We start from the raw sequence: 121896 nt of genomic DNA, 5'->3' as shown, positions 1-121896 counted from the left end.
AGAAGCCCAGACTTTTAGCCTCTCTACTAGACTCAGTAAAAGTTTGACATCATCAGATTGTTAGGGTGGATCTAGAATAGTACAGGAAAAGTTTAAAACAAAAGCGTGATCAAATCCCTTTCCGAGGACCCCATCCATCCAGCAGGGGGATCGGCAGTAAAGTCCTGATGACTCACTTTTGCTCCAGCCGAGTCTCACCTGCTTCTTCTTTCCTTTCTAGTGACAGGCACGGAGAGAATCAGGAGCAAAATATCCGCGAAGGTAGAGACCAAAGAGGAAAGACCACTACCTACTGGTGATGAGAAATTCCACAGCAAGAAATCAGACAAAGAAGCCAAACTTCCGCTTCACATCTAGAGTCTGCATTACTAGAAAGCCAAACTAGGAAGACATTCCATCCATAAGTCAGAGTGAAATACAAGAATAAAAGGAGGAACAAAGCAGAACATTACATTTTCTTTATCTTCAAATTTTATAAGAAGCTTTAGCTCATCCATCTGGGTCTGGGATGTTCTTTCTCTATTTGCAAAGGTAGTGCTAGCAAATTTATGATAAAGAAAGAGCAGATACATACACATGTGCAACTGATTCATTTTGCTGTACACCTGAAACTAACATTGTAAACCAACTATAACCCCAATAAATTTTTTTTTTAAAAAAGGAACAGAAGAAATGTTTCTTTTAAAATAAAAAAATGGCTTTGAATGAAACATGTAAAAACCCACTAATGTACTGTTTAGAGTGTCTTAACTAAGAGCTGATCATTAGACAGAAATAATGAATACTGAGAAACAGTCATGAGCAGGAAGTAGTGTCCTGTCATCTCTTGAGAAAACCCTTATTATTATGGCCCATTAACAACAAGAACTTTCCTCTGCAGTACACCAATATTTCATTTTCCCTTATTGGTGGCGTTTCATTTGAATTATCACTTGTACTTGTGGAAGCTCTAATAGTGTGTATATGTATATAATGTACATAAAACAAATGCATTTATTCACCACTCTAAAACTTTTCAAGGCCCCAATTTTAGTTATTTTGATCTGAAAATCTAAAAAATAAAAAAATAATGCATATCCATACTGGGACATTATATTTGAGAAATGAAGATTATTAGAGGCGAACAGAAGACTTCATAGAAGGAAACGCTAAAACACTCATCTTGCATCCTTTTTTTTTTTTTCCTCATCCAACAGATTCATGGGCGATATCCACATATGGCCATATAATGACAGCCAATAGGATCTGAGACAGTAAATTCATTTAGTCCAATCTGTGACAGCTGTCTTTCTGAAACATTGCCCTTAGATAGCTGGTGCATATTTGTGCCTTGTTAGATTCAATAATGAAGACAGATTGTAAGGTTGAGACTCTTGGCAGACCATGGACTCAGGAATATTCTTTCAAGGGAAGCTGGCACCCCGTTTGCTACCATGTCTTCACAGAAAACTATGATGTATTTGATTCATTTAATCGGTGCAGTCAACAGTTCAAAGTGGAGAGCTTTTTGGCATAGACCATCTAACTCGATTGTCTGTATAGATTAAATAAAATGGGTGGACTGCCAAATCTCTAACTGTATTTCATGCCAAAGAAAACCTGTCAAAGAGAAGAATTGTCTTAGAGAAGCTGCTTAGAAGACTGACATTTTACAAAGGAAATCTTGACATTTAGCAAAGATCAAAAAGACCAACATATTGGTGATGACATTATAGAAACACAATCTTCAGGAAAATATTCTTGGGTCACTGTTAATATATCATGTCCAAGGAACTACCTAGAAGTGAAAAGTAGATAACCCATTTTTCTCCACGGTCTTTTGAGTCTTTCAAGTTTGAGATTAAGCTTACTGGATCCATATTTTCTTCGAGTTTAAACTTCTGAAAATCAACAAAAAACAGCTGTCATTTTGTCATGTTGATTCAAAAGGTGTAAGTATTCTGAGAAGAGTTAAAAAAAAGAGAGAGAAAGTATGATGTAAAGAGCATTTAGTAAGAAGAAATTATCAGAAATAAAGAATCCATTTTAGGGCTTGACTTTCTGTGGGGATAAAGCAATGAAATGAAGGTGGAAACTATATTTTAACTCTGAAGATAATTTTGAGGTTAACATTAGAGGATAAAAATGGGACAATTAATTCTCTTGCAGACATGGAAAGTCTTGGATGTTCACATAAGGTGCTTTGATCAGAGGTAGCATTTAAATTACATTATACGATGAATTTAACAAGTGATGGTTTTCCTTTGATGAGGCTGTAAATATTTGCTTGAAAACAGAATATTACATACAGTAGGGCCGTCTTCCACGCTGACCTTACCGCACATACCACAGCAGGTTTCGGCCCCGTGGGGCGTCTTCCTCGCGATTATGTACACACAAACTCAGAGTGGTTTAGTTCTTTCCTCCCCAATACTGGATTTAGTCTGGATGTCCCTCTCAGGTGCAGAGTGGAGGGGCCAGAGAGGAAAGAGTTTTGATGACTTTGAGCAGGAACAGGCACTTTCCCAGGAAACCAGAGCTTTCCACGCATTCTCACAGTGACCTGCTTCCACATAGATGGTGGCGTCTAAGCTCAGTGAGGGTCTGAATGGTATGAGACCCAGTTAGGGTAACGGAGTGGTTTCTGCTTCCAGATTTTCTAGCTGAAAGAAGAGAAAGTGCAAAGACAGTGAATATTTCAGGTTGGGTTGCAGTACACCGTTATTGCACATCTTCTGTGTCAGAAAATACATTGAGAATCTTCATGTATACTTTTGTCTGCAACTCTCAGAGTTTTTCCTAGATATCAAGACATTATTTAATCTCTTGGGTCTTTGTGAATATGCAATTGCACCTGTATACACTGATGAATAAGAATTATATGCTAATCATAAAAGAGATATGATATGATGGCTCTTGAAAAAAAATAATTTAACCCAAACTGTTTCCCTCTGTGCTTGATCCTCTTCCCTCCTTGTCTTCAAATTATTCATGATTTGGTCAAAATTTCAAAAGAAAAGCAACACCTCTCTTTGTAGTACTTTTTACATTCTTTCTTTCTAGATGAAGAACTTTTATTTTTCATCGAACTCACTAAATCAGTGGATTTTTTTTTCCTGAAGCCACGGATTTGCAGTTCAGAGATATTTCCCCCTCGCTACTCCCACCATAAACCTGGCATATCTGCTGAGCACTCACTGGACATTTGTTCACACACAAAAATGTGGCTTGATATTTTCTAGTAAGGGAGGAGGATCACAGACATGAAGTGAGTTTTACAATGAACAAATAGTTGTTGCTGTCATACTGGTTATTAAAAAAAGGAGTTGTTTGTATAGTAAGTGGAAAGAGATGAGATTTTTTTTTTCCTTTAACTTTATTTTGGTAACTTTCACACTTCAGGAAAAGTACAAGAATTAGACTGGTATTAATACAAAGAACACTTACACACCTTTTACCCAGATTCACCTACTGTTAACATTGTACCCCATTTGCTTTACCACTTGCTTCCTCTTCGTTTTTTCCCTCCTTCAACAGACACACAGACTTACAGACCCACACATACACAGACACACACACTTTGTCTTATTGAACCATTTGATGCTAAAATTTGATCCCTAAATATTTCACGATGCATCTCTTAGGAGTAAGGAACAGAGAGCTCACTATGGGATCTCTGTGGGAGAGGCAGAGTCTGCCATGACCCCTGGATGCTTCTGTTCATGCTTGCTGATGGTAGGGCTTGACCGATCTCTGACCCAGAACCATTTCTGCAGTGGTAGCATAGGTGAATAAGTAGGTCGAGCTGACCGCAGCATTGATCACTGTGTGACTGCTTGCTCCTAAGAGGCTGGTTTATTACTTGTTACCAAAGGGACTGAGACGTTAGCTCTGGTTCCCCAACTGTGATACAATCATTGTGTGTACAGCCACCATCTGGTCCCATCGCATCACCCTTCGCAACAGCTAAAGTTTCTACTGTTCATTGTGCTATGACTGCCTAAGTAATTTTTATCTACGTTTGGCAGATAAAAGTATCTTGCTTGCTTGCTTGCTCTGTCATTTCCCACTTTGGGGTCTTGTTACCTCCTGTCCTCTTCTAAGAGGCTGAGGTTCTTCCCCAACTGGTACAACGAGCAGTATGTCAAGATGGATGATGAGTGTTTGAAAGAGAAAAGACAAGGGCTCATGGAAGAGATCTGAGGATGTGAAGAAACTCCTCAGGAGCTGGTGACACATGTTTTGGCCCACGTGGTGAAGAGAAGGTGTGAACACTCCACCCTGTCCTTTGTTGTTGTTGCTGTTTAGTCACTGAGTTGTGTCTGACTCTTTTGTGACCCCATGGACTGTAGCCCTCCAGGCTCCTCTGTCCATGGGATTTCCCAGGCAAGAATACTGGAGTGGGTTGCTATTCCTTTCTGCAGGGGGTTTTCCCAATGCAGAGATCAAACTCGAGTCTCCTGTAAGGGCAGACAGATTCTGTACCACTGAACCACCAGAACAACTCTGTCCCATCTGTTGATAAACAGGAGTTGAGTGGATGGATGGAGGCTGAGCGGTGAGGGGTAAACTCTAACCAGAAGCCCAAGTGGTGCCATGGTTGCCACTTGGGCTCCTGTGGGCTAGGGGGCTAGGAGAGCACTCTGACCCCATGAGGGAGGAAAGTCCAGCTACATCCAGTCTTAAGTCACAAGTAGAAACATCCGGAGGACAGTAAGTCCCTATATTGAACACCAACATATAGACCCTTAATGAGAGGGAAAGGAAGCACGCCCAGGAGCATTTTGATCAACAGACTGAGCAACTTGTAGACCTGTGGATGACAAAGAGTGAGGAAAGCTATGCTCTTAGAGGGTGAATGAAGCACCTAGGCTGTCAAAATCTTGAATGGACTATGACTCAAAAGTGGATTCTGGAGGCAGTAAAGAAAATATTCTTTGCACTATGACTCTCTATTATCATAAACGTAGCCCAGCACTTAACTGCACTGTCCAGGAGACAATATGTGCCTTATCTATGCAAGCATTTTGTTGTCTGCAAGTTAATCAGATAACCTGTCAAATTTTGCTGAAGACCTAAGCAGCAGGTGACACCCTGGGGCTTTTCTGAACTACAGATTTCTGTAAGAGGAGGCAGCCTCTGTGAGGAGTGTCCCTTGGAACCTTCCTGGGACCATCAGTATCTACTTCAGCCGGGGAAGGAATAGCTCAGGCTTTGGAGCTACTGGGAGGGGAACATGATTAATGCTCTCTTTGTTTCCAAATTCCAGGCTGCAGCCTGGCAAAGCAATCACATGGTCCACTGGTCAGGGAGCAGCTCTGATAGCTAAACTGACCTCCTGCAGGGTTTATCACCCCAGACTGTGTGCTGTGAGATCAGAGGAACTCGTGTGGGTTTGGCTGGTCTTGAGTTACTCTACGATGCCTAATGTTATTAAAGGCAGCTCTTAAATGTGAAAATCTTGTGCATGTACAAACACACACAGATAGATGCAGCCATAGAGTTATAACTAGCTGACCTGCTTAGTTGCTAAGATATCTCTCTTGAAAGCTTGCAACTCCCTGACATTTTCTAAGACCAGGCTTCTTTCCTGACTGTAATCACAGTTGCTATTATAAATTCAGTAAATTTAACATTTGACATAGATACAATATTTTAATCTACCATCAGCTTTCCATTTTTAAAAAGAACTTCTTAAACTGTTATGTTCTCCAGAAAGTCAACCAGCAAATACCCTTGAGCTGTTTTTTAGCCTACATTGAAAAATAAAGTTTCCAAAAGCTTTTAGGTTCAAACTGAAGCTTATTTGGGGCACTTTTAATCTCTAGTGATACAAAGATCAGTACGTGCTTCCTATCACTGGAAGGAATTTAAGAGCCTGCCTTTTCCCATTTTATTAATCTCTGGGAGGAAATAGAGGTCTTAAGTGGTGAAGTGACAGGCCCAAGAGTACTGCTGGAGGAAGGCCCCTTTAATATTTTTATTTTCACTCTTTGTAGCGCTCTCTTCCACTTTTATTTCCTCCTTCCCATCCTTGATGACACCCAACGTTGCAAGTGAAGCCAGTACCAGGCTTGGGATATTTCTGAAGCTGATCAATGTTTTAGTCAGTCATAGACTTCAAAATCCCATTCATGACAGAATCCATAAAAGCAGAGCCACCTACCCACAAGAAAACTTTGGGAGTGGATTACTCATTGGCAAAGATGTCTATTTATGTAAGCAGTAGAGAACTCACCTTCTCTTCCATGTTTCATTGCTAGAACCAGACACTTTGGAGTGCAGAGTGTAACAAGGGGTCATACTTTAGAATTCAAGGAGAGGTGGAATTTCAAAGGTTTTTGTTTAACTGCTAAGTCATGTCTGACTCTTCGCAACCCCTTGGACTGTAACCCAACAGGTTCTTCTGTCCATGGGCTTTCCTAGGCAAGAACAGTGGAATGGGTTGCCATTTCCTTCTCCATGGGATCTTCCTGACCCAGGATCAAACCCATATCTCTTGCATTGGCAGGCTGATTCTTTACCACTGAGCTAGTAATCTGGACTCAAATATGCCATATGCTTCTTTCTGCTTTTAATATGAATTTTTGTTCAGTATAATAAGTTCTTTTACAAAAGGAAGCTTTGGTGGCTACCTCTTCTGTTGTTCACTAGGAGTAGTTAGTCCCAAGAGCCTGAATGGGGGTAATTAATCAAGACCAGAAATGAGTCTGATTCATTGGCTAGCAAAAGAAGGTAGGGAAGTCCCTTCCTAAAGGTAGAAGAGAGCCCCTAGGCAGCCAGTAGCACGAGATGCCAAACCCACACAGCTGGCACCAGAACCCAAGTTTTTTGATTTCTGATCTTGTATTGTTTCACAAGAAAGACTGTAATTATTTAACCTTTGGTATGATTTTCACAGTTAAATATAGATCACTCTTTAAAAGAAACCTATTTTCTAGAGGGACCTTGCTGCACAGCACGGGGATCTCTGTTAAATTCTCTGTGAAGACCTAGATGGGTGGAGTGGGATCAGGGTGGGAGGGAGGTCCAAGGAGGGGATATATGCATAGGTATAGCTGATTCTGTTCATTGGTCAGCAGGAACTAATACAACATTGTAAAGCAATTATACTTCAATAAAAAGGAAACACATTTTTTCCTCCAAGATGTTTCATTCAAAACAAAAGAATCTGTCTGTTGTAAGGCTTCTTACTAGCAACGTGTAGTTTAAAGCACCGAAAACATATCCCAAAGCTATGTAGATTTTTTCCCGGTTTAGGATGGTAACCAGAAAGCAACAAACTTCAAAATGAAACAAAACAAAAGTGAGAACCCAAACAAAATACAATCTGTTCTATTTTCAGATATTTTCATTATCTTGTTTGTATTTAGACCTTATGTTTTGAATGAGAGAGAATAAGAGATCGATAATCAATTTTAGAATCCTGGTTAGTGCCTAGAATTATAAGACCTTGTCATTCATTCTAGTAAAACATTGAATTTGAAACAGATTTGTGCTAACTGGAACTAATGCTCTATGTTGGGCTTTTTGAAGTGCTTAAGCAAACCATTCTGTGATTTGTTAAAGAGAAAAACAAGTATCATATATTAATGAATATATGTGGCATCTAGAATCATGGTACAGATGGACTTATTTGCTGGGCAACAATAGAGATGCAGACATAGAAAACAGAGGTGTGGACACAGGGAAGAAAGGGGAGGGTGGGACGAATTGGGAATTTAGGACTGAGATGTGTACACTACTGTGTGTAAGAAAGAGAGCTACATGCTAGCAAAGTTATGCTCAAAAATTCACCAAGCCAGGCTTCAACAGTACTTGAACCATGAACTTCCAGATGTTCAAGCTGGTTTTAGAAAAGGCAGAGGAGCCAGAGATCAAATTGCTAACATCCACTGGATCATCGAAAAAGCAAGAGAGTTCCAGAAAAACATCTACTTCTGCTTTATTGACTATACCAAAGCCTTTAACTGTGTGGATCACAACAAACTGGAAAATTCTGAAAGAGATGGGAATACCAGACCACCTGACCTGCCTCTTGAGAAATCTGTATGCAGGTCAAGAAGCAACAGTTAGAAACAGATTGGTTCCAAATAGGGAAATGAGTACATCAAGGCTGTACATTGTTACCCTGGTTATTTAACTTATATGCAGAGTACCTCATGAGAAATGCTGGGCTGCATGAAGTACAAGTTGAAATCAAGATTGCCGGGAGAAATATCAATAACCTCAGGTATGCAGATGAAACCACCCTTTTGGGAGAAAGTGAAGAGGATCTAAAGAGCCTCTTGATGAAAGTGAAAGAGGAGAGTGAAAAAGTTGGCCTAAAGCTCAACATTCAGAAAACTAAGATCATGGCATCCAGTCCCATCACTTCATGGGAAATAGATGGGGAAACAGTGGAAACAGTGTCAGACTTTATTTTGGGGGGCTCAAAAATCACTGCAGATGGTGACTGCAGCCATGAAATTAAAAGACGCTTACTCCTTGGAAGAAACGTTATGACCAACCTAGATAGTATATTCAAAAGCAGAGACATTACTTTGCCGACTAATGTCCGTCTAGTCAAGGCTATGGTTTTTCCAGTGGTCATGTATGGATGTGAGAGTTGGACTCTGAAGAAGGCTGAGCGCCAAAGAATTGATGCTTTTGAATTGTGGTGTTGGAGAAGACTCTTGAGAGTCCCTTGGACTGCAAGGAGATCCAACCAGTCCATTCTGAAGGAGATCAACCCTGGTATTTCTTAGGAAGGAATGATGCTAAAGCTAAAAGTACTTTGGCCACCTCATGCGAAAAGCTGACTCATTGGAAAAGACTCTGATGCTGGGAGGAATTGGGGGCAGAAGGAGAAGGGGATGACCCAGGATGAGATGGCTGGATGGCATCACGGACTTGATGGATGTGAGTCTGAGTGAACTCCGGGAGTTGGTGATGGACAGGGAGGCTTGGCCTGCTGCTATTCAAGGGGTCACAAAGAGTTGGACACGACTGAGCGACTGAACTGAACTGAACTGAAGATCATGGCATCTGGTCCCATCACTTCATGGCAAATAGATGGGGAAACAATGGAAACAGTGACAGACTTTACTTTTTGGGGCTCCAAAATCATTGCAGATGGTGACTGCAACCAAGAAATTAAAAGATGCTTGGAAGAAAAGTTATGACCAACCTAGATAGTATATTAAAAAGCAGAGACATTACTTTGCCAGCAAAGGTCTGTCTAGTCAAAGCTATGGTTTTCCAGTAGTCACACATGGATGTGAGGATTGGACTATAAAGAAAGCTGAGCACTGAGGAATTGGTGCTTTTAAACTGTGGTGTTGGAGAAGACTCTTGAGAGTCTCTTGGACTGCAAGGAGATCCAACTAGTCCATCCTAAAGAAAACTAGTCCTGAATATTCATTGGAAGGACTGATGCTGAAGCTGAAACTCCAATACTTTGGTCACCTGATGTGAAGAACTGACTCATTTGAAAAGACCCTGATGGTGGGAAGTATTGAAGGTGGGGGGAGAAGGGGATGACAGAGGATGAGATGGTTGGATGGCATTACCAACTCGATGGATGTGAATTTGAGTAAACTCCGGGAGTTGGTGATAGACAGGGAAGCCTGGTGTGCTGCAGTCCATGGGGTCTCAAAGAGTCAGATACAACTGAGCAACTGAACTGAACTGAACTGAATGGGAATCTGCTGTGTAGCCCAAGGCACTCAGCTCAGTGATCTGTGACAACCTAGATGGGTGGGATGAGGAGTAGATGGGAGGGAGGTCCGACAGGGAAGGGACCTGTGTATATGTCTAACTGATTCATTTTGTTGTTAATGTTGAAATGAACACAACATTGTAATGCTTTTATGTCTGTTAGTCTCTCTGTCATATCCAACTCTTTGAGACCCCATGGACTGTAGCCCACTAGGCTTCTCTGTCCATGGGATTCTCCAGGCAAGAATACTGGAGTGGATTGCCATTCCCTTCTCCAGAGGATCTTCCTGACTCAGGAATTGAACCAGGGTCTCCTGCCTTGCAGGAGGATTCTGTACCAGCTGAGCTACCAGAGAAGCTCAATGAAAACAAAAACAAAAACAAAAACAAGAAAACCAGACTGTGTTCAGATAAGTTTGAACAGTTTAGCTTAAAAACAAGATGTGAGTACATATACAGAACTAAATGCAACTCATACACGTACACACACATAAACACACAATAGGGCTTTTCAGAGCCTTTAAAATGCTCATCCGCAGTATCAGTCCCCATGACCTAAATAAGATATGCAACATTTCTGAATATTCACCTAACACCTATTTTTTCATGGACCACATATTAGCATTTCACTGTAATAGTGTTCTGTAAGAACTCAGTGGAACTTGTAAAAACTAAAAAACTTATGAAAGAGTCATTTGTTCTGATTCCCTAAATATCAAATCTTAACACTTGAATTTTTGTAGCGTCCCGTTTTATGCATGCAAAATGTGATGTTTGGACTTTTAAGACTGCCAGTGGCAAGGGAATCCTTGTGTCTCCAGGCTTAGAAAATTAGAGAGTCCCATTCAGTTCAGTTCAGTCGTTCAGTTGTGTCCGATTCTGCAACCCCATGCACTGCAGCACGCCAGGCCTCCCTGTCCATCACCAACTTCCGGAGTTCACTCAAACTCATGTCTATTGAGTCAGTGGTGCCATCCAACCATCTCATCCTCTGTCATTCCCTTCTCCTCCTACCTTCAATCTTCCCTGGCATCAGGACCTTTTCAAATGAGTCAAATGGGATCCCCATTACTGAATTTCTAATTCCCTATGCTAGTCATTAAACATCATTTGACTGCTTACTTTTACACACAGATACAAAGATACACTGAGTACATCTAAACAAACCTATATAAAGGTCTTATAGCATTCAAACTGTCAGTATATAAATGCTACAATCTAGTTCTCAAAGCCACCACTGAGTGAAGGGGAAAACAGACTGGGAGGAGAGTAGGGTAGGTCTATGATATAAAATTTAATTGGATTCATTCCTCAGCCAGTACTTTTTACCTATGACCTTGGCCATGTTAATTCCTTAAACATTGATTTCCTCAACTGTAGAGATAATCCACACCTTATATGATTAAATAAGATACAGTGGATACAAACTGGTTAATAAATGTTATTTCTAACAGTCTTATTTTAGACAAGCCTAAATTTATCCAAATGCAAATATTGTAACTCTGTTTTCTTCTTTTCTTTTTTTAGCCATTTTAAACGGAAATATAGTTAATTCACAATTTTGTGTTAGTTTCAAGTATACAGCAAAGTGTTTCAGTTATATATGTACATATACACATTTCTTTTCCAGATTCTTTTCCATTATAGCTTATTACAAGATATTGAATATGGTTCCCTGTGATGTACAATAGATCTTGTTATTTATCTACTTTATATATAGTAGTGGGTATATGTTACTCCCATAATCCTAATTTGTCTCCTGCCTCCTGTTATCCCCTTTGATAACCATACATTTGTTTTCCCTGTCTGTGAGTCTGTTCCAGTTTTATAAATATATTCCCTTGTGGCTCAGCTGGTAAAGAATCTGCCTGCAGTGCAGGAAACCTGAGTTCGATCCCTGGGTTGGGAAGATCTCCTGGAGAAGGGAAATGCTACCCACCCAGTTTTCTGGCCTGATGATTTCTATGGACTGTATAGTCCATGGGGTCGCAAAGAGTTGGACACAACTGAGTGACTTTCACTTTCATTTGTATCATTTTTATGTAAGTGATATATATGCTATTTGTTTTTCTCTTACTGACTTATTTCACTTAGTATGATCATCTCTAGGTCTATCCATGTTGTTGCAAATGGTGTTAATTTAATTCTTTTTTTTTTTGCGGCTGTTATTCCACTGTGTGTGTGTGTGTGTGTATATATATATATATATATATATATATATATACATGTATACCACATGTTTATCCATTCATCTCTTAATGTACATTTAGATTACTTCCATGTTTTATGTTACTATAAATAGTGCTGCAATAAACACTGGAGTGCATGTATATTTTGCATATATATTTTGAATTAGAGTTTTGTCTGGATATGTGCCCAGGAGTGAGACTGTAGGATTGTATGATAACTCTACTTTTAGTTTTTTAAAGGAAACTCAAACTGTTCTCCATAGTGGCTGTACCGATTTACAGTCTCACCAACAGTGTAGGAGGAGGGTTCCTTTTTCTCCATGCCTTCCCCAGCATTTATTATTTGCAGACTTTGATGATCATTTTGATTTATGTGAAATGATACCTCATTGTAGTTTTATTTTGCAGTTTTCTAATAATTAGTGATGTTGAGCATCTTTCCATGTGCCTGTTGGCCATCCATATATCTTCTTTGGAGAAATGTCTATTCAGGTCAGTTATTACTAATAGCCAAATATTTTGTGGGAATAAACATATTTCCAAGTAAACAATATTTTCTTTTCCCAGACTGTAGTCAGTTTACAGAAACATGCTATTTCTTCTGCTACTTGTGAATGGTGGCATTCATTTTAAACTTAGATATACTTTAGTACTACACATGCATAGAGGCACACCTGTATCATGCACATGTATGCTCTCTCTCTCTCACACACTCATCACTGGGACTGTTTTCCTTTTAAGTCAAAGAAGTGCAAGCATAGCCACTTTGACCCCATTCATAAAATATGTATTAATGTAGTCAAGTGCGGTAATTTTGCGAGCTATTCTCATTTTGGGTCTTTTGTCACAGAATTGAAATACTTTTCCATCTTAAATTGGCTCTCCACAGATGTCTTGTTAAAAAACAATTGAGAGCCGAATTTTGAGAATAATGTAGTTGATTTGACAAACTAGGCTTCCGCTTTCAGTTTAGCTAGGGATAATATAGTTTTATAGTTAATACAAATACAAAGTATGTCATTTCTTGACCTGCTACTTTGATTAAAATGTCAAGAAACTGCTTTAAAAATAGTAACCCAAGGATTTAGGAATGGGCTTGCCATATCGATGAGGAGTTGGCAGGAGGCAACTCTTCGCATGAGGTGGCCAAAGTACTGGAGTTTCAGCTTTAGCATCATTCCTTCCAAAGAAATCCCAGGGCTGATCTCCTTCAGAATGGACTGGTTGGATCTCCTTGCAGTCCAAGGGACTCTCAAGAGTCTTCTCCAACACCACAGTTCAAAAGCATCAATTCTTCGGTGCTCAGCTTTCTTCACAGTCCAACTCTCACATCCATACATGACCACTGGAAAAACCATAGCCTTGACTAGATGGACATTAGTCGGCAAAGTAATATCTCTGCTTTTGAATATGCTGTCTAGGTTGGTCATAACTTTTCTTCCAAGGAGTAAGCGTCTTTTAACTTCATGGCTGCAGTCACCATCTGCAGTGATTTTGGAGCCCCCCAAAATAAAGTCTGACACTGTTTCCACTGTTTCCCCATCTATTTCCCATGAAGTGATGGGACTGGATGCCATGATCTTCGTTTTCTGAATGTTGAGCTTTAGGCCAACTTTTTCACTCTCCACTTTCACTTTCATCAAGAGGCTTTTTAGTTCCTCTTCACTTTCTGCCATAAGGGTGATGTCACCTGCATATCTGAGGTTATTGATATTTCTCCCAGCAATCTTGACTCTAGCTTGTGTTTCTTCCAGTCCAGCGTTTCTCATGATGTACTCTGCATAGAATTTAAATAAGCAGGGTGACAATATACGGCCTTGACGTACTCCTTTTCCTATTTGAAACCAGTCTGTTGTTCCACGTCCAGTTCTAACTTTGCTTCCTGACCTGCATACAGATTTCTCAAGAGGCAGGTCAGGTGGTCTGGTATTCCCATCTCTCTCAGAATCTTCCACAGTTTCTTGTGATCCACACAGTCAAAGGCTTTGGCATAGTCAATAAAGCAGAAATAGATGTTTTTCTGGAACTCTCTTGCTTTTTCCATGATCCAATGGATGTTGGCAATTTGATCTCTGGTTCCTCTGCTTTTTCTAAAACCAGCTTGAACATCAGGAAGTTCACGGTTCACGTATTGCTGAAGCCTGGCTTGGACAATTTTGAGCATTACTTTACTAGCATGTGAGATGAGTGCAATTGTGTGGTAGTTTGAGCATTCTTTAGCATTGCCTTTCTTTGGGACTGAAATGAAAACTGACCTTTTCCAGTCCTGTGGCCACTGCTGAGTTTCCAAATTTGCTGGCATATTGAGTGCAGCACTTTCACAGAATCATCTCTCAGGATTTGAAATAATTCCACTGGAATTCCATGACCTCCACTAGCTTTGTTCGTAGTGATGCTTTCTTAGGCCCACTTGACTTCACATTCCAGGACATAGGGCTCTAGATGAGTGATCACACCATCATGATTATCTGGGTCGTGAAGATCTTTTTTGTATAGTTCTTCTGTGTATTCTTGCCACCTCTTCTTACTTTGGCCACCTCATGCGAAGAGTTGACTCATTGGAAAAGACTTTGATGTTGGGAGGGGTTGGAGCCAGGAGGAGAAGGGGACGACAGAGGATGAGATGGCTGGATGACATCACTGACTGGATGGACATGAATCTGAGTGAACTCCGGGAGTTGGTGATGAACAGGGAGGCCTGGTGTGCTGCGATTCATGGTGTCACAGAGTTGGACACGACTGAGCGACTGAACTGAACTGAACTGAACATAACATTAGCTTTATCACTGTTGTGTTACTTTCTCCTATAAGACTCACTGATTGATAAGGCTTTATCAAAGGATATCTATATCTTTTTCCTAAACACAAGATTCATTTGGTGAAAAACATAGGGCCAATCATCTTGACTGAATGGGTTACTCAAGCTAGACACACCAGTAACTGTGATAACGTTTGGATGAAGTCATATTTTAATTTGGAGTTTTCAGTTTAGTACTTTATTCAACATTCAGATTTTTGGACCCTACCCTGACTCAGTGAACCAGTCTTTCTTAGAGTTCCCCCAAAATTATTCTGGAGTTCATAGTAAAGCTTGAAATCTTCTGCTTGAAGCCACGCCCTAATATTTGAATGCACAATGGTGTTTTGTGGGATAACAGGAAAGTTTTGGATTTGTATTAGAATTCTACCTAAAAAGAAATGATACAAACAAACTTATTTATGAAACAGGAAAAGACTTTCAGAGAATGAATTTATGGTTGCTGAGGGGAAGGTTGAAGGGAAGGGATAGTTAGGGAGTTTGGGATAGACATATACACACTGCTATATTTAAAATAGATAACCAACAAGGACCTACTGTATAACACAGGGAACTCTCCTCAGTGTTGTGAAGCAGGCTGGTTAGGAGGGGAGTTTGGGGGATAACGGATAAATGTATATGTACGGATGAGTGCCTTTGCTATCCACCTGAAACTATTACAACATTGTTAATACTCCAGTACAAAATAAAAAGTTAAGAAAATATTAGAATTCTACATGTCTGTCTGAGTTTTACCTCTTACTGGTGATTTGATATTGTATAATTATTAACCTCCTTGAACATTCATTTTTTTCATGTTTACCCATTAAGGTTATTATTAGAAGCTGATATGATAAAAGTACTTTTTAATCAGCATGCTATCCATCATATGAGTGAGATATCATTATTATTAATATTATAGTTATAGTTAATACAAACTGAATATTAACAACAATCCAGTAGATATAATAGAATTCTCTTTTCCAATATAACGTTATGCATTAAAAATCAATCTTTTGTCAAAACAAAAATGCATTTGAGAATATGATTAGAGTGGAAACCACACAGGAAGGCAGGTCAGTAGTGGTCAGTAGTGGTCTCATGTCTAAGCTGGACCTGGACCGATTTGAGCAAATGATGGAAGTGTTTTGAAGCCAAATAGAATCCAATGAGGACAACAAAAGGGTGGTACACATACAAAGAAATTAAACTTCACTGACAGCCAATGGAAAATGAATACCTTTACCTAAGTCTACCTAACAAAGATCTAGAAGACTTAAAGACAACAAGTTGAACATAAATCACGCATTATTCTGGAGCAGTAGGCTGGACCCTGGAATGCACAAAGGAATATGAGCCTATCTTTTTTTTTTTCCCCATAATGAGCCAGGACATGACCTCTTTAGGGCACTGAGTCTCGTTCTTGATTGCCTCATCACTAGCATTTATTTAGAATTAGAAGACAAGCACAAATGCAGGAAAATTTTTGAAAGGTGTAACTGGATTAGAGGACTAAAGACTGGAGAGAAAAAAAATGAAGAATCATTCCTGTGAATAGTTTCCTCTTATTGAAGGGTAAGTATGAAATAAGTCAAGGTGCCACGCGATCCTTTAGCCTGTCAATCAGTTCCAGGAAAAGGATCATTCTGGCCCCTTCTGTATCTCCTGAAATACCAAGAGCCCTCCGAGGTCATTCACGTATTCAGATATGGAGGTACAAGGAAGACTGAGGCAGATGTGGTTTGTCCTCTCAGGAAGCTGTGGCTTGCCTGACCCAGGCAGCATGTGTTACTGTAGATGGTGATCAGATGTGGCCACAATGACTTCCCTCCCTTCATCCACATCCCTTTGCAATGTGACTGCAGCTCCGAACATCCATAGGTGGAGTCTGTTTTCCCATCCTTCGAATCTGGAGCCTGTGATCACCATGGAAACATGCCTCGGCTAACATGAATGACAGAAGATGCGGATCCATGAAGAGCCAGCCATTCTCACTATGGCCACTAGATCAGCTGGCTGACAGCCCAGCTAAGGCTGGGGAGAACTGTCTATCTTAGCCCAGCCCAAATCACTGATCAATAGAATTGTAAACTAAGTAAATGGCTTCTTTCGGCCAATAAATTTTGGAATGATTTGTTGTGCAGCCAGAACTCACTAAGTAGCCCTTACCTCTCTATGTGACTCAAAGTTTATTCTGGGCACAAAACTCTCTTATAAGGTTTATTGAATTACCTTGATAACTGCCACCTCTCCACTTGACTTTGTGTTGTATGAACATGGTCTCAGTATACAGTTGTCAGAATACAGACACCCTGGGAAGGTTTGATATTGGATCTCTGATCTGCAGAATATGAAGTTGACTAATGTGCTTGAGATATTACATAGATAGAACAACACATTTCTTGAGAAAATACAAAGACAAAGTCAGGACATCAGTATCTACAATGGTATAAATTTAAGACGAGCAGTTAAAAAGTTAATATGAATCCAATTAGCTCTGTCTCATAACATGATGGCTCATGAGTTAAAAGAAAAGAGAAAGAACAAAACCTGCCTGTCAGATACTGAATATGTAAGCTAATCAACTACGTCCTATGTATTCTGTGTGCTCAATTGCTCAGTTGTGGCTGACTTTTTGTGGCCTCATGGACTCTAGCCTCTCAGGCTCCTCTGTCCATGGGATTTTTCAGGCAATAGTGGAGTGGATTGCCATTTCCTCCTCCAGGGGATCTTCCCGACCAAGGGATCAGACCCATGTTTCATGTGTCTTCTTCATTGGCAGGCAGATTCTGTACCACTAACCCCACATAGTCAGGCATAAAGTCTCCAGTTTTTTCCTCAAATAATGTTACCATTTTGATATATTACTGAAGTGATCATCAAAGGCTCATATATTGTTCTAAATGTATGTGTGTAACTGCCTTGATTCTAATGATGACACACCAGTGGAGATTAGTGAAAGAAATCTTTGATTTATCTTAATTTTCAGATATGTCAGTATGTCTTTTCCTTTTTCCCCAGCAGCGGCTCTTCTCTGTCCAACTCTCCCAGCTGGGCATTTTGGGAAAGCAGCCAGCTCCAGGGCTAATGTGTTTCTGCTGTTATCTGACACTGATGCTGCTTCATAGAGGCAGCAATGAAGATAAGCCCTAATTGGATGTATTTTTAAGGCAAACCTTTTAGTTACTCAGAACAGAGCTTCCCTAATTAGCTTCCTTTCTCCTCTCTCTGGCTGTGCAAGGACCACACGGATGTGGAGACACAGGATTTGGAGGGGACTCAAGGGCAGTGGCAGGACAGCTAGAGGACATTCATAGTGAACTCAGGAAACACGCTCCAGCAGACAGGCTGGGAGCTGTCTTGCCAGAAGAGCAAGGCAAATGAAGGATGCTGAGAGGATCAAATGTGACGAGAAGCTCCGGCAGTGGTCCAGGGTATAAAGCCAATACCCACACTCCAAAGGAGAGGGAAGGCATGAGCTGGTACTTAAGGAGAAAGAACTAATCCTTTGTAATGGCCATCGTCTTGTTCCCATGGAAATATATTTCTCCAATGTAAAATATTTGAACCACAGTTTAGGACTGAGAGTTTGAAGTTGCACTCGTTAATGTATTATCCTTGCCTTAGAGAAAAATCTATTTAAATGCCTACCCTCTTTAAGTTATTCACAAGATTTCCATAGCCACTGAGAAGGAGCTATGCTTAGCAAAAAGAACAGGCTTAGAGGTCTTGATGATGAAGGGAAAAAAAAAAAAAGGAGCAGAGTAGGAAAACACTTCTTTCTGGCTTTCCTTTTGGAAATGGAATTAGAAATGAGACATAATAAGTTAATCATTTCCCTTTGGTTGGAAGTAGGTCTGCCATCATTACCTCATGCTCCCTAGGGCTCGCCAGTTCCTGGGTTCATTTGAGTGTGATTTAATATCGAGGGTATGAGGATTAATGTGCCTATGACAGATCCATCTGGGCCATATTGCATTAGTCCTGCAGTCAATTAGAAGGGTGAGCCAGAGTTGGGGTCGGTTTGGTGGCGGTAGTGGGACAAGAGAAAGCAGAGATGAAGCAGCTGCGTCTTAAGGGAGTCAGGCTCTCCTTTTGGCCCCTTGATTTGGCTTCTGGGTGATTGTTATGGAGTCATCTGTTCCCATGGCTTCTCCCTGAACCTAGAAACTTTATCTAAGCTTCTGACATGAGGATTTACTTTCACAGGGAGTTTGCATTTGAGCTCTGTGTTATAAAATTACATACGCCACGATTTGGGGGATGCCGGCACCATTATTTGGAAATTTACTTGCTTACATTGATAAGTAAGTGACTGATTTACTTAACAGGTCAGAGGCCAAATTTTTGAAACCAGAGGCTGAACAGGCAACAGTAGCTAGAGACAGATGTTTTTCTCTTTTCTTTTTTTTTGATTTCTTGTGTGATTATACTGCTGTGTGTAAATCTGGTCTCTTCCATGCAGGCTTCCATCTGTACTCCTTTATGTGTAGTGATACATCTTCCAGGAAATAGTTACTCCTTATGATATTAGCCTCAAGGGGCATGTTGACTGGGCTTCCCAGGTGAGTTGGCAGTAAAGAATCCACCTGCCAATGCAGGAGATGTGGGTTTGATCCCTAGGTCAGAGGGATCCCTTGGAGGAGGAAATGGAAAACACAATCCAATATTCTAGACTGGGAAATCCCAAGGACAGAGGAACTTGGTGGGTTACAGTCAGTTATAAAACTAATTTAGTTTATAACTAATTTTTAATATTAGTTTATAACTAATACTGTTATAAAACTAATTTAGTTCTAAGAAGCAGTAGGTTTGAGTTCAGGAGAAAGAACTGACTTAACAAAGTAAAGGTGTCCATTTGACTTTCTTTCTCGTTTTCTGGGACACTGGGAACATCGTCCCCCATTAACACAGTGGGCAAAATGCTGCTGCTCTCTTTGCAACCACAGAACCAGAGCAGGACTGGCTTTAGAGGAGTGACAGGGACTTTACTTGGGGATAGAGGCAGATGCCACAGAAGCACTGTGGCAGAGCTAGTGGTCACTTAATTCTATACCCCCTGCTAAATTTCCCAGCCTCCTTTGCCCTTGGTTAGGGCTTTGTGACCAGTTTGTTCCAAAGGACTGTAGTTGAAAGTCAAATGTGTTGAGTCAAAGTTAAGGCAGCTGAAAGTCTGTGCGCCTTCCCCTGTCTCTCTCTACTCATCCCCTTGCTGATCGTCGTCGTCATGTTAGTCGCTTCAGTCATGCCTGACTCTTTGTGACCCCATGTACTCTAGCCCGCTAGACTCTCCTGTCTGGATTTTACAGGCAAGCATACTGGAGTGGTTGCCATTTCCTTCTATAGGGAATCTTTCCAACCTAGGGATCCCACCCGGGTCTCCTGCATTGCAGATAGACTGTTTACTATCTGAGCCACCAGGGAAGCCCACCAGTTATAAAAGCCATCTATTCCTGGTGGAATATACATGAGCTGAAGGAAGGCAGTGTGTCCTCTGCTGGGCTCTGTATTCTAGTGAACAAGAAATAAAACCAATATATTAAGCTAAAAAAGAAGTGACAGGGATGTTGGAATGATATGCACGAAACACCTAACATTAGGAGAAATCAGAATTCTAGATGAGGATCTCTTCTTCAATGTGCTGAAGTCATTAACCTTGCATAGACGAAAAGGCTGCGGCAACACAGACTTCTAGCAGATTTATGGAATTCTAATTGGAATGTCTCTATATCTAAATGATTATGTGCCAAATACATAGAGCTAGGTTTATATAATGAAGTGTTCCTCAGCCACAGTGATAATAATTTCCTCCTCTCCTCCCTCCCTCCTTGTACTGACCTCAACCCCTGAGTTACTGGTCCACTTCTAATGGATTCTAATGTTGGACTTTAAAAAGCTCAGTAATTTTTATGTCATCCCTGGTAGGTACACCCAGTCCTAAAAGCTGCATACCTGATGGTTAGTCCTATCCACCGTATTGGCTGTGGAGGGGTGGTCTCTGGTGTTCTGACGAATTCGAGTGGAGTTTTGCTGCTCAATGGTGGAGGAAGTTGGGATACAGAATTCTCTGAAGCATCGTTTGAAGTTTTCATCCAGAAATGCATAAAGGACCGGGTTCAGGCAGCTGTTGGTATAACCTAGAGCAATGCAGAAATGCCAGGAAACGGTCTGGAAAGTAGTTTCCGGGATTGTGATCAAGGCTTTAATGATGACGTAGATGTGAATGGGCGTCCAGCAGACAATGAACACAGCCACAACCACCAGCACCATCCTGGTAATTCTTCGCAGGTTCCTGTCCTTTTCTTTGGAGCCAGAGAGCATGCGGACACTCTTGAGGCGTAAGATCATCAGCCCATAACACACTGTAATGATGAGGATAGGCATGATGAAGGCAAAGATGAAAACGCAGATTTTCAGCAGGTTTTCCCAGTACCACGTTGGGTGAGAGAATATTAGTGTACAGTCTATGGAACCTAGAGAAAAACAAGTATAAGGAAGAATTAGCAGCAATGTTTAATGCTATCATCAGGTGTTAATATTGCCATTTCGCTTTCTAATTTATAGCCTTGACCTGAGGTAACTTATGGCTCTTGGTACACAAATCCTGGAAGGAGGATTTAAAGAATTCATGGAAAAAAACTCAGATCTCTGTTGATTTTTCCAAATATGTCATTTGGCTGTCCACTTTGATGATGTTATGCATCTCTCGCCATGAGCTAGATTCTCTATGGAGTCTAAGTTGACATAAAAATATAATCACTGTCCAGACTCTAGGAGTTTCCAGCTACTGGGTGCCTTCACTCCACTTTTTTTCCCTCTTTTTCTGGCTTCTGAAGAGCTTGTGGGATCTTAGTTTTCCTACCTAGGGCACCACAGTGAAAGTGCCAAGTCCTAAGCAATGGACCACCAGGAAATTCCCTAAACTCCTCTTTTTGATGGGTGGTTTCTCATTCTGAAATGAGGTCTAAAAAGACACACTTGTCATGTAGGCAGTCACTTGACATTTTCAAACAAGCCTCCACTTAATGTTCTTTGGGTCTAAGCTCTAATTACTGTTTAAAGATCTGTGTTCTTCTGCTGCCATCATTTGGATGAAGTAATCAGGAATGATTACAGTGCAGAGGAGTCAGGAATGGATAGGTTTTGGTTTATATTCTCTCTAAAATGTTCACTGGGCTTAAAATTTTAGGGGAAAATTCCTATTTCAAAATATTCAAAAGTATTTTATGAGAAAGAATCATGGAAGCTGCAGTCTGCACAGCACTGGACCACTCTGTAAATTCTACTTGGGTCATGATGTCACCAACATATCTATCTGTATACTCTCCACCGCCCAGGCCCGCAGCATCATCAGTCACCTTGCCGGTACTTTGTCGTTGCCATGAACATCACAGGCAGACCAATGGCTGAAGAGAGGATCCAGTTGCAGATATTGATGACCTTGGCATTACGGGGAGTGCGGAAATCCAGGGCCTTGACAGGATGGCAGACTGCAATGTAGCGATCCACGCTCATGGTGCAGAGGGTGAATATGCTGGTGAACATATTGTAGTAGTCTATGGAGATCACAATCTTGCACAGGATGGTTCCAAACGGCCATGTTCCCATCAGGTAATTGACGCTCTGGAAAGGCAGGGTACTGGTTGCTAGGGCATCTGCCAGAGCAAGGTTGAAAATATAGATGTTGGTGGCAGTCTTCATTTTGGTGTACCTAGAAGATGAGGGAAAAGTAGTGGTAGAGTCAGAAAAAAAAAAAAAAAACCCATCAGTGTGAAATGCAATGAAGTTTTTAGTAAAAAAAATTGAAAACTAAAAGGCAAAAACCAAACAACCCTCCCAAAACCAAAGCAAAAGCAATAGTAAGGATTAGTGGAAAGCATCTGAGATTAGATATAAAGGAACTCTTTCAGAGTACTAGGTTGGCCATTTATAATCATGTACCTATTTCTCTACTTTTCTGTTTCACTATCTGTAAAATGGTTGTAAGAATAGCTGCCATACTGATTGATTGGTTTATTTGCTTTTTTTAAAAAATGTGCCAGGCACTGTGATAAGTGTAATAGACTCAGGGAGCTCTCAGTAAAGTATCTACTCAGTAATAATGCATTTAATTCTAAATAAGTAAGAGAAAATTTTCATATATACAACTAAAACTATGGAACAATGTAATTGTACTGGAGTCTATATATACATGTGTGCTTGCCAGGTGGCTCAGTGGTAAAGAATCTGCCTGCCACTGCTGGAGACATGGGTTTGATCTTTGAAGAGGTAAACCCATTTGATTGTAGTGTGCTTGTGTGCTAAGTCGCTTCAGTCATGTCTGACTCTTTGTGACCCCAGGGACTGTAGCATGCCAGGCTCCTCTGTCTATGAGATTCTCCAGGCAAGATTAATGGAGGGGGTTACTATTTCCTTTTCCAGGGGATCTTCCCAACCCAAATCTTCTGAAGTAAAAAATCAAAAATGAAATAAAAGATATGACTTTTAGGACCCTTGAGTAATTGACCTTGATGCTCAAGAAGTTTTAAACTTTTTGATGTTGTTTATTAGCTGAAATTTCTCCCTCAAAGCAGAAAGAAAACAAAAATAAACCAACCTCCCCAAACCTTGCTAGCTATACTGTAGCACACTTGACTGCGTTAGTCACCGTCTCAGGCAGTAGACGTACATTCCACAGCTTATATTTAGTACAATGTTTTATGTTAAATAATCAGTTTCTTTACTGATTTATGTAAAGTTTATGACTCATTATACTTCTAACCTTTTCTTCAGGCTCATCTTAGCCCTATGTGCTTATTAATGTATGATTATTTCAGTTAAAAAAGCCTTTCCTCCTTTAGAATGAGATGTTTTGTGAAACAAAATTAGGTTAGAGTCTCACATCACAAAAGAAAAAGTGAATATTTGTCTATGAAAGTTATTTCGCTTGGCATCTTATGGGAACAATGATGTTTAATTTTCTCCATTTATTCAAAGATCCTTCCTCTACAGATAGGCAGTATTCTTATCTCAGTTACTCACACTTTAAATCACAGCAACATATAAAAAGGGGTTCAGCAGTTTCCAAAATACGTGAAAGAATAATACAAGACTAAAGGTCTGAGAATTCCAGTTGCCTCCAGTATAGCTTCAAAGGCTTCAGTCTAAAACAATAGTCTGATCAGAAAAGGGGTCATGCTGTCCAGCAAACATGAGCTTTTCATTTTGTCCTGTTCTATGTGGTAGTATGAACATTGCCCCCGGAAAGTGACATGAATGATTAGACTCACACTACAAGCTATAGGAGTGTATACACCAGAGTGAGCAAGCGTGCCAAAGAAGGGAGCCGAAGGAAGGGTCACCTTTGCTGTTCGGTTCACCTGGGTGGGTCTGAGTCGAACTCCTGGATGTCAACACACAATCCTTCACCCATCCTTCGGGCCTTTTACTTCTTACTGAGTCAGAGATGAATTTGGTGGCAAAATGGACAAAACAAACTGGGAGGGATAGGTGACATATTCCCAGAGGGTCTCCCCTGGACTATAGGGCCTTCCTGACATTGATCGTTCCTGCTGTAGTCACTGAATTGGGTCTTTTCCTCTAGGTAGTGGGCTAAGCTATTTTTCTCCTTCCTAGTTATCCTACGGAAATTTTCCTAGTGTGTATTTTTGAAATTTTGTTCTAAGTGATCTAGTAGCTTATTTGCAATATGATTCCAAATAAATTGCCATAGAACTATTTGAAAAATAGATTCTCAGAACCTTCAATGATTGATCCAGTAAAGTGATTTTTATGGAGCTTTCAGATGATATACTAGGGAAAGGGTGTCAGGAAACTCATTTCATGGGCAGCTCATCTATTCTTTTGTGCTCCATATATATCTTTTGTTTGTAAATGTCCTCCCTTGTTTGTGGCTATAACTCCTATTTATTTATTTTTTTAAATTTTTTTATTTATTTTTTTTAAGATTTAAAATGTTTTATTTTTTATTTATTTTTTTTTTAAATTTTAAAATCTTTAATTCTTACATGCGTTCCCAAACATGAACCCCCCTCCCACCTCCCTAACTCCTATTTATTTTTAAACCTGTTCAAGCTATTTCCCCAGTTACCAAAACCTCATTGAATTTTGACCCACATGTACTAAATGAAGCCACCCTGAACTAAGTACTTTTGCAATGAGATAGGCTTTGTAAACCTTTGGTTATTCTATTGTGTTTTTGAGTTAATTCTTGAGTTGTGATGACCCTGTCTTTGTCCAGAAACAAAAAAGATCAAGGATGCATGAAAACAGGATGAACTTCTCTGGTGGCTCCAGGGGTCAAGAATCCATCTGCCAATGCAAGAGACAGAAGAGACGCAGGTTCAGTCTCTGGGTTTGGAAAATCCCCTGAAGGAGGAAATGGCAACCCATTCCAGTATACTTGCCTTTATAATATCATGGACAGAACAGCCTGTTGGGCTACAGTCCATGGGGTCATAAGGGGTTGCAAAGAATCACACACTACCTAGCATACACCTACTCCACCCACATTCCAAAATCCATCTTGCCAGTTTCGTATACCATCGTGAGCTTCACATGGCTCTCTACCTATTTTCAGTTCAATTCAGTTCAGTCGCTCAGTCGTGTCTGACTCTTTGCAACCCCATGAACCACAGCACGCCAGGCCGCCCTGTCCATCACCAACTCCTGGAGTCCACTCAAACTCATGTCCATTGAGTCAGTGATGCCATCCAACCATCTCATCCTCTGTCGTCCCCTTCTCCTCCTGCCTTCAATCTTTCTCAGCATGGGGGTCTTTTCAAATGAGTCAGCTCTTTGCATCAGGTGGCCAAAGTATTGGAGTTTCAGCTTCAACATCAGTCCTTCCAATGAATACCCAGGACTGGTATATACTCCTTTAGGATGGACTGGTTGGATCTCTTTGCAGTCCAAGGGACTCTCAAGAATCTTCTCCAACACCACAGTTCAAAAGCATCAATTCTTTGGCACTCAGCTTTCTTTATACCCCAACTCTCACATCCATACATGACCACTGGAAAAACCATAGTCTTGACTAGATGGACCTTTGTGGACAAAGTTATGTCTTTGCTTTTAATGTGCTCTCTACGTTGGTCATAATTTTCCTTCCAAGGAGTAAGCGTCTTTTAATTTTATGGCTGCAATCACCCTCTGCAGTGATTTTGGAGCCCAGAAAAATAAAGTCTGACATTGTTTCAACTGTTTCCCCATCTATTTCCTTTGAAGTGATGGGACTGGATGCCATGATCTTCGTTTTCTGAATGTTGAGCTTTAGGCCAACTTTTTCACTCTCCTCTTTCACCTTCATCAAGAGGCTCTTTAGTTCTTCACTTTCTGCCATAAGGGTGGTGTCATCTGCATACCTGAGGTTATTGATATTTCTCCCGGCAATCTTGATTTCAGCTTGTGCATCTTCCAGCCCAGCGTTTCTCATGATGTACTCTGCATAGAATTTAAATAAGCAGGGTGACAATATACAGCCTTGACGTACTCCTTTTCCTATTTGGAACCAGTCTGTTGTTCCATGTCCAGTTCTGTTGCTTCCTGACCGGCATACAGGTTTCTCAAGAGGCAGGTCAGGTGGTCTGGTATTCTTATCTCTTTCAGAATTTTCCAGTTTATTGTGATCCACACAGTCAAAGGCTTTGGCATAGTCAATAAAGCAGAAGTAGATGTGTTTCTGGAACTCTCTTGCTTTTTCCATGATCCAATGGATGTTGGCAATTTGATCTCTGGTTCCTCTGCCTTTTCTAGAACCAGCTTGAACATCTGGAAGTTCACGGTTCATGTATTGCTGAAGCCTGGCTTGGGGAATTTTGAGCATTACTTTACTAGCATGTGAGATGAGTACAATTGTGTGGTAGTTTGAGCATTCTTTGGCATAGGTTTTCTTTGGGATTGAAATGAAAACTGACCTTTTCCAGTCCTGTGGCCCCTGCTGAGTTTTCCAAATTTGCTAGCATATTGAGTGCAGCCCTTTCACAGCATCATCTTTCAGGATTTGAAATAGCTCAACTGGAATTCCATCACCTCCACTAGCTTTGTTTGTAGTGATGCTTCCTAAGGCCCACTTGACTTCATATTCCAGAATGTCTGGCTCTAGGTGAGTGTGAGTGATCACACCATTGTGATTATCTGGGTCGTGAAGATCTTTTTTGTACAGTTCTTCTGTGTATTCTTAATTTTTTAAGGAGTTCACAATAGAACCATCTGGGATGTACAGGATGTTTTTATCTCTTGGGGGGCTGATATTCTGCCCTTTGTTGTTTTTGACAAATGAAGTTTTTCTTTTTTCTCTTTTACTGTTTATCTGTGAAGAAGAAAGCTATCTAACTCTTCAAGGATTCAATGAGCCCCTTTTCTATGTTCAGCATTGTGCTTGGATACTTTTTCATATCTGTCATGATTTTTTATATCCACTTACCCTCACGTAGAAAAATTCACAGTTTTAATAGAGAAAAAAACCTCAGAGTGTCATCTTTTGATATTCATGATTAATTGGATAAATTGGATGAAATAAAGTCACTTGTCCTACATTTCAGGTTGTTATTTAGAAGAAGAAAGTAGATATATGAATACCCACCTGAATCTCTCTTCTATTATCTAGACCATTCTGTTGTCTCAGGCAAATGTGTGTGTGTGTGTGTGTGTGTGTGTGTGTGTGTGTGTGAGGGAGAGAGAGCGATTGAAAACCAAAACCTATGATACAGTCTCATCAGGCATTAACACAAAGAGACTATATATTAGTTTATTATTTTCTGTTCAGTTTTCCACTAGCTTAGTGGAGCAAACAGGAGATTTCTCACTTTACTATAAAATATTCTAAAACATTTTATTTACATTTATTTCAAGTGGTCTTATGTGGTCAGTGACCAAATTTCCAATGAGTTTATGTTAGCAAAATGAGACAGGAGTATTCTTAGATCTCTGAGCCCTGCAGGCAGAGAAATGACTATTGTTTGCTAATTTGCCTCAGAAGAGAAGACCAAGCTAGGTTTACAGGAAATTAAACAAAGACACACTGCCTCTTTCTGCCCCTGTATCACCAGAGTGTAACAACCGTGAGTCTTTTTGATTGAGTAGTGCTCTCTCTTCATCTACACCTACTTTTTTTTTTGCTGTTGTTCTCTGTATTCCTACTTTCTTCTTACTCCATCATACATTAATGACAATTCAAGGGAAAAATAGCCTTCAGATGGAAAAGGGACAAAACTCTGCTTTCTTCAGGCAATGGATGTACTTTATAAATAGAAAATGTGAAACAAATAACTGATCATGTTTTTATTTTTGCATTTGGTGCTAGAAAAAATCAGAGTGAAATGTGTGGGTCCTTTTAATAATTGCATAGAATTCTAAAGGCACTAGAATCTAATATATTTCTATTGTACTGGGTCTCCGGCAAATCTCATCATTTCATTCTCTTTTGGCCTCCTATTTGCCTGTTTTCTTTTTCATTTCTCTTATTTTATTGCATGCATTTTAAAAGGTTCTTCAAATCCTCTTGTTGGAATTGGAAACTGAGGTGGAGGATTGGTAGAGAACAGGGAGGCACATCAGTGGAGAGGAAAGAAAATGAAAGCAGAGACTTCCATTATGGCCAAGAGACTCTGTTTAATAATTTTTTGCATTATGGCTTTTGAAACTGCTTATTTCCTGCTTTTTTTTGGTTTTTGATTTCTGAAAATTTTACTTCAGCACATTTATCTCCTCAAAAGTTTATATGAAAAAACATGTTTTTTCTTGATTCTCATATTCTGTGATAGATAACATTGATGTACTATAGAAAAATATGATGCTAAATCCTCTGATGTATGTAAACCATTGTCATTGAATGAAACATTCTTATCTGTGACTTTAGATTTTTATTTCCTGAAATATTGATTTTCATCTCTTTAGACCAAATTACTTGAAAAACATTATTAGAACATCTACCTCAGCCTTTGCTTCATAGATAACAATGTTTTATTTTTATTCTAAAGGACTGATTTTTAAAATTTAGAAACACTTTAGCTTTCAAGTTTGAGAGTGCTAAGAGAAAAGGAAATTCTCTTATTTTAGAATCTGAAGGTTTTGGACATAAAAAATAATCAAAGGGGTTACCACTAATATCAAATTATGATATATCCCTAGGCATTTCTTTAATATTGAAGGAACAACAAGGAAAACTTCAAAATATAATAGAACAATTCTATCAATGTCAATATTAGAAAATTGCTTTTTGAGAAGCTCAAGCCTATGCTGTAGAGTCTACATTTTTAGAATATAGACTATCAGTAGAATTATTGTCTTCTGCACTGAGTGCAACAAACATAAAAATTTTGGTGATGATATGGTGCATATACTCAATGCAAGCATAATATGAAAGACAGCATGAACAGAAAAATTTAAAACCATAATAGATTATCCATTCAGCATAGAATCCAGCACAAGATGGGCACCAGTAAATCAAACTGAATACAGGAAAAAGGGCTTGGGTTATTCTAATTTTTTATGGTAAAATGAAACAAATTTTTTACGGGAACCAAGGGCTTTTGAAGTAAAAGTGAACATGGAGTATTCCTTTCTGCCTTGTCATTCGGTTGTCAAATTGAGAAGAACTTTGGCCATAGAAAGTCATAGAATGATGAGAAGTGAGATCTGAGAGGGGCTCTGAGGACCACATCATTTGATCACCTTCTTTTATGGTGGAAGAAACTAAGCATAGAGAGATGTACAAATATTTGAGACCTTCTCTCTGCCCTTCCCTAGGCTCCATTTAAAAATGAAATGATCTGTGCAGTAACTGCATTGCGTGCCATGTGTATTTCTGGATGCGCATTGCTGATATACTCAGCCACTATGTAGCTAATCGAGGTAGGTATGCAAAGGTTTTTAATCTTCTTTTCAAAGATGCCCATGCTGGGAATGTACTGGGAATTTTGAGATATTTTCTCATCATACTGAATGTGGTAACAGAACCACATTTTTTAAGGAGAACCAAGTTTGCTCCTTTTTCTTTGTTTTACTCTCTTACAATCCATGATTTAGACCTATCAATTCCATGTAGTTGACTTACAACCTCTCTCTCAAGTTCAATCACTATGTTTCCAGGTTTTTTGGGGGGACATCCGTAATTTACTCTAGGATTCTCAAGTGCAATGTCTCAGTTCAGTTCAGTTCATTTCAGTCACTCAGTCGTGTCTGACACTTTGTGACCCCATGAACTGCAGCACGCCAAGCCTCCCTGTCCATCACCAACTCCCGGAGTTCACTCAGACTCACGTCCATCGAGTCAGTGATGCCATCCAGCCATCTCATCCTCTTTCGCCCCCTTTTCCTCCTGCCCCCAATCCCTCCCAGCATCAGAGTCTTTTCCAATGAGTCAACTCTTCGCATTAGGTGGCCAAAGTACTGGAGTTTCAACTTTAGCATCATTCCTTCCAAAGAGAACCCAGGACTGATTTCCTTTAGAATGGACTGGTTGGATCTCCTTGCTGTCCAAGGGACCCTCAAGAGTCTTCTCCAACACCACAGTCCAAAAGCATCAATTTTTCGGCACTCAGCTTTCTTCACAGTCCAACTGTCACATCCATACATGACCACTGCAAAAACCATAGCCTTGACTAGACAGACCTTTGTTGGCAAAATAATGTCTTTGCTTTTTAATATGTTCTCTAGGTTAGTCATAACTTTCCTTCCAAGGAGTAAGTGTCTTTTAATTTCATGGCTGCAATCATCATGCTGTGATTTTGGAGCCCCCCCAAATAAAGACTGACACTGTTTCCACTGTTTCCCCATCTATTTCCCATGAAGTGATGGGACCAGATGCCGTGATCTTCGTTTTCTGAATGTTGATCTTTAAGCCAACTTTTTCAGTCTCCTCTTTCACTTTCATCAAGAGGCTTCTTAACTTTCTGCCATAAGGGTGGTGTCATCTGCATATTTGAGGTTATTGATATTTCTCCTGGCAATCTTGATTCCAGCTTGTGCTTCTTCAAGTCCAGTGTTTCTCATGATGTACTCTGCATATAAGTTAAATAAGTGGGGTGACAATATACAGCCTTGACATACTCCTTTTCTTATTTGGAACCAGTCTGTTGTTCCATGTCCAGTTCTAACTGTTGCTTCCTGACCTGCACATAGGTTTCTCAAGAGGCAGGTCAGGTGGTCTGGTATTCCCATCTCTCTCAGAATTTTCCACAGTTTATTGTGATCCACACAGTCAAAGGCGTTGGCATAATCAATAAAACAGAAATAGATGTTTTTCTGGAACTCTCTTGCTTTTTTCATGATCCAGCGGATGTTGGCAATTTGATCTCTGGTTCCTCTGCCTTTTCTAAGACCAGCTTGAACATCAGGAAGTTCACTGTTCACGTATTGCTGAAGCAATGTCTCAAAGGGTGCTTATTCTTTCTTATGCACTACAAACACCACGACCATCACCATCATAACAATTAGTAATAGCAAAATAACCATCATTGAAGGAGATGTAATGAATGGAGAGTTGAGATAATTAGAAAGGCAAAAGCTAATTATATTTTTAGAAATAGGGAGTAAAGGAGGAAGGGTGAAATAGAACTCACAAATTTTAGCATACAAGAATGGATAGATAGTAATATCATTATTTAGCAGAGAAGGAGAAGAAGAAAAGGAGATATGGTTTTGATAAAGAGTTCATTTCTGAGTGTATTATGTTGTGTAACAAAGGAAACATGACCATTATATGTGAATATATGTTTGCAGTTAAGCTGGGCAATTTATTTATAAGTCATCAAGCTCTAGATGGTATTTCCAATCATGCAAGTGGATGAAATTGCCTTTCTGTATGATGAAAAATGTGAAGAATGTTGAAGGCAGAGAAGAACAAAGTTTCATAAAGGGACAGAAGAGAAGAGAGGGGGAGAGGAAGGGAGAGAAGGAGAGAGGATATGAAGATGTTAATATAAGGATATAATACTTCAGGATGTGAATGAGAAAGAAATGAATTTTTAAAATGTCAGAACCAGAAGCTAGTCTGTGGAAAAGTCTTCTAATCAGAGGACACATTTTTGTAAATGAGGGATTTGATTTTTATCAATATCCAAGAAAATGGCTCTTTTCCATTATTATTATATTTGTTTATACAACATAAAATGCATTTATTCATAGACTATAATATTTTCAATATTTTAAAATATTTATAATATTATTAAATTCTGATAAATAGAATTTATCAGAATTCTTGCTTCTGAAAGAACAAGTTTGTAGCAGTACCATAGCTACAAGTGTGTCTATATGTGAATGCATATATTTTATATATTCTAATATACTAAATCACATTTATACCTAATTTCCTTATAAATCTTATAGCTCATATAAGAAAGAAATTTGATAGAAATTTCCCCAAATTTAACAATATTAAAAATATACATTACAATTTCAATATAAAGTTATAGAATGGGAAGAGATTGTTCTATAGTCTTAATAGAAATAAATTTTGATCAACGAAGCTACAGAAAAACTATTTTCTACTTTACTATAGAAAATGATAAGGCAAAATTGTTGCCAAAAACTCTAAAATATCTACCAATCTATGAATGATATATAACATGTCATTATCATTTTAATTAAAATTTTAATGATTATAGGTTGAAAATAATTTAATGTATTCCTTGATGAGTTATATTGCCTTCTGTATTAATTTGTTTTTACTTTTTGCCCATTTTTGGATCATGTTTTTCTTATTGACTTGTTAGAGATTAAAATGGATACTATAAATATTTCTTTCAGGCTGCTAGTGTTTAATTTTATTCATCATGGTTTTCTGTTTCTTAAAACTGTCAAATTTAATTCCTTTATGGTGTGTGTATGTACATGTTTTGCTTCTATTTTTCATAAAGACTTTTCTTATTGTGTGGTTGTTGAAACATTTTTGAAATTTCCTTTTAATAATTTGAAAATATAGATATTCTTCAGAATGTATTTTTGATTTTTTAAAAAATGTGGTACTTGCTTATTGTAAAAATAAATAATACAGGAAAGCACAAAGGAAAAAAAATGGAATAATATAATCCAGAGATAACATTTTGGCTAACATCTTTCTAAACTTTTTCTTATACATGAGAAGAGTAACATTCATTTATAGTGGCTACTGGCCTGACATTGCACTAAGCAAATTTATAACATTGAGGGGAGAGGCACTTTATCATCCCCATTTTACAGATGAGCAAACTAAGCCTCAGAGATACGATACTTGACTCAAAGTTATAAAGCCTCTAAGCGACAGAACTGGAGTTACCCCGAGTCTGTTCACTTATCCATGCTGCCTCCCTGAAACACGCAGAGAACCCCTCAGGTAAAATTTGAGTCTTGCAGCTCTTCCAAGCCCAGCACATAGGAGACACTACAAAAACGCTTATTTTATTTGGTTATCTAAAACATGTATTTGATCTGTATCAAAAAAACAGCTGAACATAACTTTATCCTTGGGATGAAAAATGACAATTCCTCTCCTCCCATCACATTTCTATTGTTCATGTGGTCATCTTCAGCATTTGTCACTTGCCTCTGAATTTATAATTTGAGAATAATGTCATCAGCAACCCTTAACACTACTGATCTCGCTGTTTCATCATTTACTCTTTTCAAAAGGAGTAACTTATCCAGTTTATGTGTTTAGGATAAAGAGTTGGTTATGTACAGCTCTGCCACTTTTCCTCTCTCTCTCTGAAATTCAACTGCTAAAAGGGAACAGGGTATATTCCACTGATCCAGGTTCCAAATTGTAAAGGGGTTGGTCCACACATGGGGAGGTTGCCAGTGGGCCAGGCCTGTGGGATACTATATTTCATTCTGGGTTAATAATTAAGAAGCCATTATTATTGCATAACTATGTCATATCAGCTAAGTATTTTTCAGTAATAAAGTTGACTTTTTTCTTTGCTGATTCGTTTTGGGCTCTCTCTCAGTTGGTTCAAACAGCAGAGAAAGCAGGAGTGACATTTAATAGGATCGTTTAAACATTAATATTGCCTACTGGGAACTTATCTATAATTTTCAAAAATTTATTTCATTGATTTATTGATTTTTAACTTGTGTTCTTTAAAAAAAAAAAGATTTCTGAAAGGTGGAGTTAAAGGGGCCAAAAGTAAAATCTTGTGCCTGTTCTCAGTCATTTTAAAAATGAAAGATTATTTTGTATTCACTTTGAGTATTTAATAAAGCCAAATCTTGTGCTATCTGTGAACTTGAGAATAAATTTCAACCTTTAGCAAAGCTTGCACATGAAACCTTCCTGCTATGTAATATACGTGTGGATTGTATTAGGATTACCTGTTTTGTTGTTTTTCTGTAAGTTTGCGGAGTATAGCGAACAGACACAATCTGTGCTCTGCAATGTGTCTGTCTGAACGACAGGCTCGATTCTCCTGACCCCAAAGCCCACATCTATACAATTTCTTTAAATTTGAAATTCCCATTCATCTCATGTTTTTAAAGTATTCCCTACTCCTTAAGAACAAATCGAAAATAAATTATACCTCCTCATCCCATGTCATCTTATCATTCCCTCGTTGATCACCATTTTTTTCCACTCCCCTGTTGCCAAAGAAAAGAGCAGATGACGTGTGAATGTAGTGAGGCTGAATGATAGAGAGAAAGAAAAGAAGCCCTGACAGCTTTCAGGAAGCAAGTCTAGTTACTGACAACTGGGTTGTGATATTTCTTTGTGGAACACAATTCTATAGAATATCAGCCTCAGAGGAGAACTCTTCATGATTGGTTGTGATGCAATAAGACAAAAACAGGTGGATTCTATAATCATGCCTGGTTAGAGATAAAAGCAAAATCATTCAGAACCATAAAAAAGGCAGGCATCTCCCTTTCCTGGTTCACATTAAGTGACAACTGCTTATTAGTCAGTGATGACTCTAGCTCTACTCTGTTAATTCTGCCTCCTATATTAAAAAAAAATCTTTGATGCCCATGTGTCAAACTCCTCTTGTTCTGAGACAGCATCCTATCCAGACAGAGCTCTGCTTTCTTGAATCCTCTTCTAAATCACCAAACAAAAATTAAAATCCCTGTGATATTGCTGCAGCAAAATTAATGTCTCATTTCATTTGCCTCTAGGTATATTCCCAGTGGCTTTTGGCTGGTAGGCATTGATAGTAGAGTGTGCTCGCATCAGGAGGGATCAGCAGCAGCGGGCCAACAGCAATCAGCAATTGGGGGAAGCCACACGACTGAGCGACTTCACTTTCACTTTAGGAATCTTCCAGCGATGTCCATGGATGGGCTACAGGCTACTTGGAGGGCACGGTAGCTACAACAGCTGTCTGCACCCTTGCAATCTTGGCAAATACACTTACCCAGTGTCTATTTGTAGCAGGCAGAATCCGTTCTTGGTGGACCTGGGGGCTTTGAGAGCTCACATTGGATACTATCTCACCTTTTTCCAGGGCTCCTCCCCTCTCTCAGAGCCTACGATCACGCACTGCTTCCTCAGCTGCATCCTCAGCTCCCCTGAGGTTAACTCCTCTCCTCTGTGATGCATTCCATCCCTACAAGGACTGTTCAGCGTGCGTCTTTAGGTCTAGACGTCCCCAAAGCAAAGACCTACTTGCCCAATTGTAGTCATCAGGTTTATATTTATCAGGTTTATTTTCAATATCTTTCAGAGATATTTTGAACTTTAAAATGATTATCTGGGGCTTCCCTGGAGGACAAGTGGTTAAGACTTTGCCTTGCAATGCATGATCCCTAACTGGGGACTTAAGATCCCACATTCCTTGAGGCCAAAAAATCAAAATATAAAACAGAAGCAATAAAAAAAAATTCAATGAAGACTTTAATAATGGTCCACTTAGGGGGAAAAATGTAAAATGACTATTTAATGTTCTTTTAATTAAAATCTTATGTGTTAGGAGCTTAAGAAACAAAAATTTTACCTTTCAAGGTAAGACTATACATTTGTGGCAATTCTCTAGTCATACCAGTTGTTTGCTTAATCTTAAGAGCAAGACCAACCCTGTTTAAATACTGTGCATCTACACAAGAGTGAGTAACTAAAACTACCTTGATTTTGTTCACTTTCTCCAAATTTGACTTCTTAATCATGTTAGGAGTAAGACATTTCAGCATAGCATAGTAGAAAGAATATTGGATTTGGAAATAGGATACACAGGTCTGAGGGTCTTCTCTGGTGGCTCAGCTGGTAAAGAATCCACGTGCAATGCAGGAGGCCCTGGTTCAACTCCTGGATCGGCAAGGTCCACTGGAGAAAGGATAGGCTAGTCACTCCAGTATTCTTGGGCTTTCCTTGTGGCTCAGATGGTAAAGAATCTGCCTGCAGTGCAGGAGACCTGGGTTTGATCCCTGGGTTGGGAAGATCTCCTGGAGGAGGGCTTGGCAACCCAATCCAGTATTCTTGCCTGGAGAATCCCATGGGTAGAGGAGCCTGCAGGGCTGCAGTCCATGGGATCACAGAGTCAGACACGACTGAGTGACTAAACAAAGCAGAGCAAACAGGTCTGAGCACAATGTCTTGTGACCTGGGGGAAGTGGCTGAGCTTCAGTTCTCATAGCTGTAAAGAGGTTATTATATTACCACTAACAATAACCATTAAAACAAATTAAAGTGTGATGGTGACATGTAATTTTTTGAGTATTATAATTATAGCTGGTATTTACTGAATGGTTACTCTGGGTTAGGTATTGCTGTAAGCAGTTAACTTGAATTTTCTTAATCTTTGTAACAGACTTATAAGTTGCACATTATCACTTCTTTTGTCCATGAATAAGCCAACTTTTATGAAGCTTAAATAACTCTCAAGAATAGCTGTGGCAGAGGCAGAATTTAAATCCATATCTGTTATAGTTTATGCTCTTTGTTACATTACACTGCGTAGTATGTCCATGTGGTGTAAATTTTTTATGCGAGAAATAATAACTTTTATAAAGTACAGTAAGGCTTCAGTTCAGTTCAGCTCAGTTCAGTTGCTCAGTCACGTCCGACTCTTTGTGACCCCATAAATTGCAGCACACCAGGCTTCCCTGTCCATCACCAACTCCTGGAGTTTACCCAGACTAATGTCCATCGAGTCAGTGATGCCATCCAGCCATCTCATCTTCTGTCGTCCCCTTCTCCTCCTGCCCCCAATCTCTCCCAGCATCAGATTCTTTTCCAATGAGTCAACTCTTGGCATGAGGTGGCCAAAGTACAAACACTTATATATACCTTTGTGTAAACTGATGCTCACAAAAATCTTACTAGTATCTTGACGACCCTGTATGCAAGACAGGAAAAAAGACAGAGATGTGTATAACGGACTTTTGGACTCAGAGGGAGAGGGAGAGGGTGGGATGATTTGGGAGAATGGCATTCTAACATGTATACTATCATGTAAGAATTGAATCGCCAGTCTATGTCTGACGCAGGATACAGCATGCTTGGGGCTGGTGCATGGGGATGACCCAGAGAGATGTTATGGGGAGGGAGGTGGGAGGGGGGTTCATGTTTGGGAACGCATGTAAGAATTAAAGATTTTAAAATTAAAAAAAAAAGATAAAACAACTATGATCATTATCTTTAATTTTTAAATGAAATTTCTTGTTTTTAAATGTTAATTTTTAATATTGTATCTTTTAAAAAAAACTTTGGCCACACCATGTGACATGGGGAATCCTAGTTCCCTGACCAGGGATCAAACCCAGGGACCCTGCATTGGATGTGTGGAGCCCTAACCATTGGACCACCAGGAAAGCCCTTATCCTTATTTTAAAGAGAACGGAACTTTAGAACAGTTGTCAAGGACAAAAAAAGCTTAATGTCGTACACTTGAAACATTTGGATGCTTGTTGCTATGCAAGTAAAATGCCTGGATAGTTTGAATATTTTTACTGGGAGTGTGTGTATGTGTCCTGTAGATAGAACCATTCACTGCATTTAATATTAGCACAACATGTTGGAGAGAATGATACATTAGGATACTGTGTAGGAAGTTGAAATAAGAAAGTTCTCATTGCTCCTGAGTTTTGCACCAGAGATTTAATTAAGATCTGTGAAGACTCAATTTAAAATTCCATTTGTCAGAACTGTTGATGAGCATTCCCTGTTTATCCCCTTTAATGTGTCGTAGCACCTGCTGATATCTAAATATTTTGGCATTCAATTAATTTCTGCAACAGTAGCTGTCCAAAATCTTTTAGGACCAATTGAAGGAAATATGAAGGTAATGCAATTAATTAGTGCCTGGAGATCTTGGCTTATGTAAAATCGTGTATTTATAATAACTATTTGCCACCCAAGATGTATATAATCCTTTATAATTCAACTATCATGTTGACCTGGGATTTTTATTGGAAACAAAACACAATGTATTGAGATCTCTTAAAAAGTATTTTCGGGCAGAAACATTTTTGGTATTTTTCCTTCCCCTGTGGAGAATTCAACAGCACTTGTTAGGAGAAAACATAATTCATGAACAGACTAGTTATTTGGCAAAGCAGATAAGTCCCATTAATTTTTAAAATTAGAAATTTTAGGCTTCTGGTGCAACAAGAGCTATTAAATCAATATAGAATTATCTTTCAACTGGGACTAAAATCACTTGGCACTAACAACATTTTTAGTCACAGATTAATGTATGTAACAGTATTTTAAATAGGGAAACTGCAAACATGATCTTGAATTATCTTTTGGTGAAAAAGCTCTTTAATGCAATATTTTATCACTTTTCGGGATTATCTATTACTTTTGAAAATTTCTCCTCTTTTATTTTTATTTTTTGTATTTTTCCTTATACCATTATACATTCATTTTTTTTTTTAGAATCTGAGGAATATAAAAAGTAAAATGCAAAAGTAGAATACACCATAAGTTTAATAGGTAGAGACAAACTTTGATAACATTTCATGTTTAACACTCTATGATCAAAGTTATATATTTCACATTTCTTCTAGCTTAAATACTTATATTGGACTTTATGTATGAACTAGAATATCAAGCATTATAGCATATTTTTAACTTTCATAGCTACATTTATATTTTCAAATTAATTTATTTCATCATAAAACCCTCTGAGTGTCAACACTGAGTCAAACATGCATTTATTTAACCCCTTTTTATTTTTGCCAAGTACTGTGCTGGGTAGCGGTTCTCGACTGAAACGTATGGGGCATTCAGTATGGTAAGAGACCAGAAACAAGTGTTTTCCAAACAGTATGTGAGGTTTTATGGCACAGTAGCTGGTGATGTGGCAATGTTGAAAGAAGTATCTCACCTGTGTTCAGGCTTTAGGAAAGATACAATTATTCAACATTTGTTTCATCACATGTAGAGTGCCCAGGGAAGTATTAAATTTGCTTCTCGAGTCACCTGTCTGGCTCAGGCTGCCCAGGATTTTGTCTCTGATTGTGACAGGAAGGGGATAGTAGAAGACTGACTATAAATAAGTCTGTCTATTGTTTGTTTTTCAGAAATAAGTGTAAATCTAGTTGTTTTCCAGTTGGTCTGTTTCCAAGAAACAATTACAAATCTATGTTAAATGCATTTAATTTAGAAATTTTACTACCATTTTGGGCTTCCCAGGTGGCGATAGTGGTTAAAAGCCTCCTTGCCAGTGCAGCAAATATAAGAGACACAGGTCTAATCTCTGGGTTGGGAAGATCCCCTGGGGAAGGGCATGGCAACTCACTCCAGTATTCTGGCCTGGAGGATTCCATGGACAGAGAAGCATGATGGGCTACAGTCCATAGGGTCCAGAATCTGACATGACTGAAGAGACTTAGCACATACGCATTATCATTTTACTGTTCAGCTACTGTCGTGTCCAACTCTTTGGACCCCATGGACTGCAGCGTGCCAGGCTTTCCTGTCCGTCACCATCTTCCAGAGCTTGCTCAAACTCATGTCCATTGAGTCAGTGATGCTATCTAACCATCTTATCCTCTGTCATCCCCTTTTCCTCCTGCTTTCAATATATCCCAGCATTAGGATCTTTCCTAATGAGTCAGCTCTTCGCAACAGGTGGCCAAAGTATTGGAGCTTCAGCTTCAGCATCAGCCCTTCCAATGAATATTCAGGATTGATTTCCTTTAGAATTGACTGGTTTGATCTCCATGCAGTCCAAGGGACCCTCAAGAGTCTTCTCCAACACCACAGTTCAAAAGCATCAGTTCTTTGGTGCTCAGACTCTCACATCCATACATGACTACTGGAAAAACCATAGCTTTGAATAGACGGACCTTGTTGGCAAAGTAATGTCTCTGCTTTGTAATGTGCTGAGTAGGTTTGTCATAGTTTTTCTTCCAAGGAGCAAGCGTCTTTTAATTTCATGGCTATAGTCACCATCTATAGTGAGTTTGGAATTCACGAAAATTGTCTGTCATTGTTTCCATTGTTTCCCGATCTATTTGCCATGAAGTGATGGAACTGGATGCCATGATCTTTGTTTTTTGAATGTTGAGTTTTAAGCCAGTTTTTTCATTCTCCTCTTCACCTTTATCAAGAGGCTCTTTAGTTCCTCTTCACTTTCTGCCATAAGGGTGGTATCATCTGAATGTCTGAGGTTATTGATATTTCTCCCAGCAATCTTGATTCCAGCTTGTGCTTCATCCAGCCTGGCACTCCACATGGTGTACTCTGCATATAAGTTAAATAAGCAGGATGACAATATATAGTCTTGACGTACTCCTTTCCCAATTTGGAACCAGAACATTTTTCCATGTCTGGTTCTAACTGTTGCTTCTTGCCCTGCATATAGATTTCTCAGGAGGTGGGTAAGGTGGTCTGGTATTCCCATTTCTTTAAGAATTTTCCACGATTTGTTATGATCAACACAGTCAAAGGCTTTAGCATAGCAGAACTAGATGTCCTTGAATTCTCTTGCTTTTTCCATCATCCAACGAACGTTGCCAATTTAATTGCTGCTTCCTCTGCCTTTTCCAAATCCAGCTTGAACATCTGGAAGTTCATGGGTCATGTACTGTTGAAGCCCGGCTTGGAGAATTTTGAGCATTACTTTGCTAGTGTGTGAGATGAGCGCAATTGTGCAGTAGTTTGAACATTCTTTGGCAGTGCCCTTCTTTGGGATTGGAAGGATAGGATTCTGGTCCTGTGGCTACTGCTGAGTTTTCCAAATTTGCTGGCATATTTCATTTTACTGATAGTGGATAATTATCCTTTTTTACCAGTGTATTTTCTGCTCTATGAAGTGGGACTTCCATTTCTTGGCCTAAACTTTGTGCTTTGAAATATCTGTGAAATGGTAAGTCCATAGCAGAGGCCAGAAAAGTCCCTTTAGTCACCTAGGGTGACCTCTCACATGACACAACACTAAGATGGATCTGAATTTCTTAGTCTCACATTATCTTGAGATTTCTCTTCTTCCGTGTCCTGGGAGGAGCCTCACTACTGTTGTTCTAATATCACAGCTACGGTCATCTCCTTTCTTCTCCTAGGGAGTCATACATCCATTGGTTTTTCAAGGGGAAAGAAATCTGTCCATTGAGGATACCTCTCACAATGTTTGTCAGTGTTTAGTCTATCCTATTGATACAAGAGGCAAAATTCCATGCCCTACTCATCTCCCTGGATAATTCACGTTCTTCAATCTGCTTCTAAAGCATGGAAGGTGAAGGGAAGTAGAGTGGAGTCTTTGGGAAGACTTTGGTCATAGAAATGGAATAAAATAGGTTTCCACATCTTTTCATAAGGACATGAGAAGCAAAGAAAGAATTAAAGGCGAGAGCCATGTGTGAGAAGGGAGGCTTGTCAGTACTTCAGACATCTGCTTACCTTATTTAGGCTCTCTGGAGTTAATACTGACATGCCTGGTTACTTTCACTTGGCAGTAACTCCAGTCGACTTGCCCCTAGCTTGTCCGTCTGGTGTTTTGCTCAGTAGAGAGACAGAGGAATAGACTAAGATGCTTTTCTTTGAATTTAATTAGGCAGATGATTTAGCAGAATCTTTCAGTCGAAGTGTATCTTTTCTTACTGATTGATTCTCCTCAAATTCTGCCTGAGTTAATGCTTCCAGATCCAATTTTTTCTCAGCCTCTCTTATCTCTCAATAACCCCTCTCCCATTTGGATTCCTGGGGACAATGAAGTTGGAGAAGGAAAAGGCAAGGACTCCACAGACCCAGGTTCTCATCTCTACTTGAATATGGAAAACATTTTGCTCCCCAATTAAACAAAGACTACCCATGTTATAAGAATTTCACTTTGGAAAATTCCAAGTTTCTTTCAGCTATTAACGCTCAGAGAAACAATGTTCTAAAAGTTCTTATTTTGGCAAACTAGAACTAGAAATGGGACACTGAAACACAGAGGGCTGAAATAAGCATGGCATTAACATAACAGTATAATCAGTATAATTCAGTGTACTGAAACATTTCAGCTCCATTATGTCCTATTACCCTTTGTTACACTGTAAAATTCAGGGATAGCAGAATTTCTTTCTTTCTTTCTTTTTTTTTTTTTTTTAAAGATAGTCTCATCCTCGGGGAGCTTACAATTTAGCAATTTTGTAAATTTCAGAATTTTTTTTTTTTTTTAGAAATGTAAAAAGGGATCCCTGAAATAAAGGGAAACTTGAGAATGGCTGGTGTTTGGCTGTATAATAGATCCAAAAAGCCTAGTTTGATCTGTCACTTGCAATACTGAGACTGGAACCCTGGCTGTCTCCTGGTCAGTTTATTGATGTAAATTGTTAGCATATGCTGTTCACAGCATAAAATGATGCTTCTGGGGATCAAGAAAGAGAGTACCTTTATACCACAATTGAGTTTTTGTAGTTAGAAGTTCCACAAATAATTAATGGATTTTATTTTATTTTATTTTTCAGGTTGAAGGGCAGACTCAATCAGAGACCTGAATCCAGTTATCCCAGAGACAGAAGTTCAATCCAAAATGTCACAGCTTAATACGAAGGAAAAACTCCTGATTTTGACCTCTCAAAAGCCAACTTTCCTATTTTCTTTATTCCCATTTCAGTGGGGGCGCAGCCTATCAATAAAGAAAAAGTCATGAAGAGGTTATCAATTAGGGAATGTTCTGGGAAGTATGATAGGTAAGGTAAGATAATAGACTAGTCAGTCATCCTAGTGAGGCCTCAGAAACTAGCTCGATGAAACTAAACATAACAGTTTTGAGAGACCTTAAGTTTCAGGGCCATGTAGGTCTTGTTTCAGATCTTGGCATTACCATTTATCAACTGGCAAATTTGGGCTTATTACTTAAATTTTCTGAGATCTGCTCTCTTCATTTGTAAAACTTGAAAGATATCAGTATCTTCCTTGAAGGGTTAATGTAAATATGAAAAACATTTCAATAGTATGTTTAAAGATTATTGATATGGAGGCTAATGTATACTGTAACTTTCAGCAAACTTTCAGCATGATGATGACGATGCCTCTTATGGGTTTCAAATTTAAGGAAGCAGATACTATGTGCTCTGATAAGACAGAAGTTAAATGTTTATACTTATAAAAGTGTTAATTTTGCTCTGGTTTTTTAGAATGTTTTCTCTTGTGTGCTAAAGGTAACTGATGCATCAAAATCTAGATTTTTCTAAAATCACAGCTATTTTCCTTGGCTGCTTCCCTCCAATGATTTGATATGTTTAACTTCACATCTTCATCTATCTTGACTAGAATGTTGACTAGAATATATTATTTTCAAATATCAACATAACTTCAAACAACTGGGTGGGCAGAATATCTCAGCTACATCAAAGCATGAATTCTATTATTGTTCCAGGAGACTAAATTTTCTGATAAAGGACATATATCTTTTTGTAAAATATGTTTCAAAAAGCAATTAAAGTAAGGGTGTGTGAAAGGGCATGCTTATTCATTCATTCATATGCTCTTATTTTTGAGTTTCTAAAGTGTTGAAAAAATAGTACTCTTGAGGAAATTATCATTGGTTTGGTTTATACGTCTTAATATATGCTTTGAGGCATTGACTCATGTACCAGTGTCTTTCATGGAAATGTGACATATTTATTTAAAGACTGAAAACTTCTATTTATTTTCAGAGCAATGATCCTTTTTCAAAAGATGACATCAATTTCTCCTTTGATAGTTGTACCATAAATTCCACAAAATGGATAGAAATTTTGAATAACATAAGATTTGAGCTTGACTTCTAACTTGAGCTCTCTGCTGCCTGTGTTTCTGAATGACAGGGTGTTCAGAAATAAAACTGACATTGTTTCAATGCAGGGACACACTGAGGAATGTCTTACAGCAATGATTCTTGAGATTTTCTTCCTGTGAATCCCATGCATTCCAAACTCCACTCTTTCATTGCATTATCTTTCATACTTGTGGAATATTTGTAATATCTGCTTTGAGATATATTTATAAATCCTAGTCAATGGGGTTCTCTTTCACTGTTCTATAAAAATTAACCAAGCCCCACTCCACTCACTTTTCTTTATCTTGTCTCTGAAACATAAATAATATGTTTAATGAAATTTGGAAAATTAAATGAAGACTTAAATCAAAACGTGTCGCATTGCAGTAAACCATGGGAAGAGTGTTTGTCAGATAGTATGATTGAAGAACCCTGGGTTAGTTACCATAGTCCTACCTTTGATATTTGTCAGCTGGTGAAATGGTTTAATTTTCTTCTCCACTAGACTGTACTTTTAGAGATAAGTAGAACCTGATCTGGGCTTCCCAGGTGGCTCAGTAGTAAAGTATTCATCTGCCAATTCAGGAGACATAGATTCAATCCCTGGGTTGGGACCATACCCAGGAGGAGGCAACCATTCCAGTATTTTTGCCTGAAAAATCCCATGGACAGAGGAGCCTAGCAGGCTACAGTCCATGGGGTTATAAAGAGTCAGACATGACTGAGCAACAGAGCATGAGAACTCAGCCTATTTTTCTCAATGGTATATTTTGGAGCCTCAAAGAGGGTGCTTTGGAAGTAGTGTTCAGCAAACATGAGCTTCAAATTCATCTTCTTTAGTATTAGTTTGGTTTACAATGTTTTTCCCTGTCTATATTCATATTCTTTATAAGTTTTATTTTGCAGTGTAGTTAAATAAGCTTTCTTTTCTCATTAGAAGAAAAGACTGTTTGAAGGATCAATATTGCCTACTTTTAATAACACCTCTTAGTGGTCTTGGATCACCAACATCACCAGAAGCATGCTCATATTCAATTTCATTCAACCCATGTGGTTTCCTCTTTAGAACTGATGGGGACTGAGTAAGTATGAAATTATAATGTTGACAATAATTTCCCTTGTTCTTTTTGGCAGGCACAATCAGGGTCTGATATTCAGGTTATATTGCCAGCAGCATTTTTCAATTAGCATTTAATATTCCCTCACAATATGCTCAAACTTTCGCTGGCGCTGAACCCAGTGTTTCAGTGAAAAATTGCTCAGAAGCAAAGGCCTTTTCTTTCATTGATCTCCTTGTTCCCCTACAGTTTCTGTACTTGGAATACTCTCAGCTTTCAGGGACACTGTAGATCTCAAAGATATTATTTTCTACTTTGTGCTTGCTTTATTTGTAGTGTTTACTGCTCTGATTTTAAAAGTTGACAGGCATTGCCTTGCAAGTCCTGGAAAAATCTATTACGAAGGTGTTAGGGATAGACATTCACACAGACTCACTGTACCATCATTAATGCATCCTCCATGAAGAGTTCCATTTTTACACCTATTTTACTGTGATTAGTGAGTCAGACTCTAACAGAAGCCAGGACTTTTTGCAAAGATGTTATTTTAAATTTCTAAATTTTCAAAGCTTGTATTCAGAGGACACCACTATTATAAGTTATTTTTTCTAATTCAAATAAACTATTCTGCTGAATAAAAAGGAGTTTCATCATATGAAGTCTGTGTTTAGACTTAGATTCTTCCTTAGACACTTTGACTATAATACCAGTTGAAATGTGAAACATCTAAGTTAAAAATAGATTTTTTTTTTCCAAAAAATAATTGGTTTGTGTCTTTTTTCTCTATCAAACTTTTTATATAACATAGAGAGGCTAATCAATAGGGAGCGGAGTAAATTGTGGTTAAATGTCCTTAGAGTTCTGTTCACATCATCTTAGTGCGAACAAAATGAAATTAGAGTAATTCAGGGCATTGGAATGAATCAAAGAATGACAACAGGGACCCCATGCAATGCCTTGCCTTACCTCTGCAGAAATCGTAATTCCAAAAGGCTAAGCTGTGTTTCAGAGTGTAATAATATGATTGATTTATGAGAAGGCAAGAATACTGAGTGAATGTTGAGCTCTTGCATGCTGATGAGTGAACCCAGTGGGAGGGAAGAGAAGAAATTCCCAGAGGGAGGGAAAGGGAAAGTGAAAGTCAATCAGTCTTGTCTGACTCTTTGCGACCTCATGGACTATACAGTCCATGAAATTCTCCTGACCAGAATACTGGAGTGGGTTGCCATGCACTCCTCCAGGGGATCTTCCCAACCCAGGGATCAAATCCAGGCCTCCCACATTGCAGGCAGATTCTTTTACTAACTGAGCCACCACGGAAGCAAATAACTAAACTTCTTGCTCTTATATAGCACTTTTAGAATTTACCGCACATTTCCGTATATCTTATCTAATTTGGACCTAAACTCCAAGTGAGGTTGAATGTGATTACCATTCCTTTGGTAAAGTTAACTAGTGAGACTCAGGGAAGCTCTGTGGCTCTGATAACTAGTGAGAGGCAGAGATTCAAACGTGAGTCTCCTCGTCCTAAGGTTAGCACTGTGTCCATGCTAGAATGCCTATTATTAATGGAGCCGATTGGTCAATTTCAGGGAGCTTTTTAAGACATCCTGGGCTTTTGCTTTTCAGGGAGGTAGTTTAATTTAAGATTTATTCTATAAACAGCTTCTTAACATTCAGAGAAATCAAACATATGGACAGATCTCTTAAACCTCCTTGCCCAGCAGGACTGTTTTCTCCTCCATGAAATAGACATCCAGATCTGTGCACCTCAATCTTGACTGTACACTAGACTCATTAGACTCATCAGGGAAAGTTTTAGATCGATCTATGCCCAGGAGCTATGCCCGGACTGTCTAATTTAATTAGTCCAAGGTGGAAATGGGTTTTCTTTCTTTTTTAAAAGCCTTCCCAGGTGATTCTAGATTTCCCTGCTGGTCCAGTGGTTGAGAATCCACTTGCCAAAGCAGAGAACATGGTTCGATTTTCAGTCAGGAAACAAAGATCCCACATGCCATGGGGCAACTAAGCCTGTGAGCCACAACTAGTGAAGCCTGTGCACCCTCAAACCATGCTCTGTGATGGAAGGAACCACCACAGTGAGAAGCCTGTGCTCAGCAAGGAAGAGTAACCCCAGCTCTCCATAACTAGAGAAAGCCCACGTGCAGCCAAAATAAGTCCATAAATAAATAATTAAAATCATTAAAAAAAATCCTTCATAGTTGATTCTAACATGCGATCAGTATTGAGAACCACTGGAATAGAAGATTGAGAGATCTTCTTGGTGTCTAAGTGTGTTGCAAGGGTTCCTGCAATATCTCAGATGCTCCATGAGTTAACTCGAAGGAGATTCAAATTTGATTATCCATTTTATCCTGCCTGGGTTTCTCACTAGAATTTAGCTCCGAAAATCTCACATAAATTCTGGGAACTGTAGCATTCTTCAGCTAGACTATTTTACTCATCCAGTTGGAACCCTCCTTAACTTGGCTCTCCTTGTGGACTTGAACCTAGTGGCCACCCTGCTGATCTAAAGAATTCCTGGACATTCCAGAAAGTTTTCTCTGAGCACAAGTAATCAAAGAAGCAGTCATTGGAATACAAATGGGGACTGAATTAACGATGCGAAATCAGACAAGGAAGAGATTCCAGGGAATTTTAGGAAATGATTAAGCAAAACGAAGGGCAGGAAGCCAGAGTATTACAAGTACTGCAGAACACCTAGGCTGCCCCTAGTCCTCTTTATCCGGCTGGACAGTCTAAGTTTAAAAACACAGTCAATAAACCTTTTCAAAGTGACTTTTGAAAACAGCTAAAAACAAAATTTTAAAAAATGATCAAGTTATGTAAGTCAGGAAGAAGAGGAAAAAATTCCAAGTGACGAGCCTTTGTGCTTCAAAATGCCTAAATAGAGGTGGAGGGAGATGAAGCTGCCAGTCACCACCTGGGTGCATGGGGGTGGATGTGTGTGCAGGTACAGACGTCTTTGAGGACAGATTTCATATCTGCTAAGAAGCTGATATGAATTTACAGGTGACAGTTCCAGTTTTTCCTGAAAGCTTCAAATGACTGAAGATGAAAATATTGTGAGAAGGCCTAGAAAATTACACCGATTTAAGATAACCTGCAGCCATGAAATTAAAAGATGCTTACTCCTTGGAAGAAAAGTTATGACCAACCTAGATAGTATATTCAAAAGCAGAGATATTATTTTGCTGACTAAGGTCTGTCCAGTCAAGGCTATGGTTTTTCCTGTGGGCATGTATGGATGTGAGAGTTGGACTCTGAAGAAGGCTGAGCGCCGAAGAACTGATGCTTTTGAACTGTGGTGTTGGAGAAGACTCTTGAGAGTCCCTTGGACTGCAAGGAGATCCAACCAATCCATTCTGAAGGAGATCAGCCCTGGGATTTCTTTGGAAGGAATGATGCTAAAGCTGAAACTCCAGTACTTTGGCCACCTCATGCGAAGAGTTGACTCATTGAAGACTTTGATGCTGGGAGGGATTGGGGGAAGGAGGAGAAGGGGGTGACAGAGGATGAGATGACTGGATGGCATCAATGACTCGATGGACATGAGTCTGAGTGAACTCCGGGAGTTGGTAATGGACAGGGAGCCCTGGTGTGCTGCGATTCATGGGGTTGCAAAGAGTTGGACACGACTGAGCGACTGAACTGAACTGAACTGAAGATAACCACAAAGCATGTCTAATAGATGGTAATTTTTCAGAACTACTATTTTCTAAGCACTTACTCCTTAATCCCTGGCCAAGAGTGGTAATGGATATTGTAAACTGTCTGGGTTAGATGAAGACTAGGAGTTGAAGATGGCCACTGGGGTGACATGGAGATGGTCCTATGTGATTACTTCTTTGACCCAACTTCAATATTTGTTTCAGAAAAACAGTATCCTCTGTCATAACAAAGCGGTATTCTCTTTCCAAAAAATCAGTGAGAGCTTTTCTGTTTTGTATGGGACTTCCCTGATAGCTCAGTTGGTAAAGAATCTGCTTGCAATGCAGGAGACCCTGGGTCAGGAAGATCCACTGGAGAAGGGATAGGCTACCCGCTCCAGTATTCTTGGGCTTCCCTTGTGGCTCAGCTGATTTGTATGAAACCTCATTTTGTACTGATATTTCTTCTCGAAAAACACTGCAAGTTGGTACTAGATATTTTAACAAATGCTTTGTTTCCATCTAATAAATAACAAAGTGCAATCAAATTTGCCAAAGAAGAAGATATGCTCTTTTTTATGACCACTGCAAGACTATGAATTCTATTCAGTACATCTGTACCAGAGTTTGGCAAATGACAGCTTGTGGGCAAAATTTGTCAGCTAAAAATGGTTTTCTGTCAGAATGGTTTTACATTTGTAATTTGTATTTTAATTATTTATATGTATAATAATTAGCTTGGTTATTTTTAATCTGAGGGTGCTATAAGGAAGTAGTTTGGTAACACTTATTATGGAAAAATTTGCATTATAGAATCAAGTAAACCAAAAGAAAGGTTTGTATTATTTTGTACTGAAAGAAGAATCACTTTATTCTTGCAAAATGAGTCAACAAAAGAACATATGGCATGATTATTTTCTGATAATCAAATGTATGGATTTTCATAAAATTCAAAATATTATATTCATAAAACATTAGGTAAAATTATTAAATATGCTATTAGAAAATACATTCTTTTTTTGTTATTAATGATAAATATTTTAGAAGCTAAATTTTTCCATGTCTGCCTTCTACATCTGTTTTAGTTAGAATAACAAAAACCAAAAATAAGTTTATAGGTAGTTTTATATTTTGAAGTGGTTGAGAAAATAATATTTTGGGGCATGCAAAAATTATATGGAAATTCACATTTCTGTGTCTACATACAGTTTTATTGGAACACAGTCATGACTATCTATTTTCATTTTGTCTGTGGATACTTTTGGACTACTGCGGCAGAGTGGAATAATTGTAACAGATACCATGTGGAAACAAAGCCTAATATATTTACTTTCTGGCCCTTTACAGTAAACCTTTTTAACACCTGGTCTAGACTGTGAGGTCATCCCTCTATCTGATGGGTGGTGTGTACATCTAAATGCAGTAAAATAAGGTGAATTCTTTCCTTGGGATCACTTAAACCCAAACTTTACATTGGCTTATGAAAACATCTTGGTATAAAACAGATTTTTTTAGGTTCCAGAATTGTCTCCCTACTTCACTGGTGCATTCTCACCCTTTTCAGAGTGGAGGGACCAGGCTAATTCATACATCTGGAGCCATTAAATTATAGGCAGTTTAGCTTTCTATTGAAAACAGGTAAGAATTTTGTGGCTTAAAAATTACTCTAAACTTTGTTGAATATAAATATCAAGTACACTCTATAGAAAACAATGAACAAGGACCTACTATATAACATAGGGAACTCAACTCGATATTCTGTGTTACCTGTATGGAAAAGAAACTGAAAAAGTAATAGATATGGGTAAGTGTGCTGTGTGCTAAGTTGCTTCAGTTGTGTCTGGCTCTTTGTGACCCCATGGACTGCAGCCCACCAGACTCCTTGTCTATGGGATTCTCCAGGCAAGAACATTGGAGTGGATCGTCATGCCCTCCTCCAAGGGATCTTCCCAACCCAAGGATTGAGCTCGCATCTCTTACGTCTCCTGCATTGGCAGGCTAGTTCTTTACTGCTAGCGCCACCTGGGAAGCCCCAGATGTAGGTATGTGTTTGCTGTACTTGGTTGCTCAGTCGTGTCCAACTCTTTGCGTCCCTGTGGACTATAGTCTACCAGGCTCCTCTGTCCATGGGGATTCTCCAGGCAAGAATACTGGAGTGGGTTGCCATGACTTCCTCCAGGGGATCTTCCTAACCCATGGATTGAATCCAGATCTCCCGTGTTGCAGGCGAGGCACCAGGGAAGTCCAGATATAAGTATATGTATAACTAAATCACTTGGCTGTCCACATGAAAGTAGCATATCATTGTTAATCACCTATACTCCAATATAAAATAAAAATTTAAAAAATGGCCCCAAATGTAGTGCTGAAGTGCTATTCGTGTCCTAAACACAAGAGGACTGCGAGGTGCCTGACAGAGAGAGTAGACATCTTAGATAAGTTTCATGCAGATGTTATAGAGGTGTTGGTCATATGTTCAAAGCCCATGAGTCAACAATACATATTAAATAAGATGCCTTTTAATAGGAACACACATAACAGAACATTATGTATTGATTAGTTGATGAAAATGTAACTGTATGCTCACAAGATCCTCCCCCATATTTCCCCTAGAAGCAAAGCTTCAGTCTTCTCTAATTCAGTAGGTAAAGTGAATTCATAGAGGGGGAAAAAAAAACTACCATGAAAAATGAGAATTGATTATAGTAACTTTTAATTTTTTCACTAAATTTGACTTTCTGTAGGTAAATTATAAGACTAACAATCTATTTCCCATTCAAAGTTTGTGGGCTCATGTGTAGATATATATGCATTTTATTTGAAGTTATTATTTGCTGATATCAATCCATTGGTACAGATCAGTTTTCATAGCTCAAGTCATAAAGGCTAAATATGCATGAACAAGGCAATGAATTAAGGGAATTTTCTGAATTAAGCTTTACATTTGAATAATCTGAGGAATATCTGCTGTGCTGAAAACTTTGGATTACAGAGTATTTTAAATATATGCAGTCCTGTTATTCAAGTCTGAAATGTTGAACTTTTTGGCTAACACAGATCTACAACCATAGATCAAGTTTTCAAGGATTAGTATCAGTTATTTTGATAAACTTATGAGAAAATGCAGATTTTTCACATAGTAGCATTTATTATGGACTACACTTCAGGGAAATTGGTGGTAAGAGTAGTTTGAGGAGGCTTCAAAGAGGAATGGTTTTAAGTTGGGACTTGAAGAAGAAGAATTTTGATAGAAGAAAGAAGTATTGAGGTCATGAGGGAAAATAGAAAAAGTAAAGAAAAGGTATAAAAGAAATTAATACATAGCATTTTTGAAAACAGTGAGTGGATCAGCTTGGTTTAGTTTATTCAACATTAAATTATATTAATACTTGTTAGTATATCTTAAGGATTACTATTTGAACCACTTCAGGACACCTACTTATAACCAACTGATAAACTAATACATGAAACTGCACTTGAAAATATTCTTGCCTGGACAGAAACTGATGTCCAGAATAGAATGATCTTTTTCTCATTTCATATACTCCATTGCATGTTTCATCCTGTGTAAAAGCCCTACCTCCCCTCCCCATTGGCTTACAAAGATTACTTGATTAGACTTGGTAGAATCTCTCTGATAAGTTTTACAATGCAACATCCAGAAGGTGATTAATTCCTGAAGGCAATATTAAAATAACTTCTGAGCAAATTAAAGAGAAAATGAAAAAGAGAGAGAGAGAGATCAGAACTTAAGCTGAATCTGAGAAGTCTGGGTCCAGATCAGAATCTTCTGTGTGATCTTTGAGACTCAACCACAGGCAATCACCAAGGGTCTACCTGGCAGGCTTCACGAGGGAAAGCATCCTTTCTACCACTACTTAGTATACAGTCTCCAGGGAGTTGCGGGCAAGGACATGTGCTCCTCCCCTGCCTTTACCAACCATGCTCTTGGGTGTATATGCATCCTTAGCCCAACAACCTCCATTTGGACACCTTCAGGAAAGGCGTTAAGATACTTTGCTTAACGGATAGGGAGTAGGCAACAGCCATGAATAGTATTCAGCATAATTCTTGAGGTCAGGGAGCCCTTGGTGCTCTTGGTGAGACTCTTCCCAGGGGTCTCTCTGAAGACCTTCGTATCAGGGGTCCTTTAAGAAATTCTTCTTACGCTGACTGTGCTTTCCCACTTTTACCCCATCCTTTCTTGTTAGCCTTGGCCCCTCGGTCCATAAAATGGGAGTATCCTATGATTTGGGCTCCTTGTGTAATGAGATGATGGCCTCTTTTCCCCTTCTCCACTTCTGTGCTCATACATGTGACCTGGTGCCTTTCTGTGGGGAAAATGGAACACTGAGGATGGCACTTTTCCTGTTTACCCTTTTGCTTCTTCCCTCCCAGGAGGTGAAGAAAGGCTTGACGGTGACTTTCAGAGTCATTCGTTGTCTTAATCGACCGCTACATCTGGCGGCCCAGCATTTTCTCTCTCTGACAGAATCTGTTTGAGCTCATTTAGAATCCAAGGAAGTGAGATGGAATGCGAAATCGTTTATTGTTGTAGACGGCTAGCTTTTTTATCTCCAAATAGTAGAGGTGTAAAAACTATGGAGAAACAGTCCTTGAAGTTACCACAGAAAATGTTAGTACTACAAGTTACCAACTAGACTAGATGTTCGTCTAAGCAACCCATTTTACAGAAGAGGACTATTATGCACTGAAGAGTTTGAAGTTGAACCATCATTGGCACTTTTCTTCTATGCTACTGGATTTATTTCTGGATTTATTTCTTGGTTCAAGGACTCTTAGACTGAGGTACTGGTGGGGAAGGAAATAAGGTGGCCTGAAGCAAGAATGGATGGGTAAAGAAAGGAGTTGCTATGACAAGCTCATTAAATGATGTTTCTTGTATATAATGCTTCTTGTGTTTGTTGTTTAAGTTCACTTTCAAGGACCCTGACATTTGCTTGAGCTTACCTGTTATGAGTAGTCTTACAGTTATTATACAACAAGGGATCAGTGCAGAAAGAGATGGTAGTTTGTCTCTTCAGAGAGCCTTCACTTTCTTTACATATCAGAGATCCTACTGCTACCAACACCCTGACCTCAAGAAGTATACCGCATACTATCCATGGCTGTTGCCTACTCCCTATCCATTAAGCAAAATATACTAAAACCTTTCCTGAATCCAGAGGCAGAAAAAAGGTGAAAGGAAAAGCTTGGTTTATAAACGGTCATGGTAGTTCTGACTGGGGCTATGTAGAATTTTCCTTAAGAATTTCTAATTGTTAGCAACAACCTACACTCAATGAGTCTGTAAAGCTCTATTTATTAATCAGAAATTACATAGTAGCCAGTTATAAAATAACAGAAATGATGAGCTTTGCAGTGCCTGAGACAAGAGCTTGGGTGAAGGTAAACCATTTTGGAAAGGGATTTCAGGGAACCGAGGTGGGAGGAATGCTGAGCACTGAAGAACTGATGCATTCAAACTGCGGTGCAGGAAAAGACTCCTGAGAGTCCCTTGGACTGCAAGGAGATCAAAGCAGTCAGTCCTAAAGGAAATCAACTCTGAATATTCATTGGAATGATTGATGCTGGAGCTCCACTACTTTGGCCACCGGATGCGGAGAGCCAACTCATTGGAAAAGACCCTGATTCTAGGAAAGACTGATGGCAGGAGAGGAAGAGGGTGACGGAGGATGGTTGGATGGCATTACCTATTCAATGGACATGACTTTGAATAAACTCCAGGAGATAATGAAAGACAGGAAAACCTGGCATGATGCAGTCCATGGGATCACAAAGAATTAGACACGACTTAGCAACTGAACAAAGAACAACAAAGGTGGGAAAGAAGAAAAGTGAAACAGACAATGAAGAAAAGCCAGCACATGGCTTGAAATGGTCACAATGTGGACCAGACCTTCCAATGTGCTTCGTGATCTGTACAGAACTGTGCATTATTTTGATTGATTTTTTTCTTTAAAACATTCTTGCCAATAATATACTACTATCCCATTTTAAATGATGGCCACATTCAGCCTGGGTGGGAGAGGAATTTAGGGAAGAAAGGATACATATATATATGTATGGGCTGAATCCCTTCACTGTTCACCTATCACAACATTATTAATCAGCTATATCCCAATAGAAAATAACAAGTTTAAATTAAATTAGAAATTAAAAAAATCCCAACAAGTGGAAAATGTCAGCATTCTTCACACCAGAGAAGGCCACCTGATCCCAGATTCAAGGAACCAGAGAGGCACACCAGGCCACTGAAGACCAGATTGGAGGATTACAGGCCCTATACACGCCCTAATCGTATCAACAATCTGACCTTTGAACTGTTGCTGTAAAACTCTCATCAAATCCTCCTGTGTGGGATCACATAGTTAATGAGGCAGAAGCCCACTCTGTCCCCCTTTGCCTGGCAAAACAATACAACTATGCTTTTCTACTTAAAAAAAAAAAAGTGTTTGCCATATCTTGTAATATTTTATCGCCAAACTTTTCCAGAATATTTGTGGTAATTTTCATAATATAGTTATCCCACAAGAAATTTTTTTCTTTAAGACCATAAAGCCTTTCAGATAATGAACAGTTATAACATTCTATCATCTAATATCTGGATTTTAAAACTTTAGGTATATGACTATCTCTTTTTCTCCCTCATGTTCCTTAGAACAACACTATAGGAATGATACTTAAGTTATATTCTTTAATAATGTTGCTGATGAAGGTATGATGATGATAAAGTGCAGACACAGGGTAGAAAATGACTAATCAAGGCATCCATAGTATCTTTGTTGTTATTTTCCTGCCATTGTCATTGGCGCCTCATGGTTTAGTCAATGTATTAAGACATTCTAATAAATGTTACGTTGATCTGGTTAGAAAACCCTAACTACTTAATAATTCAAAAGTATTTGTTGAGTTTTGAATAATAGCAGGAAGTAAGCATTTTATCTCAGTACTTTAATAGATACAGAATTATATCCATCTTTTTAACAGAGGCAATAATATCTGTGAACTGATCACTTTGTAGTGAAATAACCATAGCGTGGAGATAGTCTAGTTAAATATTCTCAGCTAAATAGATATAGTTCCTTCACTCCCCAGAGGCTTCTCTCATTACTTCATTGGTCACTAAACTATTTTTCTGTTTCACAGTCATATTCCCAGAAGGTTACCTGACCTTGGAATTAAACACCTGACTTGCACAGGTGGGTGTTTGAGGTGCCTTTTCAAACAGTACTGTATTCTGTTTGGAACTTTAAGCACAGAAAAACAAAGCATAATATCATGTTCTCAGTAAGAGACAAGGTCACCATCCTTTTCCAAGTCATCAAAAGTTCAGAGGTAATACCTTTAAAACAAAACCACCCAACTAGTAATATCTTTAGCACTAGAATAAAACCAATCTGTTTATTCCACAGCCAGTTGTTGCTCTATTGGCTCTCTGCTTTATAGAAAAGCATAAACCAGAAAGGAGAAAAATTAGGAAGGAAAATACCAAGAGAAGCAATAAAAGCATAAATGATTATGTTTTAGATGACAGAATTTCAAGATGGTTTTATAATTTCTTTTCATCCTTCATTCTCCAGGATTACAGAAATAAATTTGGATTAATTTATTATTTCTAAGTTATTATCTAACCTACTTTGTCAATGTTGTAGTTGAATTAACTCAAATCATGAGCCACTCTAAAACAGAAAATTACATTGGCTAAGAGCAATTCCATGGTATTGAACTAATGAACTTATCTGTCCTTGGAGAAATAATTTATATTTTCTGTGCCACATTTTACTCACCTAGCCTAGAAAACCTCTAGGTTTCCTTCTGGCCCTATAAGCTTATGAGTCCATGAATTTTCTTAGGAGAAAGAATAAATTTTCCCTTCATGGGCAGGGATTTAGTTGTTATTTTTATTATCATAAATGCAAACTAAGACAGTTTTCATATTTGAGAGGAAGCTTTGTATTGAATTACATAAAGTAAATGTTTTAAAAATGAATTTTCCCATTGATTCTCTTCCTGCATTTTTCCTTCTGTTGTTAGCTTTCTTTGCAATAGATGGTGCTCTTTACTCAGAGAAACTGCTTATATGATTCTTCATCAAAAAATCAAGAAAATTAGTTTTACTCTGTAACAATCATTAATTAAAGAAATCAGACATAAAAAGCAGAAAAAATCGATTACAAACAACTTGCACCACCTCAATAAAGAAAGCATAATGGAGAAAATGACTGTTAGGTGATTTAAGAGCTCCAGTGAAACCTACAATACTTGCTGAATAGATGAAGCCAATATTGCAGCTAAACATGGAAGTGCCATAGTAGGAAGAAAATCCTAAATCAAGAGCTGTGTTAAAGTATTAAAATAATCATATACTTCTCAAAAGTTAAAACATAGTATTCCATATTAACATGTAGGATTTGAATAGGCACATCAACACCAACACAATCTACATCAATCTCAGCTAATATTGAACCTGTATATTTTCTGCCAAATAAACCTGGAACATCTGGACAAATAGAAACCAGGCCACAAACTCTTCTGAAATAATTTCACTGGATGAAGACACTTTTTAATTTCTCTAGAGCAACCATTACAACTTCCTATGTAATAGTTTATTATCCAGAATTATGTTGTTTTTGGTCACTTCTGACTTGTTTCAACTTTTGGGGGCACTGAAAAACAGTGCTGCAGTTCCGAACCACCTAATCTATTCCTGATTCAGTTTGTGACTCCCCTAGCAGATCTGTAGCTGCCAACTGCAAACTGGTCTCGGCAACACAGCTGTCATGTTACAGCGAAACAGCACCATTTACTGTGGCAAGACACCAGAAAAACGTCCTCTAGGAGTGAGGAAGAGGAGGGCACAGCAATGGTGCAGCAAATACACTGGAATCAGCAGGAGCAGGAAAGTTGCCAAGGTTCATCTCTGAAAAGAATAGAGAAGGAAATCTGCCCCTTCTGCCCCCAATTAAGGATAAAATAACTAGAATTTATCTTCTATTTTCCATAAATTATTGTTTCCACAGCTCCTTTTGAAGGGGCTATGGGACACTGTGGTTAAGAGCCCGGAGCCCTTCTGGCTCAGTATAAACAAGCTGTAAGATAGACGCTTTTTTTTTTTTGGCCAGAGCTTTATAGCTTTTACTAAAGCAACTTCTCTGTTTCTGAAATTTTGGATTCTGTCTTTATTAACGGAGGGAAGAATAGAAAAGTAAGTTTTTGTACTCAAGCTGCAACCACTCTGTCTAATTTCACCTCTACATTCTCCCCTGTTTTACCTCCTTTTTTCTCGTCCTCCCCCCCCAACACCCTTTATGCCTCTATTAGCCACCGAAATCCGGAGCCCTGTGGCCTTCCTTACCTGACAATCACATACATGACCAGGAAGTTTCCGAAGAGCCCTACTACGCACACGATGGAGTAGAGGGCCATGATGATGATGGCCGTGATCATGGAAGGGCTGCCGGCCGAAGGGCACAGGCTGTGGCTCCCGCCCAGCTCGGTGCGGTTCGGACCGCATGGGTCAGACAGGTTGCCTTCTAAGTGGGAGAAGTTGACCCAGGAGCTGGGACTAGGTGCTGGGGAGCAACTTGAAGGGTGTGTGAAGGGGTCAGTGCAGTTGCTGGCGTTCGTGGGGACGGAGCCGCTGTCCATGGTGCTGACCGCCGGCTGGGACCACGTTGGGAGTAACCGCGAGCACCCTGACTTTTCGGGTTCCACGCGTGAGCCGCTTCGTCTCGCCGCTGCCACAGCTCCTGTTATTTCTTACAGCGACCAACCCCGGCGGAGCCAGAGAGGAGCGTCAGGCAGGAGAGAGCTAAGCATCTGACATTATTTTCTGCTTGTAGCCCCCTCCCACCTTAGAAGTACACAGACAGGGCTCCAGCCCCACACCGCCGGTGGGGAAGGAGGGGAGAGCTGTGCGGGATCCGGAGGCTGGAGCCGAGGGAGGAGAGAGAAGGGGATTTTGCGCAAAGCGATCCAACGACTCTGTTTCCCCACTCGGCACTCCTCTGTGCAAACACCTCTAAGGACAGGCAGAACCCGGAAGGGAGTTGGAGGGAAGGGGTTGAGAGTGAGACAAACGGAGAGTTTTTGGCGGATGCAAAGCATTAAGGAAGGGGGCTGACCTCACATTTTCCAGCACCGTTTTCTCAGTGTACCATGACAGAAAAAGACACTGGTCTGACGCCATCCTGACATCCCAGACCCCAGAGCTCTTCTGTCTCTGCTGCCTAAGCAATGGTTTGGTGCAGGGTACACAGAATCCTCTTCTGTAGTCCTCCTTGCCTCAGACTTTTTCTGTCTGTAGAAAAAGTCACCACGTGTCTCTTTACTAAAGGAGAATTTCCAACCCTTCAACCCTGCCTGAGACAAGAGTGATTCCTTCTCTGAAAAGAGATGAAAAACAAACTTTTAGAGAGGATACCTATTCCCTTTACTTCATATTCCCTTATTTCTCCTGGAGCAGAAGCTTTATTTGCATCTAATTTCTAGCTTGCTGACAAAGAGGCACAGGGAGTTGAAGCATCCTGAAAAGTCAAAGAAAGACAAGGGTGACATTCCATATATAAATCTCATAGGTTTGGAGCTATTAATTATTGGTTTTATCTCCAGCCTTCCTACATATGCTTCTCAGTAGTAGACTGTGAAAACCAAGTGTTTACATTATTTCAGTGTATTCTAGTGTAGACATTCCAGGAAAAACTACATAGACATCTGGAACTGGAATGGCTCATACAAGGTTAAGGATTATTGATATGCTTTAAAATTTGATAATTCACTTTTAAATCCACAAATGCTTCTACTTTATTAATAAATTTTGTTTTGTTTGTCTTTGTTTTTTGGTAATGTTAACACAAATTCTGAAGTAATTCTCATTTCTATTCATGGGTATATTTGTCTGCATATGTATCTTTTAACTACTAACACTATCATTAAAGATTCCCCAGTTGTTTGTAGAAAGCTATATCCTTGGTGAACAGGGATCAAGGTGAGGTAGAGAGCTTGGAAAGAAGATTTAATTCCAATATTATTTTTATCACTTGTCTGGAAAACATAACACTGGTAAACTCCACTAATCATAGATAATTTTGCCAACGTTCAGTATTTTTATCTTTTTTTATGTTGAAGGATATAATTTCAATGATAAAATGTTATAGAGATCTCCTACAGAATAATAAAAATGCTTCACCACCTATTCTCCTATGAACTAATGTATTAATTCCCCCATATTCAGCTGAAATCTGTCTGCCATTATTCAGTCTCTTGAGCATACACAGAAGCAGTCTAAACTTACTTATGTGAAAGACATATTAGCAGAATATAAAAAGTCCTTGCCTTAAACCCAGATCATTTTGTGAACCTTAGATTTGTAACTTAAACTTTTTAGCTGTAGGAATTTGCATACGTTACTTTATCTGACTGAGTGACAGCATTCTCATCAGTGGAAAAAAATGCATAATACTTCATATGTCTTTTACCAGGATTAAATGAAATACATAATGCAATTGAATGATTTAATAAATAAGTCATTGTGATTATACTTCATATATTTGAAAATAATTAAGTAGTCTCTTTTGCAAATTAAACTTTAGTTTCCTTAGACTGGGTCTTAAAAGATGTAGCTTTGAGTTGTTTCAGGAAATTGGCCCCTTTTCTAGTCACATTATAGTTTGTAGATCTGCTCTTAAAACAGTGTTCTAAGGATAACCTCACCAATAAACACTGAACAATATTATAAACTTCCTTTTTCTACCATCAGAGGTTTTGGAGCTCCATTCACTTTTTATTTTTGAAGTTACATTACTCTCATCTCCTTCTAGGTCTAGTATAGGCAAAATTTCTTAAACATAATCCAAGTTAGTTCAACAAATATTTAATGATCTACTTTGGACCAGGTGTTGGAATTGAAAAAGATAGATATGATTATTTTTGACCACAGAAGTTTACCTCTTATCCTTGGTAAATCATATTTTTCCTATTGTATAAATTGATACATTATAGAAAGATCAAAGTACAACACTGTAAATTGTTTTATTTTAAAATTACATTTAATTAGAGCTATTTCATAATTCAAATCCAGCAAGATCCTTTAAAATGATAATTCTATCATCTTTTTTATGCATGCTTCCTATTTTGTGTACCTTATTTACTCTCCCAGCTTAATATAGGTTCCTCAAGACAAGCTCAATCACTGCATAGTAGAATGTCTCCCTTTTGCTTTGTCTGTGTGCAAAAGATATACATACATGCATATATATGTGTACACAAACATGTTTTTTGTATATGAGGAATATTTATAATTTTGTTGATATTTCTCCTTAGCCTACATTTTCTATTTAAAGAAATAAAAATTTATCATATCAGTCAAGATTTATCATTGCTATAAAATTCATATCATACATTTTTTTCATAAAAATATTTGCTTCAAAGCAACACATTCAGTAATAGCTAGGTTAGATCATAGGCAAATATAAAATGTTTCCCCCTTCCTAGAATTTCAAATATATATCAGTTTTAGTTATTCATTGGCTTCCCTAACAGCTCCATTGGTAAAGAATCTGCCTGCAATGCAATAGACTCTGGTTCTATTCCTGGGTCTGGAAGATCCCCTATGGAAGAGATAGGCTACCTACCCCAGTATTCTAAGACTTCTCTTGTAGCTCATCTGGTAAAGAATCCATTTGCAATGCGGGAGAATTGGGTTCAATCCCTAGGTTGGGAAGATGCCTTGGAGAATGGAAAGGCTACCCTCTCCAGTATTCTGGCCTGGAGAATTCCATGGGCTGTGTAATCCATGGGATCACAAAGAGTTGGACATGACTGAGCGACTTTCACTTTAGTTATTAATATAATTACCATCATCCCACACTTATTTGAATATCTTGATCCTGAGTTTTTTTGGAGCATGGTTGTTAATGAAACACATGATTAAGAACTATTAATGAGAAATACAGGTGTAAATACTACACATGAAACTATTACAGTGGTTTGAAGTTCAAGTGAAAAAGGACATTCAAGGTTACATCAGAAGAACATTTTATGTATTTGCTTACAGATTTTTTTGTTATTTAGTATTGAAAAAAATGATATTCTAAAAGCATTTTATTATAATATTATTTTTGATCTCTGTATTTATGTATAAACATCCAGAGAAATGGAACAGATATCCTTACTTGCATTGAAAAAAAAAACAAATAAAAATTTTACAGCTACCTTAATTTGATAACCTGAGAGAGACCTCTGAGATAGAGACATCTGGGATAAATCAGAAAACAGCTCAAAATCTAGGGTCTGGTATTTGCTTCCTTGACTTTGTTACTTACTTAGAAACTTAGTAAAGTTTCTCATGCTTCCTGATACTGGATTTCCTCCTCTGGTAAATTATACACACACACACACACACACACACACACATAAGTTCCTCAGTTGCGTCTGACTCTTTGCGACCCCATGGACTGTAGTCTGTCAGTGTCTTCTCTGAACAGAATTGTCCAGGCAAGAATACTGTAGTGGATAACCATTCCCTTCTTCAAGGGACCTTCCTGACCCAGGGGTTGAACTCAGGTCTCCTGCGTTGCAGGCAGATTCTTTATGGTCTGGGCCAGCAGGGAATCATATATATATATATATATATATATATATATATATATATATATATATATATAACAATCAACTCCAAAGGGTTTTTTGCAGAACTGCTTGCATATGAATTTGTCCTTTGCCTTTTGGCTTTTTAGATGTTGTTATATGTGGCTTGGAGATTAGCAAGAAGAGTTATTGAAATTATTATGTGATATTTAATATCATAGAATTAACCATAAAAAATCTGATTCTTTTAAGAGACTGAAGATGGGTGTCTGTGGGTCCAGCTCAATGGACTCTTTCAATTCATCCAAGCATCTAGTTTAAGTGATTTATAAGCCTAAATATCTTTCTTTAAATATGAAGGAATTTCAATTCTATTTGAATCTTGAGATCATGACCACTAAGAGAACAGACTCCAGCAATAATTTTCTTTTCTCATACAGTTATTAACTATTGAGGCTTTTATTTCTTAGGTATTTTTAAAATTTTATCTGGTAACCTGACTTCCAATGGAGAGACTGTCCCCCAGACTCAGTCTTCCCTGCTGTACAATGGAGTACCTCTCACAGTGGCAGTACAGTCTACATGAAGTTTGCTTTCACACATGCCTGATTATCTGTTAGGTATGATTGACTGCAGAATAGAATTTAATGTTCTGTTACAAAAGTTGAGTTTAAATCTATAGACTTGAGAATGAATTTCTGTATAAATTCTTTCAGTTCAGTTCTAAAACATTAAAATATGTTTTATTAACAATTAAAAATTTTAAAGTGAAGTGTACTAAATCATATGCTTTCTACAGAAGTTTAACTACCTTCTATCCACCACCCCTTTCTCTTCCTCCCTGACTTAGAGACAATCATTTAAAAAATGTTTTCTCCATAAATTTTTTAAAATTTTCTTTTCCTTACATTTTAAAAATTATAAACAGTTTTATATATAAAGCTGTCATATATGGATGTGAGAGTTGGACTGTGAAGAAAGCTGAGCACTGAAGAATCGATGCTTTTGAACTGTGGTGCTGGTGAAGACTCTTGAGAGTCCCTTAGACTGCAAGGAGATCCAATCAGTCCATCCTAAAGGAGATCAGTCCTGGGTGTTTATTGGAAGGACTGATGCTGAAGCTGAAACTCCAATGCTTTGGCTACCTCGTGGGAAGAGTTGACTCACTGGAAAAGACCCTGATGCTGGGAGGGATTGGAGGCAGGAGGAGAAGGGGACGACAGAGGATGAGATGGCTGGATGGTATCATGGACTCGATGGATGTGAGTCTGAGTGAACTCTGGGAGATGGTGATGGACAGGGAGGCCTGGCATGCTGCAGTCCATGGGGTAGCAAAGAGTCAGCCATGACTGAGTGACTGATCTGACTGATTGAACATTTGAGTCCATTAAGTCCATTGAGTTGTTTTTTTTTTAATTTAATTTTAATTTTTACTTTATTTTACTTTACAATACTGTATTGGTTTTGGCATACATTGACATGAATCCGCTATGGGTGTACATGAGTTCCCAAACATGAACCCACCTCCCACCTCTTGCCCCACATCATCGCTCCGGATCATCCCCGTGCACCAGCCCCAAGCATCCTGCATCCTGCATCAAACATAGACTGGCCATTCGTTTCTTACATGATAGTATACATGTTTCAATGCCATTCTCCCACATCATCCCACCCTCTCCCTCTCCCTCAGAGTCCAAAAGTCCGCTCTACACATCTGTGTCTCTTTTGCTGTCTTGCATACAGGATCATCATTACCATCTTTCTAAATTTCATATATATGTGTTAGTATACTGTATTGGTGTTTTTCTTTCTGGCTTACTTCACTCTGTATAATTGGCTCCAGTTTCATCCATCTCATTAGAACTGATTCAAATGTATTCTTTTTAATAGCTGAGTAATACTCCATTGTGTATATGTACCACAGATTTCTTATCCATTCATCTGCTGATGGACATCTAGGTTGTTTCCATGTCCTGGTTATTATAAGCAGTGCTGTGATGAACATTGTGGTACATGTGTCTCTTTCTATTCTGGTTTCCTCAGTGTGTATGCCCAGAAGTGGGATTGCTGGGTCATAAGGCAGTTCTATTTGCAATTTTTTAAGGAATCTCCACACTGTTCTCCATATTGGCTGTTGAGTGACGTTGAGCATCTTTTCATGTGTTTGTTAGCCATCCGAATGTCTTCTTTGGAGAAATGTCTATTTAGTTCTTTGGCCCATTTTTTGATTGGGTCGTTTATTTTTCTGGAATTGAGCTGCATAAGTTGCTTGCATATTTTTGAGATTATTTGTTTGTCAGTTGCTTCATTTGCTATTATTTTCTCCCATTCAGAAGGCTGTCTTTTCACCTTGCTTATATTTTCCTTTGTTGTGCAGAAGCTTTTAATTTTAATTAGATCCCATTTATTTATTTTTGCTTTTATTTCCAGTATGCTGGGAGGTGAATCATAGAGGATCCTGCTGTGATTTATGTCTGAGAGTGTTTTGCCTATGTTCTCCTCTAGGAGTTTTATAGTTTCTGGTCTTACGTTTAGATCCTTAATCCATTTTGAGTTTATTTTTGTGTGTGGTGTTAGAAAGTGATCTAGTTTCATTCTTTTACAAGTGGTTGACCAGTTTTCCCAGCACCACTTGTTAAAGAGATTGTCTTTACTCCATTGTATATTCTTGCCTCCTTTGTCGAAGATAAGGTGTCCATAGGTGTGTGGATTTATCTCTGGGCTTTCTATTTTGTTCCATTGATCTATATTTCTGTCTTTGTGCCAGTATCATATTGTCTTGATGACTGTGGCTTTGTAGTAGAGCCTGAAGTCAGGCAGTTTGATTCCTCCAGTTCCATTCTTCTTTCTCAAGATTGCTTTGGCTATTTGAGGCTTTTTGTATTTCCATACAAATCTTGAAATTATTTGTTCTAGTTCTGTGAAAAATATCGCTGGTAGCTTGATAGAGATTGCATTGAATCTGTAGATTGCTTTGGGCAGTATGCTCATTTTCACTATATTGATTCTTCCAATCCATGAACATGGTATATTTCTCCATCTATTAGTGTCCTCTTTGATTTATTTCACCAGTGTTTTATAGTCTATATATAGGTCTTTTGTTTCTTTAGGTAGATATATTCCTAAGTATTTTATTCTTTTTGTTGCAATGGTGAATGGAATTGTTTCCTTAATTTCTTTTTCTATTTTCTCATTATTAGTATATAGGAATGCAAGGGATTTCTGTATGTTGATTTTATATACTGCAAGTTTACTATATTCATTGATTAGCTCTAATAATTTTCTGGCGAAGTCTTTAGGTTTTTCTATGTAGAGGATCATGTCATTGGCAAACAGTGAGAGTTTTCCTTTTTCTTTTCCAATTTAAATTCCTTTTATTTCTTTTTCTGCCCTGATTGCTGTGGCCAAAACTTCCAGAACTATGTTGAATCGTAGTGGTGAAAGTGGGCACCCTTTAAGACTTATGCTATCACAAATATTGGTGTAATAAATATTCCTGAGGTTTTCACACTTTTTGCCAGTGTGTCTTAGATAGATTCCTAGAGTTATTGCTTGGTCAAAGGTAAGTGTATGCTATTTTACATTTTTAAGCTCTAATAGAAATATATAAGGATGCCTGATTCTTCACTGATTTAACAACAAAACATGGTTTTAATTTTTGTGATTTTTGTCAGTATAGTAGAAGATAAACAGTATACCAGTGTAGTTTGAATTTTTTTTATCTCTCCTCAATGAGATTGAACATCTTTCTGTAGAGTTTGAACATTTGCCTTTAGTTTTCTTTGGGTTTTCTGTTCAGTTTCTATTCACACACACACAAAAAAAGGGACCATTACTCTTTTCCCTTGTTTGTTTTAGGAGTTCTTTACATATTAAGAATATTAACAGGTTAGTTAATGTTTCCGCTTATTTGTCATTTGTCTTTTTTATTTGCTCATGGTATCTTTTGCTATGTATAAAGTACCTTTTATTTTCCATATTCAAGTTTATTCATATTTTCCTAGATTACTTCTGGACTTTGACTAGCAGGTAGTCAAATTTTCTGATTCCCAGAGTACAGAGGAATTTAACCATATTTATTTCTAGTATAACATGTTTTATTTATAAATTTACTTCTTAAATTTATTCTCACTTATAGTATAAGGAATGGATGTAATTTTAATCTTTTTTTTTCCATATGGCTATCCAGTTATTATAATTCCACTTACTAAAAAGTTTATTTTTCTTCTCAGACTCGAGATGTCACCTTTATTGTTTTCTATATTTTACATGTGTATATATATGTAATTGGGTTTTTTTTCCTGAAAGTTTTATTCTATTCCATTTGTCTGTCTTTTTATGCAACACTGTTATGGGAATTCATAGTGTATTTTAATAAATGATAAAACTAGTCAGTCCCCCATTTTTTTCAAGTTTGTTTGTCTTTTCAAATGAACTTTACTGCTTAACTTGTCAAGTTCGAGAAAAGAAAAACATGATGGTTTTTATTGGTGGTATTGTATTAAGTTATTAAATTACCTCAGGGAAAACTGATCTACTTATGATGTGGATTTTTCCTATCTAATTACAGGTTATATCTTTTCATTTGTTTGCGTTTACTTTTGCAACATTTAAGGATATTTTATAGATTTCCTCAGAAAGGTGTGGATAGTCTTCTTAAAGTTTAGGCTAGATATTATTGTTATTTTTATTTTGGCTGCTATAAGTGTGATCTTTTTTCATTAAATCTTCTGTTTGATTATATTTATATATACATATGATATTGCCATTTGTATGTTAACTTTTTCACCTGCAATTTTGTTAAACTCTCTTCTTGTTCATGACAATTTTGGGGGGGGGTAATTTCAACTCATTTTTGCATGTGGTTACATGTTTTAAATTATAGTAATAGGAAAATTACTTCACTTTCAAAATTCAAAACTCCAGAAAACTTTTCAGAAATTCACAGTACATAAAGGACCTTTATGCTCAATGAGCCTAGCAGTAATACATCCAAGGTCATACCTTACAGTGAAGTCTCTGCTTAGCTGGGCTGTTTTCTAAATTCAGCATAAGCAGGTTTTAAATCACTTTACCTTGAATAACCATTAAATTTCCTTTAAAGTATTATGCACACAGTTTTGTATATAGGATCCCACATGTAGCATTTATCAAATCTTATTTTCCGTAAGTGCATATTTTTATATGGCTTTCAATTAATCTTTCAATTTTCATGATATTCACTAGCCTGCCCAGCATTTTGTTAGTTGTAATAAACTCTTTAAATATTAGGTTATGTTTTGCCTTTCTCATAATCTTTAAATGGCTTCTCATCTTACTTAAAGCAAAATCAAAGTTCTTTCAAGGGGCTACAAAGCCCTGAAGGATCTGTGTCCCAATCACCTCCCTCCACCACCTCTGTAACTCCACACTCTACCACTTTCTCTCCGTTTCTCCATCTTGCCTCATGGACATTTCACTTGAAATATTTTTTCTAGTAATAAATGTCCCAATGGCTCATCCCTTCACCTCCTTAAGGTACCTGATCAATTAGATCATAGAGATCAATAACCCCGTTCTTGACCACTCTTTTCAAGCAGCCTCCATCCTGTTGATGCGTCATTGGCCCCATTTTTACCCCTCCCTGTGTCTATTACTCTTGACTCTCCAGCTCTCTCTCCCAGTGGGTGGGGTCACCTACACTGTTCTTTGAGTCCAGGCCCTGTAATATGACTCTCGTTAGCCAGTAGAATGAATTAGAAGTGACAATGTGCCAGTTTCGAGTCTAGGTTTCAGGAAACCTTGGCTGTCTGCACTTGCTCCTCACATGCCTTCCAACGCCTTGAGAATCTGCTAGGACTGGTCTGCCATAGGTTGAGAAACACATGGGTTAGAGCTGAGTTGGCTCAATCATCTCAGCTGAGGTCAACCTTGATCATCCTACAGCCAGCCAACCAAAACAGAGATCAGCATAGTTGACACACGTGCAACTAACACCTATTGTTGAATGTGGCAATATTATGGTAATAGTTAACTAATCAACCGGAGAAGGCAATGGCATCCCACTCCAGTACTCTTGCCTGGAAAATCCCATGGACGGAGATGCCTGGTAGGCCGCAGTCCGTGAGGTAACAAAGAGTCGGACACGACTGGGTGGCTTCACTTTCACTTTTCACTTTCATGCATTGGAGAAGGCAATGACAACCCACTCCAGTGTTCTTGCCTGGAGAATCCCAGGGATGGCAGAGCCTGGTGGGCTGCCGTCTATGGGGTCACCCCGAGTCGGACACAACTGAAGTGACTTAGCAGCAGCAGCAGTTAACTAACAGACACAGCATTGCAACTTCATTTCTTACTACACAGCATCAAGCTTTATTTAGCACTTCTCACCATCCACACTAATGTATGTATTTTACTTGGGCAGGTAGTGTTTTTGACTCTGTTGTTGTTCAGTCACTAAGTCATGTCTGACTCCTTGCAACCCCATGGACTTTAGCACGCCAGGCTTCCCTGTCCTTCACTATTTAATATTAATTCCATGAAGGCATAAATGAATTTTTCTGGCATAAAGTAAGTTCTCCATAAACATTTGTTATATGGATAAATTCCCAAAACTTATTTTCACGTTTTACCAACATGCATTGATTGTTTTAGGTGCTTGAATGGCATTGCTAATAGAATTTTTCAAACTAGTTATTTTTTCTCACATACTTGTACTGGAGATTTAAATTAAATCTACATAACTGTCTCTCAGTTCTCCCTAGAATTTCATACACTATTCTTTGAAAGTATTCTGACTGCAACTGGTTGTTACTCATTACATAACTTTCTTCGTTATTCTTATTTTCTCTGGACTTTTGACTGCCTTTAAATAGCAGGAATCAAAATGTTTAGGGGACTTCCCTGGTGGCTCAGACAGTTAAGCGTCTGTCTACAATGTGGGAGACCCGGATTTGATCCCTGGGTCGGGAAGATCCCCTGGAGAAGGAAAGGGCAATCCACTCCAGTACTATTGCCTAGAAAATCCTATGGACAGAGGAGCCTGGTAGGCTACAGTCCATGGGGTTGCAAAGGGTCAGACACGACGAGGCTTCTATGGGGTAAATATTTAGAGTCCAAGGATAAGCCCACTTGAAAACTCTCCTCCCCTCTTTCAAAGGTTTAAATAATTGAAGATATTGAGCAATAAATATTACTAAACAAATTTACTAAACATTTCAGGTATTTCTGGAAAATATTTCAAAGAACCTATTTTTATTTTTAAACATTGCTGAGGATGAGTAAGTTTAAGGGCAAAAAATTAGTTGTTTGAAATGAAATTAAAAACATAGACCAACTTTGACTAAACATCTGATTTTGAATGTATTAATAAGTTTCCAGCTTGGCTTGTAGGTGCTAGAATGTGCCATTATTTGCTGCTTTAACTGTTTGGAAGTATGATATCCAAGAAGCGCTCTGAGAACAGATGTCATCACATATGCCTTTCTGCCAACAGTGGAAACTCTGTAAATTGTATTTCAGTCTTAATCCACCCAGCAACCCAGAGGAAGGAAAGCAATGTAGCCTGTGATATCTAAACCAAGGGTTCTCAACCTCCAGGATTTAATACCTGATGATCTGAGGTGGAGCTGATGTAATAATGTTAGTAGTAGAAATAAAATGCATGCCAAAAAGTTTTGGGACTGCTGAACTATACCAAAGGTTGGTTATCTATCTACTGCGTCCATTTGAGTACTATAATTTGACAATTTATAAGTTATGGAAAATTCTTATCATAACAGCAGTTAGAAGACAAATGTTTATTTCTGTTGACTTTTACTTGCTTGAGATCATTTCAGAAGTTTGTCAAATATTCAAGCTCATCTTTAAAAGTCTTAACTTCTTATATTTTTATTATGCATCCCATATAAACCATTTACTGAAGCAATAATCATAAATAGTCAGTTCCATTGGTATTTTTGAGTAGTTCCCATCCCATAAGTGCTAAAGATACGATTTTCCTCTCATTTACCTGTGTTCTTGAGATGAAGATTCCATGGCATAATGAAAAGAATTGAAGGAGATATTTAACTTTTTCCATTTTGAAGAGCAAGTTCAATAAGTTAAATTATTTTGTTAGTAGTTGAAGTATTGCATAAATTATTTGGAAGTTTATCTTATCTTGATTCTCAGAGTATCACTATTTTTCTTTCTTGATGAACTTTTAAAAATATTTGAAGTTAAATCCTACTTCTTTGTGAACATTGTTTTGACATAATTTTAATAGCACCATCTGTAATAGTAGTCCATCTGTGAAAAAATAAATGGGCTTATTTTCTTCTCCATTCCAGTGCCAACGGTTTTTCTTAAAAAACAAAAAACAAAAAACTGTTCTGAAATAGTCTACACGTGATTGAAATGGAAACTAAAACAATTGTAAAAGTTATTGTGGTCACAATCATTTTTACTTTTTCTTGTACCATGCAGATAATTGAAACATGGATATTATTTTAATTCAAATTGCTTTGCCTTAATTTGTGTGTTTGTGTGACCATGTGTGAATGCACACACACATGGGTAAACACACAGGTTGTTATGAGGTAATTTACAATTATATTGAAAACAACACTTCGTGAAACTTTTCATCTGTTGATGTTTTTCTCTCTTCTCTTTTGCCTTAATTTCATTTTTCCAAATATTTAATTCCCATAGCTAGGAGCTTTGGATTGCCCTCCATTTATCAAACTTTCAAATATAGTATAAAATTTAACCACGACCACAATAATTATAAGAACTCTGAAATAATTTCTATAAACTGCTAACTCTGGCATAGATCTCATTTATTTTCCCTAGCCACTCCAGGGAAACATGGACAGGCACACATACATGCCAGCATCATTCTATCCTCATGTTGTTGATTACATTTTTGTGTTTGCAGTTCCTCTTCCGTTATAGGATCAAGGCAGAATGCATAATAGTCAAAAGATGAGTGTTAAGTAGCCCTTCCTCCTGCCTTTCCAGCAAATTCAGTGGAAAAGCTTTTCACAACAAAACAGATCAGCTTTACCTCCATAGGACTATGCTTTTTCAGTAATGTGCCTTGTTCTGCTGCTGTTCTGCCACAATATGAAAGAATATGAGAGTTCTGTGCTCCAACTTTCCGGGAAAGGTTTTGATGGGAGGTAAGGGCTAGTCCTTCTCCTAGAATGACATTTATTGCAGGTAACAATCCCAAGGACAAAGGGTTATGATTATATAAAAGAAAGGAGTACTTTTCTATCATCTTAGAGCAACCAGTTCTGCTGCATCTACTCATCTGAATTCTCTTATTTGTAGGAGAAATGGGCAATTCGTGTGAGCCAAAGTCATTACTGTGCAATGAATGGAGAAGCGTGCTGACCCAGCTGCTTCCTCCTGTTGGCGTTCCCTTCTCCCAGTGAGTTTTTAGAATGCAGACTTGGTGCAGACTTAACAATACCGTGAAAGATTACACTTCTCCACGCTCTGTGGAGTGCTCTGCAAATGAACCTGGAAGCTTTCCCAGCTTTGGTGCTGCTGGATTTAGCCACTGTTTTTCTTTTTACATACAGAAAGGTAAACAAAGGCTAATTGGAGGATGGGGTAGGGAAAGCTTGAACAAAGAGCAAATAAGTAAAGAAATGATGGACCAAAGATAGTTTTGTCAGAATTTTGAAATAAAAATTCTGGTTGTCTGAGTTCAGATAAAAGATTAAATTAGTTTAGGGTGATTTGGTTGTGTAGCATCTTTGCTCACTAGTTACTAAGAACACTCTGAACAAAAGGGCTAGTGTGTTAGTTGCTCAGTTGTGTTCGACTCCTTATGATCCCATTGGTCTCCTTTCTTCATGTCCATGGAATTCCCTAGGCAAGAATACTGGAGAAGGTTGCCATTCCCTTCTCCAGGGGATCTTCCCAACCCAGGGATCGAACCCAGATCTCCTGCACCGCAAGCAGCTTCTGTACTGTCTGAGCTACAAGGGAAGCCCCCCCCAAAAGTGTAACCTTACCAAATAGAGAAGAACTGGTCTTGTTAAGATTAGTGTACTAATTTTTGTTGCTTACTGAGGTATATGGTCCTAACACCGTTTAAACTCATTTAATTCTCATAACAATCCTATGAGGTAAATATTACTGTTATTCCCATTTTATCAATGAGAAAACTGAGATAGAGCAGGAGAAATAACTTGCCCAAATTCACAGGTTAATATGGAGTGGAACAAGATGTCAGAATCAGGCCATCTGATTCCTATCCTGCATTCCTAACCACTTCCTTCTACTGCTGATCATTATGCTGTATCTTTGGAAACATTGGCTTTGGCCTTGGAAAAGCTGGACCTAAACCCTAGCTCTGATACTTACTGGTTGTATGTGCTTCGGTAAGATGTTTAACTTTCATAAAATATAATTTCTTTATCTGTAAATTTAAATTATAAGGTCAAATTCATTGTGTTCAGTAAGAATGAATATAATATGCCTGACATTACTGGATAGAAACTGATAAATTAAAAAATAGTCTCTTCCCCTAAACTGTACATCTTTTTATATTAAATAGACTTGTCTCTAAATTTCTCTTGGAACTCAGGGCTTTGTTCATTTCATCATCTATGCTTATTTACCTACTCTTCACCTATCCATAACTCATCCATTTGTGGGGAAAGACCTGAAGCGTTCTCATATTTGCTGGAAATATTCTGTGAATTTGGCTCTGTTTAGCAGTAAAATTGCAGGAACAGCAAAACTTGAAGTTACATTGAAGGACAAACACTCTGTTTTTGGCCTGGTAGTACTTAGTTTTTACAGTCAGAGAAAGAAAGCTTTCCATAGCTACATGTATCATATAAATTGCTTCAATTTTACAGGAATCTGTGTCAAAACCATTTCTTCTTGTCAGATAGAAAAGATATTTTTGGTTGGATAGTTATATTGTAAAACTGTGTTGATACTAATAAGTTTCTGAAATACATTGGCTTGCACAAATATTGATAGAGTGACTTTCCACGTACCTGAACTGCCATGAACCCTACCACCCTTGATAATGGTAGGTAACTTTGATTTCTTTCCCTAAATTATTTGTGTGCTTCAAATTTGTATCAGGGCAAATATTCAGGATCTTCTTCAGTAAGAAAAGTGAGAAAAGATATCTATCTATCATCTAGATGTTTATAAATTTCTTTCTTGACACCATACCTCCATTTACCACCCAGTTCATTGATTTCCTTCAGAAATACTCTTTTCAAGGTATTTGTGACACTTTCTCATTTTAACCTACTTGATCTTACTGTCATTTCTAGTGTTTCATAGAGAAGTGTTCTTCACAAGATTGCTATTGACAATTACATCTAATTGACACATGCCTTTCCTCAATCTACTTCCATTATCATCCTTAAAACATTTTCCTCTCTTGGCTGTCATGATATCATTCCACTCTCTTCTCTTCCCCATCTATGATTCTCTTCTTCTGTCTGAAATCGAGTTGTTAGAGTCCATTGGTGAATTAGCCTTCTCCAGAGAAACAGTATGTATTTCTGAATCTATCTCTATATCTATCATCTATTTATCAAAAGTTATTGGAAGTTGTAACAATCACATCAGACCAGGTGTGGTCATTATAGTGTGCAATCTCTGAACCTTTGTTGAGATCCTTTATAATTATTTTTTAATTGCAATTTTAAAAATTCTTTACAAATCTAGCACAATTTTATAAAATTACCTTTCATTACTAGTGAGATCAAACATTTTTCACATGAAACAAACAAACATACAAAGTTATTGGTTCAAGTGATTATGGAGAAATTGAAAAGTCCCATGGTCTACCATCTACAATCTGGAGACCCAAGAAGACCAGTGGCCTGAGAACCAGAGAGGCCTGAGAACCAGAGAGTCAGTGGTATAGATTCCAGTCTGAGTCAGAAGGCCTCAGAAGAGTTAATGGCAAGAGATGTTCCAGCTAAATAGTCAGAGGGAGAAGGCAAATATACCCTTCTTCCTTATTTTTGTTCTGTTCAGGCCCTCAGTGGATGGGGAAGGACAATGTACTTAGTCTACCAATTCAAATGCTAATCTCTTCTGGAAACTGCCTCACAATCACGTCCAGAAATAATGTTTAACCAGATATCTGAGCATCCCATGATTCAGTCAACCATGTTGACCTATAATATGAGCTATCACACTTGAAGATGAATCTTAATTTGCTTGATTGCATTTTCTCCTCAACTAATTTATCTGATCTCATGCCTTTACATATGATGTAATTCTAACAACTACCAAGTTTATATCTTCATTTCAATCTCCTCCCCATAATTAGTTTTTCAACTGGCTATTTAATGTCTCTATTTTGATAAACCTGGACATTCTAAACATTAGTTCAGTTCAGTTCAGTCCTCAGTCATGTCCGACTCTTTGTGACCCAAATGGACTGAAGCATGCCAGGCCTCCCTGTCCATCACCAACTCCTGGAGCTTACTCAAACTCATGTCCGTTGAGTTGGTGTTGCCATCCAACCATCTCATCCTCAGTTGTCCCCTTCTCCTCCTGCCTTCAATCTTTCCCAGCATCAGGGTTTTTTCACATGAGTCAGTTCTTCGCATCAAGTGGCCAAAATATTGGAGTTTCAGCTTCAGCATCAGTCCTTCCAATGAATATTCAGGACTGATTTCCTTTAGAAAGAACTGGTTGGATCTCCTTGCAGTCCAATGGACTCTCAAAAGTCTTCTCCAACACCACAGTTCAAAAGCATCAATTCTTTGGTGCTCAGCTTTCTTTTTTTTTTTTTTAATATTTATTCAACTATATATTTATTTATTTTGAACTCAATGCAATTAATCACAGTAAAGATTTATCAAGTTATGTGGAGTACATTTTGTTTTGATAATACATTTCTATATTGCTTCATTAATTTTTGTATAATTTAATTTAGATAAAAATTTAAAATGTGTTCAATTTATTTTTCTTTTTTTGTTTATTTTTACATCTTTATTTTTAAAAAATTTTTGTTTTTACTTTATTTTACTTTATAATACTGTATTGGTTTTGCTCAGCTTTCTTTATAGTCCAACTCTCACAACCATACATGACTACTGGAAAAACCATAGCCTTGACTAGAAGGACCTTTGTTGGCAAACTAATGTCTCTGCTTTTTAATATGCTATCTAGGTTGGTCATTAACTTTCCTTCCAAAGAGTAAGTGTCTTTTAATTTCATGGCTGCAGTCACCGTCTGCAGTAATTTTGAAGCCCCCCAAAACAAAGTCTGTCACTCTATCCATTGCTTCCCCATCTATTTCCCATGAAGTGATGGGACCAGATGCCATGATCTTCGTTTTCTGAATGTTGAGTTTTAAGCCAACGTTTTCCACTCTCCTCTTTCACTTTCATCAAGAGGCTCTTTAGTTCTTCTTCACTTTCTGCCATAAGGGCGATGTCATCTGCATATATGAGGTTACTGGTATTTCTCCTGGCAAACTTGATTCCAGCGTGTGCTTCATCCAGCCCAGTGTTTCTCAGGATATACTCTGCATATAAGTTAAATAAGCAGGGTGACAATATACAGCCTTGATGTACTCTTTCCTGATTTGGAACTAGTCTGTTTTTCCATGTCCAGTTCTAACTGTTGCTTCCTGACCTGCATACAGGATTCTCAAGAGGCAGGTCAGGTGGTCTGGTATTCCCATCTCTTTCCGAATTTTTCACAGTTTGTTGTGATCCATACAGTCAGAATACTGGAGTTGGTTGCCATTCCCTTCACCAGTATTCTAAACTTGATGGCCTGAAAATAAACTCTTAACTTTACCTCCAGTACTTTTTCTCGGTTAGTCTTTTCCTGTCTCAGGTATTGACATCATTAACTTAATTGTTAAATCAGAAACTTGAGATGAAGTTTATTTTTCCTTTCCCTTTTGGGTAGACTCCGGCAGTTGGTGATGGACAGGGAGGGCTGGTGTGCTGAGGTTCATGGGATTGCAAAGAGTCAGACACGAATGAGCGACTGAACTGAACTGCACTATCCCAAAATATCCATCCATGAACAAAATTTCTGTCCTAACATATAGTCACTCACTCTCTGAATCTCCACCACCACCACCACCTCAGGATATTTCCCTTTCTCATCCGGACTCTTGCATTAATTCCCTACTTGGTATCTTTGCTTCTAATTTTGCCTTCCTCCAATCTATTATACATATGCAAGTTAGAGTGATCTTTCAAGAACGTAAAGATTATTTTTTTTTAAATTTTAAAACAATTTTATTGGAGTATAGCTGATTTACAATGTTGTGTTAGTTTCAGGTGTACAGCAAAGTGATTCACTTATACATGTACATATATTCATTGTGCTTCAGATTCTTTTCTCATACAGGTTATCACAGAATATTGAGTAGAGTTCCTTGTGTTGTACAGTAGGCCCTTGTTGGTTATCAACCTTATATATAATAGTTATATATAACAAAATGTAAGTATATATAATAATATGAGTTATCAACTTATATATAATAGTGTGCATTTGTTAATCCCAAGCTCCTGATTTAGTCCTCCCCCACCACATTTCCCCTTTGGTATCCATGTTTGTTTTCTGTATCTGTAAATTTGCTTCCTTTTTGTAAATAAGTTTATTTGTATCATTTTTATAAATTAGATTTCACATTTGAATGATAAGTTATTTGTCTTTGTTTGACTTACTTTACTTATTATGATAATCTCTAGGTCCATCCATGTTGCTTCAAATGGCATTATTTTGTTCTTTTTTTTATGGTTGAGTAATATTTCAAGAAGATAAAGATGATTCTGACATTTCATGGTTTGAACACTTGAGTGACTATCGCACTTAGGATCCTCTGTGGTGTGGCATCTGTTTATCCTCCAGCCTCATCTGGTTCTGCTCTCTCCCTACTATACTTCAGTCACTGTAGCTTTATTTCATATCCTTGAACACACCAACTTTGTCTTTCTTTTCCAAATATCTCAGTACAAACATGTCTCTCTGTCAGCTTACTTTTGAGCTATTGCTCTGATTGGTTCTTTTCCTTTAGTGGGCCACTTTTTATGTTACTGTATTAGATAGGACTTCCCTGTATTGTCAGAATTGACTTTTTAAAATTCTCTAGCTTAGCCACTTATCAATTTCTTCCATAGCAATGAATATAATTTATGTTTAAATATTTATTTGTTTGATTACTTTTATTCTCCATGTCATCAGTAGATTACATACTTCATTAGTATGGCGATTATTCATTGTTTCATATATTATAAACTTGGGGTCTCATAGAGGGCCTTGACATGACAGGCACTCAATAAGCATTTTCTAAATAAATATATAAGCTAAATGGAGTGGAAAATTGCTTCGAGATATGGATATGAATAAGCATTTCTTATAGCAGAGCAAAATAAAGAATAATTACAGTTGTAGAGTTTGGGACATGGCTCATGAACTCCCTGGGTTTACGTTTATTGAAACGTCTATGAACTTCAGCCCAAGTACAATATGAAGTCCATAAAGCAGCAGTAAAAAAGGAAACACGATGAGCGCTGTTCATAGTCTCTGCTTTCCCAAACGATTCCCAGGATGATTCTTGGTATTGTTTTAAATGCAGAAAAAGATGTCCACAACAAATGAGAGCTATCCAGTCACTCCTTTGATGTAGCTGATGAGAAGATTAATAAACCATAATACTTGAGAAAATAAAAGTAGAAGGTAGACTCAGATGCCTTTAATGGGAGACATCTTCCTTATTCTCTTTATTGTGTATGAAATAAAACATATTAAGGAAATATCAATCCCTATAATTCTTAGTAATCACTCATATCTTGGACCAATAATTACATACTTGAGCAGAATCACGGTACACTATGTCAAACTTGGATTCTTTTCCTATTTGATATCAGTATTTTGTAAATTTAAAGCCTCAATTCTGGGTTCTGTTTCCAGTGGGGATGAATACCAGGGGTTTGAAATAGTCTCTGAAATAACTAAAAATACACAAAAGTAGTTTTAAAGATACTGGACATCAGGCAATGAAGGACAATGAAATCTGGGAGATTATAAACGAACAAAATGAGCTTGAGCATTGCCCCGGTGTTATGTCTGGAGAAAGCTCTGAGGCTGAGAGAGAGAAAACCCAGACAGCATCCAGTGGTCTCCTTTAACTGAGAAGAAAATGTTGTGAGTTCATGGAGGCCAGCGGGGCTTGAGTTGACACAGAAAAGCAGCAGAAAAGAGAGAGCTGCCCATAGAGAGAGCCACAGAACTTCCCAAATCTTTCTTTAGGTATACATTAAGTACATGGGCTTCCTAGCTGGTGCTAGTGGTGAAGAATCCACCTGCCTACACAGGAGAATGAAGAGACGCAGGTTCAATCTCTGGGTCAGAAAGGTTTCCTGGAGGAGGGCATGGCAACTTACTCTAGTATTCTTGCCTGGAGAATCCCATGGAGAGAGGAGCCTAGGAGGGTACAGTCCATGGGGTTGCAGAGATGGACACGACTGAAGCAACTTAGCATGATTAAGAATATGCATGTGAAGAACTATCCGAAACCAGAGGAAGAATAACCTGAAGCATTAGAGAAAGCAATACTTTAACTAGGGCTGAGAATCATTTCTATTTCCATCAGCCAGAGTGGTAAACCTCTTAATTCATAGGACATCAAGAAAAGTACTCACAAGGCTTTCATCTCAGTGAAAGTGAAAGTGTTATTTGCTCAGTCAGACAAAGAGTCCTGTGGGACTCTCTGCGACCCCATGAACTGTAGCCCTTCAGGCTCCTCTGTCCATGGGATTCTCCAGGCAAGAATACTGGAGTGGGCAGCCATTTCCTTCTCCAGGGAATCTCTCTGACCCAGGGATTGAATGTGGGTCTCCTGCATTTAAGGCAGATTCTTTACCATCTGAGCCACCAGGGAAGCCCCTTCATCTCAGTAGTAGGGAAAATTCATCATGGATTGAATACTGCTCTGGTCCTGCCTGACAAAGTTTAAAAGCAAGAGCCAAAATAATCATATTGTTTTAATGAAACTTATCTCTGTTCTAGAGTAAAGGCAAAAAGTATTTGTAGAAAGCAAAAATATCCAACAATATTATGAAGTAAAATTTATAATATTGGCATACAGTAAAAAATTACCAGCCATGCCACAGAAGCAGAAAATATGATCAATATCGAGGAAAACTTAAAAATCAACTAAAACAACCCTAAAACGACACACATGGCAAAATTAGTAAATGAGAATGTTGAAAGAGTTATTGTGGTTGTAATCTATGTGTTCAAGAAGCTGGAGAAAGATTGACTGTATTAAGTAGAGACATGAAGCAAATATATATCCTCATACCAAACTTCTTAAGATGAAAACTATTATGATGTCCAAGATGATAAATACGCTGGATAAGATTAACAGTAAATTAGACAGCAGAGAATTACAGGTACAATAATGAGAATTTTCGAACTGAAATAGATGAAAAGAATGATAAAATGAAGAACATCAGAGAGCTGTGAGAAAACTTCAGCGTAGTGCCTGTAAAATGGAGTCCCCAGAGGAGAAGGAAGTAAACAATTAGTATAAAGAAGTATTTTTAAAATTACAGAAGTAGATTAAAAGTAAAAAGAAAATATGCCATGGTAATAATAATCAAAATAAATCTGTGGCTATATTGACATCACAGTAGATTTCAACATTCTGTATTCAGTATTCAGAGTATCAGCAATAGAATCATAATGAATGATAAGGGGGAAAATTTATTAAGAGGACTTAGCAGTCCTAATTATTTATGCATTTAATAATAGAACCTCAACATACACCAAGTAAAATCTAAAAGAACTGCAGAGAAAAAATAAAGAAATCCATAAATCCACAGCTATATTTGAATATTTCTCATCTGCTCTCAATATTAATAGCACAAGTAGATGGAAAACCAGAAAGGTCATAGAGAAGTTTAACACTCTCAATCAATTTGAACTAGATTACATTTATAGAATATTTCCCCAAATAAGACTAAAGTACACAATTTTTAAAATGCACACTGATATTAAACAGGATGAATCATATTCTGGAACATAAAATCAGTCTCAATAAAGTTTCAAAGATTCAATTCATAGAATGCATGTTCTCTGAGCAAAATGGAATGAAACTAGAAGACTTAATAATGAAAAAAGAACCTCTGGAATTTTAAAGGTCTTCTAAATAACCCATAGGACAGAGAATTCAAAAAAGAAGTTAGGAAGTACTTTGAAGTGAATGAAAATGAGAATACAACATATTAAAATTTGACTGATGCAGCTAGAACAGTCCTTGGAGGGAAATTTATAACACTACAGTTCTACATTAGAAAAAAAAGTCTCAAACTGATGACCTCATTTTCTAACTTTAAGACATTAGAGACAGGAGAGTAATCCCAAAGTAAGCGAAAAAAAGGAAATGATACAGGTTAGGGGAGAAATCAATGAAATGAAAAACAGAAAATCAATAGAGAAAATAATAAAAATAAAGACTGATTTTTAAGAAAATAAATAAAATTGCAGGAACATCATTTCCCTTCCTCATCTGTGTACTTTTGTGTATTTTTTGAATATTAGAATAAAGGACTTTCTTGATACTCTGCCCAATGCTCCATAAAATGCAATGCTTTCTCACTTGGTTGGCAGGAATGGGCATTGCTTTCAGCCCTGTGTGTCAGGTAATCCTTCTGGATGGTTTTATTCCCTGACGTCTGATATTTTCCTCCCATATATGCAATGTTCAGCACTATGTTGCATACTCAAGAGGGGTCTTCAGCAGATTTAAGAGTTCTTTCTTTGTGTGTCCCTCTCTTCTTCAGAATTCTGTTTAGTAAACTCTAGCTGCCTTGCCTTACCTGGCCTCTTAGCTCCATCTCTTTTGATTCAAATGCTCTGCCTAGGTTCCCCTTCCTGTGTCAGTGGCCTAGAAACTTGTTAAGGCAGTTTTCTGGGGCAATGTTAGGGCTCACCTCATTTGCATTTCTGAGATCACTGTCCTATCTTGCCATTGTTCAGTGACTTGAAGACTTTTGTTTTACGTATTTCGTTCTGTTTTCATGGCCTCAGTAGTAGCCTCAAGTCTCTATGGGCTTCTCCTATGGCTCAGCTGGTAAAGAACCCAGCTGCCAATGCACAAGATGCAAAAGCTGCAGGTTCAATTCCTGGCTTGGGAAGATCCCCTGGAGAAGGAAATGCACCCGTTCCAGTGTTCTTGCCTGGAAAATTCCATGGACAGAGGAGCCTGGTGACTACAGTTCCTGGGATCCCAGAGTCGGACAAGACTGAGCACGCACATAACTCTATTTTGGGTAGTAGAAGAACCTTAATATACACACACACACAGACACATTTGGGTTTGTTTGTCATATTATTTACTGCTTTCTCTTTGTACTTCTTTTCTGTGCCCTAATTTGTTTGGTCTTTTTTTTATCATTTGAATTTTTAACTGTGTCATTCCACTATCTCCTAAAATGGAATGCAATTTTTAAATCTACATTTTTAATTTTGGTGACTGCATTAACAGTGGCAGTTAAAAAATTTATTTGCAACAGAACAGTCATAAGACTTAGAATTACAATCATTATAAATCCATAGTTTTCTTCAGCAAAAAGAAACAATGTAGTTGCTTGGGATTAATTTTATACTCTGAGACAACAATTTGTAGAGTGCTTTAGATATTCAGTATTAGATTATAACCAGAAGATACTAAAACAAACATTGAAATCAGCCAAGGTAGCATTGGGAGAGTGTTCAGAATAGAATATTATCAGTCTTTTAAATTTTCACAATTTGTATTTGCTGTTTATTAAAGATTGCAGCCAACTAAATTTGATACAGAAATAATATAAGGCAACGAATGATCTATAATAAGTTGTCAGTACTCTCTATTCAAAGATGGCTGGACATATGGTTGAAAAAGTTAAGTTTATTGTTTGTTTCTGCAAAAAAAAAATGCATACCATTAAGAACTCTGAGTAATCTCAGGGGAAGAGTTTTAGAAATAGTTTTTTAAAGGGCTTAGGTCTACCAGTTTTAGTAGGACTAAGGAAGCAGACTTTGTTCTGAATTGGATGCTGTTAGAGTGTGGGAGTAATTCTATCCTAATAAATCTTATCTAAAAAGAGGAAAGACTACACTGAGGCTAAATTGCAGTCATTTCTATCAGCCAAGATAGGGGGATATTTAGATTTTTGTGGTTTGGATAATGTTAATATCTTTGTTTATACTCAGACGTGATTATGGTCTTGTCCTTGTTTTGATCCATTAGAGTCACAATTGACCTTGTGAGATGTTGACGTTCTCTGAAAATGACATCTCATAAGATAGCACCAAACAAACCTAGACAGTGTATTGAAAAGTGGAGGCATCACTTTGCTGATAAAGGTCCATGTAGTCAAAGCTCTGGTTTTTCCAATAGTCATGTATAGATGCGAGAGTTTGACCATAAAGAAGATTGAGCTCTGAAGAAATGATCCTTCTGAATTATGGTGCTGGAGAAGACTCTTGAGAGTCCCTTGGACTGCGAGTAGATCAAACCAGCCAATCCTAAAGGAAATCAACCCAGAATGTTCTTTAAAGGGACTGATGTTAAAGCTGAGGCTCCAAAAGTTTGGCCATCTGATGCGAAGACCATTAGGAAACACTCTGATGCTGGGAAAGATTAAAGGCAAGAGGAGAAAGGGGCGACAGAGGATGAGATGGTTGGATAACATCACTGACTCAATGGATATGAGTTTGAGCAAACTCCAGGAGGATTAAGGACAGGGAAGTCTGGTGTGCTGCAGGCCATGGGGTCATAGAGTTGGACAGGACGGAACAACAACAAAAAAGAGAGCACCAAGGCCTAGCTATGAATGCCAGATGGGCTCCTGGCTGTCAGGGACTGTTTCTCTGTCTCTAGATAAACTGAGACTTGGTATGAGAAATCAGTCAAAGAAACATCAAATGATAGGAAAGTCTGTGAAAGCTGAAAGAATGTAGAGTCTACAAAATGTGCACTGTTGTACGTATCAGGGGTCTCCAGAGAAACAGCACAAATAAGACATGTATAGAGGGTATATATATATATATATATAATATATACAATTACATATATAATGTAATATTATATTATAAATATATATTTATGATATAAATATACATTATAAATATATTTGTTATATATAATAAATATATATTTATTATTTTATAATAATATATTATATTTTTAGCATATAATAAATACATATTTAATATAAACATAAAAATATGAAATATAAATATATATGTAATATATTATAATATATAAACTGCAATATTAAAACTATTATTAGTATTAATATTATTAACATTAATAATCATATATTATATAATAGTTAATAATCAAATACTATATAATATTAATAGTGTAAATATATTATATATTATATATTATATATACTATATATAGTATGCAATATATTTATAATATCAATAATATATAATACATATAATATCATATAATATTATTATATTATATAGTATTATATAATTATGATTATATGTTATATATATTAATATATAATATTATATATTGCAATTTATAATATTCATATATTATATATTATACTGTATTACATATATTTTACTATTATATATTATATATAATAATGCATTATATAAATGCATTATATAAACATATTTATCATATTACATATTATATAATATATATATTATAAATGGTATATATTTGTATGTATATTATATATATTATAATATTATATATATTATACATGATATATATTAGTATATAAATTATATATAATATTATTATACAATATTATTATATATTATACATTTATATATTATATATTATATAATTATATATGTTACATATTATATCATATATTTTATAATATATAATGAATACATTTTATTATATTTTAAGTAATATTATAAATTATATAAATATATTATATGTTATATTTATGTAAAATACAATTATATATATTATTTAAATATATTATATAATATAAATAATACATATAATATATATTTTATATAAACATATAAAAGTTATATACAACATTTATATTTATATATTATATTATACTTATAAATATTATTAACAAATAATATGTTAATAATTATCAAATATTAATATATACATATTTATATTTTATATAATATTTAGTATTTATATTTATAATAATAAATATGTTATATATTTATAAATATAAACATAAAAACATTAATATATACATGAATATAATACATACATACATACATACATGTATATATGCATGTATGTATACACACATATAGAAGGCAATGGCACCCCACTCTAGTACTCTTGCCTGGAAAATCCCATGGATGGAGGAGCCCGGTAGGCTGCAGTCCATGGGGTCGCGAAGAGTTGGACACGACTGAGCGACTTCACTTTCCCTTTTACTTTCATGCATTGGAGAAGGAAATGACAACCCACTCGTGTTCTTGCCTGGAGAATCCCTGGGACGGGGGAGCCTGGTGGGCTGCCGTCTATGGGGTCGCACAGAGTCGGACAGGACTGAAGCGACTTAGCAGTAGCAGCAGCATGTATGTATTTCCCAAATATAGATTCTCATTAGGAAAGCTAATATTTACATTTTATTTTATTCGGAAGTTGTTCTGTTTTAGCTGGTTTAATGCTCATCATAATTTTCTTGTTCTTGGGTTCTTAGCTTTTTTTTATGCTATCAATTATTATAGAACATAAAGCTACAATTCCCAGCATGCACTGGTACAGGATTCTTTTTTATCTGCTGTCTCACTTGTGGAGACCACATCTCAGGATAGTTTGTCTCTTCCTTTGCTTGCTCTCTTTCTGCCAGGGTTGCCCTTCTCTGTGTAGCTGTGTATAAATGATTATACAAGGTGGTTTATTTAAAATTTCAACTATGTTTTGTTTCCTCCAATACCTCCAAACTATTATCATTTCAACATACAATCAATGTAACATTTTGAGATATTTAACTTTGTTTTCATACTGCTGCTGCTGCTGCTGCTAAGTCGCTTCAGTTGTGTCCGACTCTGTGCGACCCCATAGATGGTAGCCCACCAGGCTCCCCCGTCCCTGGGATTCTCCAGGCAAGAACACTGGAGTGGGTTTCCATTTCCTTCTCCAATGCATGAAAGTGAAAAGTGAAAGTGAAGCTGCTCAGTCATGTCCAACTCCTAGCGACCCCATGGTCTGCAGCCTACCAGGCTCCTCCGTCCATGGGATTTTTCAGGCAAGAGTCCTGGAGTGGGGTGCCATTGCCTTCTCCCTGTTTTCATACTAAGTATTTGAAATTCAGTAAGTATTTTGTCAGAACTCTCCACCATGACCTGTCCATCTTGAGCGGCCCTACATGGCCTGGCTCATAGTTTCATTGAGTTAGGTCATGGTGGAGAGTTCTGACAAAACGGGGTCCACTGGAGAAGGGAATGGCAAACCACTTCAGTATTCTTGCCTTGAGAACCCCCAGAACAGTAGGAAAAGGCAAAAAGTTAGGACACTGAAAGATGTACTCCCCAGGTCAGTAGGTGCACAATATGCTACTGGAGATCAGTAGAGAAATAACTCCAGAAAGTATGAAGAGACAGAGGCAAAGCAAAAACAACATCTAGTTGTGTATGTGGGTGGTGATGGAAGCAAGGTTTGATGCTGTAAAGAGCAATATTGTATAGGAACCTGGAATGTTAGGTCCATGAATCAAAGCAAATTGGAAGTGGTCAAATAAGGATGGTAAGAATGAACAGTGACATTTTAGGAATCAGAACTAAAATGGACTGGAATGATGACCATTATTTCTAATACTGTGGTCAAGAATCCCTCAGAAGAAATGGAGTAGCACTCACAGTCAACAAGAGTCCAAATTGCAGTACTTGGATGCTATCTCAAAAATGACAGCATGATCTCTGTTTGTTTCCAAGGCAAACCATTCAATATCATGGTAATCCAAGTCTATGCCCTGACCAGTAATGCTGGAGAAGCTAACACTGAACGGTTCTTTGAAGACCTACAAGACCTTTTAGAACTAACACCCAAAAGAGATGTCCTTTTCATTATGGGGGACTGGAATGCAAAAGTAGGAAGTCAAGAAACACCTGGAGTAACAGGCAAATTTGGCCTTGGAATGCGGAATGAAGCAGGGCAAAGGCTAATAGAGTTTTGCCAAGAGAATGCACTGGTCATAACACCCTCTTCCAACAACACAAGAGAAGACACTACACATGGACATCACCAGATGGTCAACACCGAAATCAGATTGATTATATTCTTTGCAGCCAAAGATGGAGAAGCCCTATACAGTCAGCAAAAACAAGAGCGGGAGCTGACTGTGCCTCAGATCATGAACTCCTTATTGCCAAATTCAGACTTAAATTGAAGAAAGTAGGGAAAGCCATTATACCATTCAGGTATGACCTAAATCAAATCCCTCATGATTATACAGTGAAACTGAGAAATAGATTTAAGGAACTAGATCTGATAGAAAGTGCCTGATGAACTATGGTTGGAGGTTTGTAACATTGTACAGAAGACAGGAATCAAGACCACCCCCAAGAAAAAGAAATGCAAAAAATCAAAATAGCTGAGAAAAGAAGAGAAGTGAAAAGCAAAAGAGAAAAGGAAAGATATACCCATTTAAATGCAGAGTTCCAAAGCATAGCAAGGAGAGTTAAGAAAGCCTTCCTCAGAGATCAGTGCAAAGAAATAGAGGAAACAATATAATGGGAAAGACTAGAGATGTCTTCAAGAAAATTAGAGATACCAAGGGAACATTTCCTGCAAAGATGGGCTCGATAAAGGTCAGAAATGGTAGGGACCTAACAGAAGCAGAAGATATTAGGAAGAGATGGCAAGAATACACAGAAGAACTGTACAAAAAAGATCTTCATGACCTGGATAATCATGACAGTGTGATCACTCACCTAGAGACAGACATCCTGGAATGTGAAGTCAAGTGGGCCTTAGGAAGCATCACTACGAACAAAGCTAGTGGAGGTGATGGAATTCCAGTTGAGCTATTTCAAATCCTGAAAGGTGATGCTGTGAAAGTGCTGTGCTCAATATGCCAGCAAATTTGGAAAACTCAGCAGGGGCCACAGGACTTGAAAAGGTCAGTTTTCATTCCAATTCCAAAGAAAGGCAATGCCAAAGAATGCTCAAACCACCACAGAATTGCACTCATCTCACATGGTAGCAAAATAATGCTCAAATTTCTCCAAGCCAAGCTTCAACAATATGTGAACCATGAACTTCCAGATCTTCAAGCTGGTTTCAGAAAAGGCAGAGAACTAGAGATCAAATTGCCAATATCTACTGCATCATTAAAAAAGCAAGAGAGTTCCAGAAAAACATCTATTTCTGCTTTATTGACTGTGCCAAAGCCTTTGACTTTGTAGATCACAATAAACTGTGGAAAATTCTGAAAGAGATGGGAATATCAGACCACCTGACCTGCCTCTTGAGAAACCTGTATGCAGGTCAGGAAGTAACAGTTAGGACTGGTATGGAACAACAGACGGGTTCTAAATAGGAAAAGGAGTACGTCAAGGCTGTATATTGTCACCCTGCTATTTAACTTATATGCAGAGTACATCATAAGAAATGCTGGGCAGAATGAAGCACAAGCTGGAATCAAGATTGCTGGGAGAAATATCAATAACCTCAGATATGCAGATGATACCACCCTTATGGCAGAAAGTGAAGAAGAACTAAAGAGTCTCTTGATGAAAGTGAAAGAGGAGAGTGAAAAAATTGGTAAAGCTCAACATTCAGAAAATGAAGATCATGGCATCTGGTCCCATCACTTCATGGCAAATAGATGGGGAGACAATGGAAATATTGGCAGACTTATTTTTGGGGGCTCCAAAATCAGTGCAGATGAAATTAAATCAGTGCAGCCATGAAATTAAAGGACATTTGCTCCTTGGGAGAAAAGTTAAGACCAACCTAGACAGCATATTAAAAAACAGAGACATTACTTTGTCAACAAAGTTCCATCTAGTCAAGGCTATAGTTTTTCCAGTGGTCATGTATTGATGTGAGCATTGGACTATATAGAAAGCTGAGTGCTGAAGAATTGATGCTTTTGAACTGTGGTGTTGGAGAAGTTCTGCAAGAAGACTGCAAGGAGATCCAACCAGTCCATCCTAAAGGAGATCAGTCCTAAGTGTTCATTGGAAGGACTGATAATTGAAGCTGAAACTCAAATCCTTTGGCCACCTGATGTGAAGAATTGACTCAATGGAAAGACCCTGATGCTTGAAAAGACTGAAGGTGGGAGGAGAAGGGAATGACAGAGGATGAGATGGTTGGATGGCATCATTGACTCAATGGACAAGGGTTTGGGTGGACTCCAGGCGTTGGATATGGAGGGCTGGCGTGCTGCGGTTCATGAGGTCGCAAAGAGTTGGACATGACTGAGTGACTGAACTGAACTGAAATATTTTGTAGTTACAGCACATTTCAGTTTGGAATTGCTACATTTTAAGTGGCCCCTAGCCACATGTGTATAGCAGCTACTGTATTATTGGTTAGCTACAGGACACAAAAACAGGTCTAAACTATCATTTTGTGAAGGAAGAGACCTTGTCTATTTTGCTCACTGCTTTGTACAGAGCCTGACATGTAGTATATACTCAGTAAATAAGTATAATGAAGATTTGTAATAAGCAATTAATATTTAGTTTAAAGATTGGCCAAGATACTTACGGAGGCTGGTGAATCCAAAATCTATTGTGGGGTCTTGGCAAGCTGGAGACCAAGGAAGAAGAAATGCTGTTGCTCAAGTCTGAAGACCCATGTGCAGGCAGAATTCATTCTTGCTCAGGGGAGGTCTGATTTTCCTTCTACTTAGTCCCTCAGCTGATTGAATGAGGCCCAACCACATTATTGAGGATAATCTGCTTTACTCAGAGTCTTCTGAATCGTAACTGTCAAAGAATAATCAGAATCAGAATAGGGTTTGACCACAAAACTGTGCATGGTATCCCAGCCCAGATGGCACAAAATTCATCATTACAATCATGAAATGTATATACTTGCAAAAAAGGACGATAAGCTGCTACGAGTTTCACAAAGTTCAGTAACTAGGTCTTCTGTAGAAGCACAATTCTTCCTGCTACCGAGACCAGGGCTACTTTTCCCTGCTGTTTCTCATAAAATGGATAGACAATTCACATGACTCTTCATGGACCGAGACATCTATGAGTGTACTGCTTTGGAAATATGCTCCACTCTGTTCTTGTAACTTCCATTTATATTTAGACACATCCCCACCTGCTTTGAGGTTGAAATTCTAGGGAGAGGTTGCTCTGGTTGTCTGTGAATCAGCATGGCTTGTTAGATTTCTGAAGCTAATGATAAAAATACATGGACTGTTCTCACTCACCTTTAATGTTGAACACCATGAGCATGATGTTGTCTTGCAGAATAAGGCAAGGTTTGAAGTTTATCCTGTAACTAGACTTCACCAGTGTGAGCCAGATTGATAACATGCTGCAAATATTTAAATAAAGTAAGTTGTTGAGAAATTATCCAAAAAGTATATATTCTGAAACATACTTCAAGGTACATACATTCAAAGTCCCTCTAATCTTCATAGGGAACAGCTTTCCCAATAATAGGTGAGAAGCATCAGTTCCTGGGTATAGTGTGAGAAGCAGCCTATGCCTGGGACTGGTAATAATTTGACACTTTCCTATAGGAGGTAATGAACTTTTAAAGTCTTTCACACACCCACTTTTATTTTTGATATTTTGCATTATGGCTAAATTTCTTGTTTTGTTCTTACATTATTTTATATATATATATATATACACATATATACATATATATATTTCTCATTCTTTAAGCTGGACTTCAAATTCTTTTTGGAGAGTCCATCTTTAATTTGGGGCTTCCCTGGCAGCTCAGATGGTAAAAAATCTGCTTGCAATGCAGAAGACCCAGGTTTGATCCTGAGGAATGATCCCCTGGAGTAAGAAATGGTAACTCACTCAAGTATTCTTGCCTGGAGAATCTCATGGACAGAGGAACCTGGTGGGCTACAGTCCATTGTGTTGCAAAGAGTCAGACAGGGCTGAGTGACTAATACTTTCCCTTCACTTTTCATCTTTTGCTTATTTGACAGTGCTGGCGCCAGTTACAAAAGCACTGTATAAACAGGGATTGCCTAGCACTTAAGGATATTGCTGAATGTGCAAAAGAAAGAGAGCTGGTGTGAATGTATGGAGAAATTAATGAACACCCAAATCAGGAGAACTCCAACTCACCCAGGGATCAAACCCAGGTCTCCCGCATTGCAGACAGATTCTTTACCATCCGAGCCACCAGGGAAGCGCTCAACTCACTCTGCTGCTGCTGCTGCTAAGTCGCTTCAGTCCTGTCTGACTCTGTGCGACTCCATAGACGGCAGCCCACCAGGCTCCCCCATCCCCGGGATTCTCCAGGCAAGAACACTGGAGTGGGTTGCCATTTCCTTCTCCAATGCATGAAGGTGAAAAGTGAAAGTGACTCCATGGACTGCAGCCTACCAGGCTCCTCCATCCATGGGATTTTCCAGGCAAGAGTACTGGAGTGGGGTACCATTGCCTTCTCTGCAACTCAGTCTAGCACATGGCAAAAAGAGGAGCTCAGTGAAGACTATAATTGTGCCCATGTGTTTCTGGTTATTGTCTGTAATAAAGAACATAAAATGCCAAGGAGAACCTTGCAATACAATTTTTATCCACTAACTGAATTGAGGAGATAAGATAGCACTGTAAGTATAAATTAATGCAGTTTATCTGTTCTTTTCTGATAGTCTGATATCTCAGAGTTTCTCCTAACTGAGTTTTATTATGAGAAAGTCAGCAGAATACTGAGCAAGTAATTAGAGTAGCTGAGTTTGTGTTCTGGCCCTACCACTTACTATGTCTTTAACATTAGACAAGTCACTACAGGTTCTTAAACTGAAAACGAGGAAAATAATTCTCCCTTTGCCTGGTAGTGCAGTGTGCAGGAAATGTGCTAAACGTGATGTCCTTTAGAAACAGCAAAACCCTAGAAGGTAACAGAAATGGTGTTCTTCGAGAATCTTGGTTCTGTAGGAACAATGACGTCTTTCACCTGTCTGGATGTGTATTTCAGAGACTAAAAATATACGATGAATTAAAACGTGGAAGCAATTGTGCAGATAATTTAGAACACCGGTCCACTTGTGTTTGGCATTTCCAGAAAGTGGCAGTAAACATTAGAGAGGTACCCAGGAGCAAGGTTATGGAGACCACGTGGTCACGTAGACCACATGAAGGACTTTGAAATCTATTATGAGAGTCATGGAAAATTTTTGCAGCATTGAGAGCAGAGATACAGGATATGATTTATCTTTTAGAAGGGTCACTTTGGAGAATGTGGGAGGTAGTCTCCAAAGATGGCTCAAAATGGGCCACATTTCTCAGAATTTTCACTCTTGCGTAGTCCTCTCCTACCATAATGAATACGGCCTGGCCTTTGACTTATGTTGAATAAAATGTACAGAAGTGATGCTGTACAGTTCCAGGTATAGTTTTAAGAGGACTGTCATTTACTTTGGGAGCTTTCCTTACCATGTGATTAGATTGGTTACCAGATTGAAGAGATCACATTGACAAGATGTTAGGCAGGGAGAAATCTCCCTCACCACCCCTCTTGAGTTTTTGTGGCTAGGCTAATAGCATTGACACAAGCCAGGTGAATAAGAGAGAAACAGATTTTAATTCATGCACATGGATGCCTCATAGCAATGAAACATAGGAAGTGGCCAAAGAAGGTAGTTTTTATACTCTTTAGGCAAAGAAGGAAGATTTTTCTGAAGAATTGCTGCTGCTGCTAAGTCACTTCAGTCGTGTCTGACTCTGTGCGACCCCATAGACGGCAGCCCACCAGGCTCCCCCATCCCTGGGATTCTCCAAGCAAGAACACTGGAGTGGGCTGCCATTTCCTTCTCCAATGTATGAAAGTGAAAAGTGAAAGTGAAGTCGCTTAGTCATGTCCGACTCCGTGACCCCGTGGACTACAGCCTACCAGGCCCCTCCATCCATGGGATTTTCCAGGCAAGAGTACTGGAGTGGTTGAGAGGACAACAAAACTTAGGTTTTAGGTGCCCAATTAGTGAAGAATCTAAACAGAGTTTGGCTTAGGGTAGTAAAATAAAGAAGACACAAGGTCCGTTTATATAGGTTTTTTAGCCTGAATTTCCTATCTTTGGCTTAGGATGTCCTCCTACTTCTAGGTACAGGATACTTATTTCCTGCTTTCAGAGAGGCAGAAAGGAGGGTCAGAGTGTCCTTCTTGCATTGGCCATTTCTTAAAAAACTATAGCTCAGAATAATCAGTACACCATGGAGGCACATTCTGGGGCAGCCTTCTCTGGGCCTCAGCAAAGACAAACCCTGAGACCCAGTGGAGAAAGAGAAAAGACTTGGTGATGAAAGCCATGGAGAAGTAGCAGGGTGATGTGATTTGTCTCCCCCAGAGCCAAAAAAAAAAAAAATGGTCACAACTTATTTTTGAGCCATAACTTCCTTTATGTTACGCCAGAGCTGTATGAAAGCAGTCTTATTAGTCAGAATATAAGTATTGGTATGTCATCAAACCATCAAACACATACTGATACAAAGAATATATTTATAGAAGATAGATTTCTGGGGCTAGTTCAGAAATGCTCTAAGTGCTCTGATGTTAAATAAAATTCTCTGTCCTATTTCCAATTGTCGTTTTCTGCCCTGCCATGTATTTGTAATTTTAGATCAAACGTAGGACTTATCACTTGGGGATAAAACAACATCTGGCTTTGAGTTACTAGCTTGTCTAATGGAATGAGCAGCCAAAGCATTCAGAAGTGATAATGGGCAGATTGATTTCGACATGTTCTTTCCTTCTCGGGTTCCCCTGGGGGGATAAATATTTCATTCTGTGGATGAAGCGTTTGACATAACAGTGAGAACACCCAGAATATTCTCAGCCCTGTGTTTCTAGAGGAAGTTCTTAGTCCAACTAATTGAACTTTTGGAAATAGGACTGGTGGATGTCCACAGGCTGGGGTTAAACTCAGACCAGATGTTATTCAGGTATGTAATAAGTCGGTGTGGCTGGTCCTGGCCAGGCACCAGTTATTGGGAAGATAGCTGAAAGAATGTGTTCTTACCCTAGAGGGAAGCCCTGAGTGGGTGTCTGAGGATGCCTATCTTTTTTAAGCTGAAATAGAATAGGAGAGGAATATCCTGGGTTCTCAATATAAATACTGGCGATTGGAATTATAATTATAGCTGAATTAAACAATGGTAAAGACTCCTGCTTTGCATTTCCTTGTCTGTGAAACAAAACCACATGATATTAACTTGCCCTTCCATTTTCTTAGAATGTTTCACCTTTCTCCTGAAATATAGAACTGGTGGACTTTGGGGGTATTTTTCTGATCTATTGATGTTTCACATGGATGAGGACCTCGGGTACCATATAACAGTAACAATAGACTTCTCACTGTGAGGAGAGTTCTTCCAGGATGTTTAGAGATCAGGAGACAGAGGAAGAAGATACTCAGAATGAACAACCTCATACAGAGTCGAGGCAGTATTTGTAATGAAGGAGAAAGTATTTCTTCTCTTTCTCTTCAGAAGACATGAAGTATCTGGCTTTAATTCCATTTTGTCTGTCACAGGACATAAACAAAGACTTCCTAAGAGTTGGAAAAGTAAAGCAGTCTATATACATAAAACCATAAGGGGCTTCCCTGGTGGTTCAGATGGTAAAGAATCTGTCTGCAATGCAGGAGACCCAAGTTTGATCCCTGGGGGAAGATCCCCTGCAGTAGAAAATGGTAACCCACTCTGTATTCTTGCCTGGAGAATTCCATGGACAGAGGAGCCCTGTGGGCCACAGGGCTATGAAAGAACGTGGGTTATTAGAGAGTAGCCCTGTGGGCTACTCAGGGATATGACTGAGTGAATAACACTTTATAAGGGCCACAAGTACTAAATGGTGATGCTGGCAATTATAAGAACTCTCACTTGAGGTGCTTAGAGAAGCTATATCTGAGGACTTGGACACTAAAAGAATTTTAATCTGGGGGGCTGTGGGGAAAAAAAAGTCTTTATAGGGAAAACAAAACAAAATATAACAACAAACCTGCTTCTAGGGGGAAAAAATACCATTTTTAGATGGTTGAATAAGTCTGGCAATTAAAATATTCCTCTCTCTCCCAAAAATAGCTAAATGAGGGACAAATAGTAGAAAACAAAGCAAAAATACAGAAACAGTGTGCCTATGGGGAATTAGGTACAAACAATAGGGCTCTCTTGGGGGTCTCTGTAGAGAGAATTGTACATAGCTTTTGATGCTTTGCCTGGAGTTCTGGGATGAGTCCTGGACGGCAGCAGAATGGACATAATTCCCACTGTAGAGCTTGGTCTCTCCGTGACTAACAGGGTCAGAGGAACAGCAAGAGGACTCAGCCATTCCTGTCCTTGAGGCCATAGAGTTCAAGATCCTATGGAGAAGGAAGGCCTCTTCCAGCTGCATTGGTAGGAAGCATGCCTCATTCTGCATTACAGGCACATTGAGGCTCAGCTTCTGTGATGATTGGGCAAAGATAATACATCTTGTCTAAGGGGACCCAACAACTGGAAAAATGGCTACCAGTGAAAACAAATGGGGCATTTGACATATGAGAGCTTATTGAAAAAGACCCTGATGCTAGGGAAGATTGAGGGCAGGTGAAGAAGGGGGCTATGGAGGTTGGGATGATTGGATGGCATCACTGACTCAATGGACATGAGTTTGAGCAAGCTCTGGGAGGTAGTGAAGACAGGGAAGCCTGGTGTGCTGCAGTCCATGGGTTGCAAAGAGTCTGCCGTGACTTAGTGACTGAACAACAAAAAATTTTAGGAGCCACCACCACCACCCCCTCCGCCCTAGCATTTAAAAGATTTTTCTGGAGTTAGAAACTACATTTATCTAAATAAACCCATTCAGTAGATGAACTAACAGAATATGTTGTCACTGTTGAGACCAGAATTAAAAGCCTTTGAAGTCAGAGAGCATAAATTATCTCAGAGTCAAAATAAAGAGAAGGAGATAATAATTATGATGGAAAAGATGAAATATTTGCTTGAAAGATCCAGGAAACTATTATGGGAATAATTGTGAAAGGAAAGACAAAGACAGATGAAAATATGCGTTACTTAAAAAAAAACACCTTAGCTGAAGATAAAGTTGCATTTGTAGACTGAAAAGAGTTTATCGAATTCCTGGTAGGAAGATGAAAAATGAACTGTTCCAAACATATTCTGATATTTATTAACTCTGAGGATACAGAAAAATCTTATAAAAGTCAAAAGAGAAAAAGTTTTCTGCAAAGGAAAAAAATAGTTTGACAGTTGACTATTCATTTGTAACACTAGGGACTAAGTCAGTTTTAAACCATCTCCTGAGAGAAAAGAATTGTGACTCCAGAAATTATAGAACTGTCAGTATAGAAGAATTCAGACAAGCTCTCTTAGAGTAAAAATCCTTGGAAGAGAAAAGACAATATAATTGTGGATGGAATGTTCAAAGAAATAAATAATGACATAAAAATGAACAAGTGAAAAACACCAGAAAAATAAATAGAAAGATATGAAAAAACATGCATACTATCATGTAAGAAACGAATCACCAGTCTATGTTCGATACAGGATACAGGATGCTTGGGGATGGTGCACAGGGATGATCCAGAGAGATGATATGGGGGGGGGGAGGTGGGAGGGGGGTTCAGGGTTGGGAACTCACGTATACCTGCGGCAGATTCATGTCAATGTATGGCAAAACCAATACAGTATTGTAAAGCAAAATAAAATAAAAAATAAAAAAAAAAAAGAATCAAATAAAATTTCTGGAAATAGAAAATGCTGAAATAATTCAAAGACATTAGCACAGAATAAATGTGCTCAAAGCCTGTTGTTGTTACCGTTCAGTCGCTCAGTCACATTTGACTCTTGGCCACCCTGTGGGCTGCAGATCACCAAGCTTCCCTGTCCTTCACCATCTCCTGGAATTTGCTCAAATTAATGCCATTAACTCAAAGGTATTACTGAGGTAATTAACTAGACTGTATCCCAGGGAGATAAGTAGATGGAAAATGTGAGAAAGTTTAAGACTTAGGGTTTTAAAAGAAATGAGAAAATTTAACCTATTTAAGTGGACTTCCAGAAAAAGAGCATAGAAAAAAATATGTGAAAAGAACTGCTTGATGAAATAATCTCTGAGTATTTGACAGATTAAAGAAACAAACCCACAGATTTCCAAGAAAGCAAAACTCCCATCAGTATGGGAAAACCCAGTGAAATTTACACTTCTATAAATTTTTGATGAAACTGCAGAAGATAAAAGATAAAGAGAAAAATCTTAAAAGCCATCAGAGAAAAAGCAAATCACCCACAAATAATAAACTTTGGACAGTTAGTAGATTTCTCAACAGGAAAACAAAATTAAGCTAGAGATTAGTAGTATACTGAAGTTCAGAGCAACAATATTTGACAACTTCGCTTTATGAACCCAACAAAATTGATTTTAAGGCTTTTTCAAATAAACAAAAATTTGGTTCACCACAAAATACATTTCATTAGATAAAGTAACTCTAGGTTAGGATCCAGTTCAAATTCATCTTAAATCTTTGTGGCTGAAAGCATTAAAAATTTATTTCTTGATCACACAAATTTTGCTATGCTTCAAGGGTTTTCCAGGGTAGTTCTTTCCAAATGTTTTACTTAGTAATTTATATACGACATCTTCTGACTCCATGTTGGCACAGAACTTGCATGTGTGAGGGGATAGAGAGAGCTTTTCATTTCCTTAGCAAAGAAGTGTTAAAGGAATTTCCAAATTGCAAAGGGACCCTGTGGTATCACAGAAAGGAATGACATTGCTGAATATTAGTAATATCTACTAGCAAGAGGGACTAAATTAAATTAGAAAGGCTGAATATGCAGAAGTAGAGAAATGATTTCGGAAGGAACTTCTGATGTAAGAAAGAATAGTGTGCAAAGAAATACATTAAAAAAGATAGTAACAGTGATGATATCTAACTTGTTAGGACCAATATGAGAGCACTAGAATGTGGAACAACAGTCACATGTAAGGCGGGGGAGATTGATCTACACTTAAGAAGTCCAAGTTCCTGTTGTGTTTTTGAGGGTTAAAAAAACCCTACAATTTAGACAATGTTAAGCTTAGTAGTTACAATAATCAATATATAAGAAAGAATATATGTCCTCATTATATAAGAGAAAGTAAAATTGTATATGAGAAACAAGGAAGAAAATGAGAAAAAAGAAGAGGAAGAAATAGCAAAAATAGCTAAATATATTATAGCAGTAGTCAGTTAAGGTAAGTTAGTAATCATATTAATAAGCCATGAATTAGCTTGTTGATTAAAAATAATGTGAATTTGAATAAAATGAAACACAATAAGTTTAAAAAATTAGCTATATGTGGTTTACAAGAGACATTCTAAAACTTAAGGACATGTGTATGCTAAGCTGCTTCAGTCATGTCCGACTCTTTGCGACCCTGCGGACTATAGCCTGCCAGGCTCTTCTGTCCATGGGATTCTCCAGGCAAGAATACTGGAGTGGGTTGCCATTTCGTCTCCAGGAAGGACATGGGTGGAGTTCAAAGATATAGAAAATTTGTACAAGTGCTATCCAAAAGAAAGCTAAGATAGCTATGCTGCTATCAAAGAAAAATAGACATTAAGAAAAAACATATTATTAAAGACAAAAGGAACCGTAATTAAGGATAAAAAGCTCACTGCACTAAAATGACAGAGTAATTCTAATACAGAATGTGTCAAATAAAATAGTCTTGAAAGCAAGAATTTGAAGACCTATTGGCGGATACAAATTTACTATCATACTGGATTTTGGCAGTTTTCTCAATTATTGAGAAGCTAAGAAAATGAAACATTTAGAAAACAGGTCTAAGATTTGAAAAGTACAGTTATAAAACTAGACCTGGCTATTAGAGAATGCACAGTCTTCTAAATATACACAGGACCTTTACAGAAATTGATCCTATGCAGACCTTAAAGTCTGTCTCAGTAAATGACATTGAAACATACAATGTTCCTTGACAATAGTGTAATTATATTAAAACAGAATAAGAACAATAACAACAAAGCACAATCAAATGTGTACACACACACACACACACACACACACACACATTATGTTATGGGTCTTTCTCCGTAGCTTAGTGGTAAAGAATCTGCCTGCCAATGAAGGCAACACCTGCATTAAACATGGGTTCAATCCCTGGGTTGGGAAGATCATCTGGAGAAGAAAATAGCAACCTACTCGGGTAGTCCTGCCTGGGAAATCCCATGGACAGAGGAGCCTGGTGGGCTACAGTCCATGGGGTTGCAAAGAATTGGCAAGACTTAGTGACAAAACAACAGAACAGCTATCCATGTCTGTTCTCTACATACATATTTATATATATTGATAAACTTGAGTGAAAGAACAAAAGGAAAATAAAGCAGAAATTTTAAAAGAATAAAAGTTCTACCTAGCAAAATAGTTAACTGTAACAAAAGCACTATTTAAAGGGAAATTTACAGGTTTAAAAATTTTGTATTAGAAGAAAAGAAAGATTGAAAATGAACCAACTAAGCAATCAACCTAAGAAATTAGAAAAAGAACAGAACTGCTCTCAGGTGTGTGATGAATAAGGCTGAAGATTTAAAGTATAACACAGTGACTATAGTTGGTGACACTGTATTATACAAATGAAATGTGTCAACAGAGTAAAACTTCATACACACGCACACACACACACACAACAGAATGAAAATTTTAAAAAGTGAAAGTAGGATAAAAACGTAATGGTAGGAACTTAATAAAACTAGACACCAAAGACGATATGGTCTCAACAAAACCTAAAGTTGGCTCTTTTGGAAAAAAAGCAAAATTTTTGTAGAGTTTTAGCAAGAAAACTGCTAGGGAAAATAGAGTAAAATAAGGGAGATAAAACGGGCATAAATGTAATTTACTGTAATTTATTGAAAAGAAATAGCATGAATACTTCTACAACCTTCGTAAAATTTATGTTATAGTTAAACATTTTCTCCCAAGGTAAACACTTGCACCAGATGGCCTTACAGGCTGACTCTAATAAATTCTTGAGGAACAGAGTATTGTAATCTTAAACTATTCTAAAGATCAAAATAAGAGAAAGTAAGATCTCCTAACTCACTATTTGAATCCAATAGAAACTTGATTTTCACATCAGGCAAAATTACAGACCTATCTAACTCAACAAGATACAAATTCCTCAGCAAGATATTAGAAAATAAAACCAAAAACAAATTGAATTTATCCTAGGAAGACGTAAGTCTCTAGAAATATATTTTACTATATTAACATAATTGTAAGGGATTTAATTGATGGGTTTCCCTGGTGGCTCAGATGGTAAAGCATCTACCTGCAATGTGGGAGACATGGGTTTGATCCCTGAGTCAGGAAGATCTCCTGGAGAAGGAAATGGCAACCCACCCCAGTACTCTTGCCTAGAAAATTCATGGAAGAGGAGCCTGGTAGGCTGCATTCCATGGGATTGCAGAGTCGGACATGACTGAGCAACTTCACTTTCTTTTGATTTAGGTCATATCGGAATGGTCTAGTGGGTTTCCCCACTTCTTCAATTTAAGTCTGAATTTGGCAATAAGGAGTTCATGATCTGAGCCACAGTCAGCTCCCACTCTTGTTTTTGCTGACTGTATAGAGCTTCTCCATCCTTGGCTGCAGAGAATATAACCAATCTGATTTCAGTGTTGACTATCTGGTGATGTCCACGTTTAGAATCTTCTCTTGTGTTGTTAGAAGAGGGTGTTTGCACTGACCAGTGCATTCTCTTGGCAAAACTCTATTAGCCTTTGCCCTGCTCCATTCTGTACTCCAAGTACAAATTTGCCTGTTACTCCAGGTGTTTCTTGACTTCCTACTTTTGCGTTCCAGACCTCTCTAATGAAAAAGACATCTTTGTTGAGTGTTAGTTCTAAAAGGTCTTGTAGGTCTTCATAGAACCGTTCAACTTCAGCTTCTTCAAATTACTGGTCAGGGCATAGACCTGGATTACCGTGATATTGAATGGTTTGCCTTGGAATCGAACAGAGATCATTCTGTTATTTTTGAGACTGCATCCAAGCACTGCATTTTGGAATCTTCTGTTGACTATGATGGCTACTCCATTTCTTCTAAAGGATTCTTGTCCACAGTAGTAGATATAACGATCATCTGAATTACATTCTTTGGCATTGCCTTTCTTTGGAATTGGATTGAAAACTGACCTTTTCCAGTCCTGCACTGCTGAGTTTTCCAAACTTGCTGGCATACTGAGTGCAGCACTTTCACAGCATCATCTTTCAGGATTTGAACTAGCTCAACTGGAATTCCATCACCTCCACTAGCTTTGTTTGTAGTGATGCTTTCTAAGGCCCATTTGACTTCACATTCCAAGATGTCTGGCTCTAGATTAGTGATCACATCATCATGATTATCTGGGTCGTGAAGATCTTTTTTGTACAGTTCTTCCTTGTATTCTTGCCACCTCTTCTTAATATCTTCTGCTTCTGTCAGGTCCAGACCATTTCTGTCCTTTATCGAGCCCATCTTTGCATGAAATGTTCCCTTGGTATCTCTAATTGTCTTGAAGAGATCTCTAGTCTTTCCCATTCTGTTGTTTTCCTCTATTTCTTTGCATTGATCGCTGAAGAAAGCTTTCTTATCTCTTCTTGCTATTCTTTGGAACTCTACATTCAGATGCATATATCTTTCCTTTTCTCCTTTGCTTTTCCCCTCTCTCCTTTTCACAGCTATCTGTAAGCCCTCCCCAGACAGCCATTTTGCTTTTTTGCATTTCTTTTCCATGGGGATGGTCTTGATCCCTGTCTCCTGTACAATGTCACAAACCTCATTCCATAGTTCATCAGGCACTCTATCTATCAGATCTAGACCCTTAAGTCTATTTCTCACTTCCACTGTATAATCATAAAGGATTTGATTTAGGTCATACCTGAGTGGTCTAGCGGTTTTCCCTGCTTTCTTCAATTTAAGTCTGAATTTGGCAATAAGGAGTTCATGATCTGAGCCACAGTCAGCTCCCGGTCTTGTTTTTGCTAACTGTATAGAGCTTCTCCATCTTTGGCTGCAAAGAATATAATCAATCTGATTTCAGTGTTGACCATCTGGTGATGTCCATGTGTAGAGTCTTATCTTGTGTTGTGGGAAGAGGGTGTTTGCTATGACCAGTGCATTTTCTTGGCAAAACTCTATTAGTCTTTGCCCTGCTTCATTCTGCATTCCAAGGCCAAATTTGCCTGTTACTCCAGGTGTTTCCTGAGTTCCTACTTTTGCATTCCAGTTCCCTAGAATGAAAAGGACATCTTTTTTTGGGTGTTAGTTCTAAAAGGTCTTATAGGTCTTCATAAAACTGTTCAACTTCAGTTTTTTCAGCTTTACTCGTTGGGGCATAGACTTGGATAACTGTGATATTGAATGATTTGTCTTGGAGATGAACTCCCTGATGTTCAAGCTGGTTTTAGAAAAGGCAGAGGAACCAGAGATCAAATTGCCAACATCCACTGGATCATGGAAAAAGCAAGAAAGTTCCAGAAAAACATCTATTTCTGCTTTCTTGACTATGCAAAAGCCTTTGACTGTGTGGATCACAATAAACTGTGGAAAATTCTGAAAAAGATGGGAATACCAGACCACCTAACCTGCCTCTTGAGAAATCTGTATGCAGGTCAGGAAGCAACAGTTAGAACTGGACATGGAACAACAGACTGGTTCCAAATAGGAAAAGGAGTATGTCAAGGCTGTATATTGTCACCCTGGTTATTTAACTTATATGCAGAGTACCTCATGAGAAATGCTGGGCTGGAAGAAACACAAGCTGGAATCAAGATTGCCGGGAGAAATATTGATAACCTCAGATATGCAGATGACACCACCCTTATGGCAGAAAGTGAAGAGGAACTAAAAAGCCTCTTGATGAAAGTGAAAGGGGAGAGTGAAAAAGTTGGCTTAAAGCTCAACATTCAGAAAATGAAGATCATGGCATCTCGTCCCATCACTTCATGGCAAATAGATGGGGAAACAGTAGAAACAGTGTCAGACTTTATTTTGGGGGGCTCCAAAATCACTGCAGATGGTGACTGTAGCCATGAAATTAACAGACGCTTACTCCTTGGAAGGAAAGTTATGACCAACCTAGATAGTATATTCAAAAGCAGAGACATTACTTTGCCGACTAAGGTCTGCCTAGTCAAGGCTATGTTTTTTCCAGTGGTCATGTATGGATGTGAGAGTTGGACTGTAAAGAAGGCTGAGTGCCAAAGAATTGATGCGTTTGAACTGTGGTGTTGGAGAAGACTCTTGAGGGTCCCTTGGACTGCAAGGAGATCCAACCAATCCATTCTGAAGGAGATCAACCCTGGGATTTCTTTGGAAGGAATGATGCTAAAGCTGAAACTCCAGTACTTTGGCCACCTCATGCGAAGTGTTGACTCACTGGAAAAGACTCTGATGCTGGGAGGGATTGGGGGCAGGAGGAGAAGGGGACAACCGAGGATGAGATGGCTGGATGGCATCACGGACTCGATGGACGTGAGTCTGAGTGAACTCCAGGAGATGGTGATGGACAGGGAGGCCTGGCATGCTGCGATTCATGGGGTCGCAAAGAGTTGGACACGACTGAGCGACTGAACTGAACTGAACTGAATTACATTCACCCATTCCAGACCATTTCAGTTCTTTGATTCCTAAAATGTTGACATTCACTCTTGCCATCTCGTTTGACCACTTCCAGTTTGTCTTGATTCACGGACCTAACATTCCAGGTTCCTATGCAATATTGCTCTTTCCAGCATCAGACCTTACTTCCATCACTAGTCACATCCAAAACTGGATGTTGTTTTTGCTTTGGTTCCATCTCTTTATACTTTCTGCAGTTATTTCTCCACTTATCTCCAGTAGACTGGGCACCTATCAACCTGGGGAGTTCGTCTTTCAGTGTCTTAACTTTTTGCCTTTTCATAGTATTCATGGGGTTCTCAAAGCAAGAATACTGAAGTGGTTTGCCATTCCCTTCTCCAGTGGACCACATTTTGTCAGAACTCTCCACCATGCCCTGACTGTCTTGGATGGCCCTACAGTGCATTGCTTATACTTTTATTGAGTTAGAAAAGACTGTGGTCCATGTGATAAGTTTTCTGTGACTGTAGTTTTCAGTCTGTCTGCCCTTTGATGGAGAAGGATAAGAGGATTATGGAAGCTTCCTGATGGGAGAGACTGACCGAGGGGGAACTGGGTCTTGTTCTGATGGGCGGGGCCATGCTTACTGAATCTTTAATCCAATTTTATGCTAATAGGTGGAGCTGTGTTCCTTCCCTGCTATTTCAGTTAGTTCAGTTCAGTTCAGTTGCTCAGTTGTGTCCAACTCTTTGCAACCATATGGACAGCAGCAAGCCAGGCTTCCCTGTCCATCACCAACTCCCGGAGTTTACTCAAACTCATCTCCATTGAGTCAGTGATGCCATCCAACCATCTCATCCTCTGTCGTCCCCTTCTCCTGCTGTCTTCAATCTTTCCCAGCATCAAGGTCTTTTCCATTGAGTCAGTTCTTTGCATCAGGTGGCCAAAGTATTGGGGTTTCAGCTTCAGCATCAGTCCTTCCAATGAATATTCAGGACTGATTTCCTTTCTGATGGACTGGTTGGATCTCCTTGCTGTCCGAGGGACTCTCAAGAATCTTCTCCAATGCCACAGTTCAAAAGCATCAATTCTTTGGTGCTCAGCTTTCTTTATAGTCCAACTCTCACATCCATGCATGACTACTAGAAAAACCATAGCCTTGACTAGACGGACCTTTGTTGGCAAATTAATGTCTCTGCTTTTTAATAGGCTGTCTAGGTTGGTCATAACTTTTCTTCAAAGGAGTAAACGTCTTTTTATTTCATGGCTGCAGTCACCATGTGCAATAATTTTGGAGCCCAAAGAATTAAAGTCTGCCACTGTTTCCATTGTTTTTCCATCTATTTGCCATGAAGTGATGGACCAGATGCCATGATCTTTGTTTTCTGAATGTTGAGTTTTTGCCAACTTTTTCACTCTCCTCTTTCACTTTCATCTAGAGACTCTTTAGTGCTTCTTCAGTTTCTGCCATAAGGGTGGTGTCATCTGCATATTTACCTGGGACCAAACTATAGAGGACGTAATGAAGATAATGGTGACCTCTTTCAAGAGATCCCATGGAAACACTGCTACCTTCAGTGCCCCCAATACTGCAGCAGGCCACCACCAACCCATGCTTCCACTGGAGATTCCTGGTCACTCCTGGGCAAGTCTGGGTCAATCCCTTGTGGGGTCACTGCTCCTTTCTCCTGGGTCCTGGTGCTCACAAGTTTCTTTTGTGCCCTGCAAGAGTCTCTTTCTCACTACTGTGTAAGTTCTGGCAGGCTATGGTTTTTCCAGTGGTCATGCATGGATGTGAGAGTTGGACTGTGAAGAAAGCTGACTGAGTGACTGAACTGAACTGATATTAACATATTAAAAAGGAAAAGATGTATGGTCATACTCATACACAGAGGAAAAGCATTTGATGATATTCAACATCTACTTATAATTATCAAAATAGAAAATAGAACTTCCTTTACTTGATAAATGATTTCTAAGATAAACCAAAAGCAAGCATTCTTAATGATGTAACATTTTTAAAACTTGTTTTATTTCCGGAATAAGACAAAATTACTGTTACTACTGTAAGGCAAGAGAATATTACAAAATTAAGGTATGAAGATTTAAAAGGAAGAAATAAAAATATCTTTGTAAATATTCTATTATTTCCATGTAAAACTTAAAGATTATACTCAGAAACCATTAGAAGAAACAGGAATTCATTAACATAGCTGAATGTAATGCTAATATATAAAAAAAAAATCACTGCATTTCCAGGCATCAGCAAATAAATTAGTATGCCATTTAAAACTAACATAAAAGTTACCTACATTTAAGTCTAACAAGGATATACAAAGCTTATATTAAAAAAGTAAACATTTTCTGGCACACTATAAAGAAAATAAATGGAACAAAGTATTATACTGTTAGTCTATAACATGTTGATTCTCCCCAAATTGATCAGCCAGTTGAATATAATTGAAATAAAAATTTCAGTAGGGATTAAATGTGTATGTGTGTGTTTGTCTGTGTGTGAGTGTGTGTGAAATTTAGCAAGGTATTTAAGATGATAGTTAGAAAATTGCCCTACCAACCTTTATATAGATATAATAGTTAGATTTGTGTAGCATTGTACTTAGAAAAGACATGATAAACATATAAACAGAGATATGAGAAATGGAATTGTAGAATAGGAAAAATTTAATTGACTATGTTGTGAAAATAGATTAGAAATGGGAAAAATTCAAATTGGACCTCATATCACACACAAGAATTGATTTTTAGGTATATTAAAACATTAAGTGTAAAAAGCAAAATAAAAGTAGAGAAAAATGAAGGCTGAACCTGTATGACTTTTGAGCAAAAATTTTAAAAAATGATATTAATGGCATTGAAACATGTATACTATCATCTAAGAAACGAATCGCCAGTCTATGTTGGATACAGGATACAGGATGCTTGGGGCTGGTGCACTGGGATGACCCAGAGAGATGATATGGGGAGAGAGGTGGGAGGGGGGTTCAGGATTGGGAACTCATGTATACTTGTGGCGGATTCATGTCAATGTATGGCAAAACCAATACAGTATTGCAAAGTAAAATAAAAATAAAAATAATAAACAAAACAATTTAAAAATTTCCCCAAATTAAGTTTAAGCACTCTGTTCATTAAAAGACACTTCTAGTAAAAAACAAGTTATAGAGACAGAGAAGACATTTGAACATTTTCTGATCAAAATTCAATAAAAATTAATTTACTCATAGAGATTAAAGAATATGACAATATTCAAAAAGAAAATTGAAACAATAGATAAACAGAATCAACAAATAAATCTCTCAAATAATTTTTTGGTAAAAAAGAAAGTCTATATTTGAAAAATAAATATAGTGAAAAGAATACATACCTGAACCTACACACCTAAAAAAAAAAAAAGAAAAGACTACATATCTGTTATATAGATGGAAGAAAATAGCTTTAAGTAGATAATCAAGAAAGGTAAAAAGAAAAAAAATTAAGAATGGAACATAAAAATGTAGAAAAAATAAAATAAATGTAAAGAAAACAAGGAAGAATCGAATATGAGTAAAAGCAAAAAATAATGAATTGAAAATGAAAATCATAGAAACTACTGAGTAGATTTCGTTGTTGGTTTTTAGGGAATGAAACAAGACGTAAGATTGCTGTAAGTGTTAGCAAAACCAATAAAGGATAAGAGAGGAGAATTTGACAGTAAAGAATGAAAAAAAAATGATGAGGAAATAACAAAAACTACAAAGGAAATTTACAGATGCAAAAGAGATGCCAATATGGTCCAGTTTAATTTGATGAAATACATTTTCTACAAGAATGTGTACTAACCAAATGCCCCCAAAAGAGAGGAAATAATACTACTAAGTGTTGTTTATCCTGTGCCAAGCACTGTTCTGAGAGCTTTACATACCTTAATTCTTTTAATTTTCACAACAACCATATGAGGTAAGAATTATCATTATTTTTTTTATCATTCTTATTCTTCAATGAAGAGATAGAGGCACAGAAGGATAAATGCTTTGCCTAAGGGCACACAGGTAGGAAGTAATGAAACCAGTATTCTAACTGTGGGCTTCTGGCATCAGAGTTCATGATTTCAGCGTTTACTACGTCTCTTCTAAGAAAACATGAGCAATCCAAATGCCACAGAGGAAACAGAAATTGCTTTCAAAATATTGCTTACAGAAGACAGCATCAGGCTAAAGAGAGGCAAAGAGAATTCTATTTTGCTTTGAATGATCTAATGAGTATTATTTGACCAGTTCTAAAGAAGAGCAACAAAGTATTTCCAATTTATTATATGAAACAAACATAATCTTGATCTTATGTGTCGTGTGTGTGTGCTCAGTCGTGCCTGACTGTTTGAGACTTCTTGGACTGTAGCCTATCAGGTTCCTCTGTGCATGGGATTTCCCAAGCAAGAATACAGAAGAGGGTTGTCATTACCTTCTCTGGGGGCTCTTCTGAGCCAAAGGATCGAACCCAGGTCTCCTGTGTTTCCTCCATTGGTAGGCAGTTTCTTTACCACTTAACCACCTGGGAAGCCCAACCTTGATCTTAATGCCCACAAAATATAGCACAAAAAAGTAACTCAAGCTCACATATGTAGACTGATAAAAATACTCTTAAGTTAACAGATTCTAAGGAAACAGAATAGAACAACACATTAAAGGTGCAATAAACTGCCTTTTATTCTAGTTACACGGAGAAGGTGATGGCACCCCACTCCAGTGCTCTTGCCTGGAAAATCCCATGGACAGAGGAGCCTGGTAGGCTGCAGTCCATGAGGTCGTGAAGAGTCGGACACGACTGAGCGACTTCACTTTCACTTTCCACTTTCATGCATTGGAGAAGGAAATGGCACCCCACTCCAGTGTTCTTGCCTGGAGATTCCTAGGGACAGGGGAGCCTGATGGGCTGCCGCCTATGGGGTCACACAGAGTCGGACACGACTGAAGCGACTTAGCAGCAGCAGCAGCAGCATTCTAGTTACATAACAAAGGTTCAGCACTAGGAAATCTAGTGATATAATTCACCAATGAATACATGAATTAGTAATTTTACATATCCAGAAATGCTGAAAGTAATGTAGGTAATATCATTACCTTTGTTTGGACATTTTACTTGTTAAACAATGAGGAAATTGATTTATCCATACTGTATGCAATAATAGTCCATATGCAATAACCTTAGTTGTGATACTCAAGGCAATGTTCTCCTCCTCAAAAGAACTGATATAGAAGTCAGAGAAATTAAGTCAAATATTACAAAGAAAAAAGAATGAATACAATGTGATTGCATCTCACTCATAAAAATGCCTATAATTAAACAAACCAACAATATAAAATCTGGGTAGATATGTGGTGGAATTAGAACTCTCATATATTGCTCTGTGAGCTTTCCTCATGGCTCAGTGGTAAAACAATTCACCTGCAATGTAGGAGACATAGATTTAACTTCCAGTTTGGGAAGATTCCTTGGAGAAGGAACTGGCAACCTACTCCAGTATTCTTGCCTAGGAAATCCCATGGACAAATGAGCCTGGTGGGCTACAGTCCATGGGGTCACAAAAGAGTTGAACATGACTTAGCAACCAAACAACAAGAATACTGCTCTTTGGAGTGTAAATTGGGACAACCACTCTGGAAATTGGTTTTGCAGTACCTGCTAATACTAAATATACACACAATCCTTGAGCCACAAATTTTATATATACTTATGGATGTAGGTAATATAGGCAATTAAGCACACACACAATATAGGTTGCATAAAGATATTCAAGAAAAATAAGTTTATATGTCCACTTGAAGATGTGTACAAAATTCTTTGCATGATATGTAATAGTTTATTGATAATAGTCCCAAACTGGAAACAACCTAAATGCTTATTAGCAGTAGAATGTATAAACACATTGAGATATATTTATATATAACCACATATGCTAAATATAACTCCTGCCACCCACAACAACATGGATGAATCTCACTGTCATAAGGATGAGTGAACAAAACTAGACAAAACGAGTATGAAATGTATGATTCTATTTGTATGAAGTTGAGCAAACAAAACTAATATCTGGTTATGGAACGTTTCCTATATGGTATATGAGGTAGAGGAGTAGGTTTGGTCTGGGAAAAGAAACAATGGGTTTACACATGTACAAGCATTCATAAACATCATCAAACTGTACACTCAGAATCTGTGTTCTTTATGTATATTTGATCTCAATAAAACCTTAAAAATCAAATGTGCAAAATGAATAAATATAAAGGCAAAGTTCAGGGTATTTGAATGCTTGTGTTACTCAGTCATATTGGACTCTGCAACCCCATGGACTGTATCCTGTCTGTCCATGAAATTCTCCAGGCAAGAAAACTGGAGGGGGTTTCCATTTCCTTCTCCAGTGGATCTTCCTGACCTAGGGATCTATCCTGAGTCTCCTGCATTGAAGGCAGATTCTTTACCATCTGAGCCACCAGGGAAGTTGATCTCAATAAAACTTTTAAAAATAAAGTGTGCAAAAAGAATAAATATAAAGGGAAAATTTGCAGTCTTTGAATACAACACAAAGATTTAAACAATGGATATGCACAGACTTGGAGATGATCTTGGCACAATATGCCACTAAAAAGGATTAAAATCTTAAGCATACAAGAAATTATTTAAATTTAGAAAAAATAAAACAGGAAAACTGCTAATTAGCCAAACAAGGAGGTACTAGATAAATTACATTTGGAGAAAGAAACATGAAAAGCTAAAAGATCGTGAAGATTGTTCAATCTCACTAGTGAGGATAATTTTCAAAGTTAAAAAAGCAAAACAAAACAGTGATATATGGCAAAACCAATACAATAGTGTAAAGTAATTAACCCTCAATTAAAATAAATAAATTTATATTAAAAAAAAACAAAACTGTGAACTGCCAACCGTTACTGTCAAAACTAAGATGGGATGTCAGCTTGGAGAACTGACTCTCTCCCCACTTCTAGGTCAACTATTCACCAGGGCGAGTTGCATTCTGTGCATGTGTGTATGTACAATGTCATAACTCATCAACTCTATTTCTTGAGAAGTGATCTTGAGAAAAATTATTCTATACATACACAAAGGAATTTGCATCATTGCTGGCAAAATCAAAGAGTGGGAAACAATCTGGATGTCCACTCTCAGGAATTGAATAGTGAACTGTGGTATCGCCAAGGGTGGAATACTAAGCTGCAGTGAAAAGGAAACTACTGTGTCTGCAGGGCACAGGATAGAGACTCACAGGAGTATTTTGAATGATAATTTTGAAGTAACATGAAGAGTTGAATAGGTACTTCCCTGGTGGCCCAGTGGTTAAGAGTCTATACTCTCACTGAAGGGGGCAGGGGTTCAATCCCTGGTCAGGGAACTAAGATCCCACATGCCATGTCACACAGCCAAAAATTAAAAAGTTTTTAAAAAATTGTTGAATAAACCCAAGCCATTTGGTAAATTGTATTTACATAATTTATGGTGATAAGGTGGGTTAGGATGAAGATGAAGTGCTACTAGAGATGATACAAGGGGATAATGGTGAAGGAAATTAAGGCAGATGCAAATAAATATAAAAATAATTTAAAAAGCAAGTATGATAGTGTGCCATAAACCACAGCTGATTGCCCACACTCTATGCACTTGAAGTCCAAAAGAATAAAATAACCTCCCAGAAAACACAACAAAATATTAGCCATTTCCTCTTTCCTTCAAGTTGCAATTTATGCAGCTAAATCATATCAAAAATGAACCAACTAGACAAGGCAAGAATTACATCAGAATAATATTGCTTGTAACACATTTTCCTGTAGGATCTTGTTGAAGCTCTATCTATGCTTAACTTATGTAATATTTTCTTAGTTTTGGGATGTTGGACTGAAATTAACATGTTACATCTGCTTCAGTTAGAAAGATAATGCCATGTGGATTTTCTGATTTCTAAAGTACCTAAAGGAAACGAATATTCATTGGAAGGACTGATGCTGAAGCTGATGGGCACCTGAGAAGAGGCAACTCATTAGGAAAGATCCTGATTCTGGGAAAGATTGAGGGCAGGAGGAGAAGGGGGCAACAGAGGATGAGATAGTTTGAAGGCATCACCAACTTGATGGACCTGAGTTTGAGCAAACTCCAGGAGATGGTGGAGGACAGGGAAGCCTCAAGTGCTGCAGTCCATAGAGTCACAAAGAGTCAGACATTATTTAGTGGCTGAACAACAAAAGTAGGTGTCAGAAAAGTTTACTAGATATATTTTTACTAATCTAAATTTGCTAGTTTATAGTTCCAATAAAGTAATTATGTATTTTAAGGAAATCTACAGTTACCCATGAAATCAGATGCTTGCTTTTTGGCAGGAAAGCTATGACAAACCTCGACAGTGTGTTGGAAAGCAGAGACATTACTCTGCTGACAAAGGTCGTATAGTCAAGGCTATGGTCTTCTCAGTGGTCACATGCAGTTGTGAGAGCTGAACCACAAAGAAGGCATAGCACTGAAGAATTAATGCCTTCGAACTGTGCTAGGGAAGACTTCTGAGAGTCCCTTGGACAGCAAGGAGATCAACTCAGTCAATCTTAATGGAAATCAACCCCAAATACTCATTGGAAGTCCTGGTGCTGAAGCTGAAGTTCCAGTATTTTGGTCATCTGATGTGAACAGGTGACTCATTGGAAAAGTCCCTGAGGTTGGGAAAGATTGAGGGCAGAAGTAGAAGAGGGTGTCAGAGGATGAGATGGCTGGACGGCATCACCAATACAATGGACATGAACTTGGACAAACTCTGGGTATGGTGAGAAACAGAGGGGCCTAAAAAGATGCAATCCATGGGTTGAAAGGAGTTGGACATGACTTTGTGACTGAACAGCAATAATAACAGTAATACTCCTTTCAATATTAACTAGCCAAATCTTGATAAGACATTTGAGAATGTGCTTGAATAATAGTTCTTAGAAAGGCATTGCTTTACATGATCTGTGATTTCCTTAGTATAGATGTAGTTTTTTTATTGTTACAAGAAAATAGGGAAATAGTATTGCTAAAATAACATACCTAGTCAAGTTCCAATTTAATGAATGACCAATTCTGGCAACTAAAATTCTACTTGCCTCACCCTGAAAAAAAAAAAAAGCTATCCAACACAGTTTTATTGTTATAATTAATGCCATATTCAAACACTGAAAATTTAAAAGTTTTCTCCAAACTACAACTTTAACCATCACCATTTTCATTGTGTCATTCTGAGATATTAAACTAGTAGGCATCTAGTCTCCTCAGTTCATTTTGTTCATCAAGGAAGATCCAGATTAATGATGTGTTACAAAAGGAGATTTAAAATTTTTTTAGTGCAAACTGCAGATGTTTACCATCTGCAGATAAACTATAGGATGATTATTATCAACACAACACATCCATTCTTTTCATTTGTGCCATTTTTGTTTCGCCTTGAGAAAAATCAATGAGCATCCCTAGAATGTGGAGTGCCAACTATGGAGCCAGATGCACTGGTTTCAAATCCTAACTCCTCACTTAGCAATCTGTGTCACTGTGCATAAGTCATTTCATCTTTCTGTGCCTCAGATTTCTTGTGGGTTAAACTGAGTGAATGTCATTGTGACCTCCTGTTTCAGTCTAGTTAATTGGTGCCCAAGACATGCTGAAAAGAGTCGTAGATTCCAACCATATGGAGCTTAGCCAAACATATCTTACTGCCAGTGGCCTCTGCCTTTGCATGAAGCTCCTGCAGAACTCCTTGGAACCGGCAGGTGAGACACTCAAGTTCTCTGCAGTTGATGAGCAACATCTGGCACTAATGACTTCACCGCCACACACTGCCAGCATCCACCACCTGGACAGGTTCATTAGTGGCCAGCTGCAGAGTATGCTGCTGCCCATCAGGATCCAGGGGTCTGTGAACTGCTAGCAGGAGTGTTGCCTTGGGAGTCCAAGTGTTAATGCATGCTATCAGTGGGCTGTATCGAGCTAGCCAGGGGCTCTAGGTGGGTTGTGGGCTCTTGTTGTTTTGTAGTCATTAAGCTGTGTCCAACTCTTTGAGACAGGCTTCTCTGTCCTTCACCATCTCCTGGAGTTTGCTCAAACTCAAGTCCATTGAATCTGTGATGCCATCCAACCATCTTGTCCTCTGTCATTCCCTTCTCCTCCCATCTTCAATCTTTCCCAGCATCAGGGTCTTTTCTAATGAGTCGGCTCTACGCATCAGGTGGCCAAAGGATTGGAGCTTCTGTTCCAGCATCGGTCCTTCCAATGAATATTCAGGATTGATTTCCTTTAGGTTTGACTGGTTTGATCTCCTTGCAGTCCAAGTGACTCTCAAGAGTCTTCTCCAGCACCACAATTCAAAAACATCAATCTTTCAGTGCTCAGACTTTTTTATGAATTAACTCTCATTGGCCTAATCTCTGAATTTATGTTTTTATGTATATTGGCCACTTTTATCCCTTTGTGGCTGATGTGTCTTTTACAGTGTTTATGTAGCTGTAGAATATTGCTCTAACAATGCATGAGTATTTTGCAAATTAGATCTTCATCAGACATTTGGAATAGTTGAGTTGAAAATGTTTTTTTGTAATATAAACTTATTTATTTTAATTGGAGGTTAATTACTTTACAATATTGTATTGGTTTTGCCGTACATCAACAGGAATCTGCCACAGGTGTACATGTGTTCCCCATCCTGAACCCCCCTCCCACCTCCATCCCTGTACCATCCCTCTGGGTCATCCCAGTGCACCAGCCCCAAGCATCCTGTATCATGCATTGAACCTGGACTGGTGATTCATTTCATATATGATATTATACATGTTTCAATGTTATTCTCCCAAATCATCCCACCCTCTCCCTCTCCCACAGAGTCCAAAAGACTGTTCTATACATCTGTGTCTCTTTTGCTGTCTCGAGCACAGGGTTATCATTACCATCTTTCTAAATTCCATATATATGCATTAGTATATTGTATTGGTGTTTTTCTTTCTGGCTTACTTCACTCTGTATAATAGGCTTCAGTTTCATCCACCTCATTAGAACTGATTCAAATGTATTCTTTTTAATGGCTGAGTAATACTCCATTGTGTATATGTACCGCAGCTTTCTTATCCATTCATCTGCTGATGGGCATCTAGGTTGTTTCCATGTCCTGGCTATTATAAACAGTGCTGCAGTGAACATTGGGGTACATGTGTCTCTTTCAATTCTGGTTTCCTCGGTGTGTATGCCCAGCAGTGGGATTGCTGGGTCATAAGGCAGTTCTATTTCCAGCTTTTTAAGGAATCTCTACACTGTTCTCCACAGTGGCTGTACTAGTTTGCATTCCCACCAACAGTGTAAGAGGGTTCCCTTTCCTCCACACCCTCTCCAGCACTTATTGCTTATAGAATTTTGGATAGCAGCCATGAAGTGAAATGGTACTTCATTGTGGTTTTGATTTGCATTTCTCTGATAATGAGATTTCTAGTCTTTTTCATTCTTTTCTTTTCCTCTATTTCTTTGCATTGATTGCTGAGAAAGGCTTTCTTATTTCTCCTTGCTATTCTTTGGAACTCTGCATTCAGATGCTTATGTTTTCCCTTTTCTCCTTTGTTTTTCAATTCTCTTCTTTTCACAGCTATTTGTAAGGTCTCCTCAGACAGCCATTTTGCTTTTTTTGCATTTCTTTTCCATGGGGATGGTCTTGATTCCTGTCTCCTGTACAGTGTCATGAACCTCTGTCCATAGTTCCTCAGGCACTCTGTCTATCAGATCTAGTCCCTTAAATCTATTTCTCACTAACACTGTATAATCATAAGGGATTTGATTTAGGTCATGCCTGAATGGTCTAGCTGTTTCCCTACTTTCTTCAATTTAAGTCTGAATTTGGCAATAAGGAGTTCATGATCTGAGCCACAGTCAGCTCCCAGTCTTTTTTTTGCTGACTGTATAGAGCTTCTCCATCTTTGGCTGCAAAGACTATAATCAATCTGATTTTGGTGTTGACCATCTGGTGAAGTCCATGTGTAGAGTCTTTTGTGTTTTTGGAAGAGAGTGTTTTTTATGACTAGTGTGTTCTCTTGGCAAAACTCTATTAGCCTGCCCTGCTTCGTTCTGTACTCCAAGGCCAAATTTCCCCATTACTCCAGGTGTTTCTTGACTTCCTGCTTTTGCATTTCCCCTGCTTTTGCATTCAGTCCCCTAGAGTGAAAAGGACATCTTTTTTGAGTGTTAATTCTAAAAGGTCTTGTAGGCCTTCATAGAACTCTTTCACTTCAGGTTCTTCATCGTTACTGGTTAGGGCATAGGCTTGGATTACCATGATATTGAATGGTTTGCCTTGGAAACGAACAGAGATCATTCTGTCGTTTTTGAGATTGCATCCAACTACAGCATTTCAGACCCTTTTGTTGACCATGATGGCTTCCTTCTAAGGGACTCCTGCCCACAGTAGTAGTGGGACCAAATTTCAGCAGGTATATTTCCACTTCCAGTGGCACTCCCTTGCACAAGGGTTGAAGACTATGGTCCAAAACTTGTTTTGGACAAACTTAGAAGCTGAAGATGGTTTTTGCCCTTTTACATATTTAAAAAGACATTAAAAAGGAATAATATTTTGTGGTATATAAAAATGTAATGAAGCTTAGATTTTAGTGTCCAGAAATAAAATGTACTGGAACCTAGCCACTGTAATTTGTCTACCTGTTGCTTATGGTTGCTTTCATAAGAGCTGTAACAGAGTCAATATTTTGCCTAATAAATAATATTTTTTTAAAATTAATAATATTATTGTAAGCCTAAGATACTTGCAATTGGCCTTTTTCAGACAATGTTTGCCAACCTAGAAGACAGAAAAACACTCACATGGTACTGTGGAACCAAATCACTGCTTCCTGATCTAGAATAACATTGTCTGTGTGAGTTGCTCAGTAGTGTCCGACTCTTTGTGAACCCATGGATTTTAGCTCACAAGGCTGCTCTGTCCATGGAATTTTTCAAGCAAGAATACTGGAGTGGCTTGCTATTTCCTACTCTGGCAGATCAGCCCAACTCAGGGATCGAATCCACGTTTCTTTCATCTCCTGCATTGGCAGGTGGGTTCTTTACTGCTAGTGCCACTGGGGAAGCCCTCAGAATAACATGAAGTGCCTCTATGTTCACACTATATAAAAAGTCATTCAGGAAACATTATTTTTAACTTTTCTTTTTGAAGTCTTAAGATTTTATACTTTAAATTGCTGGAGTAATACTTGCCTTTAATAACAAAGCAAAGGATTGAGATTCTTTTGGAAAAAGATAAAATCTTTTAACCAAAACTGCAAAATCTCTCTACCAGGAATAAAAAATTGTAACAGTTTGATGTATGTGCTCACAAATTGCTGTATGATTAATCAAACAGAAACAAGCATTCATGGAGTATAGGTACTGTGTTTTGTATATGTGTAAGAACCGTACATTATATAGCAATCTGCAGCTTGGACAGCTGCAGGTAGAGCTTACATAGCCCATTGCTTTCAGCAATTCTTAGTAGCTTATAGTTTGAGTACACGATAATTTATGCAGCCACTCACTTTTGGATGTTCATGCATTGTACTTTCAATCTTCTAACTCAGCTGCAGCAAACACAGCTTCATACAAATCCTTGAGTAATGGAGTTTTTATTTCTGTAAGACAGATTCCTGGATGTAGAAATGCTGTATCAAAAATTTTGTATAATTAAAAAAACTTCTTTTCTTTTCATTAGTATGAAGAATGTAAACACCCCTTTAAGAATATTTAAAAAATTAAGTACATTTTGTAATATCTTGCTTTTTAAGTGAAAAGTCCATATTTTAGAGAGGAGAAAAATCCATTTATATTAATTTATAGATTTAGTGTCCTTGTTTGATTTATTTCAGGTTATCTGTTTTGAATTCAACATCAGCTGATTCTGTTTTTTAAATTTCAATATTTTCTGTTATCATTTTCTTGATTTAATACTTTCATTCTTTTAATTTTTCTGAGACACACTTTTAGTTGTGTTACTTGTACAGAATAAATAGCTTGTTTTGGTTTATTTAACCAGGTGTGAATCTTTAATAGGTTACTTCTCTTCCACTTAAAAATTCTGATTAAACTGAAATAACAAGTAAATATTTTAAAATCTTATTTTCTGTTTAGGATGTTTCCTAGACTCTATATTTCCTCGCAGAACTTCTTCTTTTTTTTTTTTTTTTTTTTGCTTTGTTTTATGTAGAATAGGGTGAATATGGCTGTTTTTAAGGTTTCTAATTTATTTTTACTTCTTCCAGTGATAATCTTTATAACACTTAACACTTTATCTTGTTGTATAACCAAAGTGAGTGCCTCTACTAATGTCTTATTTTGAAAGATAATAACATAAACACTAACTTCCAATTAAAATAAATAAATTTATATTAAAAAATATAAAAGTGGACATTTAATTTCCAAAAAAGAAAAATAACGTAAACATAATTCTACTACATCTGCCTTCTTCCTTTTATAGATTTGTTGTTGTTTAATTGCTAAGTCGTGTCCAACTCTTTGAGACCACATGGACTGTAGCCCACCAGGCTCCTCTGTCCATTGGATTTCCAGGCAAGAGTACTGGAGTGGGTTGCCGTTACCTTCTACAAGGGATCTTCTGACCCAGGGATCGAACTCACATCTCTTGACCTCCTGCATTGGCAGGTGCAGTCTTTACTGCTTGAGTCATTGGGGAAACCCAAAGGAAGCCTTAGTATATTCTAAAGAACTTACATTATACGTAAAGTTTTTCTGTTGCATTGTGATAAATTTAGGAATCGATCATATCAGTTTAGCACAAGAATTCCCAATAGTTTGAAACCTAATAAAATTAGTTCTAACTAATGTATCCATCTTTGCATGAAATGTTCCCTTGGTATCTCTAATTGTCTTGAAGAGATCTCTAGTCTTTCACCTTCTGTTGTTTTCCTCTATTTCTTTGCACTGATCACTGAGGAAAGCTCTCTTATTTCTCCTTGCTATTTTTTGGAACTCTGCATTCAGATGCTTATATCTTTCCTTTTCTCCTTTGCTTTTCACTTCTCTTCTTTTCACAGCTATTTGTAAGGCCTCCCCAGATAGCCACTTTGCTTTTTTGCATTTCTTTTCCATGGGGATTGTCTTGATCCCTGTCTCCTGTACAATGTCACGAACCTCAGTCCATAGTTCATCAGGCACTCCATCTATCAGATCTAGTCCCTTAAATCTATTTCTCACTTTCACTGTATAATCATAAGGGATTTGATTGAGGTCATACCTGAATGGTCTAGTGGTTTTCCCTACTTTCTTCTATTTAAGTCTGAATTTGGCAATAAGGAGTTCATGAACTGAACCACAGTCAGCTCCCTGTCTTGTTTTTGCTGACTGTATAGAGCTTCTCCATCTTTGGCTGCAAAGAATATAATCAATCTGATTTCGGTGTTGACCATCTGGTGATGTTCATGTGTAGAGTCTTTTGTGTTTTTGGAAGAGAGTGTTTTTTATGACCAGTGCGTTTTCTTGGGAAAACTCTATTAGCCTTTGCCCTGCTTCATTCCCTACTCCAAGGCCAAATTTGCCTGTTACTCCAGGTGTTTCTTGACTTCCTACTTTTGCATTCCAGTACCCTGTAATGAAAAGGACATCTTTGTTGGGTGTTAGTTCTAAACGGTCTTGTAGGCCTTCATAGAGCTGTTCCACTTCAGCTTCTTCATCGTTACTTGTTGGGGCATAAGCTTGGATTACTGTGATATTGAATGATTTCCCTTGGAAACGAACAGAGACCATTCTGTCATTTTTGAGATTGCATCCAAGTACTGCATTTTGGACTCTTTTGTTGACCATGATGGCTACTCCATCTCTTCTAAGGGGTTCCTGCCCACAGTAGTAGATATAATGGTCATCTGAGTTAATTTCACCCATTCCAGTCCATTTTAGTTCGCTGATTCCTAGAATATCAGCATTCACTCTTGCCATCTCTTGTTGGACCACTTCCAATTTGCTTGATTCATGGACCTGACATTCCAGATTCCTATGCAATATTGCTCTTTACAGCATCGGACCTTGCTTCTATCACCAGTCACATCCACAACTGGGTATTGTTTTTGCTTTGGCTCCATCCTTTCATTCTTTCTGGAGTTATTTCTCCACTGATCTCCAGTAGCATATTGGGCACCTACCAACCCGGGGCATTCCTCTTTCAGTATCCTATCATTTTGCCTTTTCATACTGTTCATGGGGTTCTCAAGGCAAGAATACTGAAGTGGTTTGCCATTCCCCTTTCCAGTAGAACACATTCTATCAGACCTCTCCACCATAATCTGTGCATCTTGGGTTGCCCCACATGGCATGGCTTAGTTTCACTGAGTTATACAAAGCTGTGGTCCGTGTGATCAGATTAGCTAGTTTTCTGTAATTATGGTTTCAGTGTGTTTGCCCTCTGATGCCCTCTCGCAAAACCTACCGTCTTACTTGGGTTTCTCTTACCTTGGATGTGGGATATCTCTAAAAGGCTGGTCCAGCAAAATGCAGCTGCTGCTCCTTACCTTGGACGAGGGTTATCTCAGGGCAGAGATACCCCTCCTCCAAGGTGTCCCTTGTTCAGAGATACCCCTTGTCTAGAGATAACACAATGGGAAAAACTAGAGATTTCTTCAAGAAAATTAGAGATATCAAGGGAACATTTCATGCAAAGATGGGCTCAATAAAGGAGAGAAATGGTATGGACCTAATAGAAGCAGAAGATATTAAGAAGAGGGCACAAGAATACACAGAAGAACTGTACCAGAAAGATCTTCTTGACCACGGTAATCACGATGGTGTGATCACTCACCTAGAGCCAGACATGCTGTAATGTGAATTCAAGTGGGCCTTAAGAAGCATCACTACGAGCAAAGCTAGAGGAGGTGATGGAATTCCAGTTGAGCTATTTCAAGTCTTGAAATATGATGCTGTGAAAGTGCTGAACTCAATATGACAGCAAATTTGGAAAACTCAGTAGTGGACACAGGACTGGAAAAGGTCAGTTTTTATTCCAATTCCAAAGAAAGGTAATGTCAAAGAATGCTCAAACTACCACACAATTGCACTCATCTCACATGCTAGTCAAGTAATGCTCAAAATTCTCCAAGCCAGGCTTCAGCAATACATGAACCGTGAACTTCCAGATGTTTAAGCTGGTTTTAGAAAAGGCAAAGGAACCAGAGATCAAATTGCCAACATCAGCTGGATCATCGAAAAAGCAAGAGAGTTCCAGAAAAACATCTATTTCTGCTTTGTTGACTATGCCAAAGCCTTTGACTGTGTGGATCACAATAAACTGTGGAAAATTCTGAAAGAGATGGGAATACCAGACTACCTGACCTGCCTCTTGAGAAACCTATATGCAGGTCAGGAAGCAACAGTCAGAATTGGACATGGAACAACAGACTGTTTCCAAATAGGAAAAGGAGAACATCAAGGCTGTATATTGTCACCCTGCTTATTTAATTTCTCTGCAGAGTACATCATGAGAAATGCTGGGCTGGAAGAAACACAAGCTGGAATTAAGATTGCTGGGAGAAATATCAATAACCTCAGATATGCAGATGGCACCACCCTTATGGCAGAAAGTGAAGAGGAATTGAAAAGGCTTTTGATGAAAGTGAAAGAGGAGAGTGAAAAAGTTGGCTTAATGCTCAACATTCAGAAAACTAAGATCATGGCATCCGGTCCCATCACTTCATGGCAGATAGATGGGGAAAGAGTGGAAACAGTGTCAGACTTTATTTTGGGGGGCTCTCAAATCACTGCAGATGGTGATTGCAGCCGTGAAATTAAAAGATACTTACTCCTTGGAAGGAAAGTTATGACCAACCTAGACAGAATATTAAAAAGCAGAGACATTACTTTGCCAACAAAGGTTTGTCTAGTCAAGGCTATGATTTTTCCTGTGGTCACGTATGGATGCGAGAGTTTGACTGTGAAGAAAACTGAGCACCAAAGAATTGATGCCTTTGGACTGTGGTGTTGGAGAAGACTCTTGAGAGTCCCTTGGACTGCAAGGAGATCCAACCAGTCCATCCTAAAGGAGATCAGTCCTGGGTGTTCATTGGAAGGACTGATGTTGAAGCTGAAACTCCAGTACTTTGGCCACCTCATGCTAAGAGTTGTCTCACTGGAGAAGACTCTGATGCTGGGGAGGGATTAGGGGCAGGAGGAGAATGGGATAACAGAGGATGAGATGGCTGGATGACATCACCGCCTCGATGGACATGAGTTTGAGTGAACTCTGGGAATTAGTGATGGACAGGGAGGCCTGGCGTGCTGCAATTCATAGGGTGTCAAAGTTCGGATATGACTGAGTGACTGAACTGAACTGAACTGAATACATTCATTTTTTTCCTATGATTGTTGCTTTACAGAGAACATTACCTGCTTGCGTTATTATTTAAACCTTTTAAAAGTATCTTTGCACTGGTAAAACTACATCTTTTTTTTCGTAAGATAAGACTCACAATTTTCAGTTCTTTGGAAGAAAGATTAATAATACTCATTTATATTGTCCAGTTTCCAAATGTTTCTACCTTAGTAGTGGGCTAGAATAAGTGAGTCTTTATCTATCATTTCAGTTAGGTTGGGAAGGAACAACCAGCCTGGGAGTGTTTGTGCTAGGTTATACATGAATGTGTATTTTTTTAGACTGAAAGCTTTTTGTATATTAAAAAAATATTTAAAAATAAAAGGCACCCATTGCTTTTTGGAACTATAATAATTCTAATGCTTAGTTATTACAATTACTATTTTAATGTATTATTATGTGCTATGGAAACAAGGTAATTATGAATAGAAGTGTATTGCTATCAAATAATTATCATTCAGTCTAGATGTCTAGTTGGATATTTTTTATGATGGGGATTTGGAAATTTCTCTTCTCAACAGGTAGTCTTAATGCATATTTAGGGTAGCTTGTGATTTCTTTCAACATAGAAAATTTTACATTCATTTGTTTTGGGGTATATATATCCTAATATTCAAATCTATTGCCTGAGTTTGATTAATGAAACACTCAATAAAAATCTCATGCATAAAGAGGATATATTGATATCC

General features: G+C 38.1%; 1 protein-coding gene across 2 annotated transcripts; it reads right to left on the bottom strand.

The window, feature by feature from the left end:
• OPRM1 (opioid receptor mu 1) lies at window positions 705-58594 on the bottom strand. Of its 2 annotated transcripts, XR_001296104.2 has the most exons (5): window positions 57875-58594; window positions 22023-22375; window positions 20617-21137; window positions 16897-17005; window positions 6816-6916 (listed from the first exon to the last, which is right to left on the bottom strand). XR_001296104.2 is itself a non-coding variant. In XM_005684928.3 (4 exons), the coding sequence occupies exons 1-4, from the start codon at window positions 58165-58167 to the stop codon at window positions 2604-2606; spliced, it is 1206 nt and encodes a 401-aa protein (XP_005684985.1). In that variant the 5' UTR covers window positions 58168-58594; the 3' UTR covers window positions 705-2603. The 2 variants fall into 2 exon arrangements, 1 of the variants encoding a protein (XP_005684985.1); XM_005684928.3 differs by lacking the exons at window positions 6816-6916; window positions 16897-17005 and adding an exon at window positions 705-2642.

Source organism: Capra hircus, chromosome 9 (genome assembly GCF_001704415.2).
Source record: "Capra hircus breed San Clemente chromosome 9, ASM170441v1, whole genome shotgun sequence".
Classification (NCBI taxonomy): domain Eukaryota; kingdom Metazoa; phylum Chordata; class Mammalia; order Artiodactyla; family Bovidae; genus Capra; species Capra hircus.
This window is presented reverse-complemented; position numbering and strand designations above follow the sequence as displayed.

What these genes read in the sequence shown, in the direction of transcription:
- OPRM1 (XM_005684928.3), bottom strand. Translation starts at nt 58,167, where the DNA reads ATGGACAGCGGCTCCGTCCCCACGAACGCCAGCAACTGCACTGACCCC. An exon ending in GTCATGTATGTGATTGTCAG is followed by an intron (nt 22,376 to 57,874) that starts GTAAGGAAGGCC and finishes CTCATCTTCTAG; the next exon opens with GTACACCAAAATGAAGACTG. An exon ending in TGGATAGGACTAACCATCAG is followed by an intron (nt 2,643 to 20,616) that starts GTATGCAGCTTT and finishes CTCTTCTTTCAG; the next exon opens with CTAGAAAATCTGGAAGCAGA.